This window comes from Molossus molossus, unplaced genomic scaffold, assembly GCF_014108415.1.
Source record: "Molossus molossus isolate mMolMol1 unplaced genomic scaffold, mMolMol1.p scaffold_m16_p_21, whole genome shotgun sequence".
Taxonomy (NCBI): Eukaryota; Metazoa; Chordata; class Mammalia; order Chiroptera; family Molossidae; genus Molossus; species Molossus molossus.
Genome location: NW_023425357.1, coordinates 41,789,251 through 41,932,818, shown reverse-complemented (window position 1 = coordinate 41,932,818; position 143,568 = coordinate 41,789,251). Strand labels below are relative to the sequence as shown.

At 44.3% G+C, this 143,568-nt stretch overlaps 4 protein-coding genes and 1 pseudogene across 7 annotated transcripts; 1 reads left to right on the top strand and 4 right to left on the bottom strand.

Annotated features, from left to right (window-relative positions):
* Window positions 1-7,782: 7,782 nt before the first annotated feature.
* Window positions 7,783-21,664, bottom strand: CFAP20 (cilia and flagella associated protein 20). Its single transcript, XM_036274970.1, has 6 exons — window positions 21,336-21,664; window positions 11,309-11,388; window positions 9,813-9,924; window positions 9,103-9,291; window positions 8,640-8,750; window positions 7,783-8,189 (listed from the first exon to the last, which is right to left on the bottom strand). The coding sequence occupies exons 1-6, from the start codon at window positions 21,417-21,419 to the stop codon at window positions 8,184-8,186; spliced, it is 582 nt and encodes a 193-aa protein (XP_036130863.1). The 5' UTR covers window positions 21,420-21,664; the 3' UTR covers window positions 7,783-8,183.
* A 9,774-nt stretch (window positions 21,665-31,438) lies between these two features.
* Window positions 31,439-77,522, bottom strand: CSNK2A2 (casein kinase 2 alpha 2). Of its 3 annotated transcripts, none has more exons than XM_036274884.1 (12): window positions 77,059-77,522; window positions 76,219-76,330; window positions 64,261-64,362; window positions 61,926-61,976; window positions 49,956-50,015; window positions 44,126-44,209; window positions 43,224-43,334; window positions 42,899-43,000; window positions 42,273-42,373; window positions 41,218-41,366; window positions 37,537-37,630; window positions 31,439-31,867 (listed from the first exon to the last, which is right to left on the bottom strand). In XM_036274884.1, exons 1-11 carry the CDS (start codon window positions 77,160-77,162, stop codon window positions 37,554-37,556), a joined length of 1,053 nt encoding a protein of 350 aa, XP_036130777.1. In that variant the 5' UTR covers window positions 77,163-77,522; the 3' UTR covers window positions 31,439-31,867; window positions 37,537-37,553. The 3 variants fall into 3 exon arrangements, with proteins under 3 accessions (XP_036130777.1, XP_036130778.1, XP_036130779.1); XM_036274885.1 differs by lacking the exon at window positions 31,439-31,867 and adding an exon at window positions 33,201-33,320 and having other exon boundaries at window positions 77,059-77,162; XM_036274886.1 differs by lacking the exons at window positions 31,439-31,867; window positions 76,219-76,330; window positions 77,059-77,522 and adding an exon at window positions 75,741-75,768 and having other exon boundaries at window positions 37,554-37,630; window positions 64,261-64,358.
* An 8,451-nt stretch (window positions 77,523-85,973) lies between these two features.
* Window positions 85,974-86,112, bottom strand: LOC118639694 (annotated as a pseudogene).
* A 14,361-nt stretch (window positions 86,113-100,473) lies between these two features.
* CCDC113 (coiled-coil domain containing 113) lies at window positions 100,474-122,565 on the top strand. Of its 2 annotated transcripts, XM_036275872.1 has the most exons (9): window positions 100,474-100,574; window positions 102,683-102,809; window positions 103,785-103,946; window positions 106,871-107,026; window positions 107,978-108,058; window positions 110,731-110,886; window positions 117,265-117,372; window positions 121,160-121,315; window positions 122,202-122,396. In XM_036275872.1, exons 1-9 carry the CDS (start codon window positions 100,474-100,476, stop codon window positions 122,286-122,288), a joined length of 1,134 nt encoding a protein of 377 aa, XP_036131765.1. In that variant the 3' UTR covers window positions 122,289-122,396. The 2 variants fall into 2 exon arrangements, with proteins under 2 accessions (XP_036131765.1, XP_036131767.1); XM_036275874.1 differs by lacking the exon at window positions 103,785-103,946 and having other exon boundaries at window positions 122,202-122,565.
* Window positions 122,566-122,702: 137 nt separating this feature from the next.
* On the bottom strand, window positions 122,703-135,563 carry PRSS54 (serine protease 54). The gene is made up of 5 exons (XM_036276070.1): window positions 135,479-135,563; window positions 131,099-131,270; window positions 124,830-125,088; window positions 124,110-124,241; window positions 122,703-123,272 (listed from the first exon to the last, which is right to left on the bottom strand). Exons 1-5 carry the CDS (start codon window positions 135,558-135,560, stop codon window positions 122,703-122,705), a joined length of 1,215 nt encoding a protein of 404 aa, XP_036131963.1. The 5' UTR covers window positions 135,561-135,563.
* Between the last annotated feature and the right edge of the window lie 8,005 nt (window positions 135,564-143,568).

Sequence of the window (143,568 nt, the reverse complement as noted above, 5' to 3'; positions counted from 1 at the left end):
GCCTTGCCCTGCGATCACGCAGACCCTGACCTTTCGTGGATCACGGAGGGACAGTCCCCGGCTGACAGCTCTCTCCAGCTGCCCTCACCCATCTGCTGTCTCTGCGTCTTGAATTACTTGCACAGCGCACCCCAGGAGTTTGCCGTGCTGTTCCTTCCCCAGAATGCTCTTCCCTACGAGTCCGCACCGCTCATCACCCTCTCACAGGGGCCCACTCAGACCGCTTGTCGGTCCCCCGGCTACAGTGTCAGTTCGATGAGTAACTCAGGCCAACCGCTCATTTCTCTCATGTCCCAGTGCACAGCGAATTCTTCTCCGAGTAGATCATTTCATTTCTCCTTTCTCCTAGCCTGAAACTAAGGGGTTTCCCCACGCTAGGCAGTGAGAAAGAGGGTGCATTGGGTTTGACTCCAGGCTGTGTGACCCCAAAGGCATGCCTGTAACCCATGTGCTCCCTACATCCCTGTGACAGCCACCCACACCAGGACCCTGCCTGGAGGGACCCCAAGCTGAGAGGGGCTCAGCCCTTAGGGAACGCCTTGGAGGCAACTTGATCGGTCTCTTGCAGCTTGGATGGGGCCCAGTGCCGGGTCCTTAGGCAGAGCCCCTCCCTGTGAGTTAGGGGAGCAGCTCCACTATTCCTCTACCCCTCACCCCTGCAAGTCTGACACACAAGCTGTGCGTCATCAGGCAGGGCTCCGACGCCCTCTGGAAACTTGGTGCCCTCCTGCCCCACCCTGTAAACTGGGACAGTCACACCTGCCCAGCAGGTGCGTCTGTGAGGAGCACAGGGGAGACTGTGCAGAAAAGATCTCCTGGACAGGAATGTGCCTCTACCTCTCTGCAAAGGCCGGGCGCTGGCAGGGAGCTGGGGGTGGGAAGGGGGCCAGAGAAGGGCTCAGTCCCCCTTGGCCCCCAGCTGGAGAAAGAGGCTGAGCTAGGGGCTGCCAAAGTTATGAGTCAGCTGTCCCTGAAAAGCCAGGCAGCCCAGGGCCTGGCAGGGGGTGGAGGGCTGGGCTGGGTCCCCTCTGTGGGTGGGGAGAGTGGAGAGGGTCTCCCCAGGGAAGAGCAAAGCTACCCAGGCCAGGAGCCATGTGGCAAAGAGGAAACTTGGGGCTGCCTGCCCCTCCCCTCAGACTACCATGATATCCCAGCCCCACCAGCCCACAGTGTCCCTGGGCCCCTCTGAATCATGGGGCTTTAGGGAATAGCAAGCTGACTCTTCACTGTACAGATGGGCACGTCATCCCCAGGAGGAGCGGTGAGTCCTGGGGTCACAGAGCCGGCCAGTGTCAGGGCTGGGGATGTGCCCACCTCCACCTGGCCTCAAGGCTTGGCACTTGGCTCTGCACCAAGGACACGTCACTCAAGTGCAGCTGTCCCTTATGATGCTGGGTTGGACCCTCCAGCGAAGGCAGGCTCTGACCCCACACTGGAGACCCCATCCAGAGCCTCTTCGTGCCCCACTCTCACCTCACCCCACCCCACCCGATGCTCCAGCCACGGGGAACTTCTTGCAGTTTCCCCAACTAACCAGGCTCCCTCCAGCCTCTGGGCCTTTGCTTATGCTGTTCCTTCTGCCTGGAAAGTCATTTCCCTCTGTTCCCTGGCCAGCTTGTACCCCTCCCTCCACCCCCAGCACAAACAGTGGACGTGGCTTCCTTTAAGAAGTGCTCCCTCTCCTCCTGCCCCCTCGAAGCCAGGGCCGTGTGGCCCTCTCTGGACTCCTGCCACGTAGAGGCCACTCTGCAGGGCCCTGGCTCAGGCCCAGCTCCAAGCCATGACCTCTGCACGGCGGGGGCTCCGTGTTTGCTCAGGGAGGGGATCTGGGAATGAAGAGGGATGAGCTCCTCATGGTGGAGTGTCTTTGGGTGGGAGGCAGGCTTCAGGGAGCACTCTCCTCCTCCCTCTCATTCCCCTCCTCGTGAAGCTGGGGAGATGGGGGAGCCTGGAAGGAGGAGGAGATGTCACTCTCTCTCCCAAGGTTGTCTCCCTCTTCCAGGGGCTGGCTCCGCCCCTGCTCTGTGGGCCCCATTTCTCACTCCTGCTGCTTCCTTCTCTTTGTATTTTCTGGTTCAAATTCCAGAAAGAGGGATATAATGGCCGTGTCCTGGGTCACATACCATTCCAGAATTCATTATTTAATAGTCTTCCGCCAGAGGCCGGGGCAGGTCCACACACCAAGCAGCTAGTTCTTCACTCAAAAATGCCTTCACTCATTCAAAACCGGAGGGCAAGTTCTCCTGAGACTCTCTCGCTGCTGGGAGGGAGGTGCTGGGAGGGCCTGCTTGGAGCGGGGGCTTTGACCACAGACTGCCTGGCCAGCCCAGGCCCTTAGATGCAGCTCATTCAGTAAGACACCCCCATCTCTTCCAAAGCCCCAGTCATGGCCACAGGGACCTCATTTTTCTCCCCACTGCTGCCAGTGGGCAATTTGGGAAGGCTGTGTCCACCTTCCCCACCCCCAGCCCCTCCAGCCGGTCAGAACTGTGCTCAGGACACTGGCTCATTCCCTGCGCCCCTGCCCTTAAGCCTGTTTTCTCCCTGGCCCACCACTGTCTCCCACAGCCCCCATCTTGGTAAAAAGCACATCCTACTCCCCAACACCCCTTAATTAATCGTGGGGCCCTGCCAGTCAGACCCATGCCACCGCCAGGCCCCCACTCGGCCATCCACCTCTCCTGGTCAGAAGCCAGTGGCCAACTCAAAATAACTATTTCCCTTTCCTCCAACACAACTGTCCCTTCTGGGAAGGAACAACAGCTGCAAGGGATTAAGGGGGGAACGGAACCAGAGAACCCCCACCCACAGCCCACACCCAGGCCCAAGCCCACAGAACATCGAACATGGGGGTAAGGAGCCTACCCCTCACAGAGTCCTCTTCCCCAGGAGTAGGAGGTGAGAGAGGGGACCTGAAGGGCAGCAGCTCCCCCAGCCCAGCACCCCTCTTGGCCCACCTGTGGGCGGAACTGGGCTTGCCTCCAAGCCTGGGATGCTGCTGGGACATCCATGGAAGGAGCTGCATCTCCCCTCCCTCCCCGCCCGCACCCTGACCGAAGAGCACCCTCTCGGAGTGACTCTCTCCTCACTCACATTAGCACAGCCGGATCAGCAGTGCCTCTTCATTGGCGAAAGGTCAAGTCCAAAACATGTGACCTGCCAGAGGAGTTCAAATGGTGCCTCAATCCCCGTTAAAACGGGGCATAAGAATTTGGTAAGCCCAGCCGTCCAAGACCTTCAGAACTTTTTAGTCTGGAACCCCTACAGGACCTGCAGCTCAGCCAGCCCCCCACACCCTTAGCAGAAACTTCCCAGGGATCCAGCTTCCTCTGGTCCCTACAGCCTCACATCCCCACGGAGAGTGAACAGACACTTTGCCGAGCGTCCGGACCAGGCAGCCGGAATCTCCTGCGGCCTTGCTAGTCAGTTTTGTACTTGTGGCTGAATTTGCTTCCTCAGCCCACCAGCAGGTAAGCCAGCTTGGAAGGGGGACAATGACAGCTTTCCCCAACTCTGTCTGATGGTTGGAGGCACCTGATAGTCACCAAGAATCTGGCATGTTGGCTTAGATCGGTTTTCAATACCAAGAGAAGAGGTCCCAGGCTTGGAAGGGTGCTGTAGAATCCCAGTGCACATGAAGGCTGTCTCGGGGAGGGGAGGCGGCTTTGGAGGTGACTTGGAACCCAAACGCTAGAATGTGTGAATCAATTGTACCATATTTACTGATTTCATTATATTCCCTCCTCAAACACCAGGATTCACAACTTAAGACTTAATGGAAGAAAGAGTTGGGGGAGATCCAAGTGATGACAGAGGCCCTTATATTTATTACCCTCACGCAGTAAAACAGCAGAGGCTCCCGGTGACGTTTTCCACCCATGTAATAAGGGTTTCTGTCCAATGTGTTTCCATATCACACCCCTTGCACAGTTTTTTTTTTTTTTGCTTTGCTTCAGACACCATGGATACCAAGAGGCACAATTTTCCCGAGGCTCACGCTCCATCCAGATGCTCAATGCCCGAGGATTACAACGAGGAGGGCCTGTCACAGCCCAGGGGCACTCGTGGTTTGCATTGCAGGAAAATGTATAGAGCTGTAAGTTACCTACTAGAATTCTGTAGAAAAGGAACTTCAGGTGTTTTGGGGACAGGGGGAGATTGTTTTCTGCAGATGTGCCCGGGGCAGGGTTGCTTTATACGTTCTTCCTTCCCAGCATTTGGCCTTTCTGCCCTAAAGCTATCGTATCAATTCTTGCTCCCTCCAACTTAGAGCAGCTTCTCAAGTGACAGAAACATCAGAAATTACCAAAGGAAGCTGTTAAACATGTAGATTTCTGGGCCAGATTTAGAACTCCTGAAAGAGAATCTGCATTTTAATGAGTTGGGCCCCAAGAGCCTGCATTTTAATAGGCCAGGGCTAAGTAATGTAAATTAGATTTTTTTTTAAATGGAGAAATATAATCAGAAGAATAGCTTTGTGAATTTAATTCAGATAGTAATGAAGCAAACATCCATGTATGAACGAGACATGAAAATAAAGGTTAGGAAATAAAGCCATGGTGGTCCCTGGAAGCCCCCTGAAGGGCCTCTGGTCACTTGTGGCCCCTTACCCGCAACTCTAGGTAAAGCACTCTCCAGACCTTTGAAATACTCAGTGCCCTGCCTGTCACTATAGATCGTGGTTTATAAATGAATCCTAGAACAATATATTCTTTTGCTTATTTAAAAATTGCATGGAAATGGAATTGTACTTAACATATTGTGCCTTGCTGTTCTCACTGAATTATGGTTGTGTGGTTCCTGTGTTGTTCCACCTAGTTGTACTTTGCTGCTTTTCATTGCTGCGTAGTATTCCATTATGTGAAGATAACACACTTGCTCTATCATCAGGTTAATTTTGTTGATGAGGAAGGAGTGATTGAAGTTGAGTGATTGAAGAGCCCAGCTCCAGGGTTAGACAGCCTGTGTCTGAAACCTGCTTCTACCACCAGGGGGATCACTAAGGAAGCGCGGGCACGTGCATCTCTGTGCCTTGCTTTCCTCATCTGTAAAATGACAATAATAGTTCCTGTTTCAGTGTTGTGATAATTCAGTAAAGCAAATACATGTAAAGTAGTTAAAACTTTGCCTGACTCATACGAATACTTTCAGTTCAGGAATGGGAACTGGGATTTCCATCTTGCCAGATTCTTTGCAGTTTGAATTTGTGATGAGCATGTGGTACTTTTATGGTCCGTTAGTTAAACACAAACCTTTGCCCCACAGTTTTCACCTTCAGCCTCAGGCCCTGGACTTCAGCTAATGTGTGACTGAGAAGTGACAAACTGGGCAAGCCCTCACTGCCAACGCAGAGCGGAGTCTAATCCTTGACCTCTCCCGAGCAGCCTGGCTCAGCCACCCAAGTGGACATTATCTGACCTGCCAATGTCCTCTACAAAAGGCATAGCCAGACACACAGGAGGCAGGGGGATGTCAACACAGGGGGTGGACAGGGTTGGCATATGACTCCCATCACGTGATCTGGGGCCTCATTTTGCCCCTGCCCTCTGAGTGGGGCGAGCACAGGTCTCTCCGAGCACAGTGTCCTCCTCATCAGTAAAATGGGGCAAGAGGAGACTGAGACGAGAGCTCCAAGACCTTTCGCAGCGAGTTCCCTGACACTAAGGCTTTGGCTGTGGCCACTGAGGTGCTAGGGCAACCAGCCTGGGGGCCATTCTCTGGCACTGTCTCCTCCAGAGATGCCTCAGGGAGGGGCTGGTCCGACAGTCTTGTTGGCTTGGCTGCAGGGGAAGTGGCCGATTGACCAATGGCAAATAGGGGCCCTAGTGGAACTGTTCTCTCCCAAGATGAGCCCTGTTGGGAGGGCTGCACACCTGGCCCCTCGAGTTCATACCAACTAACTACCCCTCACTGGGAAGGCGATTCCTCCTAAAGCACCCACGGCCTCCGAGGAGTGGTAACCAACTGCCTGCTCCAGCTTCAACAATCTGAGGCCCCTCTGGCCTCCGCTCCGTGATGGAGGCCTCCAGCCCCCACCACCTGCCCTTTCCTCCCTCCTTCCCTGGACTCATAGTCGGCATCATCTTCCCGGTGAATAGAAAGCTGAGGGCAAGGGGCTGAGCCATCGCTGGTGCCACAATTGATGCTGGCCCAGGGCCAGCTTAGATAATACATCCCATCACCCTCGGCGCCCCCTCACTTCCTCTCGGATGGCTATGAGAAGCATCTGGGAAGTCAACAGCTGCTGCCTTCCACCCGGGAGGGCGGTGAGGTAATGCCCAGAGTCTGAGAGGGCCTGGGTGAAGGGCTCTGTGTGGAGGAGAGTGCAGCACTGTTTCTCCGGCTCCAGGAGCACTCGGCCGATGTCCTGGCTCCAAAGGGAGATGAAAAGTTAACGGGGTTTTCTTGCCTCCACAAAAGCATCTTTCATCCCACAATAGACTCCAGATTGGAGGGAAGATTTCAGTGCACAGCGGCCAGAGACAAGCGGCTCTGTTAAGTCCCTGACCACCCAACCCACTCGTTTCTGAGCTTCCTACTGTAACCCAGAAAGCTTGGGAGACGGGCACACGGAGTCCCACGGGAACGCTAATATGGAAGGATGGAGAAGCGAGAAAACGTTCAGATGTGACTGGGGCGGGCCCTGAAGAAGCAGGCTGTCACCTGACTGACGGGTGCCCTGGGACGCTCAAGGACTGGTGACTCTCTAAGAAGATAGGCAGCCCTCAGGAAAGCGGGCACCAGTCTGTTAGCAGGAGGGCGGAGGGTGAGGTCATCTGGGCTGAGCCCACTTAAGTGCCAGACAGCTGACCACTGCAAGGGAAAATGAAGCCATATAAGGTGGCAGAGGGGTACCTTCTGGCCCAGCCCTCCGCCTCCTGCAGCCGCTGCCTCCGCGGAGATGTGGCCGTGCTGGCCCAGAGCAGACAGGGGTAAGGACCTGGGAGAGGGGTCGTCTCACCATTTAACTTCTCAGAAGGCAGCCACGACGGCAACTCGAGGACTACGTTTTTACCGCTAATCGAATCCAGAACGGCCCGGGGAGAACATGGTACCTAGGATAGCCCTTCATTCCTTTTGACTTTGACATTTTTATTACATAAATAGTACCTTTCCAAAAATATTTTTTAGTGTACACATGATACCATAACCACTCTCCAGATGTAGTCACTATACTGTTGTGTCTGTCAAGGTCGTCTGGATACGTCTGCATATGCTCTTCTCTGCCCCGAACTGCTCCCGCCGACAGGTTCCGTACGGTGGAGATGTAGTCGCAGAGTTTAACTCCCGTAAATTTGACGATTTGTCTAAGTGAGCAGGCCCCAGGACAAGTGTGAGTGGGGTGAGTGGGGTAGTTTCAGTTCTCTCGTGATTCTAGTGCTTAAAGAAACAGTTTTCCCCTAAGTTCCTAAGGCCAGGGCAGAGACTTCTCACGGAACTTGAGAAGGGAGATGGAGCCCTGCTCCGGTGCTGAAAGGCTCCGCGTGCTGCTGCCACAGAGGACAATCCAGGCGAGAGGCCGTTTTGTCTTCAGCGCCACTCGGGACACAGCCCCGAGTAAGATGCCGCTAGCGGTCAGGCTCCGTTCCTGTTTTCCATTCTGTTTATTGTGGAGGTGGTTGCAGATCAGTGGCGAGAGCTCTGACTTGTTCTTCAGGTGCTCACTGCCAGCTGGTTCCCAGCGCGGACGTACGGGACGTCCTACGGAAAGAGTTCTATTTTTCACACCACGAAGGAAAGAGAAATGTCACCATTAAAAAAGACACAAACTAAGAACAAATGTACAAACCAAGAATATAACATTTTATTTATCTCCAGATTATGAGTATTACACAGCATATACATATATTTAGATAATATATAAAACAAAGAACAAACCATAGAAAGAAATATTGGTCTGAAATGGACATGTTTAATTCTGTAAGTTCATGGTCATGTATGTCCCCACACGCTGGGGCAGGCAGCGGAGTCAACTCCAGCGATCACGCACCCTCCACGGTACTCACAATGCACTACGGATGGCATGGTCACTGGTGTCTGCGACAAGGGACACCAAGTAGTAGATAAAAGAACCACAACACAGTGAACTAATGTAAATATTTGTTTTTCTGCATTGTCCTCCAGATAGTTTCCTTTTTAAACTAAAAGTCAGGTCCAGGTCTACCCCTTGAGTTGCATTCCAGTTATTGCTAGAGGAAAACAAACAGAAAAGAGGCATCAATTCAAGTTACTAGAAAACAGGTAGTGGGCACCACTGCCCCTAGCTCTGTGACACGGAGGGCAGGGGAAACTGAGCGCTGGGGGACACACGTCAGCAGCAGGCCGGCGGCAAGCAGCGCCACGTGTCAGAGGGGACAGCAGTGGGGCTGACAAAGAGGATCGATGGAGCCCGTGAGCAGCAAGCAACACAACGACCCCACCATGTCACACCCCCAGGAGTGGCAGGATCACCTCGTGGAGGTGAAGGTGGAGAGAGCGGAACAGAACACCTCACAGGATTACTCCTGATCCGGCCTGACTGGAGAAGACTTGGGCCCTTGGGATGCAAAGTACTCCATTCTCCATGTTAACAGAGAGGCTGTGCAGCTGACCTCAGAACAGGGCACTTCCAGGATCCTCCTCAGATGGAGGCTGCTTACCTTCGCCTTGTTCTGAACTGGGAGATAGAGTTTGAACTCTGCTGGCAGCTCATCTTCTGAGTACAGTCTGTCTGAGAAGTAAACCCGTCGGATGCGGCAGTTTGCGTGGATCTGTGGAGCCCAGACTTATTTTGAGAAACCAAACGTGACTGTGCATCCTCATCTCCTGACCCTCCTAGAGCTCCCCCATCCTCATGGTGCTGGGAAAGCTTCACCCCCTTGGCATCGCCTCAGCTTGGCCTGGGGTGGATTCGGACAAGAAGGAGACTTTACTCACCACATTCTCCCACTATACCTGAGCAGAATCCCGAGTATGTCCTGGAACTCTTTGAGGCCAAAGCCCCCTGGATAGTAACTTGGGAGCTTGGTCCAGAAACCCATTCTTCTGTCACATGGGACACAAGCCAGTGACAAAGCATCCCCCTGTCCCTTCTGGGGCTCCGTCTGGAAGAGGACCCAGTACCTGCACTCTCAGGGTCTCGATGTAATTGGTGCCGTAGGCCCGCCGAGTGAAGTCAGACAGGTTGAACTGAATCTGGTTCCAGCCGTCATCCAGTCGCATGGGCATGGTGCAGATGAACGGTTTGACCCGGGTGGTGCTCTGGTAGTTACTTGCCCGAAATCGCCGACGTACATTCTTGTCATCTAGTACCTGCGACATGGAGACAAGGGTCACACTCACTCCCCTCGGAAGAAGCTCCCATCTTGGTAAGGAGAGGGCCTGCACTGCCACAGGCCTGCTTCCCCAGGCTGAGGCCCGAGGGAGAATACCGGACACCGGGCACCCTGGAGGAGATGGCCTGGAAGTAGTCAGTTTATCTTATTTGTTGCCAAGACACCACCAGCTGCTTATGACATATGACACACCCGTCAGGCTCTCAGGCTATAGAATAATTTCATAAACATTATTCCCTTAGAGAAATTAAAAATACTAGAATAGAGACCAACAATAACCCAGTATTAAATGGTTACCTCCCAAATGGACACTATTCTAACCCTTAAGCTTTGAAATTTTGGCACTATGGTTAGATTACTAATACCAAATGTATGTCATAATAATAAGGGCTGAATCAAGTTTACAGCACAGGCAGAAAAGAGGATATTTCCCTATAGGTTGACAGGACACCTCTCTGGTACAGCCAAGAATATGTCTATGCATGTGGACACACTTACCTGAACTTCAAAAGTAAAATATTTCTTCAGGTTTTTAATAATCATGACAAGGAATGGAAGCTTAATTCCCAATGTCTTCTTTGGGTCTGCAGGACATGTGATGTAGGTGGTGCTGTAGGCAGAGGAAACACCAATAAACACTACTGATTTCTTCCTCTGTGGTGTGCACAGCAACAACACACGACCCAGGAGGATAAACCGGAAGCAGATCTAAAAGATCCAGACACACTGACCAATGAAGCCCTCAACCCTTGTGAGCTAATGCTTTAGAAAACGCTGGATGCCCTGACCAGTTTGGCTCAGCGGTTAGAGCATCAGCCTGTGGTCCAGAGAGACCCGGGTTCGGTTCCCACTAAGGGCATGTACTTCAGTTGCAGTTTATCCCCGGCCCTGGTTGTCGTGCGGGTGGCAGCCACTCGATGTGCCTCTTTCACATCAATGTTTCTCTCTCTCTTCCTCTCTCTCCCTCCCACTCTATCGGAACAAAAAATGGAAAAATGTCCTTGGATGAGGAGAAAGAAAAGAAAAGAAAAGAAGAGAAGAGAAGAGAAGAGAAGAGAAAAGAGAAAAGGGAGGGAGGGAGGGAGGAAGGGAGAGAGAGAGAGAGAAGAAAGGAAGGAAGGAAGGAAGGAAGGGAGGGAGGGAGGGAGGGAGGAAGGAAGGAAGGAAGGAAGGAAGGAAGGAAGGAAGGAAGGAAGGAAGGAAACGCTGGACCTTGGCCAGGCAGCTTGGTTGGCTGGAGGGTCATCCTGTACACCAAAAGGTTTTAGGCTCAATTCCCGGTCAGGACATATACCTGGGTTGCGGGTTCAACCCCCAGTTGGGGCGTGTAGAGGAGGCAACTGATTGATGTTTCCCTCTCACATCGATGTTTTTCTCTCTCACTTTCCCTTCCTCTCTCTCTCTAAAAATCAATAAAAATATATCCTTAGGTGATTAAAAAAAATGTTGGACTGCAAAACAAAATCTCAACACAGGACTTAGACACCAACAATACCTGAAAAGCAAATCCAGACCAGTGTATCTGAGGAAGTTTCTTTGAGTGAGAGAAGGTCCAATTCTGGTCCAAGAGAACCAACAAATGACAGAAAGCCAAAACACACACCATTTGGGCACCAAAAACCAGTGGCCATCCACTGGATCAGTGCGACATTCCCACCCCCAAAGCACACACACACCCACCTTGGTTACATTAATAATAATAATAATAACCAATACTTGCACAGCACTTAATACGTGCTAAGCAGATTCTAAGTGTTTTATACATATTCACTTATTTAATCTTCACAATAACCCTACAAGAAAGATGTACTGTTATTATTTTGCAGGTAAGAAAATTAATGCCAAGGGGACTGAGCAGCTTGCCTAAGGTAAGCTCTAAGTAGCAGAGCTGGATTCACACCAGGCAGGCTGACTCAGCGGGCTATGCCATTCACCTCTGCGATGTACCACCTCCCTGGAGTACAGTGTCTCTGGGGAACAGAGTGGCAACCTACCTGACATTTGTTCCTTCGATCTCTAGCACCAGAGACTGGATGTCATTATCAGTGATTCTTTTGATGTGGCCATTCCGCACCTACAAGGAAGAAAATTAAACTGGTTAGTACTGAAATATTTGGCAAAAACTTTGTTAAGATTTTGAAGGCTGAATGGGAGCATTAAAAAAACAACAACACAGTGGCCCAAAGGAAGATAACATGGAAGTTTGTGACATGCTGTGTTGAAGCTTATATATAAATAAACCATGCTATGACTGCCACACAGGGTCCCATCAACCACCAAAGGAATAAGTAACTTGGCAATCTATAAATCAGGATAAATTCCTTCCCAAAGAAATCAACTCAATTCACTTTCAGCTAACATTTAATGAGTTCCTACTATGCATTTGAACATTCATATACATTCTCTCATTTAATCCTGCCAACAGCAACAACAATCACAAGGCAGGTAGCATCATTTCCACTTCACAGATGTGGACCCCGACACCCAGGGAGTGCAAACGACAGCTCTAAGTCAGAAAGTCAGGGCTGACGGACAACCAGCCTTGCCACCGCCCCACACATTTCTTCAGCCAGGAAGGCCAAATACTGAGCTGTCAGAGGAGCAACCAAAACATAAAAGCACTACTCGCCCAGCTTCTCTCCCACTCCACACCTTTCTTAGCTTCTCTTCCCCGAGCTTCTACTTTTTCAAGTATGAACTCAAGTCCCATCTGTGCCACATCCAGAAGCCTCCTAAGCATTTTCAGCCCACACTGACCTTTCTTCTCTGATTTGTTTTCCCGGCTCAAATAGCCCAGACAACACAATGTAGCACTTCATCCTACATTGTTTTGTGTTGTTTGCTGCATATGTAGGAGGTGCAAGACGGGAAGGAATCAATATTCGATACAGATTCCTTCTCTCAGAATATTTAGGAAAGAGGAATCGTCTTCAAGCAATCAACTCTTCAGCACCTAATATGGACAGAGCAGAGATGTGCAAAGATACCTCTGAGACAGGGCTGGACTGCAAGGGCTGAATGTACTAACAATGAAAAAGATCAACTGGCTTTAGAGAGGGATTCATCAGAAAGACTTATGTGGCCTTTTCCTAGGGATAGTGAAGGTGGCTGTGTTGGGCTGTCTGTCGTGTTTAATGATGCAATCATTTGGCTTCCCATTAGATTTGCCTAAGGGAGAGAACAGTGTCCAGTCTGCCTGATAGCTGTAATTTTCAACACAGGTTATTAATAATGTCATCCTATGTTTGGACATCAGTCTCTGAGCTCTGTTACTGTGAAGTTGATCCACTTGTGGTGCGCTTGGTGTCCCCCGGGTGACATCTAATATCACTGGCCATCTTTTTGTACTAGACGCAACTGAGTCTTATCTCCTCAAAAAAGTGTAAGCTCGGGGGTAGGGATCAAGTAGTAAGTATCATCGGTATCTTCCACAGTGCTTAGTACTGTGCTATACATAAAGTCAGCATCCAAATATATTCTGACTTCTGGAATCTGTCACTCGAAGAGTTGGCACATATGAATGGTTTCAAGGAGGATTTAAAAAAAAAAAAATTCCTGGGTAACATATCCACCATGGGCTATTATGGGAAGCCAGAGATCCTGGGGTATATCACCAGAGCCTGTGAGACCACCAACAGAAAGAATGCTTTCCCACAAATCATCATTTAGTACCCATGGTCAGAGACAGACTGCCGGGTGGATGGGCCCCAGATCTCTGCTGGCATGGCCTTTCTTGGGTTCTCAAGACAAACATCACATTGAAGTGCTTCTTAAACAAACTGCTGACATCCAATGCCCTCCTACTTTGAATTCTAGGCCTCTTTCCAAGGGAGATTAAGAGCACAAAAGCTTGGCTCTTGTAGCACATGCCACCACTGCCCACCTCATTCCCCATGTAAAAGCTCCCATCCACAGTGGCGATAATCTTCCTCTAGCTGCTAGCCACAGCTGCTGTGGGAAATTAGACAGTGTTGGTGAAGGAGGGCTGAGTCATAAAATTATCTCCAAATAATGTGACTCAGCCACATTGATAACAGCTGGCAGTATTCTACCAAGATGCAAACACCAATTTTGCAACATACCGCCGATTATTCTCTGTAATGTAACTTTGTTCTTTCTTTAAAAGGTAGCCCTGGCCGGTTTGGCTCAGCGGTCAGAGCATCCGCCTCCGGTCCTGAGAGACCCGGGTTCGGTTCCCGCTAAGGGCATGTACCTCGGTTGCAGTTTGTCCCCGGCCCTGGTTGGTCGTGCGGGTAGCAGCCACTCGATGTGTCCCTTTCACATCGATGTTTCCCTCTCTCTCTCTTCCTCTCTCTCCCTCCCACTCTGTCTGTACAAAAAATGGAAAAATGTCCTCGGATGAGGATTAAAAAAAAAAAAAAAAAGGTATATGAAGCCCTGGCCGGTTTGGCTCAGCAGTTAGAGCGTCAGCCCTCGGACCAAAGGGTTCTGGGTTTGAATCCTGATCAAGGGCATGTACTTGGGTTGGAGGTTCAAACCCCAGCCCTGGTTGGGGTTGTACAGGAGGCAACTACTCAATGTGTCTCTTTCACATCGATATTTCTCTCTCTCTCTCTCTCTCCTCCCCCCTTTCCACTCTATCTAGAAATCAACGGGGAATATATATATATATATATATATAGTCTCTCCTTGGATGAGGATTAACAAAAAAATAAATAAAAATTAAAGTTACACAAGGCAGCATTCAAACAGATGGTTAAGTTGAAAGGATTCGGTAATTAGCGCCCAAAGGCTACTATTGCTAAAGTGCAATAAGTTACAATTTATACACATTGAGAAAGCATGGCCTCACATCTTACATCCCCGAGGTCTCTCAGGCCAGAATCAACAAGAAGCATCCCCAGCTCCAGAAGCCTAACCAGGATTCACAGGGAGGAAACGTCAGGTAACTTGCCTTCTGTCCATCTCAAAGTTTCTAGCAAATGACTTCACTCTAGAAAATCTGATTATTCAGGTCTTAACAGAAGAAAACAATGCCTTACGCTGCAAGCAGAAGCTAACAGGCTGGAAGCCAAAACAGACTTTCTGTATGTGTATCCCTATGCTTCTGCCCTAGACACAGCTAACTTTAAGTTGGACTTTCAATAACTTCCTAAAGAGAATTTTCTTTTAGCCAAACAGCAATAACCACACTTTCAAGCTTAATTCTTACAAAATTAGTTCATGTAGCCCTAAAACAAGAGAACTCAGAGGAACCAAGACAGCTTTTTCGAAGGAATGCCCTCAGTCTCTCTAGAGCTTTAACCTGGTTGGTGGCAAAGCAAGCAAACAGAGCTTTACCCAAGGAGAAAGTCCAGTCCTCAGAGAAGAAAGACACAAGTATTCTCATATCACAAGCTGCCAGAGCTCTGAAATCAAATTAAGTTGATTTGTTAGTGAATTATGATTTTTTTTTCCTTTATTAAGTTCAAGGGCTGCAAATACAAACTCATGGGAAGAAAAGAGTGGGGTGTGGATGGAGGTGCAATTAGTCAGAGATCTGAGCTCTTAGAGTGTGGAAAACCTCCCAACCCTCTTTTCTCGGCTCTAAAACGAGGATGAAGGGGAAGGGTATGGACAATTTGGGGCAAGGCTTCCTAATCACCCTGCAATCTGGCTCATGTACATTGCAAGGTCTTCCAGGAAGCAACCCTTCTGCTCAGTCCAGCTTCTGACAAACACGGATAACAAGACACATGGCCTCAGAAAGCATCAACTTCCTTTCCTTAGCTCCTTCCAGTTCAGAGGTCACTAGGCAGGCCTGGCTTTGCAACAAGATAAAGTGAACTGGTCAACATGGATTGCTCATAGTGGAAGCAGGTATTTTTTATTTCCCTCTCTAAAATAGAAAGTGCCAATTATTTTTTACTTATTATGTGTTTTGTTTTTTTTAAATTTCATAACACATTTCCACTATTAAAGTGTGGCCTACAAGTGTTTTATTTCTCAAAAAATAAATAAAGCCAATTTTACATTTCTAAAAATTTCAGCCCTGGCCAGTTTGGCTCAGCGGTTACAGCGTCGGCCTGCGGTCTGGAGAGACCCGGGTTCAGTTCCTGCTAAGGGCGTGTACTTCGGTTGCAGTTTGTCCCCGGCCCTGGTCGGTCGTGCAGGTGGCAGCCACTCGATGTGTCCCTTTCACATCGATGTTTCTCTCTCTCTCTCCCTTCCTCTCTCTCCCTCTCACTCTATCTGTACAAAAAATGGAAAAATATCCTCGGGTGAGGATTAAAAAAATAAAATAAAATAAAATAAAATAAAAATTTCATGAGCCCCCCGCCCCCCACCAGCTACAAGCTGGAGGTACTTTAGGAGCTTCAGAACCCAGGCTGCAGACAGGTACGAGTCAGAATGGTTCTCAGCCTCTGCAGACACAGGAAAGGAGCCATCAAGCCCTTCTTGATTCACTCTCCCAGGCTTTAGGTCCCAGGGAAGAGGGTCAAGTTGAGGGGGAAAAACACTACTGGGAGAGGGAGGAAGCTGGCCAATGTTCTATATTTCTACAGGTGCTTTAAAAAAATAACACATGAGCCCTGGCCGGTTTGGCTCAGCAGTTAGAGCACTGGCCTGCAGACCAAAGAGTCGCGGGTTCGATTCCGGTCAAGGGCATGTACCTCTGTTGCAGTTTGTCCCTGGTCCTGGTTGGGGCTGTGCGAGAGGCAACCAGTCGATGTGTTTCTCCCACATAATGTTTCTCTCTTTCTCCCTCCTTCCCATTCTATCAGAAGATAAACAGAAAAATGTCCTCGGGTAAAGATGAAAAAAATAAACAAAAACAAAAATAAAAGACACGTGAGCCCGGTGAGTGTGGCTCAGTCGTTGAGCACTGACCCATGCACCAAGAGGTCGTGAGTTCGATTCCCATCAGGGCACACACCCGATCCCCAGTAGGGGGTGTGCAGAAAGCAGCCAATCAATATTTCTCTCTCACATCAATGTTTCTATCTCTATCTCTCTCTAAAAAATCAATAAAAACATATTTAAAAATAAAAATAAAAATAACATGAGTGGTATCCATTCCCAACCTCCAACTTTTGTGTTTTTTTTGTGTGTGTGTTTTTCTGGCTGCACCCACTTATCCTGGCAGAGGGCTGAGCCTCCAGCCATCTGGTAACCTAATCTTAGTGACACATGTTCCAATTTACATTAAGCCATTAGAGCTGTCCATTTCAGCAAAACCATTTCTGCTAGGGGCTGGGCTCAGTCAGAAAACAGGCAGAGGGAGACCTCTGTGGGGAGAACTGGGCATAGCTCCGACTTAAGGCTTTGGCCTTGGCCTTGCAGGCTCCAATGGGCCAAAGGCTTCTCTCTTTTTGCTACACTTAAGAGGGGCAACCCAGACAGACAGGCAACTCTGGGCATATACAATAAACCCTTAGTTAAAGGACAGTTCTGTGCATTGCTAACCAATCTCTTCCTAACAGTGCCTTGAAAGGGCAAGTATAAGTAAAATCCAGGTCTTCACCCAATTAGAGTAAAAGCTATTTCTTAGAAAATGAAGAATATCATCAGACTGACCCAGGGAGAGTCTGAAAAAATAGTTTCACTATCTTTACGTCCAAATGCTCTCAATTCTACTACTGGAAACAGCATCAGTTTAACATGGACCAACAACGTTTACTAATTAGAAGCTAAGGCGTGGAAGCTTTTTTTCCGGAGACTTTGTTCACTTGTTAAATTAGGAACAGGAAATGGGAATCTAATACCATCCAGCAATAAGCACAGAACTTGGGTTCTAATATCCAGTTTGGGAATAGGGGGGTCACAGCAGCTGAGAGAAAGACAAGGTGAGAGGAGAGACAGAGGCGCTTGTATGAATTAACATTCTCATCTGATAGACTTCTAGGGTATTACCAGTAAAGGCTGAAAATGATGTTTTACACAGACATTAAATGGGAACAAAACCTCCTGGTGTTTTCTTTACAAACAAGAAGTAATGTTTACATTACAAGGAAGAATCTTTTAATAAAAGTAATACTTGCTGGGCTGAGAAATTAAGGAAACATTAAGAAACCCCTAATTTCTCCTAAGCTCTTGGTTTGAAAAATTGCAAAGGTCTCTATTAGAAAGCTTACAGTCTAGACAGGAATACCGATCTTAAGAAGCTAATTTCAAGTGTGACTGAGAGCCCTGGCCAGGTAGCTCAGCTGGTTAGAGCATCATCCTGATACACCAATGCTGCAGGTTCGATCTCCGGCCAGCGCACAGACAAGAAGCAACCCATGAATGCATAAGTAAGTGGAACAGCAAATCAAGGTTTCTCTCTCTCTCTTCCCCTTCCTCACTCTCTCTAAAATCAATAAATAAAAAATCAAGTGTGATTGAGTATGATGAAAAGGAAGTAGAGATTCTGCAATCAGGCAGAAATTAAAAACAGAGGAAGTGCCTTTAAAGCTGTGACCTAGAGACTAATGTAGAGGTGGAGGCCCGGTCCCAGCAGAGGGACAGGCAAGTACAAAAGCCTGAAGCTGAGAAAGGATAGGTCTTCTTTCAGTTCAGCAGACGGGAGCCTAAGGCAGGTGAGCCTGGAGAACTAGGTAAGAAGGAACTCGACCATGCTAGGGTTTTGGACTGGAAAGTAAAATGACTAAATTATTCCAATTTCAGAAATCTGGTCGTAATATACTTCCTATTCCTCAGCATCTGAATATTGAGCTCAAACACAAACTTTTTTACTCTTGAGCAAATTCCTTAGTTTCCTGCCCTATTTAACACTGTATGCCATACTCTGTTGCTAAGCATTTTACATACATCTGCATTTATTTATCTATTTTAAATTATTTTTTTAATCCTCACCCGAGGATATTTTTCCATTTTATTTTCAGATAGAGTGGGAGGCGGGAGAGAGAGAGAAAAAGACATCAATGTGAGAGAGACACATCGATTGGTTGCCTCCCGAATGACCTCAACCAGGGCCAGGGACAAACTGCAACCGAGGTACGTGCCCTTGACCAGAATCAAACCTGAGACTCTGGTCTGTGGGCCTGATGCTCTAACTGCGAGTCAAACTGGCCAGGGATGCGTACATCTTCATTTAATCTCCATAACAATGAGGTGGCATTGCCACAAGATGAGAAAACTGAGTAAATACTTGCCCAAGGTTCCGCAGCAGAGGACCCGAGATAGAGGAGACAAAGGACACAAATCCAAGGTGTCTGATCACACTCCAGCACTTGGGTTTCAAGGTAAGAGACTATTCTTCCCCTTAAGGAACTTAAGTCTAGTGGGAGATACTTCACTTAAGCTCTCAGTGTAATAATGTTTCAAGTTAAGATTTGAAGGATAAGAAAGGAAGAGGGGCTGTGAACCTCAAAGAGTTGGATAAACACAGATGTTGCAAATGTAACCACACCCACAAATATGGAGTTTGCAAATTCACTGGTATTTTGAATGACATTCACTCCTCAGATTCATAAGGAGACAGAGCCTAAACAGAAACCAAACCTAATTTTTTCAAGATTCTTCTTCACAGAAAACAAACTGCAAAAATTCTCTCTCCATAAACTCAGGAAGGAAAATAGGAAAGAAAAATAATAACTGAAAATACGCACTAAAGCCAATATGCACCTACTGGCAAAGGTCAGGGTCATTTTTTGATAAATGTGGACAGTCCTTCCCTTTCTCCATCAAGCTATGCCCTCATTCCCAGGAGCAGGGAAAGTATCTTCTCTAATTTTGTACCTCTCCCAAATCTACACAATGCCTGTTACTTAGCCATTGTTCAATAGATCTTTGATAAATATATCAATTCCCAGTGTTTCCCTGACCAAACTGGATTCCCAGCACCTTCTGAGGACTTGCTAGCACCTCTGAGAAAAGGCATGCACACACAACAAAGCCTGTGTATCTGGCCTCAAACTCTCCCTTTTCTCCCTTTCCTGCCCTTGCCCCAGGGGGAGAATTTTGCTTAAAATGAGTGTTCTAAAGTTTTCTTCGCAAAATTTACTCCATATAACCTGCTGATCGATCTAATAATGTATCCACACGTGTTTATGTCATTACGGTACCATCTGACCTCTAGTGGTGTTGTTAAGGGACACAATGCACCATGGTTACTTTGCTTTTTATATTTCATGTGTAAACATGTTGACTAGTCAAAAAGCTGTATTAGAAAAATAACTACAGAAGATCAAACCCAGAAGGGTTAAAATGGGCAATTCTGATAAAAGTTTCACCTAATAGCCCTGGCCAGTTTGGCCCAGCGGTTAGAGCGTCGGCTCACGGACCAGGGAGTCCTGGGTTCGGTTCCCGCTAAGGGCATGTACCTCAGTTGCAGTTTATCCAGGGCCCGGATTGGGGTCGTGTGGGTGGCAACCAGTCAATGTGACTCTGACATCAACGTTTCTCTCTCTCTTCCCCAGTCTCTCCCCCCTGCTCTATCTGGGGAAAAAAAAAATTCACCTAACAGAAATGCTGAGGCCTCCAGAACACTGAATTCTTTCAGTGTAAGTTCTCAGACCTGCTCTGAAAACCTCTCCTCCTAGATCAAGTCCTATTCTCTATTTCAGTTGCCTTATACTGACACTTTGTTACAATTCCAAGTTCAGCTGGCACACAAGGCTACTCTCTCCATGCCTTCTGACAGCCGGTATCTAAGTCAAGCCACAGCTGAGAAGCCTTACAAAGTTCTTAGTTTTCTGGTATACTCACGACATGCAATTTCAGAGTTTGCGATGTTTTATTCCAAGGTGAACAAAAGCATGCAACTGCAAACCTCAGTAATGTAAGAAAAAGATTAAGGACCTGCTTTCCTATGCAATACTCGGGGCATTAGCTCTAGATTGTGGATAGCATCATTGTGAGACGGCAGAGTTGGTCAGATTTCTCACTTATGCATAAATCTCAAAATCATTACATTCAAATCTTACAACTGTCTTACAAAAATGACATTATGAGCACACCACCCTCGAAGCTGCTTTTAGAATGCAGAACAACTCAGTGGGAACAGGCAGAAGGCTGTCCGTGTCCTCTCCCAATCTCATTGAGACCCAAAACTCTCATCTGTGGGTAAGGGAAGACAAAAAGTCATTCTGAGATAAAGTCCAAAGTTCTTGGCTTCATTACCAATAAACTTAGAGTATTCCACATTCATCTCTATAAAAACACCACTAGACATACACCTGTCTTCATTCTCCCCTGAAGAGAGCAGTACTGTTACATCCTAAATTACCAGCCTTTCACAGTAGAGTGCAAATCTTAACTTATATTCAAAAAAGGGTGAAGCTGTCTGTCAGGGAATATGCATGAGAAATATCAAAGTAATAAAATGCAGACCAACTCACAGGCTGCTAGAAACAAGCCCCCTACTCAACATCTCCAAAAAGTAGCCAGGGTCATCACCTCCTGGGGTCAGTGAAAGGATCTTCTGGGGATGCCTGAGGAAAGATAATGAGGCTTATACTCGGCTGTGAATTTACTAATCCAGACAAGACTTTAATCACCATTTTGCAATTTTCCTAATGGAGAAATCAGGTACAGACCCCAGTCACAGGGAGTGTGGAACAGGCGCCAAAGGCCACCACAGTCTGACCTTTTGCAATCAGCGAAAAGGAAGGGAGCAAACGAAAGAAACTCAAACCTAACTGGTTCTGGATGCGCCTCAACAAGGGTGCCTGGAACAAAGGCCCTGTGTCTGGCGCCCAGCACGGCGCCTGGCACAAAACAGGGTATCGGTAAATATTTGTGAAATCAGTGAACAGCAGTGGCTTTCCTCTATACGTTTCCACAACAACCTCAAACAAGTTGATGCCTTTCGTGCTGTGAGAGAGGCACTATCCACCGCACTCTCTAGACGGGGAGACCGACGCTGAGGCACTGGCTGATCCAGTCAAGTCTGCCGCCAGGGACCCCTGACCTCACCCCACCTCGGCCCCTGGACTTTCGAACCCCAGACACTCTCACCCCCCATGGACCCCATGCTGCTTACGCGACGCCCCCACCCTCCGTCTGGCATCCCCAGACCCCAACTCGACACCGCCATCCGCCGCCCCGTCCCCAGCGCCGGGGCGAGAGGCCCCTTACCTTTTTGTCCCAGATCTGCAGCGGCTTGCTGCCGATGCTGTAGAGGATGGAGAGGAAGCCGCTCTGGAACGTGTTTTTGAACATCTTGCAGGCCGCCTTCTCCTCGGCCGCGCCGGAGCCACCTAGATTTGGACACCAAGTGGCGAAGGTACAAGAGGGGCCGGAAAAAGAAGGGACACTGCGCGGCTGACCTCCGGTCCGCGGCCACCAACTCCTGCACTTGAACGCGGGACGCGACGTCCGTGGGCTTCTCCTCCCAAGCACGAGAAGGACCCGGGACGGAAACCACAGCAACTGCCTCCCGCGCCGCGCTCCCGCCTTAAAGGGAGGCGGCGTGCCAGCGCAGCGCGATAGATCCCTCCGCCCCTCGAGCCCGCCCCCTGGGGCGCAGGGCCCAATCCCACCACGGGGATCACGGACTTCCTGTTTCTTCTGCCCTTAAGCCCTGCCCTAGTTCCGCCTCCTGGTGGAAAGAACCCCTTTGCCAAGGGACTATTTTTTTATCTTCATCTGAGCGGCTTTTGGAAGAGGAAGGAGACAGGGTAGGATAGAAGGTGTTGTTGCACCTGCGCGGTGTCATGGGAACCTGGCGGGGGTGGGGTCAGGGGGCGGGAGGGCCAGGGCCAGGCCCCGCCCCCTGAAGGGCGAGGAGGCGTTACAAGCGCAAAGGAAAAGTGGCCAAAGGCGCTTGAGGTGAGAGGTGGCTGAGCAAGTGCCTACCTGAAATCCTGCCAGTGCCAAGTACTGTGCTTGTTGGCCTAGTACACGGGAAGGGTAAAGCAGCTGACCTGTATTGAGCAGTAACCGTGCTAAGCGCCTATGTGCATCATTGCTTTCATTATTCACAGGGCTGCTATGCATACACCGCACATAAGTGGATATGTGGAATGCAGGCAAAGCAGTACTCTGAGGCCCGGTCCGTGTGGCCCAGTGGTTAGCGTGGACCCAAGAGGTCACTGGGTGGATTCCCGGTCAGGGCACATGCCCAGGTTGTGGGCCTGATCCCCAGGGGGAGGGGGGGGGCATGCAGGAGGCGGCCAGTCAACGTTCTCGCTCATGGATGTTTCTATCTCTCTCTTCCTTTTCCTTCTCTCTAAAATCAATAAAGAAAAAAAAATAATGCATTTAAGGCAATATTTTCCTCAGAGTATTGCTTTTTATTTTTTTCTTTTGATTTTGAGGATATATATTTATCCTCACCAGAGGACATTTTTGCATTTGTCTCCCTCCCTCCTCTCCCTCCCTCCCCCTCTACCTGACAATAAATGGAAAAATATCCTTGGGTGAGGATTAAAAATAAAAAGACATACACTATGATATTGCATGTGTAGAAGAAATCTAAAATGTTGGGGACCACTCACTGAGCATCTACCTAAATATTATACTCCATGCCCAGGCCTGTACTGGGTATTGTGGCTGAAAGAAAGGGAGTTTGCAGCTAACTTCATCCTCGTGACAGCTAGTAGTAGCTGATATCGACTGAGCATTTATTATGTCTGGCACTACACTAAGCGCCTTAGCTTTTACTAAATCATTTAATCTTCACAGCAACCTGGTGAACAGTTGAGCCAGAATTTCCAGACATGGGGGCAGGGGGATTGTATTACAGTAGAAAATCAAATTTTTTAATCTATTTTATTTATTTATTTTTATTAATTTATTTTTGTTACAAATTTTCTCATTTGAAAATCAAATTTTTTTACATGAAACTGTTATTTTTGAATAATTTCTGGGGACTCTGTATACTTTAAGCCAGTGTACAATTTATCCCTTGATTGTTAGTAAATGTCTCAAAATATCGTAGGAAGAGACACAATTATTATTATACATTAGATATTCAGGTGCACTGCATTTATTGCAGGATTTTTCATTCTGCTCCACTGAACACTGACACCACCAAATGCTGGCGAGGATGTGCAGCAGCAGGAACTTTCATTCTGTGCTGGTGGGAATGCAAAACGGTGCAGCCACTTTGAAAGACAATGTGGTAGTTTCTCACAAAACCAAACATACTCTTACCACAGGATCCAGTAATCCCACTGCTTGATGTTTACCCGAAGGAGTCGAAAACTTACGCCCACACCAAAACCTGTACATGAACATTTATAGCAGCTTTATTCAAAATTGTCAAAACATAGATGCAACCAAGATGTCCTTTGGTAGGTGAATAGATAAACTGGTACATGCGAAAAATGGAATATTATGTAGTACTAAAGAGAAATGAGCCATGAAGCCATGAAAAAATATGGAGAAAACTTAAATGCATATTACTAAATGAAAAAAAGCCAATCTGAAAAGACTACACACTAATTCCAACTATATAACACTCTGAAAAAGGCAAAACTATAGAAACAATAAAAAGATCAGTGCTGCCCTGGCCGGTTTGGCTCAGTGGTTGGAGCATTGGCCTGCGGTCTGGAGAGACCCGGGTTCGGTTCCCACTAAGGGCACGTACCTCGGTTGCAGTTTGGCCCCGGCCCTGTTTGGGTCGTGTGGGTGGCAGCCACTCAATGTGTCCCTTTCACATCGATGTTTCTCTATCTCTCTCTCTCTCTCCCTCCCACTCTATCTGAGCAAAATATCAAAAAATGTCCTCGGGTAAGGATAAAAATAAATAAATAAACAAATAAAGATCAGTGCTTGCCAGGAGTGGGGGTAGGGGAGTGGGGAAAGATGACTAGGTAGAGCACAGAGGACTTTTAGGGCAGTGAAAATAATTTTGTAGCACCTCCCCGCCACCAACTATTTGTCCCTCATACTCTTTGTTCTTTAAAAATAAAATTATAGCCCTGGCCGGTTTGGCTCAGCGGTTGGAGCGTCGGCCTGTGGTCCAGAGAGACCCGGGTTCGGTTCCCACTAAGGGCACGTACCTCGGTTGCAGTTTGTCCCCGGCTCTGGTTGGGTCGTGCGGGTGGCAGCCACTCGATGTGTCCCTTTCACATCGATGTTTCTCTCTCTCTTCCTCTCTCTCCCTCCCACTCTATCTGAACAAAAAATGGAAAAAATGTCCTCGGGTGAGGATAAAAAACAAAAAATAAAATTATATATAAAATATATATATAATTGATTTTAGAGAGAGGAAGGGAGAGAGACATCGATTTATTGTTCCACTCATTCATTGGTTGATTCTTGTATATGACTTGACTAGCGATTGAACCCACAACCTTGGCATATTGGGACGGTGCTCTAACCAACTGAGCTACCTGGCCAGGGCACTCTGCTTTATTCTTTTTTTCATAACACTTATCACCACTTGATAGTCTATATAATTATTTGTTATAGTCTATATAGTTATAAGTGTGAGTCGAATTTGTGAACCAGAGTCACAGAGTTGGGGTTCCTGGTCACTGCAGGCGCAGCACAGGCTGTCTCTCCTGGCCTTAATGGACCCATGCAGACAATACTGATCTTCTTTTGTTCAGAAGGGCTCACCTAGCCCATTGCCTGCTCACATTTTTCTTATTAACCATGGAATCTCTCCACTTAAGATGGAAAGACCTTGAGCATGTGTAGGCGTAAGTGCCCGGAACAGATAGCCTATCAATGAGCAAACTAATGAAGGAAATGAAAGTTCTTGCTTCTTCTAAGTACTCATCTTCAGTGAGTGTCCACATGAACTGTGCTCAGTTCTTCCTTCTGTTAGGGTTCAAAATTTATTGTGATTACAGCCTTGGCTACAGTAAAGATTATTTGATGAAAGGTTTGGAGAACAGGAATTAGCGTTTATAATGAACATGTTTTGCTCCTATTATAGACTTGATTTTGACATGCTTCTTCCAGATTCAGACTGTGTCTTCTGGGCCCATGTCACAACACCCAGCATAGTACCACCAACATGAATAAATGAACGAACTAACAAACTAGAGCCAAATGGTCACCTCTGACATTTACCTTCATTTCAAAGGTAATGTAAACAGAATTAACCTAAAACTGCAGCTGTCATTCACAAAACACATTAAACACTACTTCTTCAAGACTGTCTCTCTCATGTCGGCCATGGACCGAAGAGTCGCGGGTTCAATTCTGGTCAAGGGCATGTACTTCAGTTGTGGTTCAGTCCCTGGCCCTGGCTGGAGTCACGTGGGAGGCAGTGAGTTGATGTGTCTCTCTCACATTGATGTGTTTCTCTCTCTCCCTCCCTCCTACTCTATCTGAAGATAAATGGGAAAAAAAATATCCTCAGGAGAGGATTAAAAAAAAAGATTGTCTCATCAATGTGAAGATGTATAAGGACAAAACACAAGAAAAATCTTGTTCATAAGTTGCTTCCTTCAATGATTATATAAGTCAGTTTTAAAAAGTAATCAATGAGCCCAGCCAGTGTGGCTCAGTGGTTGAGCATCGACCCATGCACCAATAGTGGTCGCTGGTTTAATTCCTGGTTAGGGCATATGCCCAGGTTGTGGGCCCGATCCCCAGTTGGGGGCATATAGGAGGCGGCCAGTCAATGTTCTCTCTCATTGATATTTCTGTCTCTCTCCCTCTCCCTTCCTCTCTCTGATATCAATAAAGAAAAAAAATAAAAAGTAATCAATGAAAAGAGAGCAGAGTCTAATGAGGCAGCAAAATTACAATCTAGGTAGTAGGCACAGAAGCTAAGCTGATACAAATCAGGCCATTAAAGGTTGCAGAAAAGGTAAAATAATTGCATGAAACACAAGATAAGGGTGGTCTTGAGAATCCCATAACTACAAGAAGGGGCTTAGTTTGTTAGCCTGAAGTTTGGGTAGAACCATCACAAGAAGTAGCAACCAGGTCTGTGCTCAGCCCAGAATCTCTGACCATGAACAAATCACGGTCCTGCGTTTAGACTGAATATGTCACCTTAGTGGGGTAAGAGTCAAAACACACAAAGATATCACAGCAAGTAAATCAAACCCATATCAGTAATCCATGTCAAAATGAAGAATAAGTTTCTGATTATTTTGACATTTTGTTTAAGATATTTGAAATATTTAAGATAACTTAATGTATCTAAGGATCTGATACTTTAAAATTTAATTTGAAATGCTTCAAGGAATTTTAAATTAATTCTGATTTTTAATTAAAAATGCATAAGAAAATGTAATTGTTTGTAAACAATGAATGTTTAAAATGTTTTGATTGCATCTATGAGTTTAAGACTTGGATGTGTTAGTATTTGACTGCTTAGGAAGATTCCATCAGATTTTTTATCTTTCATGTTAGCTATTGGAAGTGTTTGTGCAAGTCAAACAGATTAAATGTGGGGGTGACTTTGAAATGTCTAAGGCAACTAGATTGTGTGTGAGCAGTTTGTGGTTTAACCAATTAGGTTTTTAATTAATTCAGCTTAATTAACCAATTAGGTTTTTAATTAATTCAGCTTAATTAAAAGACTAAGCCAAAGTGTTCATATTTATATACAAAACCAAGTAGTTTGTCATTATAAGATTTGTAAATTGATTTTAAAGACACAAGACAAATTAGATATTTTAATGTATAGCTTTAATAATCAAGATATTATTTAAGACACTAGGAAGTATAAGAATCCTTTTCAGTGTACAAAAGCCCTGATCAGGTCTGGCCGGTGTGGCTTACTGGTTGAGCATTGACCCATGCACCAATAGGTTGCCAGTTCGATTCCTGGTCAGGGCACATGCCCAGGTTGTGGGCCCGATCCCCAGGTTGTGGGGCATGCAGGAGGCAGACACTTGATGTTCTCTCTCATCAGTGTTTCTATCTCTCTCTCCCTCGCCCTCTAAAATCAATAAAGAAAAAATATTTTTTAAAAGAAGCCCTGGTCAGATGCTAAATCCCAGTGGACAGCATCTGTTCATGTCCATCCAAGCTCAGAAACTCAGAGCACCCAGCCTCTGAGAGACACAGGACTTGATACACACTATAAGGCAGAGTTTATTCTTTACCTCTCTTTGCTGATGGGGAGCAGCAGAAACAGCAATGATGGTACATTCAGCTGGCAGATGGAGGACCATGGAATCCAGTGGTTATATCAGCCCTGACAATAGGTAAAAGAGCCAGTGGTGGGCAGAGAAAGCTCCTTCTACTGTGAGAGTGAAGTTCAAATGGGACTCTGTTGGGCCCTCACACGTTATTATTTTTAAAATTAATTTTTAAACATACACACAATAAAATGCACTCTTTTTTGGTGTACAGTTTTGATGAAGGCACCAAGTCATATAACAATTGCCATGTTCAGGATACAGAACAGTTCCAAGACCCGCCTCCCCCTGCTCCCCCTCAATTCTCTCATGCTATCCCTTTCTAGTCAGACCTTCCCCCCACCCTCAATGCCCCCTTCACCCCTGGTAGTCATGGATCTGTTCTCTATCCCTACAGTTTTGCCTTTTCCAGATAGAATCATTCAGTAGGTAGACTTTTGAGTCTGGCTTCTTAGCACAATGCATTTGAGATGCACATTGTTTTAAGTTTGCAGAATATTCCGCAAAGCGTTGCTGATCCATTCCACCACTCAGCCTGTGATGGCCAGGGATGTTTTAAAAAGTTTGCCAGCCCTCCACATACTTACTTTTGAAGGCTTCTCCATAACATCTCAAACATATTAAAAGTTATCATATTCAAGATAACTTTTTTGTGTGTAATTTTGAAAAGAACTTTAGAATATGCTTTAGAAATTATTTGATTTTGTAGTTGTCTCTTTACAAATTATTTTTTTACTTAGTTTTTCCTTTATTGATTTTTAGAGAGAGAGAGAAGATAGAGGGGGAGACAGAAACATCGATGAGATAGAACATCAATTGGCTGCCTCCTGCATGCCCCCCACTGGGCAAGTGTTCTGACCAGGAATCGAACCAGTGACCTCTTGGCACATGGGTCGATACTCAACCACTGAGCCACACTGGCCAGGCACTAATTATCATTAGCAAAATATTTTAAAAAGTAAATACTGAATCTAACCATTAATGAAGTTCACAGGATTGGATAAACATTTAATCACACTTATTTTTATTTTGCAATTATGTTAGAGCCTTTTTTTTCAGGTCTCAAACATTTCTGTAGGCCCCTGGAAAGTCATAGGTCCTTGGCACCATGCCCCAAGTGCCTGACAGAGCCCCACAACAATTCCATGACTAAAGGTATCACGGTTCCAGCCCACACCAGTAAAAGAAGAAAATGGAAGACTGCTTTCTCTCAATCATAACAATGCCCTTTAAAAAAATTTTTTTAAAAATCATATGGCATAGTAATTTAAGTTTTTAAGAGTTTATCTCACAAAGATGCATACTGTGTAGAAAAATGTATGTGCAAATTTGTTCATCATAGCAGTTCTAGTAATAGTACTGATTAAGAGTCTATCAATAAGAAATTACTTCCACTGTGGTACATCACATAATGGAATATTATGTGGGCATGAAAAGGGATGAGGTAGATCTATATATGCTAACAGTAAGATTTTCACAATTAGGTGAAAACACAAGTTTCAGAAAAAGAATGTAGAGTTACATTTCTGTAAAAATAAAAGTCATTATAGTTTTAAAATGTTAGTCAATGTATAGGAAACAAATTGGAAGGTATATACCAAATTTAACTGTGGTTACCTCCAAGTTTTAGTATGCATGTGTATGTGGTTAGGGGTAGGCTTTCATTAGTTACTTTGATATAACGTGACATTTTACCATGAGCATATGTTACTTTGGTAATCACAAAAATACAACCCAAACACAAGCAGGACAACAGAAAGATGTGACTTGATGTTCTGAATCTCCAAGCACGTGTGGATAGCGTTAGACTGGTCTTGAGTTAGCAGGTTCCTTGTCCCTCTCTCTCAAGGCCAAAGCCACCTAAAAAAAAAGAAAGAAAGAAAAAAACACTCCTCTTTCCCCTTCTTTCTACAATCACTCTCCCACCAAGCAATCATCATCCACAAAAAACAAGATTAAAGTTGAGAGGATTCTGGAAAATAAGATGTTCACACTGAGAAGGGAAATTGGAGGACAAAGCTCGAGTTCAAGTTCGGCATGGCATCTAAAGAACTCCCAAACTAAGCACCGTGTATCTGCTCCGAAGAGACCTTTCCTGTCTGAAGGCCCTCAAACACCAGCGGGTCAACACAGCAATAATATGCTACGTAGATAAACGTGCACACATGAAGCACCGCATCCATAGGGGTTTCAGGGACATGCTCATTATAATGAGGTATTAAGATGCTATCCTAGAGATCTGTGAGACCAACAGAAATTTGCAGAACCGTAAGTCAAAAGGGCCTCATGAGAGACCGCTTGAGGACACTAGGCCAGTGATGGAGCTGGAAAGTACTAAGTCCATCCCTTTGGTGCCCTGGTCTTACAAAGTCTGCTGGAAGTGGGCCTGCGGGCCCTCACTTGTTGGAGTCCAGGGGCATGAAGAGTCTTGAACTCCCAAACCTGAGGAACTGCTTAGATAGGACAGAGCTGATCCAAGGGACACTATGACATTATGGTGGCAGAGGGGCTTCTTTGCTTTCCCCCCATAATTCCTTCAAACACTGAGTGTCCACACCGGGACTGCCATAGTCACCTCTTCCGGACAAGCAGCAGAGAAGACAGAATGTTGTGCCAACCATGTGGCTTTTGTGGAGAATGAGTGGGGGCCCCATCCAGCTCCTGGGCACTGGGGTCTGCCTGCCTCTTCTGCTCTCTATAGGCAGTGGGAAGACACAGGCCACCACGAAGGCTGGGCAGCCACCAGCTTGTCACTGCTTTCACTTCCCTGTGACAGCTATCCTAAGAGGGGAACACTTCTCAGTGCCAGGGAAGGCTCATTTGTAAAACAGGTTCAGTTTGTTCACTTGACAAATACAGCCAGTGCCTCCATTCCATCCTTTCAATGCGATCAGAAAACAGCCCTCGGATCTGGACCCAGAACACACACTCCCGCCCTGTTTCAGGACAGCAGACCCAATCATCCACAAAGGTAAGATGCTTTTTTTAGAAGGGGGCTTGGGGAGAAAGGACAGGATTGGGAGGTGGAATAAATACGGAGACAGGAGTAAAGAGGCTAAGGCATCTTCCTGAGTTTACTAGAAGTGACGCTTCCCACCTACATCACTGGGTGACCCACCTGCTTTGGGAGGATGAGTCAAGGGTGAATAAATATGTGCTCAAGGCAAAGCTGGCTTTCCTGGCTCATGGAGTTTCCTTTAATCACTTGCTTCTTTTCCAGGATGCACTCACCATCCCTCAAATTCTCATCTCTGTAGTGTCCTTAAAACCCTCCCTCTTATGCAAATTAAAACAACAATGAGGTATCACCTCCCACCTGTCAGAATGGCCGCCATCAACAAATCATCAAACAACAAGTGCTGGCGAGGGTGTGGAGAAAGGGGACCCTAGTACACTGCTGGTGGGAATGCAGACTGGTGCAGCCACTATGGAAAACACTATGGTGTTACCTCAAAAAATTAAAAGTTGAACTGCCATTGGACCCAGTGATCCCACTTCTAGGAATATACCCTAAGAAGCCTGAAACACCAATCAGAAAGGATATATGTACTCCTATGTTCATAGCAGCACTATTTATAATAACTAAGATCTGGAAACAGCCCAAGTGTCCATCAGTAGACGAATGAATAAAAAAGTTATGGTACATATACACCATGGAGTACTATTTAGCTGTAAGAAAGATCTCTTATCCTTTGAGATGACATGGAGGGACCTGGAAAGTATTATGCTAAGCAAAATAAGCCAAGCAGAGAAAGACAAATATCACATGATCTCACTTATTTCTGGAATATACTGAACTAAACAAACTGATAAACAAAATAGACCCAGAGTCATAGAAGTAGGGTAGAGATTGACAATCCTCAGAAGGCAGGGGGGGGGGGGGGGATAAACCACAGAACTTATATGCATGTATGTATAACCGATGGACATAGACAACAAAGCTGAAGACGGGGTGGGAGGGAATGGGGAGGAGGGTGTCAATGGGGGGGGGGGAGAAACATCTGTAACAAAAATAAATAAAATAAATCCACACACACACACAAACCCACCCTCCTCACCACCTCTGGGACTTCCCCTCTGTCTGCTGGCTAGAACCTGCCACAAATGCTCTTCTGTGTCACTCAGTCATCCGTGGCCACAAGTCTCAGTTAATGGCCCCTTCCATACTGAAAACTCCATACATTTCTTTTAAAACCTTTTATTCAATAATATATACTTTCAAAATTATAATATGTAACTGCCCATCATGCCATATATGCCCCATTCCCCTGCTGTGGAGTCTGTGGTCTGCTGGAAATCAGGCGGCCACGGGACGTGTCAAGGGGCACAGGGGAGCAACAGTAACCAACAACCATTTGCATACCCTTCACATTTCCCATGCTTTCTGGGTCAGGAGGAAGTCAACCGGAAGCCAAAGGCGTGTGAACCTTTTACATTCGGAAGTGAGGTTTGATATACGGTGGTGGGCTGCCCTTCAGTTGGTCTAGTTCGTGTTCGCCAAACCTGCCACCGTTTGTGTCTGCTCACGGAACGTGATCTCTCTACACACGTTAAGACGTTTGATTTTGTTCTTGTTCTGCTTATGGAAAAGTGAGAGGAACCGCAACAGACCTGGGAAAAGAGATGGGAGGAGGGGAAAGACGGCATTAATCAATCTGACCTGCAGTGAGGGCAGGCCTCCCTTGCGTGTGTGGCTTCCTCCTTCTGAAGAGGGCTGGGAAGAGTATGCAAGCTTGCCTTTCCCAGTGAGAATCATATGGGGTTTCAAATTTCTCTTCTAGCCACCACTAACAGTGGCAGTCTTTGCACAATCTTCTGCAAGAGCAAGGGGAGAGTTCTGGACACCATGTGAGTGACCAAGTCTCTTCCCCTTCCCTCAGGTCCAGGACGCTGACCATTCTGTGCAAACCAAGCTACAAGTTCCACAGTCCACCTCTAGATCCCCATCAGACCTGATCCAATTTGCTGAAGAAAGCTTGGACTGAGAATTAGTTGACTGTACTTATACAGGGAAAGGGTCAAGCCCACGAATAAAGAGCAAAAGGGAAACTAGCTTATGCAGAGGTGAGCAAAAGTAGGTTTAACAGTGGTTCGTAAGGAAAAGGACATGCAGGGTATGATTACTACAACAGCTTTAACAACTCCAAAGAATGCCATAATGGCAGTCTCACAGCTGCAAACCTACTCTCACCCACCCCTGTATCTTTAACTCTTTCCTGGAAGCGGCTGTCTGGCATGGCCTGAAAACCATTTCAACTTCCATGTCCAGGAGTGGAGTGGGTGGTGAGGCCAGCAGCAGAATTCTAGCAGCAGTCTCAGAATGGTACACCACTGGCAGAAAAGCACTGTGCACTTGGGAGGCTGCACACAGAAATATCCTTCCATGAAAACTTGGGCAAAGGGCTCTACAGCATAGTATTTGAGAAAGGCCGCGTGGTGCATAAGGTTGAGAAATGACTGTTTGCCATTAAGCACTTCAGAAACTGATTTCCAAGCATCCAACTCCACAGAGGGGTCATTTGGGGAGAAGAAAGAACATTAAAGACACCACCATCTGCCAAATAGCACGTGCCCACTAGTACTGCAAGGAACGGGGTGGGTAGACTTTTATAAATGCAGACCACTGCCCCAGAGGTTCAAGTTGTGCAATAAAACAGGTCAATCCCAAGAAGATAGTGTCTGAGGGGTGCAATTCAGAAGTACCAAGAAACAGCAACCCCCACAAAGACACTCCAGTCCCACCTCTCCTGCTACATCTTCACATAGGTGATTACTGCAACCAAGCACACACATCTTTGCAGTTCAAGGTTGATCCCTCCTCTCCCCCAAGAGACAGGAAACACAAGCTTAAGGTCCTCAGTGCAGTGGTTTGTTGCCCTCTTGGGAAGGCTGGTGGTGATCAACATTTTTATTTATACAAATAGGATTTCACATGGCATTTTTCTTTCTTCTAAGGGCAGCAGCACAGAAATCATACATCAGTCATTCAGTGATACACAGAGGTGGCCACTTGTGTCTGAAGTAGTCATTTGTAAAGGATCACCAGCTGGGCAGTGTTGCTTTTCTGCAAACAGAAGGAAAGTCGGCTCCATGGTTCTTGAAGATTTACCCAAGCTTTACACCGAGTGCCAAGATTTCTGTCCCAACCTCTTAGTCACCATTTACAGCAAGAAAAGCCAGCAAGTGAAAAACTGTTAATTTATTGATTCAATGAAAGTTGTTTTTTTTTAACAATCCTCAATACATGTAGTTCAGGATTAAGTATCACATTTGTAGCACATTGTTGAGTCTACACAAAAGTACGCCCCGTCTGCATAACCCCATCACATTACCTCCCCAGCCTCAACAATACCTGCGTGGAATCATTTTCATCAACACATCCGCTTAGCTCAAAAGCGCATGTTTTCACTGCTTTCCTTAGCTGATGTGTCCCCACCACCTCCTTTCCCACTTGTTCCCACCCAAGGTTAGTTTTTAAAGGCAAGACATTCAGATTTAAGCTCAATGACTTTGGCTTCCGGTATGCTCATGTGGACCCTGCTTTTGTTTTCTAAATGTTTTCTATTTTAACGTCCTTGACTTTGATCAGTTCTTACCCACTCCTAGTCATTTGTAGAAGGGAAGTTACTTTTTCCTGTGGGTGCTCATGCAGTAAATAACACAGGTTTCTAAATGAGTCATTTAATCTCAACTAGCATTAAAGGAAACTATTAACTGAACTCTTAGATCCATTTCAGTGCATATATAAAAATTCCTCCAATTGTTGCTTGTGTCCTAAAATAATTTTGCTTCCCTCCTCAGCAATGCAGCACCTGGGAGATCCCAAGTCATTTCCCTGAGCAGGCCCAGACTAAGCCCCACAGCTGCAGCTCCCTGGGACTCATCATCCACCTCAAAAGCACCTTTTGGTCCCAGTGGAACCAATCCAGGGGGCAGGGCCCTTCTCTGGGCACCCTCTAGAACATGACCTTTGTGCCCTCTAGGTCCTCTCTCCTCAGGAAGTCATGCTCCCTCAAGATCTACTGCTCAACTGTCTTACTGATTCCCTTTTTTTAACAGCCCACCACCCCAGCCTCTCTCCAAGGATTACAAGCACTGCTGTCTCCTCTAATGAATTAGTCTGAGAGCACCTTCCTTTTACAAGGGAATACATTTGCTTTGAGCCTTGTGAGTACCGATGTGTTAGAGAATGTCTGTTAGGAGACCCAGCTGAGTGAGTGATGATTAGGTGCCCAGCAGAACTGGCTTCGGCACACCTCTGGTAAGAAGGCCCAGGAATGCTTGGTCTGCATTATACATTTGATGGCTTATCCCATCCAGTCACCTACCACAGGGACAGGACAGGAGCAGGCCAGCTAATACGACCCAGGGCAGAGTGAACTACAAGTAAACTGCAGATGAGAATATCAGCAGTTCTGCTCTCGCCACAGATTTCTCAGCTGAAGCAAATCCCTGCAGTTTTGCTCACTGTGGTCAACACACTATGATGCACCATCTGTATTTGGCATAGGAACCTTTTGTTCTCACCACACCAGGTCTATGTTCTTAAACATAGGCAGTACCTGAGATGGCAGTGTAACACTACCCTGTTCCCCACGTTTTTTTTTTTTTGCTTTTCTTTAGGAAATAGTAAGTCCTTATCATAGGCACTTTTAACCTGTTATAAGGTAATGAATTGAAGCAAACAAAATAATCTAATGAAAATTAGAGAAGAATTTAAGAAGTATGCCAACTGAAAAGGATATTGGGTGGATACATCTATCATAGCTTAGTCTAAATATTACACACACACACACACACACACACACACCCCTCTTTTGGAATTCTCCAAGATCATCTCCCAATCCAGGTAAATGTTCTAAAATCTCAGGGAAGCTAGGTCCATCTGGACACAAATGGTTTGGAGATAGGTAAGAGAGAAAAGTCTGGACTGGACTCACTTCAGTCTGGGGAAAAACCACCTCCAGTTGCAGTAAACTGGTATCAAGACCAGACTAAGAAAGGAGTGAACACCTTAAACTCAGTTCTGCTTTATGTCTAAGGCATGAAAAGAGGTAAAACTATAGGTGGTAGAGAAGTAAACTGTATGTATGAAAGGAAGCATTACTCCTGTGTCAGCTGCAGTTGCAGAATCCAGGACAGGCGGGTGAGCTGTCTGCACCTACCAGATCATGAGCAAAGGAGGGAGAGGCCCAAGTAACCACCAACTCTTCTCCAGATGCTTTTATTGCTTCTGGGGACCCATGGGAAAGGAACAGGGTTACTACTTCACCAAGACCCTCCTGTAGGCTCCCCTGCCTGGTCCAGACAGACAACTTAAAGGTATGGGAGGAGGACGTGGGTACAAAGAGGTGGGGGGCAGGAAAGAAACACAGTGGCACATCTCCCTGATAATAACCAACAGTTCGGTGTTGCCTCAAAGGGCACATAAGAAGGCTTCTGATAATCCCAGACTGAGCTTTACTGCCTGATATAGCGATATAGGGTCAGCCAAGAGCTCGTGTCTTGTCTTTAATTTTCAGGTAGAACAAATATACATTAATATATAGAATGTGCAATGCAGGCAGGTGGTATCATCATGAGAACTTTAACTGAATCCTTTTCCTGGCTTTGGGATCTTTATTTTTATTTTTCTAATCTGTAAGCTCAACTCTATAATAAGAGTTTTATTTGTATTTTAAGTTCCCACCAACCAAATGACAAAAATAGAATCTACATTTAGAGATAGGACCTGCTACCAATACCAATAGGATTTTATTGGAATATGGAATGTAAACAGATGCTTTCAAACAAACAATCTAACCTTATAAAAACGTATGGCATTATTAAATAGTTAATAAAGAAATCCTAAATGTGATGTGGTGGCAGACACCTCTAGCTCTAGCCTAGTGTATAAGTCGCCACAGCTGGTGTGGCTCTGCAGCTGGGGTGAAGGGACTGCTTGCAAATCATGTTGGTGACAAGTCTCCCAAATGAAATCAGCCCTATCTTTTAGTTTTTAAAATAAAATCTAGCTTCCTTTGCTAATGTGAGGGCTACCAAATGAATCCCAAGCTTTGATACCTGCTCCGGGAGCTCCACTCCCCCCTGAAGCCCCTCGTATGTTGCTTTCCTCAGTGGCTTGGGCTGGGGGGTGGCCCTGCCCACACAACTCCAGGCCCTACACGCGAGGGACTTACCCTCGCCGTCTCGGTCATGTATTACCCATCAGAGCTTACAAATGCAGAGCACCCTGATCACAGTGGGAAATTATTTTTCATGGGGATAAAAAGAAGCAAAAAGGGGGTGGGGCTGGGGAAGTATATATTTTTCACCCAATAGGTCATTCCTGAATAAATTCTTATAGAATTTTTTTCTCCCTCTCCCTCCCTGACCTACCTAAAGACTGACCTACCAGCTTTAGTTATGGTTGTGAACAAAAAGTCTTTGTTTCAGAGAGATGCTTTAAAATAGGTGCACACATAGAGATGTGCTGGGAAATGGTGAGGTTTCCTTACAAGGCTGAAAGAAAACAAAAGCTACACAAAAAAATAGCAACAAGATTTTATGGTTAGGCAAATCAACAAAGGTTATGGTGAGCTCCAAGTTATGCACTTAGATCTAACTTCTGATGAGACAGATGGACCTGGTCATGGCATCACAAGGTTTAAAGTGACGTCTGCTGACATTAAAGGGGACTCATAAGTGACTGCAGTTTGCTCCCAAATTAATACACTTAGAGGAAACTGCAGGAATGAGGTACATTTCCTAGAGAGCTCATGTCATAAAAAAATACATAAAACATGAATTTGTAAAAGACTTTAAAAAAAAATACTGTCATTGTTTTAATATCTCCTTTTTGTAAATGAGGCTGGTGTGTCAGTACAGACTGCTGACGTGTCGCTAAAACTTGAGCCTGAATCTCACCCAAGGAAACCAGACCACAGTGGAATAGATAGGAAGTCAGACATTCAGAGCTTGTTGACCGAACGGGTTAATTCAACAGTGGTCTCCTCTTAAATAAAGGTAACTGTACACAACTCCGAGCCTCTCGTCTCCCATGCATTCCAAAGGGAGAGGTCCCTCAGATACTGAACTATGTGCAGCGTCTTGCTCGCTGCCAGAGCGGCAGCTCCCTGTAGACTAGTACTGGGGAGTTTCTTTCTGACAGACTTTTAGGTCTTTACTCTTCTTTGCATTTAGAAGGAATGACTAGAATTTCTTTTTATCACACTGTAGTTTTCCTTCAAGATTTGTGTTTGGTTGGTTGGTTTTATTGGCAAGCATCAATGCTGCATTACCCGTCGCTTTCCAGTCTTCATCGGGCTGCTGTGAGACCACTGGAAAGTACAGCATTATCCGCACAGGGCTGGGACTGCTCCTTCACCACAGGATCTGCAAGACAACAGCGTGAGGTCAGCAGAATCAGGCTGGGCAGCGTGGGACGTGACATCACGCCAAACCCAACCCTTCCACAGTGAGACAGAGACACGCTGCTGGGAAAGGCAGGATCAGGAGGGCAACAGAAATTACAGAGGTTATAGAAGAACCAGACACTGAAAAATGATCAAAGGAATTACTCTTATACTTCCTCAGAGTACAAGTCCAACTACTGAAACTCATGGAAAAGAGCGGCCCAGAAACACTCTTTCCACTGCTCAAAATTTCTAATTTTCTTATGTGCTATTTTCCTTGAATACAAACAACATAGTCAACTCCCAATTTCTTCAAAACATACGCAATAATAAGCACTTCAGAGGAAAGGGTGAATAAAAAGAGCCATTAGAACCCAGAGACATGGAAGTAGGGAACAGACTGACAAACCTCAGAGGAGGGGGTGGAGGGTGAGAAGAGATAAACCAAAGAACTTATATGTATATATGCATAACCAATGGACACGGGATCAGGGAGGAGGGTGTCAATGGGGGAAAAAAGGAGAAACATCAGTAACAAAAATAAATACATTAAAAACAAAACCAAAAAACAAAACGCCATTAGAAGACCTAGCCATTTTAATCAAAGCAGTTAAAAAAACTCTTAAAATAAAAATATGAAGTGTATTCAGAAAAGTCATGGATTACATACTGTAAACACCCGTGCTCTTAATTCCGTTTAACTACAAGGGTGAAAACAGCTTTCTGTGCCAGAAATCAGAAGGAGGACATACGAATTGCACTTATCTGACGTCTGGAACACTGAAGGGTGAAACCTTTTAAATTTCCTGTCTACTAATCTTATGACCCAACAGGTTCAAGACCACAGAGCAATGTCATCTTCAGGCAGGTTTCCAGTTAATCTCCAGGGTGGAAAAAGGACAAGGAAAGATAGCCTATTGGTCAAGCAACTGACAGCCTGAAAGTTTTCATACTGATTTAGATGGTGAGAACTGAGACAGGACACTTAACCTCCCTTGTTCTCAGTCTTCTCTGACTGCACCAAATGACCCCACACTGCTAACAGAGGGTGAGGCGAGCTTTGCCAGTGGGGACAACTGCACTCGTGCAGAACAAGAAGCAACCACATAAACGGATTTCTACGCCCCTCCGAAGTGAGACCTAAGAAGTCAGTAATTCAGATAGAATTTTAGTGAGATCTTTCCATACCTGCTTTTCTTTCCTCAAATTCCTTTTATTTATTTAACTTATTTCCTTCTTTAAAAATATACTACTGGTTACATTCTTTTCAATTCATTGTTTTCTTCAGCAGGGGGAGGGGCGGGAATATATATATTTGAAGACAAATTTTAGATATTTGTGATCTATCAACTCAGGATCACGGAGAATGATCTAACAGACCAGACTCAAAGGAGCTACAGCAGTTAATAAGCAAATAGCTTTGGGGATCAAGAAACAGATCTGCCAAGTTGTCTCAACAGTCTAGAACTAATGAGGCCAAATTCCAATGGCATTCAATCCAAATACCTAGAATTCTCTTGACTGGCCTTAAAGATAAAAGGTAAAAGAAATTTTCCTTTAATAAACTAGGCCTCTGACGGCCGGTCCCACACCCACATGTAGCGGATAAAAATCAGGAGGATACCTCCGCTGGGAAGGTCCTTTCTGAGGACTGAAGGGTCCCCGTCCCACACCAGGTGCCCCGCTCAGGGTTCCAGTGCCAGGAAGAGAATCCCCATCACTTCTGGCTGGAAAAACCAGCAGGAACTGAGGCTCAGGGAAGCTGAAACGGCTGGAGCCCCAGGCAGCTCCTCTTAAAGGGGCACGGACTTATCGGACTCTCCCTCTAAGCTCAGAGGGGAGGCAGCTCGAGGGGCACCAGAGACATACAGGGAAGAACTGAGCCATTTGGCACTGGAGCGAGGACTGGAGAGGAGGCTTTCTCTGAGACAAACGTGCTGTCAGAGGCCTTTTTGTTCCTTTGATGAGCCCTTCCCTGGGGCAGCAGACAGCCGCCATATCTGGGACTCCAGCAACCTGGCTCACACTGGTAGCCTCGCCCTGGTGACTCCCTGAGGCCAGGCCCCGCCCCGCCCTACCCAACTTTCAGGCCCAACCAGGCTGTTGGCACTTTCTTAACCATAGGATTGGCCTGTCTTGGATCCTGCTTCAGGTTTTTCCTAAATTCTTTCAAACAAGCAGCATCTGGTCTCAGCTAGCCCCATACACAGAAACAAACGCAGGGAGGCAGCCAAAATGAGGAGGCAAAGAAACAGGTCCCAAATGAAAGAACAGAACAAAACCCCAAGAAAAGAACTAAGCGAAATGGAGATAAGTAACCTAACAGATGCTGAGTTCAAAATACTGCTTATAAGGATGCTCAATGAACTCAGTGAGGGCCTCAAGAGCATAAAAAAGGACATGTCAGAAATGATCGATGCACAGTTAGAAACGAAGGAGGCTTTAACTGAAATAAAGAATAGTTTACACAGATTCAATAATAGAGTACGTAAATCCAAGAAGCAAACCATTGATTTGGAATATAATGAAGCAAAAAATGCCCAATCAGAACAGCAAAAAGAAAAAGGAATCCAAAAAAATGAGGATAGTGTAAGGAGCCTCTGGGACAACCTCAACCGTGCCAACATTCGCATCTTGGGGGTGCCAGAAGGAGAAGAGAGAGAACAAGAAATTGAAAACCTGTTTGAAACAATAATGGCAGAAAACTTTCCTAACTTGGTGAAGGAAACAGACATACAAGTCCAGGAAGGACAGAGAGTCCCAAACAAGATGAACCCAAAGAGGCCCACACCAAGACACATCATCATGAAAATGCCAAAGGTTCAAGACAAAGAGAGAATCTTAAAAGCAGCAAGAGAAAGGCAGCTAGTTACCTACAAGGGAGTTCCCATTAGGCTGTCAGCTGATTTCTCAAAAGAAACTTTGCAGGCCAGAAGGGAGTGGCAAGAAATATTCAGAGTGATGAAAAGCAAGAACCTACAACCAAGATTACTCTATCCTGCAAAGCTGTCATTTAGAATCGATGGCCATATAAAGACTTTCCCAGACAAGAAAAAGTTAAAGGAGTTCATCACCACCAAACCATTATTCTATGAAATGATGAAGGGTCTTTTTGAAGAAAAAGATAAAATATATGAACAAACAAAATGGCAATGAATACATATCTATCAACAATGGAATCTACAAACAAAATAAACAGGTAGAACAGAAAAATTCTCATAGATACAGAGAACATTTTGTTGGTTGCCAGTTGGGAGGGGGGTTGGGGGAATGGGTGAAAAAGGGAAAGGGATTAAGAAGTACAAATTCATTGCTAGACTGACAAACCTCAAAGGGAAAGGGGTTGGGGGGGTGGGAAGAAATAAACCAAAGAACTTATATGCATAACCAATGGATACAGACAACAGTGTGGGAAAAGGAGGGAGGGGGGCGGGAGTGGGGAGGAGGGGGTCAATGGGGGAAAAATGTGGAACATCTGTAATACATTCTACATTCAACAATAAAGATTTAAAAAAATAAAAAATAAAAAATAAACTAGGCCTCTGAAAAGAGCCCCTGGAGACTCACAAAAGTATGGATGCTCCATGGCCTCTTTGGCAGTCAGTCTTTGTTGATGGTCATATCGCAGAAGTTTGTCCAGAAGATCTAGGGCCTCGGGACTGACAAGGTGTCTGTTCTCACTATGGATAAAGTTTTCCCAGCGTTTCCGTGAATGTCTGAGAAGAAAAGGGGGGCATTAGCATTCTGAGACTAAATTCAACAAGAATCCTTATGTAGTAGGGCTAAAACCAACAAAATCTTAGAATACTGCAAGCTCATTAAATCTCATTCTTGCTGCTGCCTGCCCCACCCCCATAGTTACTATCACAGCCAGTTCACTTGCTAACACTTGTACGATCCTCAAACAAAACAGTGCTCGGTGACTGATAAAGAGAATTAATTAATACTTTTACATGTGATTTGGATATAAAAGTCTTCGATGGCTTTTAGTCAATTCTGGGGGAGGCTGAGGTGACTGAGTAATTGTTATTATTCAGCTGTTATATTCAGAGAACTGTTAGCTTAGAAACATGGAGGTTTCATAGAGCATTGTTTGAAAAATTTCAACACACCATTTACTTTTCAATACTCTCTCTGAAAACATGTTTTAAAATTTGCTACTTTAGCCCTGGCCGGCTTGGCTCAGCCCTTGGAGCTTTGGCCTGCGGACCAGAGAGTCCCAGGTTCGGTTCCCGCTAGGGGTACGTACCAAAAAAAAAAAAAAAAGTTGCTACTTTATAGAAACTCCATTACACATAAGAAATTGTCTCTTCAAAGAACCACAGCTTTCTAAGATTTTTCCATTAAAATAAGCATATGCTATACCAGAAAGCTTTGTTCTGTAACAGTATAATTTTCTATTAATAAATAGGCTATCTCCTAGAAAAGCAAAATTAGAAGACACATGTAAACAATGCCCAAATATCTCAAAATAAGTTAAGAAATACACACGGCAAAAAGAAGACCACTTCAATTTTGACAGGATTAGAAAGGGGAAGAGCTTGAGAAAGTGATTCTGGCTAACCTTTCCACTTCTGCAATGGGGTAAGTTAGTATCCCCTCCTTCTTTCTCTCTTACTTACTGTCCCAGGATATCGTTGAAGTGCGGGTCTAGGTCTATGTGATACTTCTTCAGATACCCATACAGCTCATCTGTACCCAGAACCTTGGCAATGCGAACAAGCTGAAACACAGAACAAACTGACCAAATCACTGAGCACAGAACTCAATGCAAGCCTGTGAGGACACTGACAAGCAATCAGAGGACTTCCACCTCCTGAAATCTCCAGTGACCAGACACAGACTCAAGCCTGGGCAGACGGGCAGCAGACCCAAAGACATGAAGTTCATATGGATGCAGATTTCAAACTACCTTTAAAGCGATAATGTAGCTTATAACAATAATCTTCTAGAAGATGACGATTATGGGGACATCACAATCTAATGACCACAATTTAGTTTTATTAGACAAGGAAGTGCCCGACTTCATAGGCCCACTTTGAAGTTGGGCATAAGACAGCATTCTCTGTATTTGGAGACCTGGTTAACAGCAGGCAAAATTTTGTGAAATTCTTCACCCTGAAGAAAAGCTTACATGCAGATATTGAGTGACATGTAGTAAGTGGTTCAAGGTTAGCACCCTATCAAGGGATGCTACTTTCTTGGCATCTGCCCTCAAATGGATATGAGCCAGATGGTGTCTGCTCACCTGGTCGTAGTTGTCCTGTCCATGGAAGAAGGGTTCCTTTCGAAAGATCATGCTTGCTAACATACAGCCCAAACTCCACATGTCCAAGCTATAATCATACATCTAAAGAAATAAGGACAACCGGTCAGTCAAGGGTGTTACATTTTCCTAAGCCAATAAACAAATAAGTAAGAAGGTAGCCGTGGAAAATCTGAAATGATTATTGTGGGGTGGAAGAAAGACTGGGTTTTGAATGTATCCAAATTGATTAAAGAGAAATCAGGAAAAAGGAAAAGCCCCAAGGAAAAATAAAAATAGCCCAGATGCACTTCACTAACAATTTTACCTGGTAGTCCACAAGGAGCTCTGGTCCCTTGAAGTACCTGGAGGCCACACGGACATTGTACTCCTGAGCAGGATGGTAGAACTCTGCAAGACCCCAGTCTATCAGTCGCAGCTACAAATATGACAGAAATAAAACATGTGAGAGGAGTGTTTCTAATTGCCTGTGCCTTAGAACAAGGCCACACATTAGATGATAATTATTTGGCTGCATAAAAAAATGTGGGCAAGTGCACTGGCTAAAAATTATACTTTCAGCAAATGCATAAAAGGTCATTTCTAGAGCAGAGCATTCAGAGTCTTATTTGCTTTTTTTTTTTTAATTTAAATTATCCTGGCTTATTCTCTTGAGATCAATAGAGTTTAAGTTTTTTTCTGGCTCCATACCACTTATATATGTGACACATTCCCCCATCATGAACAGTTTTCATTATAAGCTGTAGTCATAACAGAAAGGATGGGGATATATGCACCACTCCAGGATTGAATTGAGGCACTGCTCTAGTTTTTCATTAATCTATTACTAGTTCTTCATTTACTCACCAATCAGGGACAACCAGAATTGGATATTGAAAACTGGAGGGACCGAAGTATACTTTTAAGGCCAGGCAGATTGGCCTGAGGGTCATCAAGCAGTAGAAAACCATCAGCTGTGGTTTCTTTCTTGAGGCCTCCAGAAAACCATGACCACAATAAACAAGCGACTACAGTCAAGCTCAGCTGTCTACTTTCCTTGTGTACTATGCTTATGCAAAGTAGAAACCAACACTGAAGACTGGGAAATAACAGTATCACCAGTCAGCCCAAGAAAGCAGCATGGGTCTCCAAAAACCACCTAGGTACTGGCCACGGTGTTGGTCAAAGCCTTCCAATGAAAGGCTTGTTGCTGCCTAGCTGTTATGGTACCTTTTTCTGTTGGTGATCTATCATGACATTGTGAGGTTTCACATCCCTGTGCATGATTCCCTTGCTGTGGCAGTAATCCAGAGCCTATTAGATAAGAAAGCACAGAGAAAAGTAAGCAAACCCTCTACCACACCCCCAATGCAATCATATTCTTATTTTTTGTGTGACAGCTTGACTTGAATAGTCTCCCAAGGGGCAGCTTACTGCCTGTAACAAAAGAGAAAAACACGCTTCAGAAGGCACCCCTTGTTCTCTGCACACCATGCTGGCAGCTGATAGAAGTGGGGCTATGGAGGGGACATCAAGGCTCTGATGGAGGTTTCTTAAAAAGGGGGAAATGATACACTTCTTTCTGCATAGATAGCAATTTATCAGCCACGTGGATTTAAAAATCATACATTAATCTGTTATGTGTATAAAACCAGATCTGGGAACCTCACTGGAGTCACCTCTCATCGTGGTTCAAATGACATGTAAGAGTCCATGTGGACATAAAGAACAACATCCAAATATATCTTTCAATGTGGCTGGTTTTTTAGATAAGTGTCCCATGTAGGTTTTCTACGTTAACATACATTGTAACATTAGTATTTTCCTTAAAAACAATCCCTGAGCCAGTTGATCTTTAAGAATTATGATTGTATTATTACTCCAAGGAAGGAAATGGTTTCCTGTAAGACAGTTGATATGCAGATAATTTTTTTTTTTTTAATTCTCACCTGAGGATATTTTTGTTTATCTTCAGATAGAGTAGGAGAGGGAGAGAGAGGGAGAGAAAGGGAGATAAACATCGATGTGAGAGGGACACATCGAATGGCTGCCTCCTGCACAGGACCCCAACTAGGGCCAGGACAAACTGCAACAGAGGTATGTGCCCTTGACTGGAATCAAACCTGTGACTCTTTGGTCCATGGGCCAACACTCTACCGCTGAGTCAAACCAGTCAGGGAACAAGTAAGATTTTTAAGGGAACAAGTCAATGATTTTTTTTTAGTGACTTTATACTGCAGAGGTGGAGAACCTTTTTTCTGTCAAGGGCCACAGACCATACAAAATTATCAACTTAAAAATTAGCCTGCTGTATTTGGTTAGGCTACTTTGGTGAGGTGTGTGATGTTAACTGTTATTGATTTCGCGGGCCTGAGGGCTGGACATGCATTCCTCACCCCTGCTTTATAGAGCTGTGCAACCATCACCACAATCCAGTTGTGGAATTTTCCCACTATCCCAAGAATGTCCCTTAAGCTTGTCTGCACTCAATCCCCACTCCCATCTGCCCTCAACTCTTCTTCTCTCCTCTCTGCTCACAACCACTAAACTGCTATTTATTGCTATCATTTGCCTTTTAGACATTCATAAAATGAAATAAAACAATATACAGTATTCTATCTCCGTTCATGTAGCATGTTTCTGAGATACATCCATGTTGCTTTTTTCTTGCTGAATAGTATTTCACTGTATAAATGTACTACTTGGTAGACATCTGTATTATTTCCACTCTTTGGCTATTATGAATAAGCTGCTTACGTTCATGTACAAGTCTTCAAGATGACACATACTTTCATTTATCTTGGATAGATTCCTAAAGGTGGAATTGCTGGATTGCACGTAGGTTTACATTAAACTTAAAAAAAAATCCGCCTAATTGTTTTCCAAAGTAGCTGCACCATTTTATATTCCCATGAACAAATGATGGTTCCAGTTTCCCTACATCTTTGCCAACACTTGTCATTTTTCCCCCTTTTTGTTAGCAACTGAGAATCTTATGGTACCTACTATGTGCTTGACAACGAGTGCTGTTGGTGGAGTTTGCTATGGCACAAGGTTAAGGTTTCTCAACCTTGGTACTGTTGACATTTTAAACCAGGCAATTCTTCATTGTGGAGAGCTGTCCTGCACACTGTAGAATGTTTAGCAGAATCCCTGGCCACTATGTACCAGATTATAGTAGCATCCCTTCAACTGTGACAACCAAAAATAGTTTCAGACTGCCAAATGTCCTCTGGAGGAAAAAGCTGACCTGATTGAGAACCACTAGGCTAGGCATCTTTACATGGGAGGAAAGACATAAGCCAGAGAATGATCCCTGGCATCAGTATTCTAGGAATAAGCAAATTTGCTTTCCCTAGACATGAGAGTATACAGTACAGTGTCTGATGCTTTTTATATGAATGGCAAAACTAGATTATGGTAATTATCCTGGCCGGGTAGCTCAGTGAGTTAGAGCATGGTCTTGATGATACACCAAGGTTGTGAGTTCGATCCCTGGTCAGGGGACATACAAGAATCAACCAATGGCCCAGCTGGTGTGGCTCAGTGGATTGAGCATCATCCCATGGACTGAGAGGTCCTGGTTTGATTCCCAGTCAGGGCTCGTGCCCAGGTTACAGGCTCCATCCCCAGTAGGGGGCATGCAGGAGGCAGCTGATGGATGTTTCTTTCTCACATTAATGTCTCTCTAAAAAAAAAAAAAAAATCAATAAAAACATATAAAAAAATCAATCATTGAATGCATAAATAAATGGAACAACAAAAATCGATGTTTCTCTCTCTCCCCCTAAATTCAATAAATAAAAAATATTAAAAAACAATAAAAAAGAGCTCTGGCCAGTTTGGCTCAGCAGTTGGAGCGGCGGCCTGCGGTCCCGAGAGACCCAGGTTCAGTTCCCGCTAAGGGCATGTACCTCGGTTGCAGTTTGTCCCAGGCCCTGGTTGGGTCGTGCGGGAGGCAGCCACTCAATGTGTCCCTTTCACGTTGATGTTCCTCTCTCTCTCTCTCCTTCCCACACTATCTGAACAATGTCCTCGGGTGAGGATAAAAAAACAAACAAAACTAAACTATGGTTGGTAGAGGTGAGAATACAATCTTCAGAGAAGGGGATACTGAATAGAAGGGGCACAAGAGAGACTTTTGGGGTATTCATAATATTCTCTACCAGCTCTGTCCAACCAAACTTCCTGCAATGACAGAAATATTCTATCTGTACTAATATAGTAGCCTCCAGACACATGAGGCCACTGAGTACTTGAAATGTGAATAGTGTACTAAGGAACTGAATTTTTGCTGTTGTTAGTCCTCACCCAAGGATATTTTTCCATTGATTTTTAGACAGAGTGGAAGGAAGGGGGTTGGGGAGAGAGAGAAACATCGATTGATTGCCTCCTGCATGACCCTGACTGATGCCAGGGACCGAACCTGCAACCCAGGCATATGCCCTTGGCTGGGAATTGAACCTACGACCCTTTGGTCCGAAGGCTAATGCTCCAACTGCTGAGCCAAACTGGCCAGGGCAGGAACCGAATTTTTAAGTTCACTTAATTTAAATATCTACCTGCGGGTAGTAGCTACTATATTGGCAACATACTTCTGTGTAGATTTGGGTAAAGGTTTCACTTAAGTAAAATTTAAAAAACTGTACACTTGAGATTTATTCATTTCATTTATGTAGGTTCTACTTCAATTTAATTTTCTCTTTGTTTTGGTTTACAACAAAGCTGTAGCAAGGCTCCACAGTGGTTCTGTGGCAGTGCCTTATGAAACCAGGGCTCCTGAGGACAGACCTCCCTGAATCTGAATCTGAATCAGATCAGACTGTGCAACTCAGTGAGTCACCAAGCAATCACTCTGCAGACCTCAACCTATTTCTACATTTTCAATGAAGTTAAATATTCCCTCTTCTCCATCCCTGCTCCCACCCCACCCCAAACAGAAAATCTAGCAAGTGTTGATTTTGTTGTTTTGCCTAGTCTTTGCCCAAATGAATTAGGACCACATACCTGGGATGTGAAAAACCCTCGAAGAAAGGAAATTTAGCAAGGGAATGAATTCTTTTGCCAAGCTTACTAGTTAAGACTTCCTGTGGAGCTACTGACATGCTTTTAAATTCCTTGGGGGAATTCTTTCAGTTTTAAAATCTGGTAGTTTCTGACCACTAGGCACGAAAGATGTTTCAAGTTTCATCTGGGGCTCCGTGCCTCATTAGCAGAAAGTATGCTCTTACCACCCAGCTGCTACCTCTAGAAAATAGGACATCAGACACCAAGTGCCAACTGAACGACCAGCCTGTGAAGACCTGCATCATTGGGATGTCTTTACCTGAACTGTGCTAGGTTTCAACATTACCTTTGGTGTGCTAGCCTGCCACAAAATCTTAACATGTTACTTAAAAAAAAAAAATTGTGGAATTTGGACTGCAGTTCCCATGGGGTAAATGCATGGGCATCTCCGAAAAGCACCTCCAGGGACTGGGCGAGCCTGCCAGTTCACAGGGCACCGGCACTGCAAAGCCCTCCCTGACCGAGGCCTTCAATTCCAGCCAGGACAGGACAGAAAGAAAAGTGGGATAAATCAAGCTCTACCTTCTTCGTCTTTCTGATCTTATTGACGCCCCCCAAAAAAGACTCATTAGACATAAGAGTAAACCCTTAATTCCAATGCCTTGTCTCTAATGACAAGTTCGTGCAAGTGCTTGTAAGAAAACACATTCACTTCACAGACCTATTTCTTCAAAATCCCATTCTCTAAAGCCCAGCCTTAATTTAACTTGGTATTTTGTGTTTTTTTAATCCTCACCCGAGGATATTTATATATTTATCTTCAGATAGAGAGGAGGAAGGGGGAGCTGGGGCATTATTGTGAGAGAAACACATCGACTGGTTGCCTCCCACACGACCCCAACCAGGTCTGGGGACCAAACCACAACCAAGATACGTGCCCTTGACCGGAATCAAACCCACGACTCTGGTCCGAGGGCTGACACTCTAACCACTGAACCAAACCGGCCAGGGATTAACTTGGTATTTTGTCCAAGCAGCATCTATTCACAATCCCATCAAATTTCCATCGTGGCAATTTTCTTCAATAACGCCAATACCTTTGTCACTTCTATATTTGTTCACAGGTTCTTAATTTGAGATGCACACCACCCTCTAAAACTTTAAGCAACACTATATATATACATATGCATTTTGGGGGTGAGTTCTTAAGAGATCATTTCTCCATCAATCAGTAATGCTTGAAAATTTCAGTCCTGGGATTCATAAGTCTCCTAGAAGGTCCACCCATCACCTCTCTCTGCATGTCAAGGTTAACTAGCCAAGGCTAGAGGAGTAGGTCACAGGTTAGGTTATCTAAGAAGGGGATTACAAGAGATGGCAAGATGGCCAAGAATCCTGCCATCCCCGGTATGCATGTACCTCCTCCTCTGCCCAGCGAGAGGTGGGTCTACTTCCCACCCTCTAAGTCTAGGCTTGGCCATATGATTTGCTCTGGTCAACAATGAGCAAACATGACACAGCGGAGGCTGAAAAGTGCTTACACATCAAGGTTTGCCCTCTCTGGCTGCTAAGAACCCTAAGACCAGCATGGGAAGCAGCCAACACTAACCTCCTGGAGGATGAGGCCTTGGCTACTCCAGCTGCCATCCCAGATATGTGAATGAGGCCATCTGGACCATCCTGACCAGCTGGCCCCAGTTAAGTTTTCCCAGACCAAAAGACTCAACCAATCAACTGAGAGAATTTTAAGAATTAATAACCAAAGGGGCAAAAAGAGCTCTTAAGAGGGATGTTCTAATCTCTGCTATAAAATCCCTGGTATTCCTGAGTAGGCCATCTTTCTCAGTTCCACTGGACACTTCCTATGTAAAGATCCTACGACGGAGGCCTCAAGACAAGAAAACAAAACAAAACAAAAAACGACAAAAAAACCCTCACTAAATAAATACTCTGGGTATCAAGAAATAGCCTGCTCAAGTTCTTCTCTCAAAAACTTCTTTAATGAATAAGCCTGAAAAAAAAAAAAAAATCACTGTTTATGAATGCCACTTACTTTAAGTAGTTCATACATATAAAACCGGATATCAAAGTCTGTCAGGATCTGGTAAAGTTGCTGAAACAGATTTCAGAAAACAGAAAGTTAATTTAGTGTCATTGCATCATGTCATCCCAAATGTTGGTCATTATTCTCTGTAAACTTTGTGCTTGAGTCACTCAAGAATACCAGAACTTTTTACTACCTGACCTACAATAAATGGGGACAGACTAAAGATGAGGGTCTAACACGTCAGTCTTCAAAAGAAAGAATGAAGAAAGGAATTCCAGGGAAGAAAAACATTTATTCTAATTTGGATCCTTTATTTATTTTTCCTTTATTAACTTTAGTGATAGAGGAAGTGAAAGGGAGAGAGAGAGAGAGAGAGAGAGAGAAACATCGATGAGAGAGAACATCGATTGGCTGCCTCCCGCATGCCCCCCACTGGGGGTCGCGCCCACAATCTGGGCATGTGTCCTGGCCAGAATTGAACCAACGACCGCTTGATGCATGGGTTGATGCTCAACCACTGTGCCACATCGGCCGGACTAACTTGGATCCTTTAAAAATGTGTTTAATGCTCCCTGATTTCAACCCCCACAATTGCACTATTATGGATATATAGTAGCAGTTGTCCAACTGCACTTCAAACAAACTCGACCCACTGTCACACTACCAACACTTTACAGGACTGAGTTCTGTGTGGATAGAAGAACCTGAAAAACTTCATCAGCCCATGTGGTAAAACAGTGGTGAGAGAGACAGTCTGTTTATGAAAGAAACACAAGGAAAATGAACTGCTTCAGCATTTGGAAATGGCAAGACTTAAAAATTCTATACTCTCCACTTCCCCCAAAACCAATTCCAGGCTGGAAAAAACACTTCACAGATAATATATATATATATTTTTTTATCCTCACCCGAGGACACTTTTCCACTTTTTTTTGTTCAGACAGAATGGGAGGGAGAGAGAGGAAGCGAGAGAGAGAAACATCGACGTGAAAGGGACATCGAGTGGCTGCCACCCACACGACCAACCAGGGCCGGGGACAAACTGCAAACGAGGTACATGTCCTTAGCGGAAACCGAACTCGGACCACAGGCCGACTCTAACTGCTGAGCCAAACCGGCCAGGGCCACTAATAATATTGATGGGAACTAAAGAAGTCAAATGTTTTAGGGAGAAGAAAAAAGGAGTGCTGGAGTGAAATGTTAAAAAACGAACTCACAAATGAAAGTTTTCATGATTGATAATCTAAAGATCCACTCACCAGGATATATATATATATATTTTTTTAACAAACTTTTTTCCTTTATTGATTTTAGAGAGGGAAGAAGTGAGAGGGAGAGATAGAAACATGGATGAGAGAGAACATCCACTGGCCGCCTCCTGCATGCCCCCACCGGGAATTGGGCCCACAACCTGGGCATGTATCCTGACTAGGAATCGAACCGGCGACCTCTTAGTGCATGGGTCGGCACTCAACAACTGAGTCACACCAGCTGGACTCACCGGGATATTTTTTAAAAATTTTAATTTCTAAGAGGCAGAACACCATTTATGAATCCAAGTTCATTAAAACAAAAAACCCCAGCCCTGGCCTGTTTGGCTCAGCGGTTAGAGTGTCGGCCTGCGGTCCAGAGAGACCTGGGTTCGGTTCCCAATAAGGGCATGTACCTCAGGTGCAGTTTGTCCCCCGCCCTGGTTAGTCATGCAGGTGGCAGCCACTTGATGTGTCCCTTTCACATCGATGTTTCTCTCTCCCTCCCCCTCCCTCCCTCTCTGTCTGAACAAAAAATGGAAAAATGCCCTCGGGTGGGGATAAAAACAAACCAAAACCAAAACCAAAAACTCTGGTCAGAAACTGTACTATTACTTTTTTTAAAATATGTTTTCATTGATTTTTTTAGAGAGAGAAAAACATCAATGTGAGAGAGACACATTGATTGGCTGCCTCCTGCACACCCCCTACTGGGAATCAAGCCTGCAACCCAGGCATGTGCCCTGACTGGGAATCGAACCGAGACCTCTCAGTCCATGGGATGGCACTCAATCCACTGAGCCACACCAGCCGGGCTGTACTATTACTTTTGGTAATGAATTCCAAGTAAATTATCTTTCCCCATCAGTCCAAGCAGCACTTTCTATGAAATTAATCAGCACACTTTTATGAGATATATTTTGTTTCTCTCTTTACTGGAAGACTCAAGCAATAAAGAGAATCTCTCAAAGGAGTAGAGAGCAGTGTCTGTAGAAAAGGGGGGTAAGTATAACTACCCATTCGTATTTGTTTGTATCTGCAAAAATGACATGAGATTAATAAAAAGTGGTTTCATAAATACGTGTGTGGGGGGGTGGACAGTTTGGGGCACAGAGGAATAAAGGAGACTTTTCTGCATTCCACTTGATACTAAAAAAACTTTTATTCTTCATTGATTTAAAAAACTTTTTTTCCTTCATTGATTTTAGAGAGAGAGGAAGTGAGAAATAGAAACATCGATGATAGAGAACATTGAGTGGCCACCTCTTACATGCCCCCCCACTGGGTATTGGGCCCATAACCTGGGCATGTGTCCTGACCAGGAATCGAACTGGCAACCTCTTGGTGCATGGGTTGACTGAGCCACACTAGCTGGACTCTTCACTGATTTTGAGAGAGAGGAAGGGAGAGGGAGAGAGAGAGAGAGAGAAACATCGATGAGAGAGAACGATGGGCTGCCTCCTGCATGCCCCCCACTGGGGATTGGGCCCACAACCTGGGCATGTGCCCTGACTGGGAACTGAACCAGTGACCTCTAGGTGCATGGGTCGATGCTCAACCATTGAGCCACAACGGTCTGGCCATTTCATATTTTTAGATCCATGTAAATAAATTACCTGTTCAAAAATAAAATTTTTCAATTTGCTGAAAATCAAATTAAAAAATTTCTAAGACCATCAGGACTTCTTTCTCAAACATCCCCTTCTAAATTAGAGTAATTCTCCCTCCAGCTTAGTAAGGCTACCTGATTTCATCAGCCGCAGGCAACAGCCAGCTCAAGGCAGCACAGAGAATGAAAATTTACATTCCAGCACACACACTGGTGGGGCCCTGGAGCTGCTGCCCCACTGGAGGCTGACCTGGGATGGGACTGAACTGTGGAACTCAGGCACAATGGCAGACATACCCACCACTTCTGCTCAGGAGATTCAACTGCGTAACAGCCCAGCACCCAAGTTTTTTGTTCTCCACAGCACACCCCCAACCTGTACGTAGAGAACCAGGCCAGAGATAGCATCTCGTTGCATGTCAAATCAGCTCCTCCTGTGAGAGTTAAGGAGGTCACTCCCAGAGACTATGCCAAGTTGAACCTCAGTCAATAAATAGGCCATGAAAGTGAGAACAGCATTTTCTGACCCTCAGAGATCTGGGATATTTCATTTCTAGGAAACAAGTACAGGCTATTTTACAATCTGGACTTTTGTCTGTGAGAGGCTTTCCTCTCATATCATGTGCTATCTACACCAACACCTGTATAAATGGTCTAAGGCATAAAAATGAATGTCCTTGGACTGCCAATGTAGGATTTCTAGCTATTCCAACCAATATCAATTTTATGTAGTATAAAAACCACTAGTTGACTATTGTGTTTAGACCTAATACATTCCAAAGTCCTAACTGACAGACTGACATTCATGCTCATTTCTCAAGAGCTCTGGGTAGGAGACCAAATTACACCTGTAACATTTTACCACCTGAGCTAAAATTCAGAACACACCAGGGTCCACAGTCTGGCTTCCTCCACCTTTTGCAGCTGTCTCCACTGCAGCCCCCCAGGAGTCCCTGACTCGGAGCAAACAAACCTGGGTTTGCCACCTTCATTATTCCCAATGTCCCTACCCCCCAAGTCTGGAATATCCTGCCTGGCCCCCTTGCCCATAAAGTCAAATCCACCCCCATCTGGACTCCACAGAGCCGACAGCAGTCTCTTCCTTCTCTGAATCCCCATGCTGTTTATTGTCCTCTGCAGCATGCATAGTATACTGACAGCAGCAGGGTCCCCAGAGTTAACATTCCTCACTCGGGTACTGGCAGTGACCTGAAGTTCTCAAGATAATTTCTCACCCTGTTGTGAACAACAAAATACTGCCTCACTATGCTCTTATCCCAGGAGTCCCATGCCAGAGTCCCTGCATACCGTGGCATACACACAGTGGGAGAAACGGCTGCTGTGGCTGGTGGTAGTCACCATTTGGTGGTTCAAGATCTCTGAACTTTCCTTCCTCCAGCTATGCCAAGGGTCCAACACACAACTGTGTCCAACATACAACTAAGTCTTGCACAGCAAAGCAGCACTTGCTTCAGATACTGACATACCCCACCCCAAGTACAATGGTCCTCTGCCTGCACACAGAAGGCAGCTGAAACTATTTGTCTTTCATGATGTTCTAGTCAATGAAGAAAAGAAAAACTGTCTTCCAAAAAAAAAAAAACAGAAGCAATGAGATTCCCTGCCAAATGAGAAAGGGAAACACCACAAGAACCACACTTCTCCACTGTTCCTAGCCAGCTAGGTGGAGAACATCACTAACGAACCAACTACAGAACACTGGCTAGAAGTGAGCTTTGTTTACATTTTCATCAAGTAGGTGACTTATCAAAAACAAAGCAAGCCTATGCTTCCCAAAAGATGACAAAGGTACTAAGGAAGAAATTATTCATCAATCCTCGTTTGGTTCCAAAGCTGCAAGCACACTGGCATCTTCCTAGAAATTAGTTCTACTCCAGGGCTACCCAAAGGGCCCAACGTGGAAATTTCCTAGGACTTTAATTAAACTCAGAAAGTCTGAGAGAGAGAATGGGAAAAATGCAATTTGATCAACAGACTCAGAGCCTCCTCAGTCTAAAACCAACACCCAGAAAGAATGGCCACAAGTGGGCCTCACTCCTCCCGTGATACAGATGGGTCCTCAGACTCCAGTTACGGTGCAGCTGCAGTATCATGATCAGGTATGGGTTCCAAAGCCCGATCCCCAATGGTTGTCATTTAGGAGGACTTCACACTGTCAGAAGGTTCCCAGCCAGATATGGGAATCACCAACACAGCTAACTTTCACCCTGCACACAGGACCTGCACAGTTGACATACACAGCTCAGTCTATGTGCAGAAATTCCAGTGATCCCCATACAGACAAGAAAAGGCGGGAAGAGAAAGTGAGAGTAAAAGATGTTCAATGCAGTAACCTCCAGTTTTGGCACTGTTAACACCTAACCCTAACATCCAGAATAAAACCAAGCAAATCCAAGTTACTGTAAATCACCCTGAAAATGTCTTATACAGAATGACAAAATAATGTCAACGACCTATAATAAAAGTAACTTTTGTTCCTCCAATTATTGATATAGTCTGTGAACCATCCTCTCCTCATCAGACTCTAAAAGCATTAACAAGGTCTCAAGATATCAACTGGTCAGGGACCACCTCTATGTGAGTGATTTAGAAATTCTCCAGAAATAAATATCATCTTCTCAAGATGGAGCCCATTTGGAATGTCTTATCAATCTTAAAAATGTCCAAATAACATGTACTTAAAATGTATATTCATTGTTATTTACACTGTTCCAAAGCCACAGAAAACTGAGAAACATGTCTCAACAGAAATTAATTCTACTTCAAAAAGGTACCTTCCTTTCTTTGAGACAATTTTGTGTTTAGAAGTTTTCTTTCTTGTATTTATTTTTTAATATGTTCTTATTGATTTTTTAGAGGGAGAGAGAAACATCGATATGAGATACATCGAACGGCTGCCTCATGCACACCCCCAACCGGGGATCGAGCCTGAAACCCACACATGTGCCTTGACATAGGAGGATGCTCAATCCATTGAGCCACACGGGCTGGGCTGGCGTTTTCTTTATTCACTCTAACTTTTAGAGACTGGCTTTTCCTATTTATTTGTTTTGAAGTTTTGTCTTTTGTTCTAAGTATTACCATGTATCTTTTATTATCACTCTGACTGTGTGATATAACTGATGATTTCAAGATGAAATTGACCATAAGAGTACCTCTACCATAAAATGAAATCTCAAGGGGGAAAAAAATGAGTAAGGCCATAAAATACCTAAATTAAATTAATAACCTTGATATAAAAATTGACCATGTACTAAAGTCACAAGCATCAGTCATCAACAAATTCCAAATAATCAAAATTATATTGATCAGGTTCTCTGCACACAGCACAATCAAATTAAGAATCAATAATAAAAGACTATTTTTTTCAAAACCAAGTTTTTATATGTTCACAACCATATAGCTATACAGGACATTCCTAGGACAATAATCACTGGGGAACTTTTTAAGATGGACTCTATACTGTCTACTAGATGGCATTATCGTATAAATATTAAACTTCTTAAGTATAAATAGCACTGTGGTTATGCAGGAAAATATACTAGTTCCAGTGCTAGCATATTTAGGAGTGAAGTATTGTGATGTCTGTGACTTACTTTAAGATGATTTCAGCAAAAAGAGATAAAAAGGGAGCATGGGGCCCTGGCCAGTTTGGCTCAGCGGTTGGAGCGTCGGCCAGTGGCACAGAGAGTACTGGGTTCAGTTCCTGCTGGGGGCACGTACCTCGGTTGCAGTTTGTCCCCGGCCCCGGTTGGGGTCGTGTGGGTGGCAGCCACTTGCTGTGTCTCTCTCACATCAATGTTTCCCCTCCACTCCCACCCCCGGCCCGGCTCTATCTGAGGATAAATGCAAAAGTGTTCTAGGGTAAGGATTAAAAAAAAAACAAAGGGGGGGTATGTGAGGATGGAAAGAACTGCAAATGTGGCAAAATATTAACTGGTAAATCTAGGTGAATAACATAAGGGTATAACTGTGCTATTCTTTCTAATTTTCAGCAGGGCTAAAAATTTTCAAAGTACAATGTTTGAGGAGAAAAACTCAAATCTACAAGTTTGGAATTTGTACTTTTACTCTGATACAGAAATTAGTTCCATAACCATGGATTGTAGCAAAAATGGTGCTTGGGGTTTACAGACTTACTAGCAATCAAGAAAAGAAGTTAGAGAGAAAAACAGTAAAAATAGAAGAAAGAAAAAAAATCATAAATAAATAAAAGATGGAAGGAGAAACAAAAACAGAATGAAATAGAAAAATAAATAAAAACAACATCTGAGCAATAAAACCAAAGCTGGTTTTTTGAGAATTAACATGAAATCTCTAGCAACACTGATTTAAAAAAAAAAGAACCCAGCCAGTGTGGCTCAGTGGTTGAACATCGACCCATGCACCGAGAGGTGGCCGGTTCGATTCCTGGTCAGGGCACATGCCCAGGTTGTGGGCCAGATCCCCAGTGGGGAGCACACAGGAGGTGGCCAATCGATGCCCTCTCATCGATGATTCCATCTCTCTTGCCCTCTCCCTTTCTCTCTCTAAAATCAATAAAGAAAAACAATTTTTTAAAAAAGAGACAAAGAATATAATGTTAAATGTAAAGAAAAGCATAATTACAGACACACTGAAGTTTTTAAGTCCTAAAAGAATCCCATCAATAATTTTATGACTAAAATTAAAAATAGCCAACTTAAAAAATAGGTATTATTATCCAAATAGACTCAAGAAAAGATAGAAAACTGAGATAAACCTCTAATCTGTAGTATGTTTTAAAAAGAGAAGTGTAGGGGGCTTGGGGGCAGGGTGGAAAAAGTGGAGGGATTATCAGCACCAATAAAAAACCTCATAGGCACAGACAACAGGAGGAGGTAGAAGAGGGTAAAGGGGGGATAAATGGTGATGGAAGGAGACTTGACTTTGGGTGGTGAACAAACTTACATGATGCATTCTAGAACTGTACACTTGAAACCTATATAATTTTATTAACCAGTGTCACTCAAATAAATTCAATAAAAAAAGGAAAGTGTAGTCCAAAGTCATCCCTCCCCTCCAGAAACACACCTACCTAGAAAGGAAGGGCTACTCGATTTATTATGTGAAGTTACTATAACCCTGATACCAAAGTCAGAAGGATTTTACAATAAAAGAAAATTATAGATCATAATTTAGTACCAATAAAAAGTACTGACAAGAATAGACTCCAGGTTGTATCACTGTTGATTCACTCCCAATATTAATCCAGAGACAAACCTTTTCTGAGTGACACCTTAAAACCAGTTGTTAATACACTTAACAGTAAAATAAAAAAATTAAAACAAACTTTCCTAATAAGATGGACACAGAACCAAATCAAAAGCCTGAAGGACACTAGGACATTCAATCAACTGGTTTCCCTGTTTGTGACCTGTAATTCTAGCTGGAAAAGAAAACTTTTCTGTCATAATTTGCTCTTCCAAAACACACAGCTGCTACCTGATATTTAATGATCTTTTTGGAAGACTAACATGGAATGACTTCAACATTAAAAGAGGACCTCCAGTTTAACATGGCAGATCAATCATCCCACCCCTGCTTTTCTCAAAGTTCCTGTAAAGTAAGAGTAAAAGGAGCAGGGGGGATTAACTCACAGTAACTAAGAGAATGAAAGATGACAACATTCTGAAGCTAGAAAACAGATGTCCAGCTGACTTAGAACAAAAAAGGTGAAAATTCTGCCAACAGTGGACGGGATCCAGAAGCACACAACTTCAAACTGAAGAACTACAGGACGGCTCAGGAATCGGTGACCCCCAGTATCACTAAAGAGGACAGATTGAACTGAAAACACCACACTGAAAAGGGGGAATTAAGGGAAAGTCTACATGACACTCTCCATAGCTCTGCTCAACTTGTGGCTACTAAGATACCAGCAGCCAGACTTGCATCCTGGAGACAGGAGCTAGCAATCAGTAATCAATAACTTTAATACTCTAAAATACGAGCAGACATTCAAAAACCACGGCATTTCAGATAGATGTAAGAGAACAAAACAAAAAATACATCAAAAAAGGAATTTAAAAGAGAAAACAAAGAAAAGGTATGAAGAACAACACATAATGGGGACACATAATGGGGGGGGGCCCACACATATTCTCAGTGAGAAAATAGAAGATATTACATAAAACATAAAGAATAGGATACTATTTTAAAAGGTTCAGAGAACAAAACAGAGCTCTAAGATAGGAAGTCCAACATCCAAATGAGTTCGAGAAAGTGAGAACAAAGAAGAAAGGGAAGACAATCAAAGAACATTAAAAATACTTTTCCAAACGGGAAGGATGTGAGTTTCTAGACTGAAAAAAACCAGTAAGTATCCAGAATGAAGGATGAAAGTGACCCATATGAAAGCATGTTGCTGGAAAACTTCACAGACTGAGAATGAAGAGAAGATCCTGCAAAATTTCAGAAGAAATAACAAGACAGAGCACGGAAGATGAAGCCAGAATGGCTTCAGTGGTAAGAGTAGAAAAATCTCCTCAAAATTCTGAGGAAATTATTAATTATAACCCAGAATTCTATACTACATCAAATATAGTAATAGGATAAAATAAAGATGTTTTCAGATATACAAGCCTCTAAAAACATTACATTCCCATCATTCTTTTAAAGAAAGCTCCTAGAAAATGTATGTCATCAAAATATCCCCCTTGCCCTGGTCACTGTGTCTCAGATGGTTGAGCAATGCCCCATGTACCAAAAGGTCACTGGTTCCATTCCTGGTCAGGGCACATGCCCAGGTTGTGGTTTCGATCCCAATTCGGGTGCACATGGGAGGCAACCGATCAATGTTCCTCTCTCTAAATTCAATAAAAACATATTTTAAAAAATCCCCTTTGTAAGAAGTCAAATTTCTCTAGGGAATTAAAAACTGATCTGCCCTGGCCAGTTTGGTTCAGCGGTTAGCACGTTGGCCTGCGGTCCAGAGAGACCCGGGTTCGGTTCCCACTAAGGGCACGTATCTCAGTTGCAGTTTGTCCCCGGCCCTGGTTGGGCTGTGCGGGTGGCAATCACTTGATGTGTCCCTTTCATGTCAATGTTTTTCTCTCTCTCTCTCCCTCCTACTCTATCTGAACAAAAAATGGAAAAATGTCCTCAGGTGAAAAAAAAACACACACACACAAAACCCCCAAAACTGGTCTTCTTACTGTTGTTAAATCAACCCGTCAATTTAAGGAACACAAAATGCTGCCCTGGCCAGTTTGACTCAGCAGTCAGAGTGTCAGCCTGTGGACCGAAGTTTTGCAGGTTTGATTCCTGGTCAAGGATATGTACCAAAAATATCCTCAGGTGAGGATTAACAAATAAAATACAGCCCAGCCAGAGTGACTCAGTTGGTTAAGCATCATCCTATGCATCATTAATACAAGCTGTATGCTTTAAAAAGAACACACATACTCACACAACATACTGAAGTGAAATTTTACATGTGTGGCTGGACAATTGGTAAAAACTCATTAGGAAGCGGAAGTATTTGTTTTTAATTTTTTTAAACATGTTTTTACTGAATTTTTAGAGGGAGAGAGAGAAACATTGATGTGTGAGAGAAACATCGATCAGCTGCCTCCTGCACACCCCCCACTGGGAACCGAGCCTGAAACCCAGGGATGTGCCCTGACTGGGTATCGAAGCGGGACCTCTCAGGCCATAGGAGGGCGCCCAATCCACTGAGCCACACTGGCTGGGCAGCAGAGGCTTTTAAAACTGAGGAATTTCACTATGAAATTCCATGAAGATTGGCTTTAGAATTTTTGCCTTAGGAAAATGTTTAGTTTCATTAAAGCCTGTCTATTTCTTAACACACACACACACACACACACACCTTGAAAAATCTGTGTCATTCATAGCAAAAGTAAGGTCAGCGCAAAGTATTTTACCAGTGAAGCACTACTATGCTTGTTAATGACAAAATGTATACCCCACTTTTTAGAGCTCACTATTGTGTTAACAAGAAAACTTGGCACATATGGGGAATGAAATACTATATATAAAACTTGCTTATTGTTTTATAAGTCCTAACATCCTCCTTTTGCTTATTTTTCACTAATTAACCTTAGAGAGGTTTTAAAGTGATTGCCTAAGAAAAAATGTGAGGATAAGGTTCTTTTATTTTCACCCAAAAGCATCACTCCTGATACCAGCATATTTCAACTGCTGATTTGGTTTAGTCCCCCTAACTCTCATAACAACAAAGTCACAAGCATTTTTTATTCACAGAGTTATAATCACCTAAAAGTCCTCTAAATGCCCCTAAAAATCAATCAACACCACTTTTGATTTTTAAAATGATTGTTCTTCTTATATTGGATTTCTTTTTTTGCTTTTATCTTCAGATAGAGCGGGAAGGAGAGAGGGAGGAAGAGACAGAAACATCGATGTGAGAGAGACACATCAAGTGGTTGCCACCCACAAAAATCCCAACCAGGGCCGGAGACAAACTGTAAGCAAGGTATGTACCCTTAGTGGGAACCGAACCTGAGCCTCTCTGGTCCATGGGCCAACACTCTAACCACTGAGCAAAACCGGCCAGGGTTATATTGGATTTCATATTGTGCTCTACCCCATCCGGTATGCCTGGTCCCAAAACCTTATGAGTTAAGGTTGCAGTGTTTGAAAAACAATAAAAACAAATTCATGACAAACCAGCTTAAAACCCTGCTTTTAGAAGAACACTTCATAGTTTAAATTTATATGCATTATAAATATAAGAAATGTAAACCCAGTATAGGGCTTTTCCGTATCATTTTCTTTGTATACAGTGTGCGTGAACACACACCATCTGAGTTGGAATCCAATGTATTGCTTCTTTTCACTTCCTATCAGCAATGTAAGATTTCTAAGAAAATCAAAGTCAACATCTCCCTAAATCTGTTGTCTGAAGTAGGAGTGTTATAGATGAGGCATTAGCTTAGACCCAGACCAGCAGCTATTCCCAGAGTAAGCAAGGCAAAGGGTGATGAGTAATTACACCAAATGCAAGGGCTCTAACCACTTTCTGCAACCTGTACTCATGCCACCTCCCCCATTCCCCATGGACCTCCATACCAGAAAGAAAAAGTACATACGCACCTTAAAATCTGTATTATTGATATATTCAAATACCAAAGCTGGTGTCTTTGACTGCAAGAGAGAATATTAATGCTTATTAAGTATTCAAACAATAAACATAATTTATTCTGTTGTACCCACCCATCCTCAAATTCCACTTAAATAAAAGATTCACCCACCAGGGAGAAATTAATAAGAAAGTATCCTCTTGAAACTTTATCTCTTGAAATTTTATGTTTCAAAATAACAAGATTGTGGGCAACAGTAGCAGTGGGGAAGTGGGTGGGATATAGACGAAATAAAGTTGGTCAGGAGCTAACTGCTAAAACTGAGTGCTGTGCATAGATAGGTTCATTATATTATTCACTTTAGTTTTATAAATGGTTGGAATTTGTCAAAATAAAGTTTTTTGTTTGTTTGTTTTTTAAAAGAGATGTATTCTGACCAACCTGTCCACTGGGCCTGGCACATTATGCTAAGATTTCTACTCTGAGTGTTCCAGATTGCCAAATACAAAAGGAGCGACATGTTTTCATCTTGGTTTAGCAAGTCGAACGCATTTTATAGACTTGTCATGGGCCTTTTCAGGATCCAAAAGGAAACTATCTATGGTTATCAGGAAGCCACAATGTGAAATTACTTCCTTGGCTACAGACCATTAGAGAATGTTTCACCTTACAAAGTAAATGTGTTCCCCCCAAATCATATATAATCAAGTATTTTTAAAGCACTATTATCTTTAATGCAATGAGTATAAAACAGTCAATATTTCCTTGTTGTAAATACAAATTTTCAAATGTCTTTAACTGAGGTAAAAATCACGATAATTGGCAGTAACTGGCTTTCAAAACTGGGAGAAAAGCAGGGGCTTAAAAGCATTATAGAAAGAAAAAAAATCATCTTGGAAATCTTTATGGCTGGGAAGTTTTGCTGAAGGAAGCAAATGAAAGTTACCTAGGAAACAGGCCACAGTGTATGCACACAGGTCTTTGCCAGGACAAACAGCAGTCACAGCGTTCCTCACCAGCCCAAAGTTGAAAGGGTTTCATCGAGACCACCAGATCTCTCTACAGGCTGGGAGGAAGCTTCTTCCTCAGTAAATAAGGAGATGATGGTTCCCTGTTGGTTTTGTCCACTTCAACTTACTTGTTACATATCATGTAAAACACACACACACTTTAAGCAACAAATTACAAAAACAGTAAGACAGCTGTCACCAAGTTGCTTGTCCTGTAAAATCAATCTGAACTGATCAGACTGTGATATATTTGTAACGTGAATTAGATGGAATCTAGAAAATAATAACCACCTTTCTCAGTCTTTTCAGGAACCAAAATAAAAAACTTCTCTCATTCTTCAACTCAACAACCCTGTGTAATCTTGGGCAAATTACTTAACCTCTGTAGACTTCGGTTTTCTTATCTGTACAATGTGATAACAACACCTACCTCACTGCACTGTTGTGAAGATTACATGGTGAGATATGGTTAAACACTAAGAATAGTGCCTGGCACACAGTAAGTGTCCAATGCATGTTAGCTACCACATTACTATGAGGATGTCTTTAGCAAACAGAAGCAAAGACCTACTTCTCAAATAAACAAAAGCTATCATGAGAGAACAGGGAAATATTTGAGGCACAGCAGGCAAAGAACAGAAATGGGATGAGAAGTGGCATAAAAGTGGTACCAAAAAAGCCTGAGTTAATCATAAATACTTAAGGTTAAGTAACTCCCAGGAAGAGAAAAAAAATTAAACATCACTACTAAAATGGCTAAAAATTAAGCATTTCAATTTTAACAAAAATACATCAGATTATTTCTACGTATACAATGTGAACCCCAATACTGGATGATGAATTAAAGACCAGTATGAAAAACAGCAAGCTTGCTTCCTCAAGGTCGGTGAGACTGACCTGCTCGGCTCGCTATGCCAGGTGTCCACAAGGAGATGTTCAATACTTCCTTCTATAGACCCCTTCTATAGACTTCCTTCCGTAGACTTTCAAGGTAAGGTAAAATAATGCTAACTAGTAGTAATAAGCTTCAAAACTGGCAGAAAAGCGGGGCCTTAAAGGAGGTATTCAGCAAACATTTGTGAGCTGAATCAGAATAATGAGATAATAAACCTGGACAGGGATTTGTCTATAAAACACACCTTTTTAGGTTCTATAGAAGCGGTGGTGGCTATTTTCTCATTGGGCCACCATGATTTTTTCTGGATTTCAAAATCATTCAGTAGTAAAGACACATGCAATTATCCTCACTATATAACATTTTTCAGTATTTTAGGTTGTGTCAAACACACACTCACTCTCTCTCTTTCTCATACTCTCCCCCAACCATCAGGCACCTACCACAGGGTCCTTCACAGTGTCAATCAGCTTAATGATATTTGTTCCACCACGAAGGTTCTCCAGAATCTTAACCTCTCGTTTTATCTTCTTTTTCTTCACTGGCTTAAATACACAAGAGTAATCAGAAGTAAGACTCCCTTTGAAAGTAATAAAACTTTAAAATGATGTTAGCTAATCATATGGATATTGCACTCTCTCATACAGTGTATTATATTAAAGAGCATGTCTAAATTAAACGAGAAAAAAAAAACCAAGATAAAATGGGTCTGCCCATAAAAACTTAAAAGATTAAGTTAAATAATTTACAGACTTATAGCTTATGTGTCAGATCTTTAAGTAGAGCACTTAAAAATTTTGAACACCATGTCATACTTTAAAAATAAAATGCTTACTGGGTTAACTGCCAAGTGGAAAATGTTATAGCTCTGAACAGCTGTATATCATGCACCCACAAATGGAAAAAGTTAAACAAAATGGTGAGACACCTGCTCTTCCAATGAGTTACATGTAATTTTGACTTCCAGGAGTGAAGACCAGTTCACTGACATCAAGTTACAAACTTGTTTCCCAGCTGCTGGCTCTCATTTCCTGTCGCCACTCCCATTTCCTTAATATCTAGAACCTGAAATCAGCAGAGCCAGTAAAACTTCCCCCAGAGCCCATTCCCAGAGAAAGAGATGATGGATCAGCAAAGGAGAAAACTGATCTCTGATACAGCAGTGATTGAAAATCTCTGCTATCTGCTAATTTTTCAATCTGCTCAACAGAAAAATTAAAGAACTTAATCAGAAATACTGGTATTATACGTATTATTTCTTATTTTAAATGGGCTAAAGAGTTTGAAGAAGAAAAATAAGTATATCACAATCAACGACGTTTTATAAAGCACTTGGCACAGTACTGGTACATAGTAAGCACTCAATAAATGTCAGCTTTCTTTAAAATATATATATGTTGTTTTTTTTTTATCCTCACCTGAGGACATTTTTGCATTTATCTTAAGATACAGCGGGAGGGAGAGAGGGAGCAAGAGACAGAGAGAAACATTGATGTGAGAGAGACACATCGACTGGTTGCTACCCACACAACCCCAACTGGGGCCGGGGACAAACTGCAACCAAGGTACATGCCCTTAGCGGGAACCGAACCTGGGTCTCTCTGGTCCACGGGCTGATGCTCTAACCGCTGAGCCAGACCAGCCAGGGCTGTCAGCTTTTTTTCAAATTTAGTCATAAGTCATATTTCATCTTCACAAAATTCCTATGTAACAGATTCAGCCAGGATGAGCTATTTGCCCAAGGGTCACACAGCTAATAGTAGAGTGGGGGCAGGAATCAAACACAGACAGTCTGTCTCTGCAGGTCTCACTGGCAGCTATTGTGCTTTCATTTCCCAAGTGTGGCTACGTAACAAACATAACTAAGGAAAGGGAGTATTCCATCACTGAGACACCGTTATAATAGCACAGGCAGACCGAGGCCAGTGGACTTGCCATGAAGTAAGATTTAAAAAGCAAGTGTGTGGGGGTGGGGGGTGGGATATAACATATACATGTGCCAAAGAAACCTTCATCTGTTGTTGGTCACTAAGCTACAGCTTTGAATATACAACAAAACAGAGAGGGAGGAGATTATGAAACACAGCATCTGCATCACCTATAAACGGAGTGCTCGACTAAGAGACTGGAATCTAGCTGCATCCTTCCATACCAGCTGCCAATCATCATGCCCACTCCGATTTGTCAGAGTTCCCAGTAGAGCAGATCTGGTGGCTACTGTGTCCCTTGCCCATCTCCATTTAGCAATCTTACTCCTTATTCCCTTTTTCATAATTAGGTAGGCTCAATACTTTGGGAAAATGAAGCATTCAAACATGAAGCCAGAGAAAGACATACTACAAAATAAGTACCTATAAGCTTCAAAAATGTCTATGTCATGAAACACACAGACTGAACAACTGTTCCAGATTAAAAAGATAAGACAACTGAATGTAACATATAATCTGTGATTTTCTTTTATATAAAGAACATTATAAGGACAACTGACAAATGTGAATGGGGACTATAGATTAGCTAAAAGCATCATATCAATGCTAATTCTGACCTTTGATCCTGGCACTATGGGTTATGTAAGAAATTGTCCTTGTTTTTAGGAAATACACACTAAATTAGGGATGACTGCAATTTATTCTCAATCACTTCAAAAAATATGTAAAATAACTAAGTATACACACACATACACAGATGTGTACATACATATATATGAGAAAGACAACAAGAGAGAAGGATAAAGCAAATATTAACATTAGAGAAACTGGGATGAAAGATATATAGGAATTCTTGCAATTCTTCTGTAAGTCTGAAATTATGTCAAAAAGTTCTAACAGTATATTCACTGTAAGAAAATTCTAGACTTATCATCCACTAAAGGAAAGTAATTACAGATCTGGGGGAGTGGTAACAGAGGAAACAAACAAACAAAACAACCACAGCCCTGGCTGGGTTTCTCAACTGGTTGGAGCATTGTCCCATACACCAAATAGTTGCAGGTTTGATTCTGGGTCAGGGCATGTACAGGATGTTTCTCTCTCTCTCAAATCAATTTCAAAATATAAAATAAAATAGAAACACATCCTTGGGTGAGGATTAAAAAACAACCACAGCCAAAGCCTGTATAAACCAAAAGCCCTCCTCTCCTCCTAACAGTGAATTAGTACAGAGGTAACCCATTAAATAAGTTGCTTTATATGACCCTGCCACATATAAAGCTTTGCTATGCTCTCCTGTTATTCAGCAACAGGTCAGAGATTGTTCTTGGACAACCCAGTTAAGATTAAGATATCTTTGCCCAGCCGGTGTGGCTCAGTGGTTGAGTGTCAACCCATGCACCAAGAGGTCGCTGATTCGATTCTGCGTCAAGGCACACGCTCAGGTTGTGGGTCAAATCCCCAGTTGGAGGCATGGAGGAGGCAGCCAATCAATGTTCTCGCTCATCAATGGTGCTATCTCTCTCTCACTCTCCCTTCTTTTCTCTCTGAAATCAATAAGAAAAAAAAAGAAAAGAAAAGAAAAGAAAAGAAAGTGACCTACAGCCCAGGACATGCCCCTCCAAAACATGGGCACCTATTCTCTGTAGGAACCAGGCTACGGGTAACTCCCTTTAGCCTCAGCTTATTCCTCTGAACCTGGGAGAAGCTTCAAAAGCTACAAAACCAAAAAATGAATATTTTTTTTCATTTCTACAGAGTGGGAAGGACAGAGAGAGAGAGAGAAACATTGATGTGAGAGAGACACTGGTTGCCTCCTGCACAACCACAAACCAAGGTACCAAACCACAACCAAGGTACGTGCCCTTGACTAGCATCGAATCTGTGACTCTTTGGTCCATGGATTGATGCTCTAACCACTGAGCAAAACTGGCCTGGGTGAAAGTGATCACTTAAATTCTACAAAAAGAACTGGAGGAAAAAAGTTAGGATTCGTAAGGGGGGACCCTCGCATCTTAAGGAAAATAGACTGTGAATTTTACAGAAACAAGGATGCTCTGCCTCTCTAGAGCGGTGTTTGCACTCATTCACCACCAGTAACAGAAAGTGGAGAAAATACACACATTTCCAGGACAATCTCATGATTTCATCTCACACACTAGAAGTCTCTCCCAAATAAGGTTCATTCATTACAATTCAGAGATTATCTGTGTAAAAGATTCTAACTGGATCAGCTTAGCTGTTTTACAAGCCTCCCCCAAAATGTGTTTTTTTTTTTACTCAAAATCTAGTAGAGAAAATGGCAAATAGCTTTTAAAAAGAAGTATAAAATCAAGTTTCAAAATAAATGAATTTTGGTACACATCTAGAGAGAATAAAGGAAAAAACTCATTTAGAATTTTCTGTGCATAGCTCTAAAAAGGAAGGGAGGGAGGAAGGAAGGAAAGGCCTTTCAGAAGGTTTCTGCCCACACAGTAAAGAGTCCCAGCTATCTGGGAGAACCTTGTCCAATGTAATCCAAGACTAAGGTACTTTTTCTCTTTCCCTATTTACCAACATTTCCAAATTTTGAAACAAAAGAAAAATTTAGTTATGGGATGCTTGGAAACACAAAAGTTGATAAAGTCAGTAATCTGTCCTATTTATTTACTCAGAGCAGTTTTTTAAAAAGCCAGATCTGCCCTGGCCAGTTTAGTTCAGCGGTTGGAGCGTCGGCCTGCCGTCCAGAGAGACCCGGGTTCGGTTCCCGCTAAGGGCATATACCTCGGTTGCAGTTTGTCCCAGGCCCTGGTTGGGTCATGCGGGTGGCAGCTACTCTGTGTCCCTTTCACATCAATGTTTCTCTCTCTCTCTCTCTCCCCCTTCCACTCTATCTGAACAAAATATGGAAAAATGTCCTCGGGTGAGGATAGGAAAAAAAAAAAATGTTAAAAAGCCAGATCTGAGCCCTGGCCAGTTTAGCTCAGCAGTTAGAGTGTTGGCCCGAGAACCAAAGAGTCTCGGGTTCGATTCTGGTCAAGAGCACGTATCTCGGTTACAGTTAGATCCCCGGCCCTGGTTGGGGTCGGCCCCAGTTGGGGTATTTCGGGAGGCAACCAGTCAATGAATGTCAATGAATGTGTCTCTCTCACATTAATGTTTCTCTCTCCCTCTTTCTCCCTTCCACTCTATCTGAAAAAAAAAAAAAAAAAAAAAAATCAATGGAAAAAAATCATCAGGTGAGGATTAAAAAAAAAAAAGCCAGATCTGAGAATGATTTCAATTCCTAGCATTTAATTATGATTGAATATGTAAACTAACATTTACCACCAAAGGTATAAGAATAAATGCCAGCAAATATTTAACAGGCAAAGTTCCATTTTAATTTTTTTGTATTTCAAATTAATTGATAAATTCAAGACTGGACTATAGTGCAGAACTTTCAAATCTGGATTTACTTTTATTCCACTACCAAAGAAATGATTACCCAACTAAGATATAAATTTCATCATCTGCAATAAATACTTACAAAAACACTGGTTACCAGGAATGTAGGATAAATTAAGGAAGAAAGTTCAGCCTGGATGACAGCATTTACTTTTTCTTGGTAGCATCTCTAAAATCTACGGGGACTGACCTAAATATAAACATTATCTGAGCAATGTTATTTCTTCACAGTAACTTTTCCCCTAATCTTTCAAGCTTTATCTTTCCAATTTTATCAATTCCTTGAGGGTAACTGTTTACTCTCAGGATTTAAATTTTTTTTTTAAATCCTCACCCGAGGACATTTTTGCCTGAGAGCTGGAGGGAGAGAAGGAAGGAAGGAGAAAGAGAGAAACACCAACATGAGAGAGAGAGACACACTGACTGGTCGCCACCCACATGACCCCAACCGGGGCCAGTGACAAACAGCAACAGAGGCACACGCCCCTAGCGGGAACCGAACCCAGGCCTCTTTTGGTCTGTGGGCCGACGTTCTACCCACTGAGCCAAACCAACCAGGACTTAAATTTTTTTATTTAAAAAGGCGAACCATACAGCAGGCCTTCTGAATCCAACTGAGAGACTGGTAGTCCTTTCTACCATTGGTTCCACCCCCAAAAACCATGCACTTGGCCCAACTGACATACTGTTACTATTTTTATTGCTTTATAAGTGCCAGGCACTGTTTTAAGCACATTTTAATCAACATTTAATAGTATTCTGAGATGAGTATTTTTAGCACAGTCTTACAGAACACTAAAGCACAAAATTTAAATAACTGCTCTAGAAACAACCATCAAAATGGAAAGGGAACACACTGAATGGGAGAGCGTAATTGCCAACAATACATCAGATAAGGGGTTAATTTCCAAAATATATAGAGTGCTCATACAACTCAACAAAAAGGAAGACAAAGAACCCAATTAAAAAATAGGCAGAGGACCTAAATAGACACCTCTCCAAACAGGACATACAAATGGCCAAGAGACATATGAAGAAATGCTCAACATCACTAATCATCAGAGAGATGCAAATTAAAATGACTATGAGGTATCACCTCACACCTGTCAGAATGGCCACCATCAACAAATCATCAAACAACAAGTGTTGGTGAGGGTGTGGAGAAAAGGGGACTCTACTACACTGCTGGTGGGAATGCAGACTGGTGCAGCCACTGTGGAAAACACTATGGTGTTACCTCAAAAAATTAAAAATTGAATTTCCATTTGACCCAGTGATCCCACTTCTAGGAATATAACCTAAGAAGCCTGAAACACCAATCAGAAAGAATATATGTACCCCTATGTTCATAGCAGCACTATTTACAATCGCTAAAATCTTGAAACAGCCCAAGTGTCCATCAATAGATTAGTGGATAAAAAAGCTGTGGTACATATATACAATGGAATACTATGCAGCTTTAAGAAAGAAAGATCTTTTATCCTTTGAGATGACATGGAGGGACTTGGGGAGTATTATGCTAAGCGAAATAAGCCAAGCAGAGAAAGACAAATACCACATGATCTCACTTATTTGTGGAATATAATGAACAAGGTGGGCTGATGAACGAAACAGACCCAGAGACATAGAAAGGAGTATGGTTCAGACTGACAAACATCAGAGGAGGAGGGCGGGGAGGATGGATGAGATGAACCAAAGAACTTATGTGCATGTATGCATAACCAATGGACATAGACAACAATGCTGGAGGAATAGGAGGGGTCGGGTGGGAAGGAGGATGTCTAAGGGGGAAAAATGAGAAACATCTGTAACAAAAATAAATAAAAATTGGAAAAAAAATTAACTGCTCAACATCATAGAACTTCTCTAAATTCTAGAATTAACATCTGAATCCAAGCAGGCTGTTTTCCAAGCCTCTCCCTGTCAGGACAGACAACGATCTTGTAGATTACTAAAACACTATCCTCTATCTACCTACCCATCTATCTATATCTCATTTGATTCTCCCAACAACCCTGGGAGTTAAACAAGAAAGGAATACCCATTTTACAGACGAGAAAACAGAGTCAAGTGAGTATAAACTAAGTTTCTTCTAGAACCCAAGTCCTATGCCCCCATTTATAGCACTGCTCACACTATACCAACCTGATTTTAAGGTGGTGGATCCTAATATTAGGCGCTTTTTATCTGGAGCCATGCTCTATACATAAAAATGGGTACTTTATATCAAGATATTATTTTCACACATGGTTTACTCTCCAAAAATCTCTAATATATTAAAGGGATATAACCATTAACCAAAAAATCTGGCAAGTGATCATGATGAGACTTGGGAGGAACTCTATGGATTAAAAAATAAAAAGTAGCCCTGGCCAGTTTGGCTCAGCGGTTAGAGCGTCGGCCTGCGGTCCAGAGAGACCCGGGTTCGGTTCCCGCTAAGGGCACGTACTTCGGTTGCAGTTTGTCCTCGGCCCTGGTTGGTCGTGCGGGTGGCAGCCACTCGATGTGTCCCTTCACATCAATGTTTCTCTCTCTCTCTCTTCCTCTCTCTCCCTCCCACTCTATCTGTACAAAAAATGGAGAAATGTCCTCGGGTAAGGATAAAAAATAATAATAATAATAAAAAGTAACATTTCACTTAGGCATCAAATGTGCTGCTGTGGATACAAATCAGAAGCGCTGTCCACATCCACATAGCTCTCTTGAGCATCCACCTATTCCACACTTCATTCAGCAACCCACCAAAGTTGTGTATTTCCTTTCAAAAGAGTAACTCCAAAAATCATTAACAGTAAGTTAACTTGACTTCTAGTGAGTGTTCATCAATCCTTGCAGTACATCAAGAAGTCAAATATCTAACAAATGTCCTAACTGTGCTCCTCATGTCTCCCATAAGAAAAGAGTCCTAAAGGTACTGTTTCCACCCCCTGACCAAATGACCCTCAGTAAACAGCATGCTCTCTCTGGGTCTCGCTTTTAAAAAATGTGGTATTGCTCTGAACTTCTATTCGGGAAACTGTAATTTAAAGAACCTCAAGGACCCCAAGAAGGGCTAAAATGCACATACAAGTGGTGCTCACAAAATGCTAAAAGTTGTCCAAAATGGCTAAATGCTTTTTAGCTCTGTGTACACCTTCCTAAGAGGTACTACAAAGGAAGTGAAAAATTGATTTTTCAGAATCAAAAGATGAAACTTTAGGCGTTGAAGTAGCCTTCTGCCCTGTTATATCAACACTTACTATCCCTTCCCCCATTTCTTTCCTTTCTCCTGAAAACAATTTCTGCCAGAAAAGATATAACCAGCCTTGGCCAGGTAGCTCAGTTGGTTAGAGCATTATCCTGATACGCCAAGGTTGCAGGTTCGATCCCAGTTAGGGCACGTTTATCAACCAATGAATGCATGAACAAGGAGAGCAATAAATTGATGTTTCTCTCTCTTAAAAGAAAAAAAAAAAAAGATACAATCACCTTATTGACTGGAAAGTTTTCTTTTAAGATTTTGGCTTCGCCCTGGCCGGTTTGGCTCAGCGGTTAGAGTGTCAGCCTGCGGTCCGGAGAGACCAGGGTTTGGTTCCCGCTAAGGGCACGTACTTCGGTTGCAGTTTGTCCCCGGCCCTGGTTGGTCGTGCGGGTGGCAGCCACTCGATGTGTCCCTTCACGTCGATGTTTCTCTCACTCTCTCCCTTCCTCTCTCTCCCTCCCACTCTATCTGTACAAAATATGGAAAAATATCCTCGGGTGAGGATTAAAAAAAAAAAAAAAAAAGATTTTGGCTTCAGAATTTCACTTAAGGATAGGCAGTAAAGCTGTGCTCGTCAATTTCTTTCTTTTTTTTTTAAAAAAAGTACTTTTATTTATTTACTTATTTGTTTAGAGACAGAAGGGGGAGTAGGGGTGGAGAGACACACTGATGTGAGAGTGAAACACTGATTGGCTGGCATGCCCTCCACCGAGGATGGAGCCTGAAACCTAGGCATGTGCCCCAAGCAGGTACTGAACCAGCAACCCTTTGGTGCGCGGGATGACACCCAACTGAGCTACACCTGTCAGGGGCTGCTCATCAATTTCAAATTCCTGAAGTATCTTAATAATCAATATGCTTTGTCCGGCCAGTGTGGCTCAGTGGTTGAGTGTCGACCCATGCACCAAGAGGTCACTGGTTCGATCCCCAGGCAGGACACATGCCCAGGTTGTAGGCCCGATCCCCAGTGAGGGGCATGCAGGAGGCGGCCAAGCGATGTTCTCTCTCACTGATGTTTCTATCTCTCTCCCTCTCACTTCCTCTCTCTCTAAAAACCAACAAAGGGGAAAAAAAATCAATATGCTTTGATCAATAAAATACTTAAAAATCTATTACTGATGCAAATTAAATGATATAAAATTCCTCTGTGATTCTTTATCATCCAACCATTCTTATACTGGAAAGCATTAAGACACCCCTAGTCCTCAAGGAATGTACCTTCTATCTGGGTCCCTATGTACACTTTAACACATGTATTCCTTCCTGCAGGTGTAATATAGTAGGCCTACATGAAGAGGAAGCTTTTCCCAGATTTCTCCAAATTATGAGCAGCTGGTACTCTGTGAAGAACCTAATTCCCTATGACTAAACACCATAATAGCAGTTACTGGTCAAAATTTCAACTTCTCTGAATAGAGGAGCACAACTTTGGATCAAGACCCTATTCTTTGGGGGGGGGGGGGGGGGAATTTAATCCAGCCTATCAGAACAATAAGAAAACCACAATAATACCATTAGTTCTTATCCCATCCTTCAGCTAGAACAAAATCTGGATAGAAATGCCACAGGGCTTTGAAAAATATAAAGTGAACATATTTTTCACCAGTGGAATCAAGGTGGTTCATCCCACACCCTGAAAAGAATTTGCATCGAAAAGAAACAAGAAATAACACTTCTCTAACTAGAGCATTAAAGGGCCTCCCAAGTTTTATTCCAGAACACTGGAACTTATTCTGCACTCAACATTATGATGCTAAAATGTGCCATAAGAGACAGAAAGAAATAGGAAACAAGAGTTCTGGCTATGGGTCATTTCAACGTAGCGATGTTAGATGAGTTCTTTTTTGTGCTTAGGTTTCTTGTCTGTAAAAATAACCTTCAGCTTCCATAATGGTTTCCCTAAACAATGTATCCTGCAAATCTTTACAACGGGGAAAAAACTATCCAGCAACTGATGCTATCAAGTTCTCCAGAAGGATGACTAAAGAGAAATGTGATGCTTTCCTAAAGGAATGTACTGTTACTTATGCATACACCTGACTACTGTTCCTTTCAAAAAAGATACCATAGGAAGCTGTACTTATTCAAAAAATGCTGCCCTAACTCAAAAGTTTAAACAGTTTTCTGGATTTGCTTTCAAGTAAACAGTTCATTCTTCTGAATGCACAGCAGCGAATACAGATTATTCCTAATTTCAATTTATGCCTTACTTACTTCCTAGAAAGACTTTAAGCACCTTATATTTAAAACATTTAGCCCTGGCCAGTTTGGCTCAGCGGTTAGAGCGTCGGCCTGCGGTCTGGAGAGACCCGGGTTCGGTTCCCGCTAAGGGCACGTACTTCAGTTGCAGCTTGTCCCCGGCCCTGGTTGGTCGTGCGAGTGGCAGCCACTCGATGTGTCCCTTCACGTCGATGTTTCTCTCTCTCTCTCTCTCCTTTCCTCTCTCTCCCTCCCACTCTATCTGTACAAAAAATGGAAAAATATCCTCGGGTGAGGATAAAAAAAAAATAAAATAAAATAAAACATTTACGCTCATGTATACAGGCGAAAATTGTGTGGCTCCCCAGGTGACCTCTCTGAAAGGAACCTTTCTTTAAGTATTTATGCTTGTGAAGAAAAAAAAAAGGGGGCCATGTGACTTTGTAGGTGCAATTCCTATTTAGGGAGGAGGGGAATCAAACTCCACATCTTCAGCATCAACTTCTCTTCTCCCTTCTCACACCCCAGTGATTCCGACAGCACAAATAACTGCTTATTTCTCTCTACTGCAATTCTGCTTCTTTATTACTAGGCTAAGATGGTACTGAGTAAGAGTTGATCACTTTTTTGAAAGGTGACTTTTCAGACACAGGTGCCCTAACCCTGTCCTTCAGACACAGAAAGTCTTTTAACCCCACATTCTTATTCAGAGCCTCTGCAAAATGGGCACACTGGAAATCTTGCATCTGTAAAAGTGCTTAATTACTCTTTGGTCTTCTCAATACTTCAGTAAATTACATGCACACACATTCAATGATCCGGCAATGATGAGGACCCTTCACCAATTCGAAAAATTACTTTTTAGTACATTCTATAAAACACTGTTAAAGTGACACAATTGTTATCTAAAGGAGAACTTAGCCAACTCTTCAGGCTCACGAAGATGAGGTCTTCATTCAAGAGATGACAAAAGGCCAAACTTACGCTGCTAAACCAAACACACACTGTGTTGTTCCACTTTTTAATTTAGCGATTATGAATGTACTCATCTATTGCTTCCAATTTCACTTTGCTGGCTGATAAGCAACAATGAACCTTCCAGCATACTGGCTCCCTGTTTCTGCCCCACCTGAAACTTTCATCGCCAAAGGAAAAGAAACAGCGATCATCCACTGGGGTGTTTCCCTCCGTTTAGGCTGCAAACTTATCTTTGAAGCTGCTTCCAGTTTTTCCAATTTCCCTTCTGGAATAACTTAAGAGCACCAAGTAACAAACTCAAGGAGCCCTTGGAATGATAGGATCTTCATAAACAGGCCTTTCTCTCTTCTGAATACCTATTTATTTAGAAACAGATGGAGCCCCTTTGGAATTTTCACTCTGGGAGTCCATAATTACAATTCAAAACAAGGATGTTCCTGAACTATCATGTTAGATTTGAGATAGGTCTGCATATTTTCTTCAAAGTTCACAGGAAAATGGGGTGGGAGAAGGACCTATGCGATGTACAGTGAGAGCTTGGACTGCTCATTCTAGAATGTGGCTGGGGTAGTTTGTATCCTTTTGATCTGTGGGGGTAAAAAATGTAATTCCACTCATAAGACACTCACCTTGAGAATTTTTACAACCACTCTCTCATTGTTGGTGATGTTAATGGCTTCAAATACTTCACTATACTTTCCCCGACCAAGTTTTCGAACCAGTTGGTAATCATCTTGATTACTGTAAAAGGCAAGAGGGGAACATAAATGCCAGGATTTGGGATTAACCAAGTCTAGACACATTACACACCTCACCCAGCCATTTCCACTATTCAAGCACTTGGAAGTGTCTACCCATCAGCCACAACACTCCCTAAATGAAGGCCACAACACAGACTTGGCGCCCTTCACCCTACACAGAGCTCCTAACTTAATTGTTCCCTCATAACGTGGGAAGGCACCGCTCCGAGCCCATCTGGACAGGTAAGCAGAGCGCCCACCCGAGGCTCAGAGGGCGCCCCTCCGCCCGGGCGCCAGTGCGCCTGCCCGTGTTTCACACCCTGAAGCACCCCGCGCCTGCTTTGAGATTCTGGACATCTTTTTACAATTTCCTCCCACCCAGCCTCATCTCAAAAACTAAAAAGGCAGAGAATTTTAATAGCTCCGGAGGGCAGCTGTTGACTTCCCGGAGCCCCCCCAAAACCCGAAAGTGTGAGAAGGGGCTGCTCCCTCTCTTCCACCAGGCCCTGGTCCCTGGACCCCACGCTTCTCCCAGACAGAAAGCAGTCCTCGGGGTTCTGGGCGAGGGGGCGCACGGCGGGGAGAAAGGCCGAGCAGGGCGGGGAACGAGGACAGGCTCTGCCGCCACCGCGCCCGGGGACGCGCGGGCCCAGCAGAGGGGCGGCGGGAGCGGCGGGGGGCGGCCGGGCGGGGCGGGGTGAGGGCCCCGGGGGGCGGCGGCGGCTTTACCCCCAGCTCGGGGCGTGAGCCTCGTAGTCCCAGTAGTCGCGGCTCCTCAGGCTGTTCACCTCGGCGTAGACCCGGGCCCTGCTGCCCGCGGCCGGGCCGGGCATGGCGGGCGGGACCGGGGGGCGCCGCGGGGCGCCGAGGGCGGCGGCGCGGCTCGGGGCGCGGGGCGGCAGGCGGAGGAGGCGGCGGGCCGTGGGCCGCCGGAGGAGGAGGAGGAGGAGCGCGGCGGCGGGCGGCCACGCCAGGCCGGGCCCGCGGGGGCGGGCGGGCTGGGGGCGCGGGGGGCGCCGGCCGAGCCGGCCGGGCCCTGGGGCGGCCGGCGGGGCGGGCGGCTCTCGCGCTCCGCGGCGGCCTCCACTCGGCTCGCGGCCCCGAGACGGCGGCGACGGCGGCGGCGGCACCAGCAGCGGCGGCCGCCGGCCGGGAAAGGGGCAGCGGTGGCGGCGGCGGCGGCGGCGAAGGAGGAGGAGGAGGAGGAAACCCGGAAAAAGGGCTGCTCTCTCTAGGAGCGGCCGCCGCCCGGCCCGGGACCGCCCAGGCTCACAGCGCCCCCTGCAGCGCGGGGGGACCCGGCGGGCCGCGCGGGCCAGGCCCGGCCCCGCCCCCGCCTCCGAGACCCCCACGCCCAACGCTCCCAGGCCATCTGGGCGGACGCGCTCACAGGGCACCCCACCCACAAACTGCTGCTTCAGAGCTTTACCCTTCGTGTACCCTTTCGGGACTGTCCTGGAGGTCCCTACCCCACGCCCGCCCTCCATTCATGCAGAGTTTACCCACCCCGACCTCTTCTAAGGACCTTATGCTGACCTCTTGTCACCCAGACTGTTCCCATCAAGTCATCTCCAGCGCCTCGCTCTTGTCACTCAGAACCTCCCCCACGTCCAGATTTCTCCTTCCCTCCCAGAGACACCCCGTCTTCCCTGATGGAGCCTGCCCGGGCACCTATAGACTCCTCTATAACAACATTTCCCTTCTCTCTTCATCCAGAGCTTTCCTCCTAAAACCCTTCTCTTCCTTTCAGACCCTCGCCTGTGAGCCTTCACAGTATTCTCGTCCCTCGCTTGGTTAAACTGGAGTTGGCCAGGTCGCTCACTGTGAAGTCCTTGTTTTTTCTTTTGTAATTAAAAAGCAAGTTGTGGGGGAAATTTAGAGACTAGGTAAATCCACTGGTTTTGTTTGGGAGGACGGAGAGCAGAATTGTGAGAGCCCTGCCTGAAGGCACAGGCGAGGGGTTGGGCATGGACCACGGCAGGACAGCCAAGCACGCTTGGGCCTATATTAGTATGTTGTCTTCTAGCCCTTAACACTCTTCTTCTCTCTTTGATGTTCTGGGCCTTTCTTTTGCCTTGTGTTCCTATCCCACATCCTCTGTCAAGAGAACTTCCTTGCTCAGTGCAGGATGCTCTGACTCCAATCCTTTTTCACAGTCTGTTTTCTAGATGAAACCCTACTTTCTCTTTCTTGATATAGTTAAGAGCACAGACTGTGGGGTCAGATCCATCCAGGTTTGAATCCCAGATATGCTACTTACAAGCTGTGTGACCTTGGACCAATAACTTAACCTCTCTGTGCTAAAGATTTTACAGCATAAAAACAGCAATGGCACCTATTTCACAGGTCTATGGGGAGAATTAGACAAGGTAAACCATGTAAAACTCTTAGAGCACTGTCTAGCAGATATTAAGTGCTCAATATTATTATTACCACACCCGTGGCTTTTCTCCTATTAGTTTTCCCTCCCTGAAAGGACCAAACACACATCTTTCAGTTCCTTGCATCCTACAAATTTGGCCACTTCTACCTCCTCTTTTCCACCTTCCCATACTTGACTCCTTAATCCTCTTCAAGTCTCACATTTAAGTTCACTTTAAAAAAATGGTTTTATTGATTTTAGAGAGAGAGAAAGGGAGGGGAAAGAGCAGGAGAGGAACATCGGTATGAGAGAGAAACATCAATCAGCTGCCTCCTGCACAACACCCACTAGGGATTGAGCCAGCAACCTGGGCATGAGCCTAGACCAGGAATCGAACCGACAACCCTTTGGTGCACAGGACCACACCACACTGGCCAGGGCTAAGTTCTCTTTCAATGTTAGAGTTGATACTTCTCTACCTCAGCCCCCTATCCACATCCTTCGGAAAATGACATATTTTGTAATTATTTATTTGTCTCCTAGGCTATTGTCTATCTCCTCCACTGGAAAAACAGCATGAGAACAAGGACTCAGTCTGCATGCTCATCCCTGGTTCACTCAGCATTCACCACAGTTGGAGCCTTTCAATGAACACTATGTAACCCATAGCTCACTTATTAATTACAACGGGGAACCTGGAGGTCATCACTTTCACTATGAATCAAACTTATCTTCAATAAGAGACCAACTGTCCCTTTGACATGATGCACTATGAAGGGACATGATATCTGCCAAAAATGCTTAACTTGAATCTAATCACAAGAACACAATCAGACAAATCCAAATGAGGTAATATGCTACAAAACAGCTAGCCTGAATTCTTCAAAAATGTCAATGTCACAAGAGAAAACAAAATAAAACTCTGAAGTGGTTTCCTTGATTAAAGGATTCTGAAAGATATAACTAAATGAAGTATATACATCTGGATTTGATCCTGGATGAAAAAGGCAGGAAGAAAAGGAGGGGGAGGAGGGGAAGGGAAGGAAAAAAGAATACAACTAAAAGAACACTATTGGAACTGCTGGGGAAATTTGAATAGGGGATATACATTACATAATGGGATCGTTCAATGTTGTGAGTGTGAGGATTATACTGTGGTTATGCAGGAGAATCTCTTGATCTTAGAAGTTACATGCCAAGTGTTTAGTGGGGAAATCATAGGATCTACAGCTAGTCCTCCAATGGTTCTCCGGAAAAACATGGGTTCCTGTGAGCACAAGCATACACAGGGAGAGGGAAGCCACTAGGAGAAACCTTGACAATTGGAGAATGCAGTTGGACTATATGAGTTTGTAACATTTTGGCAGATTTGAAATTTTTTCAAAATAAAAATGGGAGCCCTGACTGGTTTGGCTCAGCATTTGGAGCGTTGGCCTGTGGACCAGACAGTCCTGGGTTCGGTTCCCACTAGGGGCACATACCAAAAAAATAAATAAATAAAAATAAAAATGGAAAGAAAATGAAGCATTTGTGAAATAAGTGGACTTTGGAATTTAATTTCCACATCTGCAAGCCTCCGTAAATCTCTGTCACACAAGAAGACACAAACATTCTCAATCTTTCTCTCTTTTCATAATTTATTGATTTTTTTTTTTTTTTTTTAGGAGAAAAGAAGGGGGTGGGGGGAGAGAGGTAGTCACCAGAGGGAGATGGAGACATCAGTTTGTTATTCCACTTATCTATTAATTCATTGGTTGATTCTTGTATGTTCTAACCAGGGATTGAACCCCGAACCTTGGTAGATCCGGACGACACTCTAACCAACTGAGCTGCTCTGCCAGGGCCATTCTCAATCCCTTAATGCAGCCTTGGGATTTCTCCCTGACAAGTCCCTGCGATCTAGTTAATACCAGAAGTTCTTAATCCTGACCCTTGTATGAACTTTCTGGGTTCCCCCAACACCATGTGCAAAATTTGTGGGTCAGTGTATACATGCCTGTGTGTATGTGTGTGTGTATGTATTCTTTCCTTAGCATCCAGGAGATTCTCATTAGAGGCCATGACCCAAAAATGGTTCCAAACTACTGGTCTAACTACCAGGTCCAACCCCCAGCTGGGGCCCCATTCCTCACCTCCACCCTCACCCACCTCTGACTTCATCTACCCTCCCTGCACCTTCCTCTCATCCTCACCACCTAACCCACACCCATGTCACGTAACCTGCTCCCACACCTGCAGTGATGCCTGAAGAGTCACCCACACACTACACTGGTGCAACACACTCCCGGATTGGGCTGACACCTTGCTAACTCAGGCCTGAACCCTGCAGTCAGTCCTCCCACAGCCAAATGGAGTATGTTTTTATGGTTGGTTGGTAGGTAGGATGGTCACCCCATGATATTGGTGGTACCACCTCACCTTCCTACCAGCTCGTCATCATTGTGCCTAGTGTGAATTAAGATGGACAATTAGAGATGGTGCCCATGCAACCCTCACTGAATGAGTAAATCTCAAGATGGCTCTGCGGGGGCAGGTGTGTGTGTGTGTGTGCGTGCGCGCGTGTGACAGGGCAGGGTGATTCAGTGAATCGGAATCAACTTCCCCTAATTACTCTGTGTGTGTGGGTTTGGAAGTGAGTATAGTTCAGGCTACATAGGGGAGAGTGAAAGAGGGCCTCATGAGTCAAATGGCCCAACAATTTTATACCAACTTCCCCAGTGATTCAAATTCTATCCAAACACCCCTTCAAAAACCAAAACAAAACAGAAACAAACAAAAATTTTAAATGCTCAGAAGAACACCTCCTATCTTCACAAGGCCTGTTCCCAAAACATTTAAGAGGTTTCTAGGCTTTTATCCTCTATTGCTGGTTCTAAGAACCCAGCCTAGGAAAATAATGTAAATTATGATCAAAGAATTATTGATAGAGGTGACATTTTGTATGTTCAATATCATTGAATTCTGCAAAACCCATTGAATTTATACTTTAAATGGGTGAATTGTACAGTATGTGAATTATATCTCAAGTAAACTATTAAAAAATTCCAGCCCTGGCCGGTTTGGCTCAGCGATTAGAGCATCGGCCTGCGGTCCTGAGAGACCCGGGTTCGGTTCCCGCTAAGGGCGCGTACCTCGGTTGCAGTTTGTCCCCGGCCCTGGTCGGTTGTGCGGGTGGCAGCCACTCGATGTGTTCCTTTCACATCGATGTTTCTCTCTCTCTCTCTGTTCCTCTCTCTCCCTCCCACTCTACCTGAACAAAAAATGGAAAAATGTCCTTGGGTGAGGATAAAAAAAAAAAAAAAAATTCTATGAGATTGGGTTTGTTTTGAGGACTTTCTTTTTGCAGTCCAGGAAACTAAGACTCTAATGACACAGATGACTGAGGGGAGCAGGATTTGAATTTAGTCCTTCTGACCACCCAGTCCATTTCCTTAACCTTCTTATAATTCAACACATCCCCAAAAGACCCAAAGACATTCATCATAAAAATCATCTTTCCCTGGCCAGTTTGGCTCAGCGGTTAGAGTGTCAGGTTTGAGTTCTGGTCAAGGGCACATACCTTGGTTGCGGTTCGTCCCTGGCCCTGGTTAGGTTGTGCGGAAGGCAACCAGTCTATGTGGCTCTATCACATCCATGTTTCTCTCTGTCACTCCCTCTCTCTCCCTCCCTCTTACTCTATCTGATGATAAATAGAAAAGTATCCTCAGGTGAGGAATTAAAAAAAATCATCTTCAGCCTGGCCAGTGTGGCAGGGTGGATGAGCGTTGAGTCATGCAACAAGAAGTCGCTGGTTCAATTCCTGGTCAGGGCACATGCCCAGGTTGTGGGGTCAATCTCTAGTGGGGGACATGCAGGAGGCCGCCAATCGATGTTCTCTCTCATCAGTGTTTCTATGTCTCTTTCCCTCTGCCTTCCTTTCTCTCTAAAAAGCAATAAAGAAAAAAAAGTCATCATATTTAATCATGTAAATGTAAAACAACTTAAATATCTCAAGTTCGGAAATCAATTAAATAAATTGTGCTATGTCTCTACAGTGAAGTATTAGGCATTGCTAAAAATTATGATTATCAGGAATTTTCAGTGATATGATGAGAAAAATATATATAAGGTTTTTTAAATAAGTATTTTTAGAAGCTACACAAGTAATTTTGGCAAGCAGAATAATGCCACTCTACCCACTTTTTCTACACAATAAGAATGTATGATATCACTTATGTTCTTTTGTTTTGCTTTGCTTTGTTTCAAAAAAGGAAATCAAAGTGCCTGTATACTCTATTTGCAGGTAAGTTCTCAGGCCTATAACAGATGCAAGGGAAAAGAACTGGAAAGGAATAGATTAATTGCCTTTGGGTCTTGCTTGGAATCATTTAGTTTTGCTTAAAAATTTTTTTTCTTTATTGATTTTAGAGAAAGAGGAAGGCAGAGGGAGAGAGAGATAGAAACATTGATGAGAGAGAACGTCGATTGGCCGCCTCCTGCATACCCCCCACTGGAGATTTGGCCCACAACCCAGGCATGTGTCCTGACTGGGAATTGAATCTCTTGGTGCATGGGTCTATGCTCAACCACTGAGCCACACCTGCCAGGCTAGTTTTGCTTTTATAGTTAGGAAAAAATAACCAATGTTTACGAGCTATTGACCATCCTAGCCCTTCCCCCAACAACAGGTCTGGCAGGAGGGTCTTCCGTTCTCTCTGTAATCCCAGGAGTCCACAGGGAATGCTGGACTCTTTCTCTGGGTGTCTCTGATGCTCCTGACAGGTCAATAAAATGTGCCCTTTGGGGCCCCACTGGTTGCACGCCACCTGGGTACATTTGCACACAACTTGTTTAGGGATATCACTTACTGATACTTTGCCCCCTGATCATCCTTACAGTGTGACCCACTCCACCCTTCATGGAGAAAGTGCTCTAGAGTCGAGAGTGGGCATGAGGGGATGGGGCACAGTCTGTCCAAACTTGAAGCAATAGAGACAGTAATGTTCTGCTGGTGGGTCCCCTTTTTACATAATTTAGCCTTGTTTGACTGGAAGAGTTTTTGTTCACTGAGCTTCTGGGAAGTGGTGGGTGTGGGGAATGAGGGCTAATACTCTCAGGGAAGGTTGGATAAACTCATTCAGACCAAAATGTAAATGAAAGTTCTTTAAAATGGATTTGCCTTTTGAGGGGCAGGGCTAGGAAGTCTTGCAGAACAGATCTTTAATCCTGGAGTTATAAGTGATAAGATGGTGGACTGGGTATTTAGGATGGCAGGCCTACTTCCCTGAGGGCCACACCCACTTGGAAGTTTCAGTGGGCACTTGGAGGGGTGTGGGCTGAAGTCTCCAGTAGCAGGCACTGCATCCCCTGGCAAAGCCATTGCACTTTGCAAACATTCATCCTCTTCCTGCCAAACTGCTCTTCCGAATTGTTCAGAATCACCATCAACTCTCAAGTCCCAACCATCACCAAGTTCATCAGACTTTCTCTCCAGATGGTGACTCACTGCCACCCTTCTGTCCCGATGCCTGGAGCCTTTGCTCTGATATCAGCCCGCATTGTGTCCTAAGACAGGGGCTTTCTGTGGGTCCTTTCTCGCAGGGATATCTGGGCTGTCAGACTTGCCACGTGATAACCCAGGTGTCCTGAACCTGGGTCGGTGGCTAGAACTCAGTGGGTTCATAAACTTGGATGAAAAAGATTACATCTTTATTCACTAACCTCTAAATAAAATGCACCATTAGTTTCCATTATGAATGTAGGAAAAAGACAAAAATGAAGCACAGTAGTATTTGCAGTACCTGTGAGTTTGTCAGCAGTAGAAACCACAGATATTTGCTTGTCACTATACAATTGGTGTTACTGTAAAGCAGGAAAGTTTGCTCTTCAGAAGGACCAGCTGTTGTGATTGTTGGAGGCAAATGAATACAGAGGAATCCTCTGGACCTGGCTTCCCCCACTGTGTCCCAGCCCCCACCCTTCCTCGCCTGAGATCATCTGTTTAGAAAACTCTGAGACTGAGATTTGATAGCTTTTTATTCCTCCAATAGATACCAGTAGCTATACCCTGAGGATTAAGAACACACACACACACACACACACACACACACACACACAATGGAACTTAAGGACGTTGTACCCGTAAGCTCTACTTTCTGTTTTAGGAAATACATCATTTCTAGGTGCTTGCAGGTCTTCCTGTTAGACTGGAGATGACATGAGAAACACAGATGCTCGTGATGGGCCCAGTGAATGCAGGAGCTTGCCAGCGCGGCTGCCCCCAGCACAGGGCACAGTGGAGGTTCCTGCGGAGGACCTACCAGCCCTGGACAGCACAATTCAAGCCCGAGAAGAAACTCAAAACTCCACACTCCTAAGATGGGACCATCCCTTCATAGAGGAAGTGGAGGAGACACAGTCAGCGAGACGGATGTTTGGGAGAAGATGGCCCTGGTTGCAAGCACCATAGACATCGGCAGCATTGCTGGAACCATCGTGAAGTTAAACTGAGACTTGCCCTAATTAGCACAATAATTGTATCCTTCTGTCAACACTGTAATCATTAGACCCCATTCTAAATTTTTGTTTGTTTGTTTTTTGTTATTCCTAGCCAGAGGATATTTTCTTCCATTGATTTTTAGAGAGAGTGGAAGGGAGGGAGGGAAGGGGGGAGAGAGAAACATGGATGTGAGAGATGCATCAATTGGTTGCCTCCTAAACTCACCCCAATGCAATCCAAGTATGTGCCCTTGACTGGGAATTGAACCCTTGACCTTTCAGTGTATGGATGACGCTCTAACCACTGAGCAACACTGGCCAGGGCCCCATTCTAAACTTTACCATTTGGCCCAATAATGTTTAGAGCAAAATAATCTCCTCCAGAGCCGCATGTGGCCAGTGTTGGTCATGTCTTTTTTTTTTTAATTGAGATATAATTGACATATAACATTATATTAGTCTTAAATGGATAGGATTCGATACGGGTATATATTTAGAAATGATCACCACATTAAGTCTAGTTAACATCCATTGATTCACAAAGTTACAATTGTTGTGTTTCCTTAATCTCTTTCAATTTAGAATAGTTCCCCAGTTTCTTTTCAAAGATTATAGGCCAGTTCTTTTCCCGTTTGTTCTTCAGTTTGGGGTTATCAGATGTTTCTTCATGATTTGATTCAGATTATGTATGTTTGGCAGAAATATCACAGAAATTAAGCTGTGTTTTCCTCGAACCTTATCAGGTACATTCAATTTCTATTTGTCCCATTATACTTGAAGTATGAATGTTAGTCACTTTTTTTTACGTAGGCCCCCACCACCACAAATTGTGCAGTGGAGTTTCCCACGTTTGGGGGAACGGCAGGGATCAGCACCTCCAGAGTGCGCGGACAAGCCCCGCCCTGGGGACCCGCCTTGGCTCATCTCCTCTGCCAGGGAAGTACTGAACTTTAGTCACTTTAACTATCAAGGTAACATCTGCCAGATTTCTCCACCATAAAGTTACTTTTTCCTTTTTAAGGAATATGTATTTTATGGGGAGGTATTTTTTAAAATTATGTAATTATCATGGTCACGATCAAACTTCCTCTTTACTTATTTACATTGGTATGGACTCATGGACTCTTATTTTATTCAATGAACTATAATCAGCTACTGTCATTAGTTATTTTGATGTTCAAATAGCCCCTTATTTGGCTCTTCTTGCTGGCTCCTGGATCTTTTTTATGTGTTCCTTCATCCTTCGGGCACTTTCTTATTTTTTGGCACAAAAGGTGTTCCAGGCTCATCTTGTACTTTCCTTGCCCCAGGCCTGGACTCAACCAGTTCTCCAAGGGGTCCTGACTCCTTTTAGTGGAGGGAAGTGTTTAGAAGTGAAGATGTGAGCATGAGGGGTGCTCACTGTTCTTGAACTATTGCTGCTCCCAGGCCTTCTCCAGTGGACTGAGCTAGAGAAATATGTATGTGCACAACCACACATTCTTCCATCTGTATTCATTTTTATATATATCTGTGTCTATTGAAAACCATGAGTTCACTTTATATCCCCAATTCCAATCTAACACCATAGAATTCATGCTAGTTCTCCCTTGCCTGTATTTGCAACCGTCTTTTCTGACAGTGAGCGATCAGTGTGTGCAGGGCTCTGGTAGGTGGAGGATAAAGTATTAAGAAAGGCCTCTCTGAGACCCGGGTTCGGTTCCCGCTAAGGGCACATACCTTGGTTGCAGTTTGTCCCCGGCCCTGGTTGGTCGTGCGGGTGGCAGCCACTCGATGTGTCCCTTTCACATCGATGTTTCTCTCTCTCTCTCTCTTCCTCTCTCCCACTCTATCTGAACAAAAAATGGAAAAATGTCCTCGGGTGAGGATAAAAAAAAAAAGAAAGGCCTCTCTGCCTGGCCGGTGTGGCTCAGTGGATTGAGCCTGTCCCCTGCACCAAGAGGACACCAGTTCAATTCCCGGTCAGGGCACGTCCCTGAGTTGTGGGTTCGGTCCCCAGTAGGGAGTGTGCAGGAGACAGCCAATCAATGTCTCATTGATGTTTCTATTTCTCTCCCTCTCTCTTCGTCTTTATCTAAAAATCAATAAAAACATATTATAAAAAAAAAAGAAGAAAAGAGCCCTGGCGGGTTCGGCTCAGTGGGTAGAGCATCCGCCTGCGGTCCGGAGAGACCTGGGTTCGGTTTCCGCTAAGGGCATGTACCTTGGTTGCAGTTTGTCCCAAGCCCTGGTTGGGTCGTGTGGGTGGCAGCCACTTGATGTACCCCTTTCACGTCGATGTTTCTCTCTCTCTCTCCCTCTCTCTCCCTCCCACTCTATCTGAACAAAAAAATGGAAAAATGTCCTCAGGTGAGGATAAAAAAAAAAGAAGAAGAAGAAAAGAAATGCCTCTCTGATGAGGTGACTTTTAAGCTGAGACTTGAAGGAAGTGAGGATATAAGCCATGAAGGTTCTGGGAGAAGAATATTCTGAGCAGAACACGCAGTCCTCACTGTGGTCCAGAGCAGAAGCGCGCTGGTGTGTCTGAGAACAGCAGGAGTCCTGTGGCTGAGCCAGAGGGCAGGTGATGTCAGCCAGGCACAGGGAGAGTTCAGGTGGCAGTTTGTGGACCATTGTAAAGACTTTGGTTTTTCTAGTGACAAAGATAGAAAGTCACAGGAGCATTTCAAACACAGGAAAGGCAGTGTTCTATGAAGTATTGCTAGGACCACAAATATGGAAGCTGGAAACCAGTGAGGAGACCCGCAGTAAACCAGTGATGGGGCGTGGCTGGGCAGGTGGTGAGAAATGGCCAGATGGGGCAATCTGCCATACATTGGATGTGGCATGGAGTGTGTGAGAGGTAGGTGGTAGCACGTGGTGCTACATAAGTGTTTGTTAACTAAATCAAAGAGAAAAAAGTGTATACAAAACACTTAGCACAGCAGGTGACATATAATAAACAAATCAATTGATGAATGAAGGTGAAATGTTCCCAGCAGGCTCCTTTCCCCCACCTATTCAATTCTGGCTGACTTGGCACCCGGGAACAATACCCCTTGAGCAGAGCTACTACCTCTTTTCAGCTAAAGCTCCCTCCCACCCCTTCCCCACCCCTCCCAATGAGTCAAAACTCCCACTTCCGCTAAGCCCTGTCCCGGCAGGGTGTGGGTCAGCATCTGATAACTTCATCACAATAAATTAATGACTTCTTCTTGCAAGAGGCCTACCCCTCCCAGAGGTATTCACATTTTTTAAAAGGTGGCAACTGATTTACTTCACTCTGGGAATGAGGTGGAATCTCAGGCAGTATGGCAGAATGGTGAAGGAGGTCATTTGATTTTGGGCAGCACTCCTCCCGGAGATAGGGGACCTCATCCAAGGTGCCCAGCCAGCCTGCATCCCTCCTTGCCCCTGCTTCGCATAGCAATCCCGGGCATTTCCTGTCTCTATTTACCACCGGAATGTGATCCACTTTTGTCAGAAGATCACACTTTCTAGATGCTTTTCCCAAGGTGGGCAGGGCATGGTGTAGCCATCCTACCCCTTGGCTTGGCTCGGCAGGGCAGTCATCACTCATCCGTCAGACTCCACCCACTAATAGACACTTATAACCTTGAGTCCACTGCACTCAGTGCCTCGATTGTGTGCAAAACTGCAAAACTTGTTTCTGTGCAAGACAGGTTTAATAATTAAGGTCTCAGTCTGGCCCAGTGGTTGAACATCGACCCATGCACCAAGAGGTTGCCAGTTCAATTCCTGGTCAGGACACGTGCCCAGGTCATGGGGAGCATGTAGGAGGCGGCCAGTCGATGTTCTCTCTCATTGATGTTTCCATCTCTCTCTCCCTCTCACTTCCTCGCTCTCTAAAACATCAATGAAGGAAAAAAAAACATTAAAAAAAAAAAGGAAGCAAGGTCTCTGCAAACACAGTGAGATACCACTCCACACTTACTAGGATGGTGATCATAAAAAAGACCCAGTAATTACAAGTATTGACAAGGATGTGAGAAATTGAAACCTTCCTATACTGCTGCAGGGAATGTCAAATGGTGCAGCTACTTTGGAAAACAGCTTGGCAGCTCCTAAAAGTGTTAGATATAAAGTTACCATATGACCCAGAAATTCCACTCTTATGTATATACGGAAGAGAAATGAAAATATACACCCACACAAAAATCTTGTAACTCATGTTTATAGCAGCATTTTTCATAATAGTCAAAAAGTGGAAACAACTCATATGTGCATCAGATATGGTTAAATATGGTCTATCTAGCCAATGGGATATTATTTAGCAATAAAGAGGAATAAAATACTACTGGTATATGCTACAACATGGATGGACCTTGAAAACATTATGCTAAATGAAAGAAACCAGACACAAAAGATTCACATATTGTATGATTCCACTTATAGAAAATGCCCAGGGCAGCCGAAGATGTAGAGACAGAATGTAGATTGCCAGTTGCCTGGGGCTGGGAGGAAATGGGAGTGACTGTGAATGGGTATAGAATTTTTTTTTGGTGGAGGGAGGGGGTTGTGATTAAAACGTTCTAAACCTGATTGCACAACTCTGAAAATATACCAGAAGCCATGGAATTGTACACTTTAGATGGGTATATAGTTTATGGTTCTCAGTAGAACACTTGTGCATTTGAAAAAAATGAAAGCAAGGAAGAAGAAAAAAATGAGAGGGAGGAAAGAAGGAGGAAGGAAGGAAGGAAGGAAGGGAGGGAGGGAGGGAGGGAGGGAGGGAGGGAAGAATAGGTTCCTATGGAGAGGAAACAGGGCCAAGTACAGTGACTAACGGGAAATACCCAGGTCTGTGGGAACTGACCTCACCCTTCTAGAATGTGGGTAGACAGAACAAAGATATAAGGGGCCAAGAAGACCACGGAAGACATGGCCGCTTTCTCTTAGGAAAATATTGAACAGAATTTGCTTGGGGAACCAAAGAAAAGAATAGGGATATTAAGAAAAATTATCCCAAACTTGGAAGTAAGGCAAAGGGAGACTGCATGTCCTTTGAGCCCATACTGGAACATTGTTTAACAGCCTGGGTTATTTTGTTATCTATGGGATGTACCTTTCACTTGAACCTTCCTGTTGATCAGGGCCTGGATTCTATAAAGTTGGACACTAATTTATACAATTTTATTCAGTAGAGATGCAAATAATTTTTGTCTGGTAGGAAAGATAACCCCAAAAGTTATAGGTTTATTGCCCTGTAGGCTATAAATCAGTTTTGCCTCTAACCTAACAAACTAATTTTAGTATGTGTTTCCGGACGGACAAAATAACCCCCATTCCTCTAATTCTCCTTTGTACCTTCTTCTGCCATCCTTCTGAGTCCCTCATTAATAAGGTACATATATCTTGGGGACATGCTCCTTTGTATGAGAGTCATGTTTTTAATGTTCTTAAAGTTACACTTTGACAGGGAACAGAAATCTTTTATTGTACAGCCAAACCCCTTTATCCATGGTTTCAGTTACTGTGGTCAACTGTGGTACAAAAATATTACATGGAAAAGTCCAGAAATAAACAATTCGTAAGTTTTAGATTGCATGCCATCCTGCTCTGTCCTGCTCGGAACCTGACTTGTCCCTTTGTCCAGTGTATACACAATGTATAAACTGCACACAGCTGTCTTGGTTATCAGATCGATTGTCATGTATAACAGTGCTTGTGTTCAAGTAACACTTACAGTTACCCTTATTGTTTACAAGGTGAATGGCACCCCTAAGATGTGGTTCCACTGTGTGCTGCCCCACTTGCACATGTGTATGTGGAAGCCCCCACAAGCAGCAGAAAAAGTCACAGACTTTTTAAAACCCCAGAATGCCAGGAACTGAGCCTGAATGACGTGTCAGAGGTGAAGAGCCAACAGAAGCACGGCTTGACACCCTATATAAGGAACAACGAGACCATTTTGGCAGGTTGTTATTTTCCAAAGTAGCCACAACAGTATTGCCGTTCCACGTGCTGTTCCCCAAGGCGCCACGCCTCCAGTTTGAGAGATGGAGTATGTGTCCCATCCCTCGAACTGGGAACTGGGGGAGGTTTGTGATTCACTTGCAACACCAGAATACAGTAATTTAGGAGGCTGGAACTCTTGTGCTGGGACCCTAAGCCTCCAGTGGGCAGTGTGGCTGTCCGTCCTTGAGACCACCACGCTTCGGGGAGGCCCAAAATAACCCATACGGAGAACCCCATGGAGTGGACCTGAGACTAAGGGAAGAGAGAGAAAGATGCCTGGGTCCCCACTATTCCAGTTTCTATTACCTTTTGGCTGCAACCTCATGAGAGACCCTAAGCCAGAAGCACCTGGCTGAGAGGTTCCCAAATTCTTCAGCCACAGATACTATGACAGATAATAAAATAAATATTGTTGTTTAGGCTGGTTTCGGGTGATGTTTTACTTAGCAATTATAACTGGAATGACCTCCTAGGGCCCCTTTCAGATCTGGTGCAGCCAATACCCCTCGCTGACCTTGGCAGAAGTTTGTTCTACAGAAGCAAGGACACCAGGTACAGCAGAAGGCAGGGAGAGACACTATGCTGAAACAGGGTTGTATGGTCCCTCCTGCCACTTGGTTCTTAGGATGCTGTCTGCTGGGCACGTATCCTGGCTATCATGGAAGACTAGAGAGTTACCTCTGGAGAAATCCCAGAGAATTAACCTGTAGACATTATGAACCAAGCTAAGTCTCCATGGAGCAGTGAAGCCTCAAGAGTGAGGCTTTTTCTTTTCTTATTTATTTATTTATTTATTTATTTATTTATTTATTTATTATTTTATTATTGTTACAGATATTTCTCCTTTTTTACCCCATTGACACCCTCCTCCCCATCCCCCCCACTCCGTCCCCGGCTTTGTTGTCCATGTCCATTGGTTATGCATACATGCATGTAAGTTCTGTGGTTTATCTCTTCCTTACCCCCACCCCCTCTTCTGAGGGTTGTCAGTCTGTACCCCACTTCCACGTCTCTGGGTCTACCCTGTTCCTCAGACTGTTATGTTCATTATATTCTACAAATAAGTGAGATCATATGGTATTTGGTTTTTTTTTGCTTGGCTTGTTTTGCTTGGAATAATACTTTCCAGGTCCCTCCATGTACTCTCAAAGGATAAGAGATCTTTCTTACAACTCCACAGTACTCCATTGTGTATATGTACCACAGCTTTTTTATCCATTCGTCTACTGATGGACACTTGGAGAGTGAGGCTTTTGAAACAGGTGTTAAATCTCACTATAATTAATATCCTCAGAGAGATAATATCCTCAGAGAGATATTGATTGCATCCATGAAACAAGCATACGATTCTATTTTTTGTTTTGTTAAGTCCTCACCCGAGGATATTTTTCTATTTCTCTTCAGGTAGAGTGGGACAGAGAGAAAGGGAGAGAGAAACATGGACGTGAGAGAGACACATCAACTGGTTGCCTCCCGCACGACCTGTCCGGGGCCGGGGACAAACCACAACCGAGGTATGTGCCCTTGGTCAGAATCAAACCCGCGACTCATTGGTCCGCAGGCCAAGGCCCTACTGCTAAGCCAAACTGACCAGAGCCATACAATTCTATTTAAGAAAAAAATTTTTATTGTTGACAAGATTCTATTGTTTTAAAAAGTGTCCTGTTTGTTGCCCGGCCGGTGTCACTCAGTGGATTGAGCACCATCCCATGGACTGAGGGGTTCCAGTCAGGACCTGGTTTCAGGCTCCATCTCCAGCGGGGAGCGTGAAGAAGGCAGCTGATCAATGTCTCTCTCACATGGATGTTTCTATCTCTCTCTCTCTTCCTCTCCCTCTAAAAAATCAATAAAGACATTTAAAAAGGTGTCTTGTTTGCAAAATGAAGACAGACTCACAGGTACAGAAAACAGACTGATGGTTGCCTGATGGGAAGGGGATTGGAAGGCTGGGTGAGGAAAGGTGAAGGGACTAAGAAATACAAATTGGTAGTTACAGCATAGTTACAAGGATGTAAAGTACGGCATAAAGAATATAGTCAGTAGCCCTGGCCGATTTGGCTCAGCGGTTAGAGTGTCAGCCTGTGGTCCAGAGAGACCGGGGTTCAGTTACCACTAAGGGCATGTACCTTGGTTGCAGTTTGTCCCCAGCCCTGGATGGGTCACGCAAGAGGCAGCCACTCTATGTGTCTCTTTTACATCAATGTTTCTCTCTCTCTCTCACCCTCCCACTCTATCAGAACAAAAATTGGAAAATGTCCTCGGGTGAGGATAAAAATAAAAGAATGAATATAGTCAGTAATGTTGTCATAACTGTGTATGGTGCCCGATGGGTACTGGAAATATTTGGGGGAACACTTGGTAAAGTATATAATTGTATAACCACTATGCTGTACACCTAAAAATAATACAGAATAATATTGAATGTCAACTGCAACTGAAAAAAATTTAACAATAAAAAGTGTCAAAAAATAGCCCTGGCCAGTTTTGCTCAGCGGTTAGAGCATCAGCCCGCAGACCAAAGAGTCACGGGTTCGATTCTGATCAAGGACACGTACCTCGGTTGTGGTTCAGTCTCCAGCCCTGGTCAGGGTCGTGCCGGAGGCAACCAGTCGATGTGTCGTTCTCACAGGGATGATTCTGTCTCTTTCTCCCCTCTCTCTCCTTCTCTCTCTCTCCCTCCCTCCCACTCTATCTGAAGATAAATGGGAAAAAATATCCTCAGGTAAGGAATAAAAAAAGTGTCAAAAAATAAAATAAAAATTTATTCATCTGCTCAAAAATAAATAAATAAACAAATAAAGAGTGACTCTCAAAGAAAAGAAAAAAAAAGTGTCTCTTTTGGGTTTCCCCAGAAGCTAGCTCTGAGACAGCAATTCCAGGGCAAGGTAATCCCAGGAAATCCTGGTGAGAAGCTGAAAAGTGAGACAGAGAAATGAAAGAGGCCAATAAAAGGTATGTTATTCTAGCCAGTTACTACTGTGGACACCTGGAGCCTGATCTTGCTAGGAACCCAGAAAACAGTATGGACAGGCTCAGAGGTGTCCCAAGCACTGCGCAAGGACCAACAACAGCTTCCAAGGGAAGTGACCTTCACAACTTCCAGTTTGTCCTGTGCTCAAGCTGCCAGAGTTACTTGGAAGAAAACAGCCCCTGGGCAGAGCTCTGCAGATATTTGCAGTAAACAACCTTGGGCAGCAAGCAGGCAGGGGTGAATGCCAAGGGCTAATGCCAACAGTGTCTGCAACCAGAAACAGGAAAGAGTCTTGTAAATTAAAAAATGTGAGAGCAGAAATAAAATATTCAAGGAAGGAAGAGAAGGAAAAAGTTGAAGATGACTTAATTGATCTAAGGTGCAGACTGGGCTTTGGGATTATGTAAAGCTCTCTGGGTTATTTTTTTTGTTTTTTGTACAGACAGAGTGGGAGGGAGAGAGAGGAAGAGAGAGAGAGGGAAACATCGATGTGAAAGGGACACATCGAGTGGCTGCCACCTGCACGACCAACCAGGGCCGAGGACAAACTGCAACCGAGGTACATGTCCTTAGCGGGAACCGAACCCGGGTCTCTCCGGACCGCAGGTGGACGCTCTAACCGCTGAGCCAAACCGGCCAGGGCTCTCTGGGTTATTTTAAAGCTCCCTGGGTGCAGTTAAAGTTGAGAACCACTACTTGGCAGGAAAAAATGTCCTTCCAGGTCACAATAATGTACACAGGGAATACTGATTTAACCAGAAAATCATCATGCAAATATAGGGGAGGAGTAGAAAGATGGGAGGCCAGTGGGTGGGGGTGGTGAGTATAAAACATTAAATCCACATCTCCCACCATAGGAAGACAGTAGATCATGTCTCAGGTTGATAAGTCAAGAAGTAGCATCTAAAGCATCACATTCTGAAATATGAAGGTAAATGCCAGAAGAAACAGCTGAAGAGTATAGTAAATCATTTTCTCGGAGGAGCAGGACTCAGAGAAGATGTGTGTGTGTGTGTGTGTGTGTGTGTGTGTGCGCGCGCGCGCGCGCGCGCGCATGCATGTATGCCCAGAGAGGATGCATTACTGATTTTTGTTATAAACATTGTCATGTTAGTTGATTATTTTAATACCATTAATATGCATGAATTTGATTAAAAAATTTTTTGAAATAATTTTATAAAGGGAAAGGTGAAATACATTGTAATACATTCATTTAATAGACTCTAATGCTATTCTTAGATGAGGGGCTGCATATGTCCCAACAGGGATGGATATTCAAGACTCAGTATGACTCTGACTGGCAAATAATAGGTATGATGTGCCAGCATTTACATAAAACATATGAACACAAAATAGAGCTATTGTTTCTAGAGGAATAGAAATATGGACAGACAAAAACACAGAGAAATGTAGACTCAGATGGGGGGTAAAGTCAAGGCAGATTTTTTTTTTTTTTCATTTTTATTCCCCAAAAAGATAAATTTTGTGTTACTTGTAAAATAAAATTTAAATTTAAAAACTGAATATGCATCAAGAGAATGAGATGACATGCTGCATATTGAGAGAAAGTATTTGCAAAAGACATATCTGATAAAGCACTGTTATCCAAAATATTCAAAGAACTCTTAAAACTCATAAAACGTTAAGAAAAGAAGCAATCTGATTTAAAAAATGGGTCAAAGACCTTAAGAGACACCTCACCAAGGAAAATATGCAGACAGCAAATAAGCATATAAAAAGATGTTCCATACCACAGGTCATGGGGAAATGCAAATTAAAACAACAGTGAGATACCAACACACACCCACCAGAATGGCCAAAATTCTAAACACTGGCAACACCTAATGCTGGTGAAGATATGGAGCAACAGGAAACTCTCATTCATTGCTGGTACAGACACTTGGCAGTTTCTTGCAAAACCAAACATAATCTTCCCATAAACTCCAGCAATGCCCCTCCTTGGTATTTACCCAAAGGAGTTAAACACTTATGTCCGCACCAAAACTTGCACATGGATGTTTATAGCACATTTAATCATAATTGCCAAAACTTGTAAGCAACCAAGATGCCCTTCAGTACGTGAATAGATAAATAAACTGTGATAGCTACGGTCTGCTGGCTCAGTTGGTTAGAACATAATCCCGTACAGCAAAAAGTTGTGGGTTTGATCCCTGGTTGGGGCATGTATGGGAGGCAACCAATCCATGTTTTTCTTGAACATGGATGTTGCTCTCTCTCTCTCTCCCTCTCTCTCTCTCTCTCCCTTCCTCTCTCTCTAAAATCAATAAACATATCCTCAGGTGAGGATTAAAAAAAATTAAATAAACTGTGATACTTCCACACAATGAAATATTACTCAGCACTAAAAAGAAATGAGCTATGAAGCCATGGAAATCTATCGAAGAGCATTAAAATGCATATTACTGAGTGAAAGAAGCCAATCTAAAAAGGCTACATACTGTGTGGTTTTAATTCTATGACGTTCAGGAAAAGGCAAAACTATGGAGACAGTAAAAAGATCAGTGTTTGCCAGGGGTTACTAGAGAGGTAAGTAGGCAAAGCACAGAGGATTTTTAGGGCATTGAAAATATGATACCTTAATGGTGAATACATGTCATTATACATTTTGTCTAAACCCACAGAATGCACAACACCAAGAGTAAATCATAATGTAAACTATGGACTTTGGGTGATAATGATGTGTCAGCGCTGGCTCATCAATCATAACAAATGGACTGCTCTGGTGGGGGATGTTGGTCATGGAGGAGACTATGCATGGGGCGGGGCAGGGAGAGTACAGGAAATTTCTGTATCTTCCCCTCAAATTTTCTGTAAACCTAAAATCGGTCTTAAAAAATCCTAATAAAGTCCTGGCTGGTTTGGCTTAGCGGTTAGAGCTTTGGCTTTAGAGTCTGGGGTTCAGTCCCTGCTAAGGGCACGTACCTCGGTTTCAGTTTGTCCCTGGCCCCGGTTGGGGTTGTTTGGGTGGCGACCACTCAATATGTCTCTCTCTCTTCCTCCCTCTCTCCCTCCCGCTCTATCTGAAGATAAATGCAAAAATGTCCTCTGGTGAGGATAAGTAAAAAATAAAAAATCCTAATAAAACTGAGGGGATGGAAGCAGGGTGGATGGGGTCAATAAGGGTGAAAAAGGAGGGAACATCTGTAATACTTTCAACAATAAAGATCAGTTTTTAAAAAAGTGTTAAAAAGTTTTAAAAAATTGAATATGCATTACACAGAATCTGAATGTTCCACAATGAACTGTTAATAACGATTTCCTTTGGGGTGCGGATTGAGACTGAAGGCAAGGAGAGAGGTCTTGTTCCTCTATGTCATTCGCTAATAATTGTCTTACAAAGACTGTAATAGTCTGAAAGACTTTTGAATAGAATGGAGTTCTGGATATTTCTGCCTGGCATGCACCTTGTACTTTTGACAAGGGAGGAGGGAGACGGTTCTGCTTGGCAAGGACATGGCCCTGCTCCAGGGGATCTGGTAGAACCAGCTGTGACATCCGAAGGGCATGTTGACAGAGTGACTCACTTTTCAGGGGGAGTGGAGGCAGCTCCCTCCCCACCTTCCAGGTGAGCTGCCAGTGGAGCTGGAGCCTACAGAGCACGTTGTTTCAGCAATCCTTAAGGAGGAGTCCTTTCCCAATCTGCAGAAACAAGGGACCCTTTCAATCTTGCGCAAAGCTTTCTTGGAGCCAGCCCAGGGGTAGGAGTTGAGGGAGGAGAGCTAGGGGAGGAGATCTGGGGACCCTTGGGCCTGGGGGAAGGGGTTGTAGCTTGGGACAGTGAAAAGTTTTTATCATCCCTTGAAGCTTCATTAATGACCTTTTGTTTGCAAGGAATTGGATCCACAGTGGTAGAGTGAGGAAGCTCAGGAGCCAGCTAGAGTAGGAAGCTACTGTCAGCTGGAGGGGCTAGTCCCTGGAGCTCAGGGGCTAGGGTCACCTGCAGAAGCTGGAACCACAACAGGCCTGTCCTTTGGGAGCTGGAGCCATGGAAGAGATTCAGCCACAACCAGAGGTACTACCTGAAGCAGAGAGAGGGGACCCTTCCACCTCAGACTTCTATTCTCTTGCCTTCCAGCTGACCCAGGAGTCTGGGAAATGCAGTCTAAAGATGGAGATACTAGAGACTGTCAGAGGAAGTAATCCCAAAAAAGTGGAGGTGAGGGTGGTTTCTAGATTTTAAGCTGCTCTGAAACCCTTTGTGTTTGTAACTGTCTGGATTAGCACAGGCACATTCTCATTACTTATAGAGAAGAAATGTCTCCCTCTAAAGCAGTTTCAGCACTGTGGACATTTGGGGCCAGTTCATTCTTTGTTGGAGGGGGCTGTCCTATGTATGGAAGAGTATTTAACAGTATAGTGTGTTGAATAGTGTTCTGCAAAATTCACATCCACCTGGAACCTCAGAATGTGACCTTGTTGGAAATCAGGATCTTTGCAGATGTAATTAAAGATCTTGAGATGAACTCGTCTTGGATTTAGGGTTGGCCTTGAATCAAATGACTTCTGTCTTTATAACAGAAGGCAAGGACACACAAAGGCACAAGGAAGAAAGCTATGTGAAGATGAAGTGATAGGGAGTGATGGGGCTACAAATCAAAAAATGCCAAAGATTGCCAGAAGGCACCGAAGGCTGGGAAGGATTCTTTTCTAGGGCCTTCAGAGGGAGTGTGGCCTCACCAACACCTTGATTTTGGACTTTAGCCTCCAGAATGGTGAGACAATACATTTTTATGGTTTTAAGCTACCCCCTTTGAGGTTATTTTGTCACAGCAGCTTTGGGAAACAAATGCAATTTGTTTGATGACAATAGCAACCCCCTCAGTTATAACAAATACACATATCTCCAGAAAATTTTCAAATGTGCTCTGGAAGGGCAAAATAGTTCACACCTACCCCCATCCTCAACCACTGGATATGATGAGAGGGAAGAGCAAAGTGGGATGAAACTGGGTTTGAATTTCAGCCCCACCCAGAATAGCTACGTGACCTTGAGAAAGTTGCTAAACTTCTCTGAAGCTCAGTCTCCTCATGAGTAAAATGGGGGTTGAGAAGGTACCTGCATCTCACAGAACCATCATGCTGATGCAATAAGATAATGTGTGGAACGTGCTTAGCACATCATCTGGCATGTAGGTAGCACTCAAATAGTAACTGAAACAATAATTGTTATAAATGTTTTTATTAAGTAATAATATTACCTAATTGATAATAAATATATTAAGAAATAACAATGGCAATTGTCATTATTATTATTTAAAGCTTGCAAACTGAGTCAGTTTTTCACGTAATAATCTACTATGGTCTTCTGCCAAACCGATGATCCAGGGGCTATTTTTCAAAAGGCATGACATTTCCTGCTGTGGACTACACGGTCTTTTCCCAAAATTCCAGGTATTGCATTGTGATTCCCCACTGGATCTTCCTTAAAGCTTCATGCTGTGTCTTTTCCCACCACTGAGTCCTCCAACACCATTGGGTCCACTGTATCACATAGCCCAATTGACAGGGCTGTTGGCACCATAGCCAAGACCTACTGCAGGACCCTTTTGTTCTCTATTTCCTAGTTTCCTGCTCTGTAAAATGAAGACGATCATACCAATTCCTTAAGATTTTGAGGATTAAATGAGATAACTACAAAATGGCATGAGGGCATGACCTGTTATCATCGTCACTCCAGTTTGCAACAGCTGATTTAGGGGCTATTTCCCTCATTTAACTGGAAACTCCTTGAGGACATTCCCCCAAGGCACTCAGGACACATACTCAGAGACATAGAGATGTCTCTTGAATTTAAACTCATTTAATGATCAGCCAGGTTTTGTTCTTTCAGGAATGCAGGATAGTGGTATCTAAGAAAAAGTGGAGTTAGTATGCATGAAGCAGCAGGTGGTGAACAGAGTAGAGGTCTCACAGTGACTTAGAGGAAGAAAACACTCCAACAAATCGAATTCACTTTCTGGGTCTCAGTTTCCTCTTTTGGAGAGTGAAAAGAGTAATGAGTATTATTACAAGGTCGTTACCAGAATATTCATAAACTATGCTTAACAGGGTGCCTAGTAAGAGCACAGTAAGTGCTGAATAAACAGTAGCTGCTATTACTAGCATTTTAATAATTATTGTTGAAGAAGTAAAAGCAAACAGCGTTTAGGTGTCTGTTCAAGGACAAGCCCTCTCTCTGGTCTTCACGGAAATGGTCGGGGAGCACGGGGCGGGGCCTCCGGAAGGCCTGCCCCCCATGCCTGCGTTCAGTCGCCAGGCAACGCAGTGTTTGGTTGCAACCGGAGGGCTGAGTGACCGCTAGCTCCGGGCTCTCTTGGCCACAGTTGGCATTGGCAGGGGCTGTTTCGTTAGAGTGATGTCTGACAATGACTCCGACACGCCTCTCAGCGAATCTCAGGTCGCGGAGGAGAACGAGCTGCCTGTTATCCACCTGTGCAGCCTAGTAGAAGAGCTCAGGTACTGGCCCCGCTGGCTTCTGGGGGCGGCCCCTGCTCACCGTGTGGGCTCGGACCTTGGTCCAGCGTGGAGAGGATAAAGTCCGCATTGAGCACTGAGGAAACTGAGACCCCACAAAATGGGGAAAGTGCTTGCCCTTTACCCCTGAGTGTCCACCACCACTGAACTAACAAGGTGTTGATGGAGCCAGAACAATGTGGAGGTGTGAGGGTATGCTGACGGTGATGGGAAGCCCTGAAGGTGATTGGCGAAGCCAGAGCTTTAGCCTGGTGGATCTGCCTCATGTCAAAGTGTGTGCTTAGCCTTTCCTCTGCTAGGTGGCGGCAGGTTGGGCCAGGTGACCTCTAAACCCCTATCCAATGCTAAGAATCTATGATACAATTAATGTGGCAGTTAGTTTTAGTCTGAGGCAACTTATGCCTGAACCACTGTATAATAAGCATGGAGATGGACAGCAAAGAATGACTGACCCAGTAGTATGTGTGTGTGTGTGGTGTGTGTGTGTGTGTGTATGTATGTGTGTGTGTGTGTGTGTATTTTTAATCCTCATCCAAAGACATTTTTGCATTCATCTTCAGATAGAGCAGAAGGGAGAGAGGGAGGAAGAGAGAGAGAGAAACACTGATGTGAGAGAGACACATCAAGTGGTTGCCACCCACACCATCCCAACTGGGGCAGGCACAAACTGCAACTGAGGTACGTGCCCTTAGCGGGATCCAAATCCGAGACTCTCTAGTCCGCGGGCCAGCGCTCTAACCGCTGAGCCAAGCTGGCCAGGGCCCAGTAGTCTATATTTTTAGCAGTCTGTTTTATATCTACTATAGACAGTAAATTGGATATCAAGATTCCATGATGTAGTTGACGTAATTGTACAACTTATTGGTCTCACACAGAACATCCTGGCTCTGGCAATGATGTTCTGCCATACATCTATAACTAGTTTAGGTCAGAACTGAGGTATGATTACTAATAACTATTGTTTTTTGAGTACCTATTATGTGCCAAGTATTTTGCATATATGATATTATATAATGGCACAGTAACTCTAGGAGGTGGGTGAGGAAACAGACACAGAGGTTAAGTCACTTTCCTAAGGTCACACAGCTGGTCAGTGGTAGTGCTGGGATTCAGACTCAGGTGCAGCTCTACAACCTAGAGTGGAACATGATATATGCTGAAAAAGAAAGATGCTTTAATTTATCAGGCTTTCCATTGAGCCTTTTCCACTAACCTTAAAATTCAGCCAAACAGGAATTAACTCAATAACATATGAAAATCTCAAACGTGTTCTCTCTCTTATATAAACATATGCATGCACATGTGTTACATGTATGTTACATGCATGTACCTATGAAGTTAAGAAGTTAAAGAGTCATAATCTTGACATATACGGGATAAACTTGGTTTGTCATCTCTAGTTGTTTAAAAACCACCTGTTCAAAGCTTCTCCATCATTTATAATATAAACTTCCAGTGGATACTTCATTTGTTGGTTGCTGGAAATAAAATCTGAGAAACATAAACCAAAGGAAACATCTAAAGATTGAAAATGGAACTTAAAAACACTTTTCTTTTCTTTTTTTAAATATGTTTTTATTGATTTATTTTTTATTAAAATTTTTTTTTTGTTTCTCCTTTTTTAGGGAAAGAGAGAAACATCCATGTGAGAGAGACACATTGATTGGTTGCCTCCCTCACAACCCTATCTGGGGATCAAGCCTGCAACCTGATGGGGAATTGAATCAGCAACCTTTTGGTGCACAGGACATCACCCAACAAACTGAGCCACACCAACCAGGACTCAACCACAGTTTTCAACGTAATACCAGTGATTTGAATTCTGTGGCTCATTACCTATATTAAAAACATATCATATACTTAAATACCACTTACTGTATGCCAGGCACTGTCCTGAAATCTTTGCATTCTTTACCGCAACACTAAAAGATAGGTGCTGTTATTATTCCCATTTTACAGATGAGTACCTGAGGCACCAAGAGGTTAAGTATCTTGCAGAAGGTCATACATAGCTAGTAGTGTTAAATGCTATTTATTTGGTGTTTAAACTCCTATTACTAGAACTTACTCAGGTACACTCTGTCTTGCAGCTATGGAAACTCTGCTCTCAAAACTGAGACAGAGATGTTTGAGAAATATTACAATAAACTGGAATCCAGGGATCAGCGACCTCTACGAATATCGGAAATTAAAATGTCAGGAATAGAGTTGGCACAGGTACATTTGGAGATTTATGAATTGTTCTATTCTGTTTGTCCCTTAGATGCCAGTGGTATTTGTGGTATCTGCCTTTGGTGTGCCTTCTTTGGCCAAGTGACATATGACTTTGTCCCTGTTCTGATTTTGATTCTTCCTTCTCCCTCAAGTTTTGTCTTTTAAGTTAGTGTGAAGGAAAACAGGTTCAATTCATGGTGGACTGACTGTCCCAGAATATCTTAGTTTATTTGAAATAATTTTCTTAAATTGTGAGACTAATAACGTTTGCACAGCCCAGCGAGTCACATAATGAGGTGAAGTGGGCCTGGTGTGGGCAGTGGAAAGTTCCTTCGTCATCTAAAAAGACCAACCCAGTGGACTGATGTCAGAATAGTTGATTTTTCAAGAGAAGCTGGAAATTTGAATTATTTTGGTGGAATTTTCTGATTTTGAAATGTGGATAATTTTTTTTTTTTAATTTAAAACTGTGTGTAAACCTATCCTTTGAGGGCTACACAGTCCCATCTTGAGGTCCACATACTTCCTGGGCCACATCTTGTGACCTGTGGCTTAAATGCATAGAAAATCCAAGATTTTGATCTTTGTTTATCTTTGCTGAACACCATCCCCCCAATGCAATTTCTCTTCTGTGTTCAGTTCAGGAAGCTGTGAGCTCCAGGCTTTCCCTGACACTGACTTGAATGCTAGTCTATAGCAGGTTCACAGTCTCTCTCTCCATCCTGGAGACACTTTCTCTTGTTTATTTTTAGTTCATTGTCAAGCATAGACCTTTGAAGTATTTAGCTCAGGGCCTTTAGTTGACTACTGAAATTGTCAGGCCTAATATCCAGAGTCCTTTCGCGCTGAGTTTGTTCTCTCTAGATGTCATTCAGGACATTTCTAGCAGGTCTGAGAGATCGTTTCGATGCCCACTTTGGGCTGCTTTATTACCAATTCCTACTTTTTGACAGTGACTTTGTTTTTCTTGAGGTATAGCTTCGAGGCAGGCATAGATCCAAATCCCGCTCAGGTTTGGAACGTGTAACATGCCTCAGCGTTGACCAAAAATATGAGCTCGTACGAAAGGAGCTGGAAGACATGAAGGAGAAAATAAGGCACGTGAGGGCAAATGCTGAACGGGACCTGCAGCATCATGAGGTAAACCTTTCTCTCTGCAGGCTATCCTACCTGGGCTCCCTATTTGCCCTTCACAAGAAGTGCCTATGGTATGTTCATATAATTGTTGGTGTTTTGAAAGAAATACCAGTAGATTGAGACAAATTGAGGGCCTACATTTTTTTAATCCTTGCCTGAGAGTATGTTTTCCATTGATTTTAGAGAGAAGAAGGGAGAAAGGGGGAGAGAGAGAGAGACATCAATGTGAGAGAGAAACATTGATTGGTTGCCTCTCTCACACACCCTAACTGGGGATCGAACCAACAACTTGGGTATGTGCTCTGACCAGGAATTGAACCCATCGCCTTTCAGTGTACGGGAAGACGCTCCAACCAACTAAGCCACACCGGCCAGGGCAAGAACCTACCTTTAAGGAACTTACCATCTGTTTAAGGAGATAAATTTTAAACTTTTTAAAATGTAAAATTTCAAAATTATACAAATGTAGAGAGGCTAGCACAATGAACTCCTATGTACTTAACACCCATGTGCAATAGTTATCAACATATGGCCATTCTTATTTCCTCCATATCCCTATCAACTTCCCCCTCATAAAAGGCAAATGGGCCCTGGCTGGTTTTCTCAGTGGTTAGGGCATCGGCCTGCGGTCCAGAGAGACTGGGTTCGGTTCCCACTAAGGGCTCGTACCTCGGTTGCAGTTTTTTCCCGGCTCTGGTTGGTCGTACTGGTGGTACGGGTCGATGTGTCCCTTTCACGTCGATGTTTTTCTCTTCCTCTCTCTCTCCCCCATTCTATCTGAACAAAAAATGGAAAAATGTCCTCGGGTGAGGATAAAAAAAAAAGGGCAAATGGGCTATTATGAAGAGAATCCTAGACATATCATTTACCTGTAAATATTTCAGTATATGTCTCTGAGATATGGGTTCTTTAAAAAACAAACAATCATAATAATTATAAATGCCTTTAAAATGTATAATAATTTCTTAATAATACAGTGGGTTTGAGGTTTAAGTCAGTAGTTGGTTGAAAAATCCCCAAGTCACTCTCCATAAGCAACACGCATGACTATGGTCCATGTCTTGTTGGAGATCAACATGGTCCATTTATCTCCAGAGAAGAAATGTGATTATTAATGAGGTTGCCCACGGGATGAATTTGTTAGCTTGTATTTAAGAGCTGTGTTATATGAAAAATAGATATTTCTGTTCTATTTCTAAATTTTTCTATTTCTAAATGTGGGCACACAGAAGCATACTCATTGTCTGTAGAGGGACAGATCAGTAGATTCATCTCCATTGATGGCACCATCCGTAGTGCATAAACTTACCCCTCCTTCCCTCTCCCCTTCCCTTGTGCCCTCCCCCTACTTTCCTTTTCTCTCTTTTCAAATGGTCATTGTTGAATTCTAGTGTGTTAAAGGAGCTCAGGATGTGGTAGCATGGTCCTCACATGCTAGATCATGGGATGTACACATCATGGTGTGGGCTAGAGTGGTCAGAGAAGACTTTGTTGAGGAGGTGGGGCTGGACATAGCACGTGGCATGGCCTTGAAGAGTGATGGCATTAGTTTAAAGAATAGGAAAAGAAGGGTCCTCTCTGTAAGGTTAATGGCACAAGCGAGGAAGTGAAGGTGGGAATGAACATGGCAGGTTCTTGACGTTGAAGGGGCTGGTGTGATTAGAGAAGAGGGTGTTTTGCAGGGCTGTATTAGCAAACCAGGTTGAGTAGGGATGTGAGACCTTAAAAGCCAGACACAGGAGTTTATCTTTGATGTTTTAGAAAGCCAGACCCCAGTGAGGATAACTGAGCAGGAGATCAACATGTTGAAATGGCACTTAAGGTGGATTGATATTCTAGCATTTGAAGACGGTGGGGAGGGAAGAGGCTGGAGCCAGAGGCCTACCAATGAAGGATGACACTTTTGCTTCTTGGCGCCCAGTGGAAAAAGCCTGAACTGGGATGATTTGCTCTGAAGCTACAGACAACTTCTCATTTTATTCTCTAAAAGAATGTGTGTGTTTCTGTGTTTTCTTATTTAAAGGCAATCTCCATCTGTTGTAGCAAAACTTAAACATGCAGGTAAGCTAAAAGAAGCACATTTGAAAACAGTAATATGCATATATGAAGTTCTTTATAAAAAGATATCACATTGCCCTGGCTGGTTTGGCTCAGCATTTAGAGCATTGGCCCCCAGACCAATGAGTTGTGCGTTTGATTCTGGCTAAGGGCACGTGCCTTGGTTGTGATTTGTCCCTGGCCCTGGTTGGGGTCGTGCAGGAGGCAACCTGTCGATGTGTCCCTCTCACCTCGATGTTTCTGTCTGTCTGTCTGTCTCTCCCCCCCCTTCTCCCTCTCTTCCTCCCTCGCTCCCTCCCTCTCTATCTGAAGATAAATAGAAAAATGTCCTGTGAGGATTAAAACAAAAAAAGATATTATATTATCTTATCAACTATATTTTCATTTAACAATGTCTTTCCATGTTGATACATATATTCATTTATAACATCTTTTTTGAATTACAGAAGTATATAGTAAGAGTGCTTCTTTATCTCCCTACTAATCCAGCTCTGCTGATGTGACTATGGTTAATATTTTGGTGTATATCTTTCCAGATATACACCAAATATCATATTTTCATATGATATTAATGTTATAATTTTAATGGACAAATAATATTTCAGACATGAAAATACATATTTATAAAGATACCTGAGGCTCTGTTTATGTTTGTTTTCCCCCCTTTTTATGCTTACTATTAACTTTTTAAGCATGCTTTTATATAATAATATTCATATAGTCAAATTTGTATCTTAAGGATATATTTCTAAGACTAAGAAGAAACATTATATGTTGGGACACAAAGAGACCTGAGAATGTAGGTTTCCCAAATGAGATGTATCCTTGGGAATTTTTGGAAACTGTTCTCTTTGTGCTGACGCCTCCAGGCTATCATTGAGGAAGCTGAAATTCGGTGGACTGAAGTTCAGAGAGAAGTGCAAGAGTTTGAAAGAGATATCCTAAAAACCATATCCAAGAAGAAAGGGAGTATTTTGGCCACTCAGAAAGTGATGAAGTACATTGAGGACATGAACCACCGGAGGGTGAGTTGGCAAGAGGTTGGAACCTAGAAAGGGAGAAGAGATGAACGGAATGATGAAATAAAAAGGATCAAAGGGAGGCAGCCCCACTCCATTTGGTCCACCATCAATGTTGCATCAATATGCAGATTTTTTATATTTCTCAAAGTGTGTGTCTTAATACACAAGTTTATCAAACCTAAAATCAATCAGGCAGGATGAAGATTAATAGTATCTCAGATCGATGACTTCTTTTTTATTGTTGCTATTTGTTTCAAGATCTGATATGTTTTCTTTCTTTCAAATCCTCACCCAAGGGCATGCATTGATTTTAGAGAGAGACAGAGAGAAACACTGATGTGAGAGACAAACATTGATTGGTTGCCTTCTGTATGTGCCCTGAGCAGAAATCAAACCTGAAACTTTATGGTGTATGGAATGATGAGCCACACTGGCCAGGGCTGATACGTTTTCTTGAGAAATGTGTGAGCCTATCTAGTCAGGTGACTCTGTGGAGTGGGACAGGTACATCTCAAGCTCTTTGAGTTTCATTATTATAAGAATGAGACATAAAATGCTCCTTCACGTCCAAAGATTCCATAGTATATCAGCTTGGATCCTGGAGATAGGTAGGCTTACTAACCCTAATATGTATAAGTATTTAAAAGTATGTAAACTAGCAAGAGAACAAAAGACCAAAGAATTATTAGATAATTTTGTAAGGAAAGGCCCCTCTACCTGAATTATCTTGAATTTAAAAGCAATAGAAAATTTGCATCAAGCAGACCCAGCTTCTTCTGCTTCTTGGTCATGAATGAAATGCTATAGCAATACCAACTTGGGTAGATGAAAAAGACCTTAAAATAAATGATTGATTGTTAGGGCTCAAGGTTTGGTTTGTAGCCGAAGATTTACCGTTTCAAATCAACAGGGAAGAAAAAGAGAAGTGGATTAAAATTTGCTTTTATTTTTAAGGATCATATGAAGGATAAATTGCGTTTGAAAAACATTTCTCTCAAAGTCCAGAGGAAAAAGATGCTTTTACAATTGAGGCAGGTATGTGGCTTTCTCTTTTTTTTTAAGTTTACTGTAATAGGTAGAACAATGTCCACCCAAAGATGTCTGTGTCCTGATTCCTGGAATCTGAATATGTTACCTCACATGACAAAAGGACTTTGCAGATGTGATTAAGTCAAGGATCTTGAGATGGAGAGATAATCTTAGATTATCTGAGCACGTTCATTGTAATCACAAGAGTCCTATGAGGAAGAGAGAAGATGTGATAACAGAAGCAGAGATTGGAGTGATGTGCTTTTTTAAAAAAAATAAAAATTATCCATTGATTTTTAGAGAGAGAGAGAGAGAGAGAGAGAGACATCGGTAATTTGTTGTTCCACTTATTTATGCATTCATTGGTGGATTCTTGTATGTGTCCTGACCGGTAATCAAACCTGCAACCTTAGTGTATCAGGACGATGCTCTTACCAACTAGGCTACCTGGCCAGGGCTCTCAGAATGGCATGCTTTTAAGACAGAAGATGGTGTCATGAACAAAGGAATGCAGGCGGCCTCTAGAAGCTGTCAGTGTTAAGGAAACAGTCTCCTCTAAAGCCTCCAGAAGGAATGCAGCCCTGACAACACCTTGATTTTAGCCCAAAGAACCATCTCAGGCTCTGACATCATGATCTGTGAGATAATAGATCTGTGGTTACCTGGTACAGCAGCCATAGAAAACTAATACAGTTACTGTGCTGGGAAATCTATAGATGGAGTTGGCTTGAATTTAAAAGACCCTTGTGTCATACTTGTTGATCATTTTAGGGGATGTGGCCTGGGTGGCACAGTTGTAGTGTTCTTTGGTGAGTCTTTCAACAGCTGACCTAAAGAAAATAAGGCAGACATGGCAGTAATTTGTGATTACACGCTCCATCCTCTCCTAGCTCAGTGTTTTTATTATTAGTTTGAATTTGGGCACTGATGGCATGCACATCAGAGGTGGCCACTGACAATGATCCAACATCGGGCAGGAGAATTAACATGTCCAGGGACTGTTGCTTGATTGACTTAGGATCTCGAAAGACTCAACAAGCTGGGACAGCGTTAACAACAAAAAGTGACTAAGGACAAATGTAAGATCCTCTACTTTGATCCCCAACTTATTTGTGCAGGTACCAGATGGCTTAGCCAGCTCAGCTGGAGGCGATGCTGGGGTCTTGGGTGCACTCAAAGAACCACAGTGCCCCACCAGGAAAGGAGTTCCAGTCTGTTCTGAGGAGCCCGACCTGGAGCTCTGTCTCTCAGGGAGAGCTCCAGGCTTGAAAGAATCAGTAACTAGCTTGGCTGGTGTGGCTCAGTGGTTGAGCATTGACCCATGCTCCAAGAGGCTGCTGGTTCGATTCCTGGTCAGGGCACATGCCCGGGTTGTGGGCCAAATCCTGGGTAGGGGCCGTGCAGGGGGTGGCCAATTGATGTTCTCTTTCATTGATGTTTCTATCTCTCCCTCTCCCTTCTTTTCTCTCTAAAATCAATAAAGGGGAGAAAAAGAATCAGTAACTAGAATTCACATGGGAGAGGGAGATGAGCGCAAGGGGAGCAGAAAACATGGGGGAGGACTTGGGCCCAAGGGGAGAGGGTACAGAGGGGCTGGCTGATGTCTTCAAGTGCTTAGGCACTGCCTGGAGGAGAGGACACACCACTTGAGAGAGCCCGAGGGCATAGCGAGTGTGCGCGCGCGTGTGTGTGTGTGTGTGTGTGTGTGTGTGTTGGGGGGTGGCAGTTGGAGGTGTCAGCAAGGGAGATTGGAGTTCAGTGTAAGACAGAACGTGGCCTCAGCAAAGCTGCCTCCAGACAGTGAGTTCCTGGTCCTCTGGGCATCATGCAAGTTCAGGCAGCCTGAAGAGGGGGTTTAAGTATGTGATGAGGAGTTGGTGGATGACCTTTAACCTAAAGCCATTGCTGCACGGAAATGACACTGGCTCCGCTCTCACAAGCTCACAGACTAGCAGGGAGTGGAGTGGTGAGAAAAGGCAGCGATGTAGGAGGCAACAGCAGCAAGAACCTCAGCCACAGCTTCCAGAGGCTCAATGGAGGGAGGCATTACCCTCTGCTGTCAAAGAGGCTGGAGCGTTTGAGCTGGAGGATGGGTCATGCTGGGCCTTAAGGAAATTGTTGAGGGAAGAAGATGTTTCCTAGGATGTGGTACAGCATGACTAGAGCATGGGGGTGGAAACAGTCCTGATTTGGCCATTGTCTACCACAAATGTAAGACGGCACAGAGCTGGTGGGGCAGTGGCAGGGCGGGAACCCAGTAGACTGCTTGTCCCAGCTTTTCCAGGTTAAAACCACTTTTCAATGGCCTTCTTCCTACTCTCCCTTCATAGCTGTTGAGGCGTGGCCCTCTGTGGGAGGCCTTCCCTGACCCAGCTTTCCATTCTCCCCTGGCCTAGCTGGGGGGCTTCCAAGTGCCCTGTGCGCCACACCAGACTGTGACCCGCCTGTGAACCCTCATTGATATGTGCTTCTCAGTGAGGTTGGGGAGTATCCTATTTACTCAGATCTCTGGACCCTGGGCCTAGTGCCATGCTTGGCACCAAGCAGATACATAATCCGTGTTTGTCGAATGATAAATGATGCCTGACTTCCAAAATCTTACCCAGAGTTGCAAGGTGTGAGCCATACATTCAGAAGTCACAACCTCGTATCATTTCTTTCTTATTTCTGAGCCATAGAAGGAAGAGGTGGGTGAGGCCCTCCACGACGTTGATTTTCAGCAGCTGAAGATAGAGAATGCTCAGTTTTTAGAGACGATTGAAGCAAGGAATCAAGAACTGATCCAGCTAAAGCTGGCATCTGGAACTACCCTGCAGGTCCTCAACGCGTTCAAAGTAAGGTCCGCCCCAGTGCCCAGGTCCCCGTGGCTTCCCGCCTCCACTTTTCTGACCACAGTGAGGTTCCCATGCACAGTTTCCCACAAAGGCATAGGTGCCGTTCGGTCTCCCACAGCCCCTGAGTTCTCCTGTGACAGCCACATCTCCCAAAACACTTGGAATGTTCTCACAACCCTGGGTGCGCTAGAACCACCTGGGAGCTTTTATTGTTTTAAAAGATATGAGGATACGCTAGTGTCACCCTGACCAATAGGATTAGAGAGTAAGGGCCATGCATCTTTTTATTTTTTAACTCCCCAGATGATGTTAATGAATAGTGAGTGTTGAGAACTAACCACATTTAGGTACATAGAATGCACTTCCCTGATTAAAACCCTGTGAAGGAAAACCATCTTAGCTATAAATCAGAAAAATGCAAAGTAATTCTTCATCCACACAGAATGCTTTTTGGAGAAAAAGTGGCACTATTAATAATTAAGCAAGACCATAGACATGAACAGCGCCTGTCGCCAGCAGGCTGTCCGGTCACCCTGTTAGCAACTGGCTGATGCAGTGGTCAGCTCATCAGGGGCCAGTGTATCTGGCCCCTGGCCGGTGAGCCAAGAATGACTTTTACAGAACATTTGCAACCTATCTGATAGAGAACACTACCTTTGGAATCGAAGTAAGTAAAATTGGTTTCTTCCCCAGAAATCCCTTTCTTCTCCTTAGTAGACCTGTAATTCAAAATATTGTACTTAAGTATTATATTTGAAATTTTATCAATAAAACACTTGTGGAAATTTATTTTTTCTCTTATTCATATAAGTAACTATATAATATCCTCAATTTTGCCTCTTGGCCTGCAAAGCCTAAAACATTTACTGTCTGGCTGGCTTTTTCCAGAGCAGGGTTGCTGACCCCTGGCCTAGTACCCAGGTACAGCTCACAGGTAGCAGGTGGTTCACAGGTGGGCTTAATTTGGCCCACACGATGTCATTTTTAAATGTGAATTGGAATGTGTTTACACTAGGCTAATGTGTGTCCAGTATTTTCCTCTTACAAAGAAAAACCAAAGGACCAAAGAGTAATTGCCAGGTCCAAACAACGTCTCTGACAGAGCTGCGACTCCCAGTCCAGTGCATGTCCCACCTACCCCAGCTGGCATCAAGTGTGTGGACAGTATTGTGCGGGCATTCTGAAATGCACTGTCACCCACGACGGTGTCATAAACATCCAACAGATCATCCCTTGGAGCTTATCTTGTCAGTAGTTAGCTTAACTGATCACTGTTCTTTCCAGATGAAGCCAGTCCTCGTGACTCCCAGGCTCCTGTTGGCGGGAGAGCCAGGCAGCAGAGGTTACATCACATTGGACCTTGATCTTATCCTGCGAAATCATTTAAAGAACACAGGGCCTGTCTGATCTTGTGGGGAAAAGCCAGGGGTTTGGAGTGGAGCTACTGGTTTTTAAAATGAAACTGGCAGGTCACAGGGCCTGAGCTCTTTAGAACGGGTCTGAGCTCACAAGAGCCATTTCCACCCGAATCCCAGGGACCACTGTGTTTGTAGGCTGGTTACAAATAATAGGAAGCAGATGATGGAGCCACTCACAGGAGTCCTAAGGGGTGGACACAGCAAGAGGCCGAGGGAAAAACAGGCCCACTGCCTTCGTGTCTCAGTGCTCAGGTCTCCTGGGGGAAAGGGAGGCAGAACAGCTGTGAGTTGAGCAGTCAGGCCTGAGTTTGAATGGGGACTCCACTCGGGACCCCAGGCACTATGTTTCACCACTTGGCAGTGGGTTTTTGTGCCTCAGGGCTTTGGCTGGTCTGTGCTGTGTCCCCAGCACCAAGGACAGTGCTGGGCCAAAGCAGGTGCTCAGTTACCATTGTCCAGTGAACTGTTACGACTCAGGTGTGTGTTAAGGGGGTGGGAGGGTGGCAGGAGGGACAACTTCATATAAGTACCCAACACCCAAATGCGAGATCGTATTACAAACATGCAGAATAGCTTTCCTCTGTTACCAAGTGTACTGAGCATGCCAGGCACAGCGCTAAGTGCTGAGGGCACAGCCAGGAAGGGGACAGACACGGTCTCTTCTTTTCTGTGAGTTTTATGAGTGAGCCTCAGTCAAAGGGGCACCTTTCTCTCCCACTTTATGCCCACAAGCCCTGAGTGGTGGAGTTTGGTATATTATGATCATTTGACTACAGCTGTGGTGTGTCACTCTTGAAAAAAAATTATGTGTTTTATTATTAGAGAGTGTTTAGTAGATATTAATTAACTGTGTTTTTAAAATTAAATTTATTGAAATAATATTGGTTAATAGCATTATATCAATTTCAGGTGTACATCATCATCATTATTATTATTACTTTTTTTTATTATCCTTACTCGAGGACATTTTTTAAAGTTGTATTTCAATACTATTTTATTTTTATTTTTTTAACTTATCTTTATTGCTGAATGTATTACAGATGTCCTTCCTTTTACCCCCATTGGCCCCCTCCTCCCCGCTCCTGACCCCCTCCTGCCTTTCCCCACACTGTTGTCTGTGTCCATTGGTTATGCATATATGCATGTAAGTTCTTTGGTTTATCTCTTCCCTTTGAGGCTTGTCAGTTTAACAGCCAATTTTTATTTCTTAATTCCTTCGCCTTTTTCACCCATTCCCCCTACCCTCCTCCCATCTAGCAACCAACAAAATGTTCTCTATATCTATGAGAATGTTTCTGTTCTTTTTTTTTATCCTCACCTAAGGACATTTTTCCATTTCTTGTTCAGATAGAGTGGGAGGGAGAGAGAGAGAGAAACATCGACGTGAAAGGGACACATTGAGTGGCTGCCTCCACACAACCCGACCAGGGCTGGGGACAAACTACAACCGAGGTACTTGCCCTTAGCGGGAACCGAACCCGGGTCTCTCTGGATCGCAGGCCGCTGCTCCAACTGAGCCAAACCGGCCAGGGCAAGAATGTTTCTGTTCTGCTTGTTCATTTTCTTTATAGATTCAATTGTCAATAGATATGTATTTATTGCCATTTTATTTGTTCATATTTTTTATCTTCTTTTTCTTCAAGAAGACCCTTCAACATTTCATATAATAACAGTTTGGTGGTGATGAATTCCTTTAGTTTTTTCTTGTCTGGGAAACTCTTCATATGGCCATTGATTCTAAATGACGGCTTTGCAGGATAGAGTAATCTTGGTTGTAGGTTCTTGCTTTTATCACTCTGAATATTTCTTGCCACTCCCCTTAGGCCTGCAAAGTTTCTTTTGAGAAATCAGCTGACAGCCTAATGGGAACTCCCTTGTAGGTAACTAGCTGCCTTTCTCTTGCTGCTTTTAAGATTCTCTCTTTGTCTTGAACATTTTGCATTTTGATGATGATGTGTCTTGGTGTGGGCCTCTTGGGGTTCATCTTGTTTGGCACTCTCTGTGCTTCCTGGACTTGTATGTCTGTTTCCTTCACCAAGTTAGGGAAGTTTTCTGTCATTATTGTTTCAAATAGGTTTTCAATTTTTTGTTCTCTCTCTTCTCCTTCTGGTACGCTTGAAGTAGTCCCAGAGGCTCCTTACACTAGCCTAATTTTTTGGATTTTTCTTTTTTTTCTTTTTGCAGTTCTGACTGGGTGTTTTTTGCTTCCTTATATTCCAAATCGATGGTTTTGCTTCTTGGCTTTTCCTATTCTACTATTGAATCTCTGTAAATTATTCTTTATTTCAGTTAGTACATCCTTCATTTCTGATTGGTCTCTTTTTATGCTCTTGAGGCCCTCACTAAGCTCATTTAAGTTCTCACTAAGTTCATTGAGCATCCTTATAAGCAGTGTTTTGAACTCTGCATCTGTTAGGTTGCTTATCTTTATTTCGTTTAGCTGTTTTCCTGGAGTTTTGTTTTGTTCTTTCATTTGAGATAGTTTTCTTTGTCTCCTTATTTTGGCTGCCTCCCTGTGTTTGTTCCTATGTGTTAGGTAGAGTTGCTATGTCTCCTGGGCTTCCTAGGGTGGCCTATTGTAGTAGGTGGCCTGTAGGGTCAGTGGCACAGCCTCCCAGCTGGGCCCTGGGGGTGCACCCCTTGTGTGAACTTTATACCCTTCTGTTGTAATTGAGTCTTGATTGCAGTCTCGATGTGGCTTCTTCTTTAATTTCATAGTTGTAGGACTTCCATTCAGCTCAATTTCAGGCTGTTTTGAGTGATGGTTGTCCTGTATTTAGTTGTAATTTTGATGTGGTTATGAGAGGACGCAATACCGCGTTTACCTACCTGCCATCTTGATCAGAAGTCTGCCCGAGGACATTTTTGCATTTATCTTCAGATAGAGCAGGAGGAAGAGAGAGAGAGAAACATCAACATGAAAGAGACACATCGACTGGTTGCTTCCCGTATGACCCCAACTGGGGCCGGGGACAAACCGCAACCGAGGTACGTGCCCTTAGCGGGAACCGAACCCAGGACTCTCTGGTCTGCGGGCTGACACTCTAACCACTGAGCAAAACTGGCCAGGGCTCAGGTGTACATTATAATTCAACATCTGTATACTCTATTGTGTGCTCACCACTTGAAGTCTAGCTTCCTTTGGTTACCATATATATTTGACCCTCTTTACCCACTTCACCCTCCTATGTCACTCTTAGCTGACAGTAAACTAGTGGTGCCTTGTGATAGGGAGAATTCTAAGATGTCCCCCAAAATCCCCCCCAAACACTAGTATATACACCCTTCCCAATTCCTGTGGACAGATTGGATCCTATTATTAGGTTCTGTTCTGTTCTATCATTAAGTTATACTATACGGCACAATTGACCTTGAAATAGGGAGACTGTCTGGGCAGGCCCAAGCTAATCCCATGAACCTGAAAGCAGAGAGTTTTCTCTGGAAGAGGAAGTCACAGATTTGAAACATGAAGGGGATTTGCTGGGTGAGAAGTTCCCCATCGCTGGCTTGGAGGTTGAGGGGGCCACGTGGAAGGGATCTGAAGGTGGCCTCAAGGAGCTGAGGGCCATCCCTGCTGACATCCCAAAAGAAAACAGACCTAAGTCTTGGAACTTCAAGGAAATGCCAACAACCTGTGAGCTTGGAAGAGGACCCCCAACCCCAAATGAGACCCACAGCCCCGGCCAATACCTTGACTTCAGCCCCATGGGACCCTTCCTGGGCAGAGAATCCAGTTGAACTCTGCCAAGATGCCATACCAACACTGTGCTCAGAATCACAAATAGCTCCCATCACATCTCGAAGGCCCTGCCCCACCAGAGTCAGGGACCCCTTGCAGTTCCTTTCTTTCCTGCCCTATCTCTGTAAGTTGTGGGGGGAATGTCTTCCCTCTGCTCTCCTCCTTCCCTTCTGAACTGCTGGTTCACTGGGAAGTCCTGCCCTGCCTCCCTTTGCCCACAGCCAACCCTGGGGCATTGCCTTGCTCCAGCACCCACCTCCCTCCCAGCTCCTTTTAGATCCTTCTCTTCCAGGCTCTCCTTAGCTTGGAAAGTTCTTTCTGTCCTTCTTACCTGGACATACTTCTCAGCTCTTCCCAGCATCCCTTCCCCCAGGGCCACCTTCGTGACCACTGTGCTCACATTCTTAGTGCTTGGCACAGCGGCAGTTTTACATTACATCTTGCACCTCTGTCTAGAATGCAAGCTTCCCTGTTGATGGGAGGTCTACATTGTCTCTGTGGCCAGTGCCTGGTGCAAGACCCAGGAGGAGGTTTTCAGGGTCTGTTGAGCGGGCCCCCCAAAGTCACTGGCTCCTGTCCCTTGGCTCACTTCTCATCCAAGCAGAACATACCCCAACTCCTCCAGGATGACTCTTTTCTACTGGGAAGTGTTGTTCAGAAGGGGCAAATGTAAGCAGCATGGGCCGGGGGTGGGGTGGTGCCCCAGGAAGCTGCAGGGGGATTCCTCCAGCTCAGGCACACATTGCAGACAGTGGTGGAGCCCAGGGGCCAAGAAGTTACACAGTCTGAGTTCAAATCCTGGCTCCTGCTCCTCTGTGATATTAGGAAAGTTGTTTCTCCTCTCTAAGAGTCAGTTACCCTCAGGCACTGTGCTCAGCACTTTATCAAGATTGTATGTCTTAAACCTCTCCACGGCCCTATGAGGTGACCAGACCAAGTTTAGAGAGATTCTGGAACTTGTGCAAACTTTCTCTTAGTAAGTGGTGGGGTGGGATTTGGGTCTCAGTGTCTGGCTCTCTGCAGGTGAGAACAAGACTCCCAGGGTTCCCTCCTCCCCCTCCCCCTCCACAGTAGGGTTCTGGGGATCCGGGCAGCCGTGAGAAGGGCGGGCCCAGGTCCTGCGCGGCCCTGCTTTCCTCCTCCATCGTAAGAGCCGGCTGTCTTTTGTGTAGCTCCGAGGGATCATCTGTGCTCAAGACATGCTGTGCTGTTATATTTCAGACCAGGCTACACCGAGCAATGGAAATGTCCATCAATCTGGAAAAGGAGATCTTGCTGAGAAATGAGTTACTTGAAAAAATTGAGAGAGAAACCCTGCAAGTAGAGGAGGTAAGAGAGGGTTATATGTGCTGTTTCTGGTGTTTGTCTGCAAGGGCTTGAGTCAGTGTCCACCAAGACTGAAGCCACCTTGGTTTTTGTCCAGAGAACTCTACACCATCAAAATAAAAATCTCTCTGGGCTGTCAAAGACGAAAGTGGTACCAGCAGTGCCCCAGTCTGCCGGGTTAGGTTCTAGAGTCAGCTCATAAGGTCGAAATCATGTGTAGTCCAAATAATCCTCAAGAATTCCTTACATGACCCATGAAGTAAAATAGCATCTTATATAACATGCGTGTAATAATGTAACTGATATGAAGAAAAGTACACACACCGAAATGCAGTGTTCTATGTAAAGGAGAGAGAGAGCTCTTTGGACATGTAACTCTTATTTACTACAGTGGATGCTTGGACGGTAGACCTCTGACCTCTGTCCTAAGCTCACTCCTGGCCCTCTGGTCAGTGTGAAAAGATGTGGCATCACCTACATTATGATTTAGCACGCTCAGTGTTTTTATTGAGCATCTAAAGTGGAATTTCTGCAAGTTAAACGCACCCAGGATGTGAGTGCCTTGAAGAGACTTTTTGGGGAAATAGGGGGCTGCTACGGACTTGTAGTCAGAAGACCGACATCAGGTTTGGTGTTGCCGGTTTGTAGCCTTTAAATTAGACAGGACTCAGTTCCCACATCTGTAAAATAGCCTTCACAACCCTTGTGGTGATCAGATAGGAACATGTCTAGCAATGCTTTGTCAACCTCTAAAGCCATGAGTGCAAAAATTAGTGTCATTGTCTTGAATGGGCCTGAAATGTCCCTAGCAGTGTGTGTGGCCCTAAACCTGTCTACAGTGGCCAAAAAGCCACAGGATTATTACATCTGACTCAGCTTTTCCACGGTGGCTGCATCATATTCTTAATGGAGAACCAACATGCTCTGCAAGAGCCAGTCTCGGTGCAGAGTGGCAGGTGACACTGTTAAGGCAAAAGTCTGTGTGCTAACAATCAAACAATCAATCAATCAATCAATCAATCAATAAATGCAAACATTACTATTTTTTTTTAAATGTCAGTGTGCTCTCTCCACATAGCCTTTCTGTGGTACTTATTTTGGGGGGTTCACATTTATTAGATTACAGGTAAACCATGAAATCCATTTCTGAAAGCCTGGCAGTCACTGCTCAGTGTATTTTAGCTTATAAACGTTTTCACCAGCTCCACTGGGACACAATTCACACACCATATTATTCACCCATTTAAAATGTACATTTTGGGTCTGGCCGGTGTAACTCAGTGGTTGAGCATCGACCCGTGCACCAAGAGGTCGCCTGGTCAGGACACATGCCCAGGTTGTGGGCCTGATCCCCAGTGGGGGCATGCAGGAGACGACCAATCGATGTTCTCTCTCATCGATGTTTCTATCTCTCTCTCCCTCTCCCTTCCTCTCTCTCTAAAATCAAGGGGAAAAATAAATAGATAAATAATTAAATAAATAAATAAATAAAATAAAATGTACATTTTTGTGGTCTATAGTGTATTCACAGAGTTGTGTAACTATCAGAATAATAACTTGAGAACGTTTTTGGTTCCCCAGAAAGAAACCCGGTGCGCATTACAAATCTTTCTCCAACTCCCACCTCATCTTTCCTCCAGCCCTAGGTGACCACTGAATTTGCCCTTTCTGGACATTTCACATAAAATAAATTGTACAATATGTGGTCTTTTGTGATTGGCTTCTTTAATTTTAACAGCATTTTCAATATTGATGTTGTAGCATATATCAGTACTTTGTTACTTTTTATGGCTGAATAATATTTTCTTGCATGAATAAATCACATTTTATCCATTCATCAGTTGATGGACATTTGGGATGTTTCCACTTTTTGGCAATTATGAATAATGTTGCTGTGAATATTTACAAACACGTTTTTTGTGTGTAGATAGGTTTTGTTTTCCCTTGAACATATAGCTAAAAGTAGACGGTGGGTTATATATATGGTATCTCTATGATTAACATTTACAGAACTGCCAAGCTGTTTTGCAAAGTAGCTGGACCATTTCACAGTCGCACCATCGCTGTAGGTATGAGGCTTCCGATTCTTGCGCACCTTCCCCAACACTTGTTCCTAGGTTTCTTAAATGGCTGTCCTAGTGGCTGTGAAGTGACATCTCATTACGGTTTTGTTTTTTGTTTTTTTTATCCTCACCCGAGGATATTTTTCCATTTTTTGTACAGATAGAGTGGGAGGGAGAGAGAGGAAGGGAGAGAGAGAGAGAAACATCGACGTGAAGGGACACATCGAGTGGCTGCCACCCGCACGACCAACCAGGGCCGGGGACAAACTGCAACCGAAGTACGTGCCCTTAGCGGGAACTGAACCCGGGTCTCTCCGGACCGCAGGCCGACGCTCTAACCGCTGAGCCAAACCGGCCAGGGCTCTCATTACGGTTTTGATTTGAATTTCCCTGATGTCTAATGACATTGAACATCTTTTCATGTGCTCACTGGCTACTTGTCTTTTTTTGAGAAATGTCTCTTCAAGTCCTTTATCCAGTTTTTAATTTTTTATCTGTTTGTCATTGAGTTGTAAAAATTCTTTATTTATTCAGGACTCAAACTCCTTATCAGATATATGACTTGCAAATACAGGGTGGGGCAAAAGTAGGTTTACAGCTGCAAGTACATAAAATGCAATTTATTCTTGTGTTTAATTATTCTTGATTTAATTGTATTATTTTTTCCATACAAATAACTATAAACCACTTTTCCCTACCCTGTATTTTCTCCCATTCTTTGGATTTTCTTTTCACTTCTTGATAGTACTGTTTGCAGCACAAAAGTTTTCCATTTTGATAAAGTGTAGTTCATCTAAGTTTTTTTTTTTTGCACGTGTGCTTTTGGTATTATAGCTGTGAAACCATTACCTACCCCAATATCATGATTTACTTCTATGTCTTCTTTTTAAGAGTGTTTTAAGGTCTTATATTTAGATTTATGATCCATTTTGAGTTTTGTAAATGGTGTGAGGAAGGGGTCCAAAAGCTGAAAGAAGGAAGGGGATGGAGTGTATTTGTAGTTTGTTACATTAACCTTCCTAGTTACCATCTCTGGTTCTCTCCATTTCTTCGTGTGGATTTGAGTTACATGTTATTTCCCTACTCAAATACAGCTTTGTTTCAGCCTGCCTCTTTTGTGCCGTTACTGTCAAATATATTGCTTTTTATATGGAATAGGCCCCCAATACAATTATATGCATGTTATTTTATGAATTGCTTCTTAAATCAGTTAAGAGAAGGAAAATATGCAATTATACTGTCTTTTATAATTGCTACCTAATTACCTTTACTTGTACTATTTGTTTTCTTCATGTGGATTTGTTTCCAAAAATAAAAATTTTAAAAAGGACAGGAGAGTGGGTTGAGATTGATAAAATCAAAATGATGTACTTAAATACATAATTGTATCCATAAAAAGAGAAAACCAAACCTAAGAAATAAAAATAAGTAAAATATATTTCTTAATAAAGGAAGAAAGGAAGGAAAGGAGGTAGGAAGGAAGGAAAGAAGGGAGAGGGGGAGAGAGGGAGGAAAAGAGATTTTTAAACTGTATTTAGTGTTTCTGAACTGGATGAAAACATCACAATCTGTAAAAAATGAGAATTTTGTGATTCCCTTCATTCCTTTGCAAATTTAAACATTGTTTTTAGAACTACACTGAAACTGGGAAGAGATGGGAGGGCCAGTAAGTTCCAATAGGCCAGAGCACCAGGGATCCCGGGTTTACTTGATCCTTCCCAACCCAGGACCGGGCCAAAGCCGAGGCTTTGAACAGGAAGTTGCGGAAGCAGCTGGCCGAGTTCCGAGTGCCCCCAGTGATGATGTACGTCAGGGAGAAGATCCTAAATGGGGACCTGGAGAAAACCATCAGGATGTGGGAAAGAAAAGTAGAGATTGCAGAGGTAAGTCACAGAGAAGCCCCAGGCGTGCAGTCTTTTGTATCCTTCCCATTTTTGTCTGGGATTTTGTTTTCAAGCTAAGGATGCAGATGTTTGGACATGTAACCTCTGTGAGAAATCTCCACAGTTGCTTCAAGTCTTACACAATAAAAGGAGACCTTTCTTTTAAAGCTTTTTTTTCATGGTTAGGGGCAGAGTCTTTCAAGTTATCTGGAAGAGACTCTGTAGTAGTAGTGTTTTTAGTTGCTTGTTTTCATAATGAATTATGGAAGCTTCTTAATCCTTGCTCCTTCCCATTGATAATTTAGTAATTGCTACTTCATACATGAAGCCAGTTTTTTAAAAAAAATGAGGTCATAACGGATTTTTAATATTACTCAGAACTCAATTCTGTGCGTTTACATAGTTGCCACAGGCCTCTTCGTTTTTGGCTAAAAAACGCAGCCTTTTCCTGTGATGCAGGGTACGCAGAAGCACCATTCCCCTAGTGAGCTGTGGAAGAGAAATGGGAAATATGCAAAAACGTGCTGGCCCTGGCAAAGGGGAGCACAGGCGGCCCAGGCCAGGTTGCGCACTGAGCGCACACAGGACACTGCTAGGGGAGCGTGGCACTTTGACATCTAGACCCTGGCTCCATTTCCACAGAAGGAAGGAAACTGGGACCCAAAATTGGGCCCATCGGATCTGAAGCTGAGAAGTAGCAGAGAATCACAGCAGGAACCTGCAACTTCTCACTTTACTGAACAGAAACAAGCTCTTTAGAGGAATCTTCCAGATACCCTAGGTAGCCACGCCCTGCTGCATGCAGGGCACCATCTAGGGCTGCATTCTGAATAGTCATAATCGGGGTTTCCCAAGTGACCTTCCCTCTCCCTCTTTCCTTTTGCAGATGTCCTTAAAAGGCTACCGCAAGAATTGGAATAAAATGAAAACAACCAATGAGCAGTTGCTGGCGATTTCCTCCCTTGGGAAATAGCCAGAAGGCGGCCATGGCTGCAGACCAGAAAGTGATCCATTAAAATAATCAGCTCCTTTCTAGTCACGGGGTCCTCTCGCTGTTCCCTGCGCTGGCTGGTGTCCCCAACTCTCCAGCCAGACTGACAGTCACCTCCGAGTTACATCAGCCTGTGCTGGGTGTTTTCACAGCCTGGCCCTGGAACCGTTGACCCTGAAAGAACCACAGGGCACTCTGATGGTTTGACTTGTTAGCCCACATTTAGTTCACAAGCACAAATGAAAGCGACCTTTCCGCATGTGGCAGTGGGACAGAGAAGGGAGCACCATGGGCCTGTCCGGGGCAGCCCAGGTGTGCAACAATAAAACATAGACACCAAAACAGCGCGGTGAACACCTGACACTCAGCATTCTGAGCTTACCTCAGTGCGGAGGGCTAGCTCCTGTCTACCATTACAAAAGAAACAAGCACAGAAGAAACCAAGATCATTGCTTGGGGCTGATGTAACCCATTCTGATGTGAAACAGACTCACCCTCCCCAACATGGTCATCGTAATAGCTGTAGTGCGTGGATTGTACAGACGACTCGGAAATACTGCCTAACTCTGTTATACCCTTTCCCCTGGATTCTATACTCTCTTCAGAGCTATTTTCCAGCCATGGAGTTCCGGCCATGAAGATGGTGACCTCTGTTTGCGTTTGCAATTGTGTTTGCGATTGTGTTTCGGTCCATGAAACCTGACTCAGCGTAGAATATTGTTCCTGTGTCACAGCAGTAGTAGGTGTTGAGGGGCTATAGGAAGTAACGGAATTCTCCCGGTGGTAGAAGGCAGACAGGAGAAGGCTGTTCATATTGGTTTTAGAGGTGATCCACTTGCTGTAGTCTTCCACTTTGATGTATAGAAATAGACCAGGGCACTTCTCACCACCCTGGGACAGGAGTCCTCTCAGCACCCACAGATCCGATCCCTGTAGCTGGCACATTAGTGGGTTTCCTGGGTCCCCCTGTGACAAAGGACAGAAGGCTTCAGGTCTTAAAAAAGTTTCATTTTTAATACATCCTTGTGCAATTAACTTTGTTCTAGAAATACTTTACACTGGTTCTCACTGGAAATGGGTAGAGAATAGGATACTCTTTCCAATCTAGGCAGCCACCACTACAAACTTCAACAAAATGACTTTTCCTTTTATAATACAAATTATTTGCAAACTTCTGCAGTTTGCCTGTAGCTACCTGGTTCGCATTTCATTTTCTTGCCCCTTTCCAGTACTTGGATTAAATCCTCTCCCTCTATTGGTTTCTCATTCCTCAAAGGTTGATATTTCTTTCCTTTCTGGCCTGGAATGGGTACCTTTTCCCTTCTCGTCTCTCTTCTATTTCCATCCTTCATCTAAGCCTCGGACTCCCACCCACAATCCTGCTAGGGTCAGAGTCACACTTCCTGGGCAGCATGCACTGGACTCGGGTCACAGCTTTTCACCCGGGCAGCTGCCTGTCACTACACATGCTCCCAGTGTTCCTTGCTCCTCTGGACACAGTCCTCGGGGACCTTATCTCACTTCAGGTGCCTGGGCAGAAGCTCGGCACACTCAGCTGGATAGGTGACCCTGGTGAGTTATCTATGTTTGAAAGTGGAATTGCTTAATCACGTTACACTGAAACCAGTGGCTGGGTGGTCCATTCAGCAGGTGTTTTATTGAGTACTTGCTGTCTGCCAAGTGCTATCCGCCACAGAGACAGCTGCCAGTCTCAGTAGCCGTCCTGCCCTCATGAGTTCACCATCTCTGGAAGTGACCCCTGCTTCCTCTCCACACTGAGCCTCCACTCTGTCACGTTCTTACCAAGCAGACAGTATGGGTCTCCTCCTCTACGTGGTTGCCACATCCTCTTTTCAGCAATTTGTTTGAGGGACACAGGTCCATGTCTTTCACGGAGATTTTTCTCAGGATACTCATCGTCATGCGATTTCCTGTCTAGACCATGCAACAGAGAGATCAGGAATTATTAACAAGAAGACATCCCCCAAGTCAACTCAACTACACCCCGCATGTCCAGATGGGAGTGAGTAGAAATCGTTCTGATAAACCCCTTTTTCTCATGGAAATCAGAACCTGTGTCTGAGACTTCACTGAAAATTACTTTTGCTTTGAATTTGAATGTGAATATAGGCAGAGAACACATACATCCTTTCTCAACATCTATAATTAATACATTTCCTTATGTGTTTCCCAAGGAAACAAGGATGGCTTAGACAAGAGAACAATCTGCTCTAGTTTTGGGAATAATGTCCCTGTCCCCTCTCTAACTTCGCACTAATTTCGGGTGGTCAGCTACCTATATACTTCCAATTTTGGGGTAGGACCAGAAGAAAAAGGACCAAAGGTAAGAATGGCCACAGCAAGCGCAAGCACTGAGAATGTTGACTGATCAGGTAAGGGTTCCAGCCCAACTCTAGAACCTCAAGCCACTTGCATTATTAAGTTAAGCCCTAGAATGGTTCATCCAAGTCACCCCACTGCAAGCACACACACAGCCTCCTCTAGGAGAAGGAAGGCATTAACTGCAAACGTGGGATTCCATCCTGCCACCCAGCAGTTCCGCAAGGCTAGTTGCTTATGCAGCTTTCTGCTGAGGAAACAGACGGGCCGGACCAGGCTGTTGAACTGCATCGCCGTGTCTGTCTTCAGAAGGGCTACGTTATTAACCATTGTTTTGTTATCAAAGTCCTCGTGGATGATGATGGTATTGATTGGGTACTCTTGGTGAGAAATCACTCTGGCATTCATCCTCGCTATACCAACTATGGCCACAGCGTCCTTCCTAGAGAGAACAAGGGGATCTTGAGAAGCCGAGGCACCAAGAAAAACTTGTACTTCCCCATTTTCATATTTACTATTTTTTCAGCCTGGAACACATCCAACTCATCTTCCCTGGGCTAAGTTTTACTCACCCTTTGGACCCAATCCCAGGAAATCTTTTCTGAACCTCTGGGCTTATGCCCTCCTTTGTGAGCCCAGAGAACCTTGGAGATTCTTCTATCTTAACATCGTTGTCCCGCTGCCTCGAGATAATAGGTTATGTTATGGCTGATTATCGTTTTTTCTATGCATAGCTTTTTTTTTTTTTTTTTTTTTTTGAGATAGTTGTAGTCCTATCAAAGATGTGATCTTAACTCTTGATTTTAGCACATAACATTTTAACACAAGCATCTTTCCATATTATATACACTGTAAATGCACGTCAGAGCAATTTTGATTTTAATAATGGTGGAGTTCAATGGGTGTTTTCCCTTTCTCCTCTTGGGAATCATCCAAGAAACCAATGAGAATAAAAACAAGTGCAAACACTATAAAACCAAGAGACACTAGAGAATCCAAACCTTGGAATCAGAGTGAGGCCTGACAAAAGCTGTGAAGGACAGAAGGGGAGGGGGTTATAGATGATAGCCGCTGCGACAGAGTCAGGAAAGCTGGCCAAACTTGCCTCTCCACAAAGAAGTAGAAAGAACAGAAATAAACCGTCACCGAAACAAAGGTCAAATTGAAAGCAACAGGAAGAACAGAGACCACAGAAAACACAATAAGGGACACAGAAGGTAGGACTGAGGAAAGTGACCACAGTGAAATGGGCATTTATAAAGACTAAAAAAAAAATTGTATTGATTGTGTTGAGAGAGAGAGAGAGAGAGAGAGAGAGAGAGAGGCATTGATAATACTTTCTTTGGTTGATTCTTGTATGTGCCCTGACTGGAGATCGAACCTGTGACATTGGCATATTGGGACAACCCTGTAACCAACTGAGTTACCTGTCCAGGACAACAAAGACTTTTAAAGTCGAGCGAGGAATTGCACCAAGAGGTCACTGGTTCAGTTTCTGATCAGGGCACATGCCCAGGTTGTGGGCTTGATCCCCCGTAGGGGGCATGAAGAAGGCAGCCAATTTATGTTGGTGTTTCTCTCTCAATGTTTTCATCTCTCTCTCTCCCTACCTCTCTCTCTAAAAAAATCAATCAAAACATGTTTAAAGGCCAGTGAGGAAAATGACAAATATAGCAGTCAACAGAGGGGCAGCAGACCACAAAGAAGATAACCAGAATAACAAAAGAAAAAATACTTCAAGATGTGTATAATTTAAGAAAGTTTTCTGGAAATAACTTACAGTTTGGAAGAGTACTTCATATCGGAACAGAATGATCACCACCGAGACATATTCTTGTCAGCTCCCAGCAGAAAACAGATGGCATACGCAATAAGGTCAACTGAGGAAGGTCTAATAAAGGGACTCTTTACAAAGGTCTTGGCAGGATGTAGGGAAATCACAGGGACTCGCGCGGTACAACTTCCTGCTGAGGTAACATCAGGGTGCTGGTGTCACGCTAGGCTCCAGCTGAGGCGAGGAAGCGGTCAGACAGAGCTGTGGGGAGGGGGTCACTTGACTGGAGAAGGCAGCCAGTCTGCAGTACCCCTCAGGGGAATAAGAACCCCAACCTCACTTTCCCCACTCCCCATGATCTCTTGCCAGTGCTCCCTTTGGCCAAGTCCGACTGAAGCCCAGAAGGCAAGAGCACCCATTGGCATAGCCCACACAGGCCAGCCTCCTGGGACCTGGAGGGTAGAAAAGAGGAAGGAGTGGGTCTGGAGGGGCAAATGGGGAGATCCAGCATAGCTAGTAAAATTGCTGGACTTGGGAAGGAATCGTTGGGCATTCAGACAAAAAAAAAATTGTCATCTTAAATGTGGCCACCTAATTTATCGTCTAACCCACGGACTGTGTGAGTGTGTGCGTGGGAAAGGGGGTGCTAGCAGCAGCAGACTAGGACAGGGTGTTAACCAGGCCTCTCCGGGGCATGCCAGGATTTATGGTCACCCAGCTAGAGAGGAAGCAATCAGACTGGCTTCAGACTTCTCCACAGTAAGATCTAGTACCAGAAGCCAGAGGTAATGTCTATTAGGACCTTAAAAAAAAGAAGCTGTGATCCATGAATTCTATACGTAGCTGGTCGTTCAAGTTTAAGGGTAGCACATTTCTGAATATGCAAAAACCAAGGCAGTAAGGTTCTTGGGAGCCCTTTAAGAAACTACTTGGGCCCTGGCCGGTTTGGCTCAGCGGTTAGAGCGTCGGCCTGCGGTCTGGAGAGACTCGGGTTCGGTTCCCGCTGGGGGCATGTACCTCGGTTGCAGTTTGTCCCCGGCCCTGGTTGGTCGTGCGGGTGGCAGCCACTCGATGTGTCCCTTCACGTCGATGTTTCTCACTCTCTCTCCCTTCCTCTCTCTCCCTCCCATTCTATCTGTATCAAAAATGGAAAAAATATCCTCGGGTGAGGATAAAAAAAAAAAAAAAAAAAAAAAAAAAAAAAAAAAAAAGAAACTACTTGGAGCCCTGGCCGGTTTGGCTCAGTGGTTAGAGTGTCGGCCCGAACACCAAAGAGTCCTGGGTTCACTTCCAGCCAAGGGCACGTATCTTGGTTGTGGTTCATCCCCACCCTGCTTGGGGTCGTGCGGGTGGCAACCAATAGGAGTGTCTCTCTCACATCGATGTTTCTCTGTCTCTCTCCCTCCCACTCCTTCTGAAGATAAACGTAAAAGTATCCTCGGGTAAGGATTGAAAAAAAAAAAAACTACTTGAAGACAAATTTAGCCAATTCTAGTGCTGAATGGAGAAAATCCAGCGAAAGGACTGTCAGTAAGTGTGGAATTCATTATAATATTAAATTAAAATTAAAACTAAAAAATCTAGATGGGAGTAAAAATGTAAGCCTAGGCAATGATCAACAGGTGTAACTAAAACTACATTAAAAAAAAGTCAGAGGTTTTTTCTCATCTTCTATAAGAGTCTAAACATATGTTTATTCACAGCTAATATATGAAGTAACAGGGATGTGCAAAGATGCATATGAATCAGGTAAACATTAAAGCGCATACAGAATCTGTTACAGTTGGGTAATGGAGGAGCAGGAGAGAATGGAAAGAGGAACCCTGGCTTCGGCCGCAGTGGAGCCCAGGGTACTCTCCAGAAAGAAACAGGATTCAGGGGTCTTCCACTTAATTCGAACTCTAACGTGAACACCAGAGCAAAAATTCAAACTTTCCAAAGTTGTCAGGAGACACACACAAAACAAAGGCCATAAAATGAAAACAAAACCAAGAAGCAATAGAAAGAGAAAGCGTAACCTAAAAGAAAAACAAGAAGCAGGACTTCCATTCTGAACTTCAGCAAAAGAGTGTGAAGACAAACAAAGGCTCTTAATGCTGAGAAAGAATTCCATCTCCATGAAGACCTCACAATTATAAACATCAGCAGCAAGTGACACAATGTCTGCAAAGTGAAAACCCCAGGAAGCACAGGAGAAAGAGCCAGAAGCTTATTTGTGATAGGAGATTTTAATTCACCTCTGTCAGCCCAGGACAGATCAAGGAGACACCCTCCCCCAATTTTATATATTGAATTGTACACCCCAAACAGAGAATGAACTTTTGAATTTACCTGTAGAAAATATTTACATGTAAGTGGAATCTAATGAACAAAATTCACTGATGAACAGAATAGGTCCAGTGGCATGGATGCGTGGACCAGACCGGCAGATCTCAGAGGAGAGGGGGTTGGGGGCAATGGGAAGAGAATTTACATGCATATATGCATAGCCCATGGACACAGACAATAGTGCGGTGAAGGCCTGAGGTGGGGGTGGCTGGGTGAAGAGAGTAAAAGAGGGAGGGGAATGGGGGACGTCTGTAACACTGTCAACAATTTCTTTTTTAATGGGGGAAAATGGAGAACATTCACATAGACCACATATAGCAGACCACAGGACACCTCAACAAATTCCTAAATCACCACCCTGGATAACTCAAAATTAAATGATGCAGAAAATAGAACCAAACACCTTACCACCTGGATATTTTAAAACTCTGCCTTTGATAAAACCCTGAGTCAAACAGAAAATCAAACCAAAACAGCAAAATAAACAGAAAATAGCCATAATGGAAACACTAACACAAAGCAGACCTCTCCCACGGGCTAGTTGGCAGTAGCTATCAAGACAGCCCAGCCTTTCCGCTCTTCGGGGCTTCACGCTGCAGTATACCCACATGTGTGAAACAGCGTAGGGACTGCTGTGTCTCCTGCAGCATTGTTGGTACTGGTGAAAGATGGAAAACAATGCAAGTTTCCATCATTAGAGGACTGTAATTATGGTGCATCCATCGTGGGATACTGTGCAGCCAATGAAAAGAATGTGGTCGCTCTCTGTGTGTCGATAAGACAAGACCTCCCATTCATGACAGAGTGAAAAAAAGTTGAGTGAACTACTGTGTATGGTGTGCTACTAGTTGTATTAGGGGGTGGTGTTATAGACTGATTTGTGTCCCCCAAAACTCATTTGTGAAGCTCCAACTCTAAATGTGACTATATTTGCAGATAGGGCCTTTAAGGGGGTAATTAAGATTAAATCAGGTCATAGGGGTTAGGATTCCAATTCAATAGGATTGGTGTCCTTATAAGACGAGGAGGCGAGACCGGGAGTTCGAGCGCACAGGGGAAAGGTCACGTGAGGGCACCATAAGAGGACGGCCATCTACAGCCAAGGAGAGAGTCCTCGGGAGAACCTACCCTGCCAGCACCCTAATCTTGGCCTTCAGCCTCCAGAACAGTAAGAAATAAATATGTTTTCGAAGCCACCGTCTGTGGTATTTTGTTATGGCAGCCCCAACAGACTAATATGGGGACGGGGGAGAATTCTCCATCTGTCGTAGACACAAGAATCAATATATATAGACTTATAGGTATATAGGTTTTTGTAAATGCATTGAGTATTTAAGGAAGAATACCCTAGAAACTGGTGACAGCTCGAGGGAGGGGTACTAGTAACTGAGCCTCGAGGGAGGGCAGGGCTGCCTTTCCTTGTATCTTCTTTGCTTCCTCGTGAACATTATACTTCGTACATGTATTTTCATTTAAATACATGTATTTTCAATTTAGAAATATAAGTCATATGTTAAAATATTCAGCAGCTGCACAATATTCCATTGAAGGTTTATACTATAATTTGTTTTGCCAATTATAGTAATTATATCCTCCCCATATTCTGTATGTCTATATTATGCAATATATACTACACTATATAGAGGAGTAATATAGTATATTTATCAATGATAATATATGTTTCAGTATTTTGTTTATTAACCATCCTATGAACAACTTTGTGCATAAAATTTTTCCAGTGGTTGAAATTATTTCCTTAATGTTGATTCCCAGTAGTGAAATCATTGGGTTAAAAAGTAAGATGTTTTACAAAAAAAGTTATTCCTTTAATAACATTTGTGGGTGTTTGGGTTTTTCCCCCTGGTTTAAAAAGATGCACATTAATTGTAAAGAATTTGAGAAACACAGAGAAGTTCAAAGAAAACAATGACGACCACGTGCGTCCGAGCCTGCGCGATGAGTGCGTGAACGCGCTGCCAGGTCCCTGCACGCCTTTTCTGTGAGCATGTGTGGCAAGCACATTGGTAAGACCTGAGGCAGGTTTAGGATAAGGGCTCCTATCAATGGTAGTGCCTCTGTGATCCCAGTGAAATGGGAAGGAACGTCCTTCCCACAGAGGATAGAGGAACAGCCATGTCACTTTGCATTTGAAGACACCAGACTGCTTCAGCGTTGGCTTCTGGAGGCCCGAGGATGTCAAGACTCTCAACTGTGCTGAGCCAGTAATAAGGCCCTGTTACCCTGTCACCAGGACTCCACCTTGCAGGCCTCCCCAAGCTGAGTGGGAAGATGGAGCCCCCACATCCCGCCCAGGGGAGGCTGTGAGGGCCCCCAAAGACAGGGTACTGGCCTGTTCTGAAAGGCGGACGCAATGCTGAGGATCCAGAATGCGCTGAGGATGCTGCCGAAAGCCAGGTGGGTGTGGTGGGAATTCTGCAGGGACACCACCCAAGGGAACTCCTTTTCGCTGACCAAACCCTCCTCAGAATCTTCTACAACGTTGACTTTCTGGATGCCACAACCTGCAGATGGGGTATGCGGGGTGGGAGGTGGTGTCTCACTGCTGGGCAAGGATTTAGTGGCCTGTAACCACCACACCACACTAGAGCAAAGGACCCCCTCCTGTATCTTACTCTGTCTGGCTCTCCATACTGGTCACCACTAATTCTTGCACCCTCAGTTCTTTTTCTAGTTGGTCTCCTTCCCTATAAAAGACTCTTGGTGGTATCTTTGAATCTAAAAATAACATTAGGCTACAGATAATCACTCCCTAGGGAGTTTCAGGCAGTGTCTGAAACCTTTAGATACATCAGCTGTGCTCAGCGTGGAGTCTAGGACCTTGGGGAGTCCTCAAGACCCTTTCTGGGGTCTGCAAGGTTAAAACCATCTTCATAAGAATACTGAAAATACTAAAACTAAAACTCTTCCATTCTCTCAGTGGAATTTTCCAGAGGCTACATGCTGTCATCACTCTGATGGCTGATCACATGTACGAACATGTACATTCTTCTGTTTAAATTTTCCCCCATTTTAATTTCTAATATGATAAATATGGAAAGATATAGATCCATAAGCAAAAAGCCTCTGGGGGGGGCCTCAATAATTTTTAAGTGTATAAAGGGGTCCTGAAGCCAACATGTTCGGGAACTGCTGACACACACGATTTCCTACAGTGGCTCCAGCAGAGCTAGAGGTCCTGCTGGCCTGCGTGCAGGTGGGCGAGCTGAGCTCCAGAGCGGTAAGCACCTGCCCTGGTTACACAGCTGGTGGGACACAGGGCCGGTCCAGATGAACCCAAGCTCCACACACTCAACCCCTCACAGTCTCTGTTCAAGCCACATTTCATATCCCCACATTTTTTGTCCCCACTTGTTCCGGCTGTTGGCATGAGTGGCTCCTCCTGCCACGTCAGCTTTGCTTGCCAGTGTATCCCTAGGGGTTGGCACAGTGTCTGGCATATGGTAAGCACTCAATAAATTATCTGGTAAATGAGTATAAGTGTGGAGTCCCTGACACCTTGTCATCGGGGGCTCAGAGGCCCCTCCAGGCGGAGGCTGTCTCCGCCTCGCCCGCAGGCCGACTGCCTTGGCCTTCTCAAGCCCTCGCGTGTCCCCCTCAGCTGGACAATCTCTTGGGCAGTCTGGACTTTGTTTCAAACGAGAGTTAAATCTTGACTAAAGTTTTAAATAATAACCTCCCCCCCTGCCAGCCCTCTGGTTGTCCCAAGGTGACTGTATTGCCCTGTATTAAAAAAAAAAAAAAAGTTACATAGTTATAGATTCGTGGAGGATGTTAGAATAATAGAACAGGAAGTACTCGTGAAACACAAAGCCCCAGGCTGGGTGAACTGAGCCTCCTCCTTCCCAGGCACCATTATGAGATTGTGCTCTGCCTGGCTGCCCCGTGTCCTCCCTCGCCGGTCAGTGTGTCCCTGGGTGCCCATCTCGTCCCCACCTATGGAGAGTGGAGTGCAAGGCTTCTCAACCTGGCTCCAAATTTCATCCACCTGCTGCCTGGCCCCTCCCACACCTCTGTTGACAGGGCCTGGGCACTGGCATTTTTTAAAGGCTCCTGGGGAGCCCGGCTGGTGTGACTCAATAGAGTGAGTGTCTTCCCATGAGAGGTCCCGGTTCAATTCCCAGTCAGGGCACATGCCCGGGTTGCAGGCTCAATCCCCAGTAGGGGGCGTGCAGGAGGCAGCCAATTGGTGCTCACATAGGTGTTTCCATCTTTCTCTCCCTTCCTCTCTCTAAAAAAATCAATAAAAACACATTAAAATAATAATAATAAATAAATGAAAGCTCCTGGGTAGATTCCAATGTGTACTCCAGGTTGAGAACCCCCAGTGTCTCAGGAAGGCCCTGGATGCACTGTCCCAAGTCCAGTAGGCTCCTAGGCAGTGACACCTGAGGCGAGCCACTTCGCCTCTCTGGGCCTCAGTGCCCTCTTTTGTTTGTTTGTTTTGTTTTTTTATCCTCACCCGAGGACATTTTTTCATTTTTTGTACAGATAGAGTGGGAGGGAGGGAGAGGAAGAGAGAGAGAGAGAGAGAAACATTGATGTGAAAGGGACACATCGAGTGGCTGCCACCTGCACGACCAACCAGGGCCGGGGACAAACTGCAACCGAGGTACACGCCCTTAGCGGGAACCGAACCCAGGTCTCTCCAGACCGCAGGCCAATGCTTTAACCGCTGAGCCAAACCGGCCAGGGCTCAGTGCCCTCTTTTGGAACATGGTATAACACACCCCTTGGGGTGAGGTTATGGGAAGGTGCTTTGCCGACTGTATCCCCGACTGATAATGCTAAACCCAAGGGCCGAATGGATTATTACGTATTTTTTCACTGCTCTGGTTGCTGTGTGTAAATCCCAAACTCCGAGTACCCTGTGCCTCTTTCTAAATCAGCGGCCCAGGCCAGGGATGTCACGTGGTGGGCACCACTCACCTACCACGGCTCAGGTCACTGGCGGCTGCTCTTCCAGCCGCTCCTCCCACCGCACACACAGCCCTGCCACGCGCTGAGGTAGGCGCTGGGCTCACAGGGAGGGATCTCAGGACCCTGTCCGGCCAGGCAAGGTCACAGTGCCTGGGGGGACAGACGCTGGAGATTCATAGCTGTGCAGAGACTCGTGACACGGGAGCGCGCCCAGAGTATACAGAAGAGGAGGTGTGCGTTCTGCCCAGAGCACAAAGTCTGGGAGGGCTTCCCCCAGGGGTGACATCTGAGGTGAGCACCAAAGGCAGAGTTTTCGAATCATAACACTGAAGTTGATTGTAACATTTGGTACTGTCACTGAAGGACCACAGCAGACTCTCCACGACAGCACAGCACGTGACCAAACACCTCTGCGGACTGAAACTTAGACACTGAGCTGGTTGTTAGCAAGATGATGTCTGGAAGGCCACTAGTCCTTCAGCATCACCAGAGACAGGAATTCCCTTGTTTTTTTTCAGGGGACTATGGTGAACAAGACATTTAACCAGTTCCTCCAAACCCAACAAGAGCCCACAGATGTGTGGTGACTTTTACTTTTTCAAAGTCCTAGTTGACTAGTTCGTCTGACTTCATAGAAGCCTTGGAAGGCCAGGCTGTAATGAGGGAATCTGACTCAGAGACGAAACATTTGCCCCGGGTCACTTGCCTGAGGACTAAGAGGCCCTTTCTGTGTTTTGTGGGCATCCCGTGGTTTCATGGGGCTGCAAGGAGGTGACGTAGGCCCGGCAGATAGGGAGTTCTGTTGACATGTGCATGGAGGGCTCTCTCCTGTTGCCCATCTAACTGCAGGAAGACGGGACAGAGCCAGCTGCAGTGGCAGCGAGATGGGGCGGAGCCTGCTGTAGTCAGGGGCGCCCTCTCCATCTGACCCTCGCTAGGCTGCAATCTTGTTCTGGACAACCGGGAGGTCAGGGAGGGGCTGCCACTGCCACCTCTGCCCACAGCCCTCGGCAGCCTCCAAGCCCCGCCTTGCTCCTGTGCCCAGCCCTGCAATTGGGGGTCACTTTAGCAGCATAGTCTTTTTTTTAATCCTCACCCAAGGATATTTTTCCATTTATCTTCAGATAGAGTGGGAGAGAAGGAGAGAGAGAGGGAGAAAGAGACAAAGAAACATCGATGTGAGAGAGACACATTGACTGGCTGCCTCCGACACAACCCCGACCAGGGCCAGGGACTGAACTGCAACCGAAGTACATGCCCTTGATCAGAATCGAACCCGCAACTCTTTGATCCAAGGGCCGATGCTCTAACCGCTGAGCCAAACTGGCCAGGGCAGAAGTATAGTCTTTTGATTTAATGATAAAAGGCTCCTTGGGACCCACAATGCTGAAGTAGAAACACAGGCAGGGCCTGGTCCCGCATGCACCAGGCTCTGGGAGGACACCTCCACCTGTGGGGCCTGGGGATGCGCCTCAGGAAGAGCAGGGCAGGGGCTGTGAATGGGAGGCAGGCCTCACACCAGTCCCCTCCGTCCAGTGGGCCTCCCCGTAGCCTGAGGTGTATTTTCCTAACTGCACTCTCTCCTGAGGATTAACCCCTACACCAGGCAGCTGAAGCCACAGTTCCTACATCCATGCCCCACGTTCCACTTCTTTGCCTGCTGCCAGAGCAGAGCTGAATCATCTTCCCCCTGAGTCCCTCTCTGGACTTGAAGGACCATTTACTGTTCTGGGACGACCCCCTGCTGTGGGTTCCGGGCCGGCTAAGTGGCAGAAGGAAGCAGTGTACTCACTGGCAGACGCGTGGGAGGCGCAGAGCAGCACCAGGAGCATCCCTGTCACTCCATCCCCAAGCACAGCCGCAGCAGACACCATGGGCAGCTGTGGAAACAACAGCCCAGCACAGGCTTTCCCTCCTCTGCAAAGTGCTGATTCCCCCCAGCGCCGCAGGCCCAGACTCTCCTTCCCACTGACATGCTTCCAGGGTGGGAGGAACAGACCTGTCAGCTCCCTGTGGCTTGGTTCCGTGCAGTCAAGAGGCAGGGACCAGCTGCCCAGCACCGAGGTTCCGTTAGGACCTGTGAGATGGCCCAAGGAGAGGAGGCAGCCCACGCCGGTCACTCCAGCCAGGATCCCTGGGTTCCCAGAGAGTCGGGTCTCAGAAAAGTGTTTTTCGGGCTTGTGAAATTCAACCTTCGCCTTAACTCTGCAGCTATAAAATGCTGCCGAAAGGAAAAAGCAGGGGTTTAGCGTAAGCACTCGCTGGTTTCGTCCCTCCTACTAAACTCTGCTGGATTTAACCAGGGACAGCTCATGCTTTTACGTAGCAACAGCCCTGACGTTTTGCTCTGTTAATCTGCACAATAACCCCATGAAATAGACACTATCATTAACCCCATCTTACAGATTTAGAAACCGACACATAGAGGCATTGAGAAGCCTGCCCAGGGGCACTCGGCTGCCAAGTGGCAAGGCTGAATCCAAGCTCAGGTCTGTCTAAATCCAAAATCCACATGTCTTCACCACCTGCCATACCTTCAGGCCTACCCTTGCCTTAAACAATGCATGAGAGCCCAAGGGACCCATGGGTGCTATTCCTAGTCACCATGTTCCACTCATAACACCGGGTGTTTCTTGTCAGGATGGTTCTCAGAGTTCTGTGAACTGCTCCTGCTGAAGGAGAAATGAGCTCACTCTGACCTTCTGCAGCAGAGCCCAACACAGGGATTCCTTCTGCCACCTTAGGAGAATGTTCCATTGTGGCATCATGGTTACCATGGTGTCGCCAAGCAAACGTCTAGACATGGGGACTTAGGAGGAGCCAGGATGAAAAGCCTGCCTGTTTCCTAAACTTGGCAGGGCTATTCTGGAAGCCTGGCTGTCCCCGGGTCTGACCAAGAAGACACCCATTTTGCTGGATCACAAAGTCCTGTCCAGTTGCAGCCCTGGTCGTCTGCCTCCTCAGTGCCTGCTCAGGTTTGTCAGACTGGATGGAGGAAGGTGTGGCTAAGGTGGGTTTGGTTTTTCCAATCCCTGTCAGCATTCTCGTGCTCCCAGCATGGTTTCCCGGGGGCTCAGCCCAGTTGTCATTAGTGGCTCCAAACCAAACTACCCGAAGGGCTCTGTCGAATCCTCCAGCCAGATGGGAGCTGCAAGGGGCTTTGCTTTCGGCACAAATGCCAGGATTGAGACAGGTGTTGATGACGTGGTGGTAAGATGTAACTCCGTGGAATAGAGGCACTGGTGCAGGCGCTCAGGAAATACTTACCGGACCCATAGGTGCATGAATGGCTGATGGAAGGAAAAGGGCTGGATAGAGAGTGAAGCCTGACTCAGAAAGGAGCTGCTATTTCCACTCCCCCAAAGTTTCTCTGGTGCCCTGAGTGCCTCATCCTCCTCCACCACTGTTACCCCCGAGCAGGGCGTGGCTTCTGCGTGGAGAACAGAACGGGAGAGATCGCTGGCGGGTGGGGAGAAATAGGAATTAGTCCTCCAGTACGTTCTGCTCAGCAGGCCTCAAAGAGCTTTCCCATTTTCTTGTTTGTAATTCACAATCACCCCGCCAGGGTGAAGGGATGGCCGAGTTTTCCAGGTGGAAACAGTGGCTCAGAGTGTGAAAGTCACTTTCCTAATGCCACACTCCTAGGAAGTGGCAGGGGCAGGACTTCTGACTCCAGAGTGGTGGCCCATGTTCAGGCCTGCGTTTCTCAGCCCGGACTTTGTGCTGCCTCTACAGGGTGTGGCAGCAGAAAGAGTGATGGAGGCAAAGCCAGGAGGCTGCTCTATAGGAGCTGGGATGCTGAGGCTAGTGCACCCTAACTACCCCAGATTCCTCTTTAAATTCCTGCATGAAGAGAAGCCACATGCTGGCCACCAGAAACACTGTCTCCTCACAGAGACCATCTCACTTAACTGACCAGAAAGGCTGCCAGTCTGCAGCATCCTTTCTCCACAGGTCTCCAGTGTGACCTCAGACACACAGGCATCAACGTTCCACATGTGCCCATGACTATTTCTGAGGTCTATCTTCTGTTACACTGGTCATTTTGTCTCTACCCTGTGCCAGGATGATAGTTTTGTACAAGTCTGAATGTCTAATAAAACCAAGCGCTCCCCACCTGATTCTTTTGCTTTAGGAACGTCTTGACTATTTTTGGCTCTTTTGTTTGTCTATGTTTTCAGATGATCTTGACAACTTTCACAAACAAACAAACAAAAAACTAACCCTGCTAAGATTTGGATTAGAATTATATTGTATCACTAGACCAATTTGTGGATAAATTAACATCTTTACAATATTGAGTTGTTTTAACTATGAGCACAATTGTTTCTCTCAATTTCATTAGGTCTCCTTCTAGTTTTTTTCGATAAAATTTTATTATTTTATGCATATATTATACTTCATTATTACTATTTTACTCAAACAATGATTATTTGGATTTAAATTATATTTATTATGTTATTTGCTCACTGTTTCTTCCTGTATCCTATGCCTGGTATCTGTATCTCTTTTCCTGAAGAACACCCTTTAGAAGTTTTCTTTTTCTTTTTTTCCTCGCCCGAGGACATTTTTCTATTTTTTGTTCAGATAGAGCGGGAGGGAGAGAGAGGAAGAGAGAGAGAGAGAAACATCGATGTGAAGGGACACATCGAGTGGCTGCCACCCGCACGACCAACCAGGGCCGGGGACAAACTGCAACCGAGGTACACGCCCTTAGCGGGAACCGAACCCGGGTCTCTCTGTACCGCAGGCCGACTCTCCAACTGCTGAGCCAAACCTGCCAGGGCTAGAAGTTTTCTTTACACGTTTCTTGAGGGCAAATGTTCTTAGTTTTGATAGTCTGTAAATATCTTGTTTTGCACCATATTTTCTGAAAAATAGTTTTGGTTGTACACAGTTCTAAGTTGAGAGTTATTTCCTCTCAATTCTCTGGTGATGTTTATTTTCTCATATTTCAAGGATTCCATTGTTTTGAGAAGTCTCCCCTCAATCTAATTGTTTCTTTATAAATGATCTATCCCTTTTCTCTAGCCCTTTTTAATACCTTCTTGGTTTTGGTGTACTATGCTTTCACTTAGGTGAATTGGATCATTAATTTTTTAATTCAATTTAGGATATATTACAATTCCTGGCTTTATGTATTTATATTTTCTTACAGATTCTGGAACTAGCTCAGCCATTATCAGTTATTATCATTTCTTCAGGTTCTCTATTCTTTACTTTGGGGACTAAAATAGACATATTAGACTTTCTAATTCTATCCTTCATATCTCTTATTATCCCATAATATTTCTTTTTGTTACTCTGTGCTGTTTTCTGGGTGATTACTGTGTATTTGCCTTTTAGTTCACTAATTCTCTCTTCATCTGTGTTTCATCTGCTGTTCACCCATCCACTGCAGCTTTTTTATTTTATTAAAAAATTTTTTTCTTTATTGATTTTAGAGAGAGAGAGGAAGGGAGAGAGAGAAAGAGATAGAAACATTGATGAGAGAGAACACTGATTGGCTGCCTCCTGCATGCCCTCCCACCACTGGGGATTTGGCCTACAATGTGGGCATGTGCCCTGACCAGGAATCAACTGGCGACCTCTTGGCGCATGGGTTGATGCTCAATCCACTGAGCCACACCAGCTGGGCCTTAGGAGCTTTCTTAAAGTTCAAAGAAATATTTTTATTTTTAGAAGATCCATTTTCAAAATTTCCCTGTTTGTTTCTGATTGAATCTGGTTTTCATCTTTGTTACGGTATTCTTTATTTCTTCAACCATTAAATAGGAATCTCACAATTCCAAGATCTGCTATTCAAGGGATGGAGGAACTCTAAATACATTTGTTTTGTTGTTGTTTTGCTTTATCTGTTAACTCACACAAAATGGCTTGCCTTCCCATGTGCCTTTGTAATGACAGTTAACTTCTTGTTCTTAATCTGTCGGTATCCTATGGGTTAAAACTGGATACACTTTCTTCCAGAGAGATTGCTTCTGTCTCTGGTCACCAGAGGGCACCACTACCAGAGACTGTGGCTCGGCTTCCTACCAGCTCCATAAGTAGTATTCTAACCTCTATGCAGCTGACAGCACCTGCCCTAAGGCAATCTTTTCTCCCAGCTGCTGACAGCTCAGGCCTCAGCTCACTTTTCTTGGAATCTTCTCCTAAGTCTGTGAGAGCAAAAGGTAACTCAAAGGGTGTGTTTTCTGCACTGTGTCGCAATAAGAAGGCTTTGAGACCACCTAGTCTGCAGTGGTGCTCAAAGCTGAAAGGGGCTGAGTTTTACAACAGTAGAAACTGGGCTAATGAATTTTTAGTAGAGGAAAATGTAGTTTCCAGATACTCACTGTTGGACTTCTTAATTCACTTTTGGATTATTTTCGTTCTAATGTTTGGTTTTATTTATATAGATTTGTGGCTGTTTACTCAAACTCATCATACTCTCAGATTCACTTATCCCAGTACAAGTGAATCCCACTTGAGCCCTAGTCACTCTTTGTCTGATATGCTTCTATTTTCCATCACTATTTTTATACTTCATGGAACCTCCTTTAGCCATCCCCTCATTTTTGTGAATTGGAGTAATAATACCACACAGGCCTGATGTTCCCCCAAGGGTAGACCTGTGACCCAAGCCAGGCCTATCAGGTCCCCCCATACCTGGATCCAAAGGGCAAAAAGAACAAAACGGTGGGAGCCGCTGAGCCAGACCAACAGTAGACCCTCTGGCTGCAACACTGAGGGTCCTTCCCTGTCTCATCCTCCCTGAGACTCGGCTCTGAGGTAAACTAGCTCAGACCCTACCAGCAAACTTCTTTCCTTCATAAGAGTGAGAGACAATTTATGTTGCTTCTGACCAAAGAAAACTTGGCTGATCCCCTGGTCTAGTGCTTGGAGTCTCTTTTCTGCTAAAGATTTTTATTATATATTTGATAAATGACAATTGCCTAATGATGTCTCTTCAACCAAAAGAACAGCAGCCATCACTGAAAAGCAGTGATATTATCCCACTTAAATCCATAACTGGATGACATACATTATACAACAGTTATACAACAGCGTTACCTACACACATTCAAAATAAAATCTTTTTGAAATTTTAATCCTTTTTATTTTCACAGAGTCTTCATCACTCACCTTTTATAGATGCTGGTTATAGTTCTTACTATGCTTTATTTTGTAATGAAATCATAAGTTGCATTTTTCTCAGACAGACATACTCTACTTACCTATTAAACTGAAAGGAATATCTTTCACTTCCACAAACACACCCTCACATTTTTCATGGAACATGCAACCTTGTCCATTATCTTCCATTTCCTAATTTTTTATAGAGCCTGGATATAAAAATGATCTCACATTCCTCTTAACACTACTATGAGAAAACTACAAAACAGATGTGATGATAAAATGCTGCAGATACTTATCAGTGTTGCAGGTCAGATGAATTGGAGGCAGTGGGAGCAAGGGGACTGGAGGGCAGGGATTCTTTTTAAAGAGGCAGCCATGGCCAGAACCCAACAGTGACCTCCAGCATGCACACAGTCTGTGTGAGAAAGAAAATCTTGTTGCCTACTAAGGAGAACAGAAAAGTCCAAGGCAAGCATGAGCTTGTGTGTATACAGGTTTTGAAGATTTCAAAGGCAGAAGGACACTGCAAGGTTTGGACTTAATCTTTAAATGTTGGACCTAGAGACCTCCCAGCCCAGGTTAGGGTCTTCGATGCAGCATTAATCACAGCAGCAAAGAGGTGGGAGCAACCCAAGTGTCTACCCAAACATAAATGGATTAAAAATGTGGTATAGACATACAATGGAATGTTATTCAGTCTTTAAAGAGGAGGAAATCATGCTACCACACAGATCAGTGTCAAGAACATTACGTTAAGTAAAATAAACCTCCTGCGGTCCGGAGAGACCCGGGTTCGGTTCCCGCTAAGGGCATGTACTTCGGTTGCGGTTTGTCCCCGGCCCTGGTTGGTTGTGCGAGTAGCAGCCACTCGATGTGTCCCTTCACGTCGATGTTTCTCTCTCTCTCTCCCTTCCTCTCTCTCCCTCCCACTCTATCTGTACAAAAAATGGAAAAATATCCTCGGGTGAGGATAAAAAAATAAATAAATAAATAAACCAGCCACAAAAAAATAATTACTGTATGATTCTACTTATGAGTAGTCAAATTCATAGAAGCAGAAAGTCAAGTAGTGGTTGCCAGGCATTGATGGGGGTGGGGCGGGGCGGGGTATTGTTCAGTGGGGACAGTTCAGCTTCGTAAAATGAAAAAAGTGCTGAAGATCTGTTTCATGATAACGTGATATACTTAACGCTACTGAACTGTAAAATGAGAAACGGATAAGATGGTAAGTTTTGTTAGGTTTTATTTTACCACAATAAAAGGGAAAGAAATGAACATCACAGGTGCAGGCAAAGTCCCCCACGTGGCCCAGGTGGGCAGTCCTTCCCTTCCACCTGCCCCTAGGTCATCACTATCTTGACCTCTATTATTTTTTACACTTTTACATAAAAATCACACACATAAACGTATGCATATAAGCATAACCAATGGACATAGATAACAATGTGAGGGGAGGGGCAGGAATGGGAGGAGGGTGTCAATGGGGGGAAAGGAGAAACATCTGTAACAAAATTTATTTTAAAAAATTATTTAAAAAATCACACACATATTCATAAACAATACACAGCATTTTGTGTGTTTTTAAAAGTCTCACACCACATGTCATATTCTGCTACTTGCTCTTTTAGTCAACATTATTTTAAGATCTAGTCCATTCATTTAATGGCTGTCAAGTATTCTAGACTATGAATATGGCTCCATTTATTTCTTCATTGCTCTGCTGATAGAAATTTGAATTTTGTCCCATTTAAAAAATATTAACAAATTATCCAGCAGAAATATTTTAGTATAGGTCTCCACATATGAGCATAAATGATATTCTTTGTATTCCATAGAACTAATCCATTACAGTAAAGAATCATCATTGCTTGAATGTGCTGAGTGAATGTTACAGTTAGTTTTCCTGGGAGGAACTTTTCCTCAACATAAAATAAATTAATTTGTCGTTATATTTCTCAATGTCAATGACCAAAGCCCCAGAGGAAATGGAAAATGTGATGTACACATGCTTTGTTGGGGCTCTGGGATCCCCTACAGCAAGAATCAGATCTAGCAGCAAACCCACCCATCTTGCCCCCACCTTCTCCAGCTTGCTGGCCATTGCTCAGGTCCACCCAGGACCCCTTGCTGCCTGGGGAAGTTTGGAGTTTCCATGGGTTCAAGGCACATGGCATCCAGCCACAGGCTGGCACTTTACAAAGGACAGAAGCTGCTCTTTCCTGAAGGCCCCTTTGCACTGCATTGGTGGCTTCCTAATGAAGATGGCCACGTTCAAGGCTCCCTCTGCCTCTGTGAACAAATTCTGCGTGGACAGTATGCTTCAGCCAGTACATCGAAGGGGACAAACTCGGTGCCTGGACTTCCAAAGACCTTGGCCAGCTCTTGCTAAGGGAGAAAAGCAAGCTACAAAACAGGCTGTAGAGTGTGAGCTCATTTCTGGCCTTGTTTTTTTGTTTCTGTAAGCACATAATAAAAAGGATAGATGTAGAAATGTCTGACAGGCCACATCCACACCCTGAGGAGCAGATTAAGAATGTGGGGGTGGAGGGTGGAGATCGGATCATCTGCGCCTGTGTGCTTTCTCTCGACTGTGCGGGCGTTACTTCATGTAGAAAGGAGCATCTACCGCACAGCCCTTATGTGGAGCTCAAAGAGCAGAGTAATTTTTAAAACCTTCCATTATAAATAACTATTAACACAAATGATTGTATTTCAAAAAATACATCCTATCTTTAACATTTATTGGCCAATAAGCACTTACTA

Excerpts from the sequence above, each read along its gene's own strand:
- CFAP20 (XM_036274970.1), bottom strand. The coding sequence starts at position 21,419 with ATGTTCAAAAACACGTTCCAGAGCGGCTTCCTCTCCATCCTCTACAGC. Across the intron at positions 11,389-21,335 it reads TGCAGATCTGGGACAAAAAG|GTGCGGAATGGCCACATCAA; the intron begins GTAAGGGGCCTC and ends TCTTCCTTGTAG. Across the intron at positions 9,292-9,812 it reads ATTTTACTTTTGAAGTTCAG|GTACTAGATGACAAGAATGT; the intron begins GTAAGTGTGTCC and ends TCCATGTCGCAG.
- CSNK2A2 (XM_036274884.1), bottom strand. The coding sequence starts at position 77,162 with ATGCCCGGCCCGGCCGCGGGCAGCAGGGCCCGGGTCTACGCCGAGGTG. Across the intron at positions 61,977-64,260 it reads ACACTGTGAAGGACCCTGTG|TCAAAGACACCAGCTTTGGT; the intron begins GTAGGTGCCTGA and ends TCTCTCTTGCAG. Across the intron at positions 44,210-49,955 it reads ATATGTATGAACTACTTAAA|GCTCTGGATTACTGCCACAG; the intron begins GTAAGTGGCATT and ends CTTATCTAATAG.
- CCDC113 (XM_036275872.1), top strand. The coding sequence starts at position 100,474 with ATGTCTGACAATGACTCCGACACGCCTCTCAGCGAATCTCAGGTCGCG. Across the intron at positions 108,059-110,730 it reads TGCTTTTACAATTGAGGCAG|AAGGAAGAGGTGGGTGAGGC; the intron begins GTATGTGGCTTT and ends TCTGAGCCATAG. Across the intron at positions 121,316-122,201 it reads GAAAAGTAGAGATTGCAGAG|ATGTCCTTAAAAGGCTACCG; the intron begins GTAAGTCACAGA and ends TTCCTTTTGCAG.
- PRSS54 (XM_036276070.1), bottom strand. The coding sequence starts at position 135,560 with ATGGTGTCTGCTGCGGCTGTGCTTGGGGATGGAGTGACAGGGATGCTC. Across the intron at positions 125,089-131,098 it reads GCGTCCGCCTTTCAGAACAG|GAAGGACGCTGTGGCCATAG; the intron begins GCCAGTACCCTG and ends TGTTCTCTCTAG. Across the intron at positions 124,242-124,829 it reads GATGGAATCCCACGTTTGCA|ACAGGAAATCGCATGACGAT; the intron begins GTTAATGCCTTC and ends TGCATGGTCTAG.